At 39.8% G+C, this 144,179-nt stretch overlaps 5 protein-coding genes across 8 annotated transcripts; 4 read left to right on the forward strand and 1 right to left on the reverse strand.

Annotated features, from left to right (window-relative positions):
* Positions 1-5,915: 5,915 nt before the first annotated feature.
* Positions 5,916-36,181, reverse strand: IFT74 (intraflagellar transport 74). The gene is made up of 20 exons (XM_072359224.1): positions 36,051-36,181; positions 35,709-35,849; positions 34,147-34,282; positions 33,600-33,648; positions 32,715-32,813; positions 32,489-32,549; positions 31,941-32,000; positions 30,934-30,995; positions 23,208-23,346; positions 22,235-22,297; positions 21,496-21,639; positions 20,966-21,006; positions 19,843-19,922; positions 18,698-18,751; positions 17,812-17,909; positions 16,756-16,882; positions 13,219-13,382; positions 12,491-12,616; positions 10,109-10,169; positions 5,916-7,929 (listed from the first exon to the last, which is right to left on the reverse strand). The coding sequence occupies exons 2-20, from the start codon at positions 35,823-35,825 to the stop codon at positions 7,814-7,816; spliced, it is 1,797 nt and encodes a 598-aa protein (XP_072215325.1). The 5' UTR covers positions 35,826-35,849; positions 36,051-36,181; the 3' UTR covers positions 5,916-7,813.
* On the forward strand, positions 23,762-29,782 carry LRRC19 (leucine rich repeat containing 19). Its single transcript, XM_072359149.1, has 6 exons — positions 23,762-23,785; positions 24,526-24,615; positions 27,011-27,103; positions 28,284-28,794; positions 28,980-29,186; positions 29,457-29,782. Exons 1-6 carry the CDS (start codon positions 23,762-23,764, stop codon positions 29,780-29,782), a joined length of 1,251 nt encoding a protein of 416 aa, XP_072215250.1.
* Positions 36,182-36,308: 127 nt separating the features above from the next.
* Positions 36,309-53,628, forward strand: PLAA (phospholipase A2 activating protein). 2 transcript variants are annotated; one of them, XM_072359153.1, is made up of 14 exons: positions 36,309-36,572; positions 37,569-37,762; positions 39,471-39,571; positions 39,663-39,783; positions 40,078-40,245; positions 42,546-42,681; positions 43,165-43,331; positions 44,417-44,574; positions 45,467-45,686; positions 47,654-47,722; positions 49,141-49,212; positions 50,449-50,544; positions 51,520-51,684; positions 52,911-53,628. In XM_072359153.1, the coding sequence occupies exons 1-14, from the start codon at positions 36,421-36,423 to the stop codon at positions 53,474-53,476; spliced, it is 2,385 nt and encodes a 794-aa protein (XP_072215254.1). In that variant the 5' UTR covers positions 36,309-36,420; the 3' UTR covers positions 53,477-53,628. The 2 variants fall into 2 exon arrangements, with proteins under 2 accessions (XP_072215254.1, XP_072215255.1); XM_072359154.1 differs by lacking the exon at positions 49,141-49,212.
* A 621-nt stretch (positions 53,629-54,249) lies between these two features.
* Positions 54,250-70,652, forward strand: CAAP1 (caspase activity and apoptosis inhibitor 1). Of its 2 annotated transcripts, none has more exons than XM_072359811.1 (6): positions 54,250-54,460; positions 54,835-55,035; positions 56,530-56,614; positions 57,494-57,569; positions 63,263-63,333; positions 69,889-70,649. In XM_072359811.1, the coding sequence occupies exons 1-6, from the start codon at positions 54,338-54,340 to the stop codon at positions 70,230-70,232; spliced, it is 900 nt and encodes a 299-aa protein (XP_072215912.1). In that variant the 5' UTR covers positions 54,250-54,337; the 3' UTR covers positions 70,233-70,649. The 2 variants fall into 2 exon arrangements, with proteins under 2 accessions (XP_072215912.1, XP_072215913.1); XM_072359812.1 differs by lacking the exon at positions 54,250-54,460 and adding an exon at positions 54,522-54,595 and having other exon boundaries at positions 69,889-70,652.
* Positions 70,653-109,579: 38,927 nt separating this feature from the next.
* On the forward strand, positions 109,580-126,883 carry LOC140264348 (uncharacterized). 2 transcript variants are annotated; one of them, XM_072360060.1, is made up of 3 exons: positions 109,672-109,716; positions 110,312-110,383; positions 124,082-126,883. In XM_072360060.1, the coding sequence occupies exon 3, from the start codon at positions 124,140-124,142 to the stop codon at positions 125,484-125,486; it is 1,347 nt and encodes a 448-aa protein (XP_072216161.1). In that variant the 5' UTR covers positions 109,672-109,716; positions 110,312-110,383; positions 124,082-124,139; the 3' UTR covers positions 125,487-126,883. The 2 variants fall into 2 exon arrangements, with proteins under 2 accessions (XP_072216160.1, XP_072216161.1); XM_072360059.1 differs by lacking the exon at positions 110,312-110,383 and having other exon boundaries at positions 109,580-109,716.
* The last annotated feature ends 17,296 nt before the right edge of the window (positions 126,884-144,179 follow it).

Below are 144,179 nucleotides of genomic sequence, written 5' to 3' on the forward strand. Positions count from 1 at the left end.
GAAATAAAAGCATGAAGAAAAACCTAACGAAGCAACCAGTTGAAGCCAGCACAGACCAATGCCAGCCACAGTTCAGTCAGCTGCTCCTTTACTTGGTGTGGTTTGCTGGAAACTATTTTGTCTCTGCATCTGACTATTGGAAACAGACTGAAAACTCGTCACAGTAATAAATCATAACCAGAGTTATTATGACTTCAGCAAATGCCACTTCACTCTGGGGGGCCTCAAAACTCAGAATTAAATGTGAGGAAAAAATACAAAATAAAACCACGAAATCTGAGTAGAATTAATGAAACACACGGAAAGGCAGCAACTCAGATAAATTAACTTAATTTCAAATAAAGGGCAATCGTACTCACCAGCTGACTAAATATAACCCATAACAATGTAGCATTTGAAAACCCTGTAGCTCTGCCAAGATGCTAACACACCCAGAATGGCTTTTACACAAGCATGGAAAAAAAAAGCTCAGCATCATTTTGGAAATGGAGTGTGTGTTCATCCTACCTTGATTTCTTTAAGATCTTACGCTCTGCAGTTGCTGCAGGTTTTACAGAGGAAGTACTTGCCACTGAAGATCTAATGCTGCCTGGATGGCAGGTTAGCACCCATAGAAGATTCAAGGCATTAAACCAAAGTTGTTCCTCACACCTAACCAAAAATAAAACACAAACCAGTCCATGTAGGAGCTCAGACTGGGTGCAAAACACAATGAAGTCTGCACACTACTAAAAGTCCATTTAAAAGTTTTAAGATGGAACACAAGATGTTTCCTAGCTCTGGTTCCTCTGCACACGTGCGTATTTTCTCCACACTTGATTTTGATTTTCTTCCTCTATTAGACACAAAGAGGAGGTGATTATTCAAACTCCAGTTGCAGGTTAGCCGATATAAACCTTCTGGTGTAGGTCCCTCCTGTGGCAGAACGCTTTGTGTACTGCCAGGCACTGAATATTATCACAGGTCCCATCTGGTGGGTATCTCTGCTCTGTTGCTCATTTAACCTTTTTTTTTTTTAAGATATATATTGCTGAGAGATGAGGGTTCAACCAGCCTTTATCAATACTGTACATCTGTACATCTCCAGGCTGTCATTTTGAATTTAGTAGATTCCTTTCCTTTCCTTTCCTTTCCTTTCCTTTCCTTTCCTTTCCTTTCCTTTCCTTTCCTTTCCTTTCCTTTCCTTTCCTTTCCTTTCCTTTCCTTTCCTTTCCTTTCCTTTCCTTTCCTTTCCTTTCCTTCCCTTCCCTTCCCTTCCCTTCCCTTCCCTTCCCTTCCCTTCCCTTCCCTTCCCTTCCCTTCCCTTCCCTTCCCTTCCCTTCCCTTCCCTTCCCTTCCCTTCCCTTCCCTTCCCTTCCCTTCCCTTCCCTTCCCTTCCCTTCCCTTCCCTTCCCAGCCCAGCTTGCGGGCTGTTGCTGACATTGATTCTTAAATAGCTGGAAATCCATATATTTTATAAAACAATTATCTTGAGATTTCTGGTCATTTAATATCCTGTAGCAATGTGGCTAGCTCTAAGATAAGAGCAATCAGCCCAGATATGCAATGCTTCACTCACACAAGAAGACTGCTGAAGCTGGAAGAGAGAAAAGATCTAGTTATCCAAGTCAGAATTTGACAGGGATACCAACTTCAGCTGGTTCATGTGCTCATTTTGGCTCATTCTACCATTCCATTTTTGAAGAAACATGGAATAGCATCTATTCATATGTATACATATGTATACGTTATAGAAAAGATTCAGCAAACAACTACATAATGTATAATAAGAGTTTAATCGTTAATTTGTTTCTGTTTGGAAGACGTTTAAATGTCAGTTTGATTATTGCTCCCACTGAAGTTAAAATCAGATGACAAGCTATTGCCAGGCTGCAGAGTTTAAAGGATTTCACTGCTCTATCTTGATTTACTCATATGTGTCTGCCAGCGCCCCGTCCGTATTTCATATAATTACACACTGAGGATTCTTGAAAGTAGCCATACGTGTTTTCAGTTGTGTGCTCTATGAACTCTACAGTCTGTTCATCCCTCTGAAAGACTACTGAAAGACACATTAGTGGTAGGATTGTCTGTCTTCTCATCAGGCAGCAATAAATGCACAGCAGGATCCCTGGTGCTTGTCCATCTTGTACTATCCAGTCCTCAGAGGAAGCGAATGGATCTACAAACAGGAGGATCATAAATCTCAGCCTACAGTCACAGAGTAGAACTAGAAACAGCCTCACGTCAACACCAGATCATCAGCAAAAGAAACTGGGCTCAAAGTGGGGGCATCAGTAATTCTAAAATACAGTACTGACTACAGTACTGGTTTTATTTGCACTTGGAGCCAATTGAGGCTGTTAGCTTCTGGATAGGTCACTATAGTGAGGCCTTAGGCATGTCCTCAGTGGGTCTTGTAGCAGTGTTAGCACCCCATAAGGTACACCCTTCTCATTTTGTAAAGGTGTCTGGAGAGACTCAGGATGGCTTCCTGCTTCATGTGGTTTCTGAAGTGTCTCCCTGGGGATGTTGGTTTTGTTGTTGGTTAGCTGTTGGTTTGCACACAACAAACCCATCAGCATGGCGTGCAATGCTTTAAGTTATTAAAATAAACTGTCTTTGAGCACGTAAATATAACCCTAACATTAAACATTGGTTTTCATAACTCTGCTTGCCGAAGGCTAATTTTATGATATGTCAAGTGCTGTGAACTCCTGACACCAGGCTTTCCGCTTTAGATAAGCAGCACGCTTGTCTCAAGGACAACCCATTCATACATGCTGCAGAACATGGAGATATGCAAAGAGGAAAAAGAAACAATGCCACTCTGCACTTCTTTAATCAGGTAGATGTGTTAGCACAAAACACATATCCTCTTGGAGTGTCTGGCTGCATTATGCTTTTTTGGAAGCAAGCCATTGCTTTGTCCTTGACTTGATGTTAATGTGTGACAGTAAGAGGCGGTAAAGCACCTTCAGGAATTCTGACTCAGGGTAATCTGCTAATGTGAAACAGAAGGATCATAAATTATGCCACCGGGGCTAACTGCAGCCACTGCTGCCTTGTCCTGGCCTTGTCTTGGCTCGCCTGGCTGTGGGATGAGGCACCCAGCAGGACAGGCCAGCCAGGCATGGGCACTGTGCTGTGCTTCAAACAGTGTGGAAAGTGGAGGGAGGTGCAGGTTTCTGCAGTGTGTAGTTAAAAGATGAGTAATACCGCTACGGAAAGGGCTGACCAACTGGTCACAACGGATCCGTGGAAACCTCGGGCTTCTCTCAAGGGGAAGGTCCAAGCGATGAAAGAACTCAGCAGTCCTTTAAAGCCACAGTATTACTGCATTGTGAAAGGCATCAGGCAGCTTGACTAAGGCCAGATGCCTGTTTTCTGGATGCTTTGTGAGCCTCCTGTATTTTGCTGAAATGGCTTTACTGTGACCAGTCGTGGGTCCTGTTTCTTGATTCTTTGCTGATAAAAGGGACCGGAACTACTTTTAAGAACTTCTTGGAGAACAAAACTATGAGAAGTGAAGAACCAGCGTAAATAAGAAGTAACTAAGCTAGTTATACACCACTGCATGTGTGGAAAGGAGAAAACTACACCCTTGATGTCAGTGCATTTCAACACCATGGTTTTCCTCTTTGTTCTTTATTGCTGTTTCTCCTCTTAATTCTTCTACAGTACAGTTTGAAGGATGAAAGGGATCTGCTGTTTCCCAATGGAATCATCTCACAATCTTAATGTGATTCTCAAGAAAACTCTGAGGGGCTGCTTTCCTGAATGTTACACTGATTGCACCCAAAACATCAATCTGTGCTCAGCTCATTCATTATGCTGCTTAACGTTCTTCCCAAAATGTGAACTCTCCCTTTTTCATTCAAAAAATACAGCACAGGTCACCAGCCTTCAGCAAGTGTGACTAACTTAGTGAGGAACTGGCTGGCTGTCTCTCTCTGCTTCCAAACTTGCATGCCTGTAGAACTGGCTAACATCTTGTATTGATAAGGATCAGAGCCGTGTCGGTGAGCGGCAGTTCCAGCTACTTCTCTGGAAAACTCCAGCTTTAAATTCAGTCTTTCCTCCTGTGAAATGATTTCTAGGTGGTACCATTTTTTGAGCGTGTGAATGATATTCTTGAAATGAAATCAGGTATTGTGGGAGAAATACACATCTCTTCTTAAGAGCTTAAAATCTAGACTTATGTACAGAAAAAGGATTTCAGTATTTCATGCTAATGTCAATAATTCTGAAAATGATTAAGTACAGCAAATCTGAGCACGAGTCCAAGCCATCAAACATCCTCTCATTTAATTTAGCAGAAAAATAATGAACAGGAAGGGAACTGAAAATGTGAAGGCTTTAATCTGGAATTTTATCTATTACGTATGGCTATTGGGGTGAATGCTGTACTGTTTAGTCTATCCTACTCCAGCCACATCTTCTTTTCTCCCTCTTTCTGGTCTGCCCCACTACAAGTAGTTTCTATGGCAAACTCATGCTTTGTGTCCAAGACAGACCTGTTGCACCTTCCTCACTCTTTGCTGCTGAGCAGAAAACTTGAGCCTGATCCAAAGATGCTAGTGGCCAGCAAATCAAGATCAGTCACTTTTAATGAGCGTAGCTTTCAAGGAATTCATTTCACAAGAGGAAACTGAGCAGGTCATTTTACATTTGTAACTCAGTTTTTAAAAATGTGGGAGGCTTCCTCCATTTCACACATTTGGCTTATTGTCTGGTTACTCCTTCCTGAAATGAAAACCAGCAGAGCAGGCTGCAAGTAAGGGCAAGGACTTTCTCTGCTCCAAACGTCCGCCAGTCCCAACAAATGGTTGATCAAAGCTGGGGTTTGAATTCTGATCATCTGTGCAGTTATGAAATGCTGAACGGCTTCCTTCCTCATTAATGGAGAGGAAAACATGAAAGCTATTCGTTTTGGAAATCATTCAGATCTCCCTCAAATCGATTAACCTGCACTTCGTAACATTGCTTTGGCTGGAGTTGCCATCTACTACTGCCCGTAGCATTCAGCTGGAATACATTTTGGATGTATTCATCATGTGAACTTCGGTCTTACCATTTCTTTCAGGATCCCTTGTGTTCATTCCAGACGATTGCCACATTCATTCCACCCAGATGCCTTGTCAGTATGAGGTGAATACTTTTCTAAGGAGCTCACTCATAGCACGTACTTAGCAGAGCCGTGTAAGAAGGACATAAAAAGAAAGCATCCAAAGGAGAGCTACAAAGGGCCTTGAGGACAAGATGTTGCAAGTTGCTAAGTTTGAAATGGCTGTTTCCACGCAGTGTGTCACCAAAGCAGGATCTGGCATGAAAGCCTACCATTCTTAATATCCTAACATCCAAGTGGCATTTCCGCAGAGGAGGACCAGGTTAGGAAATGTTTTAAGGAAACTGTTAGTACATGAATCACTGGTGCCTGCTGGGGGCACCTGCAAGGCATAGAGGAGCTGGTGGATGACATTTATGTCATGGTGATTGAGGGAGGCTCCCGGGGTGCACAACGGTGCCAACCCAATCCTAACTTGTTTTTTTTCCATCAAGTAGTTCTATAAGAGTAAATGCTCAATTTGTACCGGAGGAAGAGCAGCTGAGGTACAGTGCCAGCTGTGAGCTGACTGTCCAGAAAGTGGCTTTGCTGGTCCTTCGAGGACAAGAAGATGACAAGGAGACAGTAGCGTGGCATCACAGCACAAAAACAGCCAACACAATCCTTGGTTGGTTGCCATTAGGAATACCATTGTCTTCAGTGGGCTGAGGAAGGCAATTCTTCCTTTATTCAGACCTTGTAAGACATTTCCTTCACTGCTACCCAATCCACATCATCTCACTGTGACGGCATTGCATAAAATAGATAACACATAGTCGTATAGCAGGAGCCATGCTATTGAATTACAAGACTCGATACACAAGTAGCTCTGGAGCAAAAATGCTGCGTGTTTGGTATTTAATCTTGACTGCAAAAAACAATAAGGTAAAGTGAGACATTAGAAACAAACTAGCTATGGATACAGTGATCTCTGGTCACAACTGGGAATGATTTCTTAATGAGTCCATTTAATCTCCCACCAGGAGATAAAATGCTCCCTTTGTGGCTCATTCATTCCAAATCTGCACAGTTTTTTCAGCCAAGGATATTATAAGGAGCATGACTAAAAACTTAACAGTGATTTGTTACAAGCAGGAATGATCAAGAAGACTCCCAGACAGAAACAGGCAGTCTGGAGACTTCCAGCAGAACAAGAAACAAATCGGTGTGCGAGAGAAAACATTTCTGTGGCAGGCATCTCCTGGGGAACACAACAAAAACCTATCAACTTTACCCCACTATCCTACAGAACTGCTGCCAAGGACTAAAACCGTTCCCTGCCCCGAGTGAAAAGGAATTTAAAGTGGCCTGTTTATTCAGCGCGCTGCTTCTTTCCATTGTTCATTAAAACATGTTATTGTGGCACGAGTGGAAATCAGGAGACAGTCTCACCGGTTGATGGTTTGATTGGTGAGAATATTAGACTTCAACTTTATCTGAACAAATAACGGGCTCTCTCTGGAATAGCTGAAACTCTGACAGGAAGGAAGAGACATTAGTGGGAATTTCCCCTAGATAACATCCCTTAGTTTATAGAAATCCTGTTCCATTATACCTAAATATTATACAGACGTACATTTAGAGAGCAGCAGCATTTACTGAGCTGAATTTGGAAACAGCGTTCTCCGCAAGAATCATCAGCATGTTTGCTGTGCTTGCTTCCCCCATACACTGAAAACTACAATCACAGATTTGAAGAGATTGAAAGACAGGAACGCACAACTTCCATTGAACAGAACACTGTCTGCTCTGGTTTTAAGTCTGGTTTTAACTGTCTGCAGTGAGGCACACAGGGCACTTCTTCAGAACCGTTCTAGGGCAGCAGTAATACAGGCCCCCCTCTTTTGGTTTGAAGTGTTTTTTAAATCACTGTCTGTCTGGGATTCACACCTAATATTCAGCTCTACCATTTTTGCTTTGCTCAGCACTATTTTACAGCGTGCTAAGTAGATGAAATTATCAGCAGTTTATAATAATGCTACAGGCACGTTAAGCCTCTATTAAATGTGTTTTTCTAGAAACTGAATTTACATATGACACTACAGCTTGAAACCTGCAGAAGAAAAAAGTACGTAGAAGATACTTCCTTTATTGGTGAATACCATAAAATCAAAGAGTTGTGCACAAAGTTAATGCTAGCTGTGTTTTGCTATATTTTACCACAGTTATGTTCTTATGTGAAAGATATAATAAGGACATGCCCTAGGAATTAACCAGGTCTTGACTGGGAAATCAAAAATTGCAGAGAGATCCTTAAAGGACATTTGCTTTTACTCAAAGTCTTTAAAACATGAAACAGTTTTGACTTAAGATGCCTGCTGTTCTTAGATGGTTCCTTTACTTGGTATAAACTAGCATATAATTGGGGAAGGTACACTGATATAAAAGACAGCTGCACATCCATTGTGCACAGCAGACTGAGGCTTCACATCTGAGATTGAATCCAGCAACAGACCATGTAAAATATCACAGTGACTTCACAGTTACTATGCAGCGTTTCCTTTTTAGTTCCATACGTTTCTAATACCTTAGTACTGAACATTTGTAAATGTTGCAAAAAGAGGAGAACAAGTAAAAGCGAAGGATTTCTATAAACATGGAAAAATAGTTTTTAAGAAAACGTATCACAGTCGTGGTGAACTAATGAGCCCAGAAGTCCATCTTTTCGTGCTGCCTATGCACATCACTCTTTGTTGGTCCACTGGGTCAGGAAGGAAGTGCTGGGGTTCAGCTCTTGGTGTTCTGTAAAGCTTCTATGAGTGCTTTGTTGTATTCTGCGACCAGCTTTCTCACGTTTTTCCTTACTGGCTGGTAGTCACTCTCTTGACTTTTTGTTGCTATGACTGATTAAAAGAATTAAGGAAACTAGCTGCCAGTATAAATATTAGCATAATTAGAGATCATAAGGGAAACATAATACAGTAAGTTTCCTTCTGCAAAAACTATCAAGAGTTGCAAATAATGGAAAACAAAACAAAACAAAACAAAACCCTCTAACTGGATGTAAAAGATTTGCACCAATTTACTTGCTGCCATCTCATGTCAAACTTGATAAAAAAAGAAAAGAGATTACATACCTAAGTAAATTTTGCTTTCATATATAGAGGCAACAGGTTCCATGTGGAAGACTCTGCCCATTGTTTTGCTGCAAACAAAACCATTCCAAGGCACTTGGCTATTTAAAGCCATATGCTTTGGCACTTCAGATCAAACCCCTGTGTAACTCTGTGTAAGCATCGGTGCTTGCAAAGGCAGGTAATACGTTACAACATGTTAGGAAGAGCTTCTAATATCCTGCACAGTTTTTTCCTTTTTAGTTTCTTTTAAAGCTTTTCTTCTTTATAGAATATAATACGATCACCATTTTTTTAACCTTAAAATATTCCTCCACAGGGGGAAAGGGCTGAAATTCTGTTTTGATTATTTATTATTTTTTCATTTAATTCCACTCAGCAGACTCTTCTGCTGAGTTGTATGACCTGTCAAGGAGCGACCACAGCCATGCAGAGGTGAGCTGCAGCTCATCAGAAAGCTTCGCATCACTAAAAAACAGATTCTTATTCTATGAGCCTAGGAAAGGTCTGCATACATTCACCTACTCCTATCTCAAAGAGCAGCAGGATGCACAGAGGTTAAAGATACCTGTAATCATAAGGCAGCTAATCTTCTGGCAGGAACCTAAAAAGCCAAAGCCATTAGCATTTGGTCTTCATTGCTGAGTACAAACAACAGTCTAAGTTAATCTAAACCACCTATTATCAGCTGTTTTTCAAGTAAAAAGGAATTTATTTTTTCACTCAAATGAAGTCACTCTGCTAGACTTCAAGAGCTGTAAATAAACAAATGCATATTTTCCATATGCAATTCTTAAGGAATTTAAAATGCAAAATATGAAGAAATATAAAATTCACTATAGATACAGAATAAATACTTTTTTTTTTTTTTTTTACCAAGAACTACTAAGTCTTTCTCTAAGAATTAGAGCACTCATCGGATATAAGAAATGGGATATCTGATACAGGAAAATACAAAACTACATACAGATCCTAAATGACATTTTGGTGGTGTTGTTGGTGGTGTCTTGATGGCTAGACTACTATATAATTGTCTGAAATACATTTTTTTACTGTTCTCTGTGTGTAGCACTATCCATTTCCAGCACAGTTTCTGCGGTTATATTTTAACTATTAACATACAACAATGATTACATTACATCTTTGAGATTTTGGATTTTTTCATTTTCTAATTAATTTTTTAAAATGGCATTTACTATAGTGAATGTAAAATGCAACCATGCCCTACACTATAGACCTCTACAATAGCCATGGAAAATAGCGCAAGACAAGAACCATCACTCTAAATTGCTAATTGCTGCTTTTGCTAGTTTAAAAAGCTACCTTGTGAAAGTCACTTACAGCAAATAAGATCTTAATGGTTATTTGGAAGCTCTTGGAGAGAAAAGGATTAGTCAGGGACAGGGGAATGTACCTCTAATTAGCACCGTGTAATGATGGAGAAGCATTACAGTTCTCCCACCAAAGCCTATTTTGCAGCTAAGGCATCTCCTTGTCATACTGTATAACTTTTATCTTATTTTTCCCCCTACTGCACATTTCCTCTTTTATATAATAAGAAATATTTAAAATGCATGAAATCTGTTCTTTACTTTTTATCATTTACCACGCCACATACGTTTTAAAACAATAATACCCTTGATGGACAAATTCAGACCGCAAAGACATAAAAATGATCCTTGTAAGAAACCTGATGGCAAAACTGACCCCAAGGAAAAAGGTGAGTCTGCAAGATGAATCTTGAAATTTAGGATGCATTAAAGTTTCAGGCAACGCACACAAGTTTTGCTATCTATAACAGCTGCCATATAACCAGATATTTAGCACAGCCTTTCCCACCCTTCTCTGCTCCCCATTCCGTCCTGTCTTATTTTGCTGGAGGAAACAGACTTCTTCCTCAATTACTGCAGTGTGAGAATTTCATCGTATTTCTTAAATAAAAGGATACATTCCTTCATCATAAAGTTATTTTGCTCTAGGTGCTGCCACTTCCTCTCCAAGTTCGTAAGCTGAAAAACAAAAAAAAAAAACCAAGAGCCAGAAATGAAAATAATTACACATCTACCTTGTACAAAGAATCAGTCAAAAATGCTCCATTACTTTGCAGCCTAACACCTGATAAGATCAAGGTTACTTCACAAGAAAAGAAAACCAAGCCAAACAAACAAACCTACGGCAAAATGATTTTTAAGCTGCCAGTGATTAATCTGTATATAATTTAGCACCTCATACATTTATTTTTTGCTGTTTATGTGGAATCATTGCATATAATGTCATTTGTACCTGGAAAAAAAACCAAACCAAAACAACAAACAGACCGAGAACTCGAGACTGTAATTATACAGGTAAATGTCAATCTGAGGTAAAAAGATACATGCTACAGGGAGATATTAATACTCATACTTTGTATCGTTAAAATGATCTCTTCTTAAAATCAGTAAGATCTGAAATCACCAAAGATAAAATATTTCCTGACACTGTCTTGGACTTTGAGCTACAGGGAAGAAACTTCCTTTCTTCCATAGTTAAGTTTCCTGTCTGATGCCAGAAGCTGTGATAAGAACAGAGCTGCAGAGAGAAGATTGTAGGAGTGTGGGTTAACTGCTGGCACTTCTTCAATACATTCAGCATCAACAGGAAACTAATGTGGACATTCTATCGATGGCTGCTTCCTTACAATCCGATTTTATAATATTTGCTTTTCTGATGCTACTGTTCAAGATTCTGCATTTCAAGAAATGCAGATGTTATTACTAAATGCAAAAAAACAAAAATCATTCTGAGACTAAACTTATACTTCAGTGGAAACTACAGCAAGAATTTAGGAAACTATTGCTACCTTTTCCTTACAAGCCCATTTTTAAGCTGGAAAATAGGAAACAATTGCTTACTCAAATTACTGGTTTTCTAGTGCACTGGTTCGAAGCACTCATGGCAGACATTTATTTGCATGGTATTTCTGGCCAACAGTCTTTACTGCACCTTTGTGGATGTACCTACCTACAACACAGCTAAAACAGTGACTAGTTTTAAAATCCTCTGTGACACATATCAAAGGAAATCCTCATTGCATCTTTGTACCAATTCCTTGAAGGTTAGAACTTAACACTGCTTGCAAAATTACCCAAACCCTCAAAATATGTAAATGCTAACTGTGCTTCTGAAGACTTGATGCATATCAACTAATCAACTGCTTCCAGTTTTGTCCTTGTGACATTCACATATATAACATAAAAAGCAAAGAAGCAAATCCTTTTTGCACAGAAATGGAACAGCTGCAGCTTAATGAACTGAAAAAATAATGTACAATTACTATTTTATATAATTTTTTTGGTATCACTCTGCAAAACGTATCTTAAAGCTGTCAAGTGTCTAAAATCTGATTTTGGTATTAAAAGCGCGGTATTCTGAAATTTTGCAGGATCTCACATGTGACTTTGGAGATCTGTATCATCATCACAGCAATCGCATACTAGATGTGTAATACATATATTCTTGACTGGAGCCACCTTCGTGTCTTCACTTGTTTGATCCATAAAGTTTTTACTTACTCACTTAGAACTTAGTAAGTTCTCAATAACCTGCAACAGTAAAACTGAGCGAAACAGAAAGAAAATAAAATAATCTGGGAAATGGGATTTGTTTATTTTGAGGTCACCCATTTCCCTTCTATGCATCCACACCTCTATGCCAGTGAAGTTCTTTTGCCAAAATGATAAGAATTAATGAGAGCTTATAATGGAATCAAAGAACCAAAGCTGCTCACAAGTTTGAAAACAGCTTCCTTCTTGATTCACTTCCAAAATGTATAAATACACTGAAGTTACTTAGGTCTAAGGAAGCCCAAATGAACCCCATAAGCTCAGCATATTGGCAGGAGCACAAGGAGTGAAATAACAGTACAGGCTGTAAAGAAAAAACTTATCAGCATAACTCTGTAAAGGAAAGTTATCTGATCTAACTAGTGGGATTGTTGTTTTTTTTTCTTTTCTCTTTAATTTCTTCCTAAATGAGTTCTCAAAGGTTCTCAAACAGTGGGATAGGGAGAGTTCTGCGCAAAACTATTGACAACACTTAAAGGATCCACAGTTTCTAAGCTTGTCAAGACTCATGCTTACTAATTTTGAAATCCAAAGCTTTTAATAAATTTATTGGCACAGTATCAATTTCTGTTTAAAATCAGAAAATTCAGCTGTGCATTTACAATGCATCCTTTTAATTCTTTCTGAGAAGGAACAAACTCATTCAGTTCATACAATGCTTCATGTGTATGAGGAAATGAAACTGTGATAGAAACAACAGGAGTGAAGATTTGTAGCTTGAGCTGTACCTGCGAATATGTCTCATTCTCCTGCAGCTCTCTCTTCAGGGTCTCATATTCTGCATTCAAGGTTTCCATTATTTTCTTGAAACCATGGCTAAATTTGGTTAATTTTTCCTTGTCCTCCTGTAGTCTCTAGTTGAAAAAGAAATACAAACAGCTGAATGGGTGAATTCATTTGCCTTGGGCTACAGACAAATTCTTTTCATTCAACTTTCAAGATGGCAACTTTTTCTCCTTTTAGAACAAGATCCTACACCTAACTAAGTTACATTACTTTTATGTAAACAATCTATACCCCATCACAATGATAACAGTTATGAACAGTTATGAACAAGTTGTAAGCCTAGACAGTGCTGTATCTGAATAAGTACAAACACCGACCTTAAGAATTCGTAGGAAATTTATCACCAGTGAAACAAGAACTGCTCTACATGGAGTTTGTTTTCATGCAAATTAAGGACAACATAATTATCTTCCTTTTTCTGTGCAAGTTTTGTTTAGTTTGCTAAATTCGAGCTTACAGGTAGTCACCAGTTACAGCAGAAAAGATCAGAAGAATCAGTAAAATAAAAGGGAAGTTCTGTGGGAAGGAAGTTATTGGAAGGTATTCAGCTCATAGCCTGCCACAGGTACCTAGAGTTAGTATGTCTGGATTACAGTTTTTTTGAGTATTTTTTGACAACAAAAAATCCCTACATATTCTGTATAATTCCAGCCTTCTCTCCTATTATTACCTTTTCCTTCTCTTCTCCTGATGCTTTCAGAGCTGGCAAATCCTTATAAACTTCCAGTTCAGCTGTGGTTTGTTCAATTCTCTCTTTAAGGGAAGCCAGTTCATCAGTCATCTTGCTCTCCAGAAGTTCCATCTTCTGCAGGTCCATTTGCAGCTTTTGACTCTCTGTAACACCAAATACACAATCACAAGTGACTTTTTATGTGAGCAATGTAAATAGTTCCTGCATCTCCCCGATTTTGAAAGTACAAAATTCAATCTCTACAGTCATCCTGTACTCCAGACTAATAAATTATTGTATCATATTCCCCAAGTGAAGAATAGTGGAAATACGGTGGTTTTCTGTATCACAGTGCAGTATTTCGCTTGTAGCATCTGTCAATTAGAAGTTTTAAAGCAGTAGGAATACCTAATGAAAAGCTGTCTGCAGTAATGCAATTTTAAGATCTGTTTTTATTATTTTTTAGTCTGATACCGCTTTTTTTTTATAATATGGTAAGCCTCCCTTTTATGAGATTAAATTGACAGTTTTATTTTGAACATTGACTCTACACATAAAAGTCTCCCCCATCTCCACAGAAATAACAATTCTCACAGCTTACAAAGAGAGCATGACATAACATACAGCATTTACTTCTGACAGCTGGACAGAAAGGAGCAATTGGGATACAGGTAACAAAAGGAGTTAGGAGCACAGAAGGAATAGACAGGGGTAGATTTTATTTTTGGACAGCTATCTGCCTCCTCATTCTCGTGTTGTCCTTACAGCCTTGAAAGTTTAAACACATGGATATGCAGTCTTACATGACTGAGATGCGTCTAACTCAGAATATGAATAATGCAGACCTTTCTGAATTCTAAAGCATCAGGCAAAGTGAGCTATTGGAAGGGGTGAGATAGCACAAAAAAGCCTGGCATAGGCTGAGCATCACACTCCACGTTCAGTTTTGTGCTGAATCACTAGGAAAAGAGTAGGAATATTTTTCTCCCGACTTAACCAGTGCAGTAGAAAACTCTACAGGAGAAGGAAGTGGAAATGCACGTGTGAAAGAGGAAGAGCTGACTTTTCCAGAAACTCTGGTTATGTTTTTCTTAGCAGAATTGTATGGGAAAAATCTCACCTCATCAAAACCTTAATAAAACAAGATTTTGGTATTCATTTTTCCTCCTCTGTAGTTATGCCATATATGCTTTTCTTTAGAGTGAAATACTGGATTCAACATTTTTTGCCCACAGTAATAAATTAAATGAATAAATTAAAAAACGAAACAAAACAACGCAAGCCAGGATTTTTATGGTGAACATGCAAATACCCAGAGGAACCTACTTCCACAAGGAAAAACTGAAACATTTATATATATATATATATATATAAATATATATGTAAAGGGCATTTATATAAATTCTAAAAAGTTCCATTCTGGCAAGAAGGAGGACTTAAAAATAAAGGGTTGGAACTGCTTTGGTTGTCTTTGATTCAATGTTTATGCATCCTTCTAACATAAAGGAATTAAGAAAACACTTTCTAGAACATTCCAGAACTGCTTATACTTGGTGGTGGCTGGTACTGGTCAGCATCAGACCCCAAAGCAAAACTGAACAGAACACCACACTATTTCTCTTGTTTCTATGGCACTGGTGGTTTAAAAACAAATGCTTATGAACCTCTATAAACCAGAGCTTTAGCGTGAAAACCACCAAAAAATAAACGTATATGAAGTATTTTAATTAGAGGGAAATAGCTGCAAAATATCTTTGAATACCTACTTAGACCTAATCACAACACTTTCACTTTTAATATAGTTGTGCTAATATAGTATTTTATTCCTTTAAATTTACATACAGTTGACTTAATTGAATTTATTTCACATGTAAGGAATAGTGACATCGCACATGCCAAAACGCCTGGAAGGACTTTTAGATTGTTCTGCCTGTGTACTGACAAATCTAGGGTGATGCAGTCATGGGCTACTCTGACCCACTCACAGTTTTTGGAGAAAAGGGAAGAAAGCAGAGTGGGTAAATTTTACCCTTATCTAGCATCAGCCTCAGGGAAAACAAAACAAAATACCAAACTTAAACTCACAGCTTCTCTTGGGGAAGAGACAGGAAGAGGATGCAGCCCAGTTCCTTCTGATACGCCATGCAGTTGCAGCATCTCGCAGGCAGTGTGTACACAGTAGCAAACTTTGCGACCAAACTATGGTGACCCAGGGCAATGTTTTTGGGAAACTCTGCCACCAGCACTTTTGTTTACTCTTCATGGTTTCCTTTCTTGCCTTTTTTTTTTTTTTTTTTTTAATTACTCTGCTGATGGACTTTTTATATCTTAGCTATGGCACGAAAATCCAGGTTTTAATAACAATAAAGTGATCCTGAAGATGACTGTGCTGAAACTCAGGGGCTGGGAAGAACTGAAGCTATGCAAACTGAACATTCACTGTATTTTTTACAGAACCTGAAGTTGCTTGTTACAGTATCTGTGACTGACTGCTTGCGTTCAGAACTTTACTACTACGTTGTTTAAATTATCTGCTGAAAATCATATACTGCAGCTTTATTCACTCCCCTCACACAGCACAAACTATGTTCCTCAATAATTTCTTCTACACTGCCCATGCTTCCTGATATTGTTAAATATAAGCAAGTAAATACCAAATGTACGATTGAACAACAGGATTATCAAGTTCTGTAATATTTTCTGTGTAACAGCTTCACAAATATCTGCTTTGCTGTTGCAACTTAGGCTCCTATTTTGAAAATTACTACCAAGCACAGAATGTAATAGCCTTCTAACAAAAAGATTTATGGCTCTTCATTCCTACCCCTTCATTTCAGCCAAACAAACAAGGAAAAGCTTGCTGGACCAATGATCCTATTGGCAAAGGTTTAGAATTATAAGAACGATTCCACTCTAAGCACTATTAATAAGAAGCTAAATAGATACCTGATGCAGATATTAAAGGAAAGTACTGTCTGCTTTTGAAACTACAAGCAAGGTCCTGCAAATTCCTAATATTTAAGCGTTTGAGTATTTTCAAAATGAAGTAAAAAGTTAATATTCACCTAGAAAAATCAAAGCCTGAGAATGTAAATTTGAGGTATTTGAGGTATTCACCATTGCTGGCAGTTAATTCTCCCCTGGGACAGACCCCATTAGAAAACCAGTCTGTGTCTAAGTGCTACTAAGAACGACATTTACAAATAACACATGGTTAGGTAACTTAAAAAATGTTTGAAGACTGTGTAAGAAAATTATTTCAAGGTAAATATTAATAACATCAGACTTTTAGCTTATGGAACTTTATGCATATATATTAAAATATATTTGTTTAACATACACTTGAGCAAACAAGCTGATGATTTATAGATAAGAATAAGCAAAATACATTTGAGAAATATAAATAACCTGTTACTCACCTGAGTTTAAATTTATCAACCAAGTGTTCCACAAGATTTACAGATCTTATTAATGTAAGAACTTAGGTCATTTTTAGCTTTTAAAGGAATGGATTTGAAAACCCATTACTGATCTCACCTGTAATCAGATACTTAGCAGTGTTCTGTGACTTCTGCATTTCAGTTGACTTGAAAGTGAGGTCTTCCTGCATAATCTTCAGCTCTTGATTGGTAACAGATGAAATTTGTTTCATACGGTTCACATTCTGTGCATTACCAACAACAAGAATACACTTTGTCTTTGAATCTACAAATGTTGACTGGACAGCTGAGAAGCTCCTGTCTATTACCTGGCTTCTGCACTACAAAGACTGAAACAGTGGAACGATTTAAATATAAAGAATTTTCATCCTGTCAGTTTTCAGTAAAAGATGTACTGCTAGATCAATGAAGATTATGCAAAAGTACATCTTTTTAGTTTTAAGGATAAACTGTGTTGCCGTATCAAACTCTTCTAAAGCAAATGTTACTGCCTAACATATTCCTTACAGTGTACTAAATTGAAACAAGAGACAATTAAGTGATATTATTTGATATTATCAAAACTTTACTCAGCTGAAAGATTTCTGTAACAAATGAAAAATCTACAGGAACCAAAAATGCTGTCAGGAAAAATGATTTGAAAGTGCAAAGAAAGGCAGATTGCAAGGGGGAGCATTTTTCAAAGTATTTACATTAAATATTACACAGCAGGGTATACCAGACATAATTAAATACATCAGAGAGAACTGGAATATTACCAGTTTTACTGGTTAGTGATGACAGTGCATCTTTGAATTGAGATGTACAGACTTTAGGTAAACAAAGTACTGCTGTACTTCTATTCTGAAATGTTTATTATGAATAGAATAATGTTAATTACAGCACATACAGTACTTACATAGGCACTTTTTTTTCTGGTCACAAATATTACCAAACGTTCTGAACTCTTTCCCCAGAAATAAAGAGAAATTAAATACATATTTTTACTACAGCTGTATCTGGTATTTTGTGTGGTTTGGTCATCGTAAGAGATTATTACGCAGATACTTACTGGGAAAAAATATTAAAAACATCATCTTGCTATATCCATTAATTCTACTGCTTCATGTTTCTGAATGCCTAGATTGCAAAAGGACAAGGGAAATGCTCTTACCCTACTTGAGTGCTCCAGGAGTGCAATAATACTGGCTTCTTTTTGGGCCTTTCGCTCCAGTTCCTGAGCCTTCACCTCTTCAAAAGTTTCAAGAAAATCTACATATCAACAAACATGATAAAGTAGGTTACTGTTTACAGGGATATAGCGTAAGCCCTTGGAGTTACCTCTTAAAGCTTTATCTTAAATTGATATGATAGACATTTTCAGACAGACTACTTTGAGATCAGCAGTCTACTGAAAAAGCAGGTGGTACAGTCTTTGAAACCTGTCAAGTGGCTGGAATGAAAAACAGCCATTTTTTCTCCCTATACACACATTTGCCTAATGACACAAGGTCACAGTGAGGTTTAAGGTGAGGGTTTCCATTGCAGGGGACAGGACTTTCATCACCATCACATCTGATACTTCTTTGGATGTCCAGCCCAACACTTACTGGTCTTCATTTTTCTGAAAGCTACCTAAATAAGCAACCAGCTAATGGAAGCGGGTAACTTTGCTGTCTCCAATGGCTTGTACTAAATAACAAAATCTGATAAGGACATGAAACTCTTATCCACCTGGCATCACTTCTTTCTTTTTAATCTTTTTTTTGCTACTTTTCTGAGTCATTCTTGTAAGCGTGCAAGTGAATCTGACAAGACAACTGCAGTGTGTCCCTATGAGATCTCTGATGTTTGATGAAAGGCTTTGAAACTTGCTTTGAGTATCTGTGAATGTGTTGCAAGCCTTAAGATATCAATTACCTTGTCCCGAGGTAGATTACAAACTTCTATGCAAAGATCAGGAGGTAACTTCTCTTTAGCTCTAAATCTGTTGTTAACAATACAATAAACTATGCATTTTAATGGAATTAGGTCTAACTTAAGTATATCAGATAACTTACTGTCTATGTTTACTTCTCTCTTCTTCAGCTCCTCATATTTCCAGTTTTCCTCACCTACAAGAAATGTATCATTCAATTAACATTTTATCATCTCAGTCCTGGATCCCCTGAGGTAGGAAAAAACATTGATTAAAAAACAATCATAATGTGTAAAAAGTAGAGAATTCACTCAGTGTCACTTAATATTGTCACATCAGTTGGTTAAAAATATATACGCTGATATTTAAAAAGATAAACCTTCACCAGAAAGGTGAAGGAAGTACAAACTAGTAATGAATGACTACATGTGACTCTAACTATACATTGTGAAAAATAATTCAGTTCTAACCTTCTGCATTTCTCCAAGGAAATAAAAACAAAACCAAAAAGAGTTGCACAGGAGAAGGGAAAAAAAAAAGAAAAATAGGAGCAGGATTGAAAAATAGAAAATGGAAACAGAAATGTTAATGATACACTTTTTATAAATTACATACAAAAATAATGAACTATCTAGAAAGCTATGAAATACTTCGTAATGCAGAAGATGGTAAATATATCTAACATTTGCTTACGGTCAATTTTAGAAATGCTTAACAGTGAAATTTCTTCAAAGTAAATACAATTCACAAGTCTAAGCTATTTCTTTCACAACTATAACTTTCAATGCTATTACAAATCCAGATGTAACAGCCTGATATACTACAACAGTTGCTTTCTGGAGTTAAACTTTGAAGGTAACACCATTTTTAGTCAACTCCCAAGCTCTCCCTGCTGACATCAGCACAATAAGTTTGTAAGACAGATAAAAGAATAGTTGAGTTCTTGCTGCTTTGCATATTAGCATTAGTTTAAACATTCTCAGTTCCACATTCACTGATAAAAAAATGGGTCAGAAAACCAGATGGTCATACTACTGTTAATTCGGTAGTTTTACCAATCAAACAAACTTGGTGAATGCCAACATGACAACACTATATTATCATTTCTTGCTTTCTCAGTTTCTTGTTTTTCAGCTTCTCTGAAAAGCGAAGTCTGCAGCTCTAGATACCAGCCCATTGCTGAACAATGAATATCTGCATGAGCACAGAAACTTCACATATGTATGTCATGGTATATTTTCCACATGCAGCTCTGCATCATCTACCATCACTGTGAAGTGATCCTACCTTGATGCTTCTCCAAATCCATATCGAGTTGTTGAATAACCTTTTTAAAATGGTTTGTTTTCTTTCTTACTTCTGCCAGCCTAATAAACAGATAATGAAATCCAAAGTTAAAACTGCTTTGTAAATTACATTTCTTTTTAAAAGATAGAGAGAAGTATTAGAATCAAGCCAGCAAGACCTAGTTTCTCAAATGCAAAATAACATTAAAATTACTGTTATTATAAGGGGTGTGTGTAATGTGGCTAATCTACGACAGGTATCAGTACTGTTGCTCATTTTAATTAAAAACTTTTTTTTGTGAGCCCTCAGTAACTTTTCTATTACTCAACTGGCCCCTCTGCTGGCTGCTATGCAGTTTTGCATGTAAAAGTCATGTATGCAATCACTAAAATCTTCTAAGCAATTGCCAAATTAAACACTGTATGAGATAATCAGTCAAAAAGGGAAAGAAAGCTACCTCAGAAACATTTTTCTGTAACTTCTCACACACAATTCTCTGTTAGCATTTATTGTGAAGAATTCTGTTAAATAACTTATCAACCAATCAAAAGTTGTCAAAGTATTAAAAATTAACCAATGATTAAAATCAGTAATGTTGCTTGGAATAATTTTAAACTGTTTCTAGGACAGTTAAGGTATCACCTCAGATCTTCTGTGAAGAAAATCATAAGGCTCAAAATCACAAAAATTAACCAGAGTTTACGGCAAACCACCAAAAAGATGTAGTATCCAAGAACCAAGAAGTAATGCCCAGTTACTCTTCAGTACTAAAATCTGTCTAATCAACTTTGTAACTCTAAAGTCTTGAGAAAGCTTAACAGAAACTTAAACATGACTACAATGTATAGCTCCTTAGGGATGAACGTGTTTTTCAACCTTAAAGAAATTTATGTCACTGCTATTAAGAATTTGTTGTTCTTGAGGCATGTTTGAAACAATAAAAAATGTTTTATGCAGACGTAAGCTGTTGATCACTATAAAAATTATTTAGCTGAAGCAGGATATATACTGCTCCCTGGGGAAGGTTAACACCTGTGGAGGTTGCAGCACATGATGAATTCAATTATTTCTCATTAGTGGCTAAACGAAATGTGTAAAATTACACGAAATTGGGATTACTCACTGTCTTTCCATGCTTGCTATTTCTTGATTATCTTCTTTAACCTGTAAAGAAGCAAAACTTTGGAAGATGAAGTAAAATCTACAAATAAAGAAAGGAAAAATCTATAAAATTAATTCTTAATTAATTACAGCAGAGAATAGATTTGGCATATGAAAACTTGCTGCCATGTTATTCAACCACAGTTCTTCACTGAAGAAAATTGGTATAATCTATGTTTGATTTCTTTCAAGTGCTTCTGTGCTTTCTGAACACTCTCTTAACTATATCACATACTCATTAGTAATGTTCAGTATGATAATCCATGTATGACTGGAAAAAGTCAACCAGCTGAAAAGTTGGCTGTGCCAATTTTGTTTTAGATGAATCTAAAACATCTCTTCCTTCCTTCATGTATGTAATTGCATGGTTTGCGCTAGTTAAAGAGCTAATAATGACTATACCCAAAGAGAAGGGTGTTCAAATATTCTCATTCCATAATATACCAATGGACTCAAGAGATTCCACTGAATGATATGATTTTATGTTCTTGCCTGCTTTAGTAATCTCTCCCTTTCCTCCTGTGGAGATTCCATGTTCTCTTCCTCAGCAATCATTTGATTCCGACGTTCTTCAAGCTCACTAAGCTTTTCATACAGCTGCACTGCCTCCAGTTTCACTGGGGAGCGTGCTATTTCCTGTTATGAAAAACAAAGCACCTACTATAAGCTTCCAGACTGCAAAAGAACATTGCAGAAATTATGCTCTAATTAAACAACACTGCTCACGGTCTGCAAGTGAAGCTTGATCGTTACAAATAGTACAGAGGTAGTATAAACAAAGTACTCTACAATCTAGGGACATCATTGCATTTTTTGAGTAAAATATACCAGTCAGTATTAAAAAAGAAAAGAAAATCATCCTCCCACATCCTGAAATCATGTTGAAAAATTAAATCTCACAAATCCTTAAGAATACAAATGGTAATTTCACATTTATCTTTGGAGGGTAATGGCAAATCAGCCAAAAGTCACACAAAACATTTAACAACTAAACGATTAAAGCTTGAAAACCTCATTATTGCCCCCCTAATTCTGTATTTGAGATGTAGTAGAAACACGTTAACACACAAATGATTATAAATTATTGGTGGAAAATAGGAGGCAGTTTTGCCATCCACTTCCAAGGCATAATCCACACAGTGCATAGAAATTTCAGGAGGAGGAGGGTATTATGTTTTTACACTGGAGTTCCGTGAACACTGGTACTCAAGCTTGTTTTTATCATACATACAGCTCTCAGAGACGCCTCCTTTATGCTTAGTGCATCCAAATCCTGCTGTTGAGCAAACAATTCCTAAACAGGAAAAAAATCCAAGATTTAGATTAAAATTACTACTTGATTAAATTACTTTTCATTCTGTAGTCTAGCATTCAGAAGATGCCATGAAACATCATCTTGCTTCTCCAACTAGCTTACACATCATATTCACTTAAGAACTCTTATTTGTTGTTGGGTAATAACCAAAAAATGTTTGCCCTTTTTTCTGCCTTTTTCTTAAAATCAACACTGAGAGTAGAGTTTATCATTCCTGTTTTAGAATTTAATGTTAGATTTTAAGACCTGAACTAGCCACCACAGCTTATTCATGGTGAAGAGACAGGTAGGTCCAGAGTAATGATTCAGTTCGAGAGATAGCTGGGAAGCACTAGCCTTAAAAGATGTCATTCCCCATACAGACTACATAACAAAGCCTTCTATGACTGCATGCTGAAGCTCATTGAAGTTATTCCAACCCTAGAGATCTTACTGCTTTCATTAACATTAGAATTAGTGAAACAGTGAAAATGTTAGAAGGCACAGTATGCTGTTATCATACATCCAGACACAGAACAAGATGCACAAAAAACGTGTCAGATTTATTTTTGTGCACAGGATGAAAAAATTTTGCTTTAGCAAATGAAAATACACTGTGCTTACTTTTTACCCTTTGCTCACTTCTCACACGTGGTTGAGCACCTAAACACTTCAGAAAACTTAAATTCTATATGTCAGTCTCCAAATTTGAAAAGAAAATGATGGACAGAATTTGTTCCTAAGAAACACTAAAATGTAACGTATTTCTTTTCTATTTTTCAGGCATTCAGTATACTGCCAAGTTTGTTATTGTATCACTCAGTTTTTACTTTAATATTTAAATTGTACGTAAAATGTATGGAGCCAGACTAAGAAACTTTTCAGGTTAAACACTAATAAATAAACCAACCTGGGACAGCTTTTCATTCGCAGCCTTCATCTCCATATATTTAATTTGATTTTCCTCAGTCATGCCTTTTATTATGTCATCAGCTGCAACTTTTTCACGTTCAATATCTTCTTCCACAGCTTGAATTAACTTTTCTATGCTGTAAGAATAGTACGTTTTTGTGACTTTTAGTAGACTACTACTACAACTATTTTTCCAACCCCACTGATGTAAAAAGTAGAAGACACATTACAGAGTAATACCTTTACCTGCAAAAGTCTCTAGTTTTCAAACACGATATGGACTCTGGGCTAGATTCCTCAGTACCTCTATGAGACTAGAAATGATTGACTTAGCTGTTATGCTTTCTCTGGTAGTGGTGTTTTAAAGAAAGTTAAAGCTCAGTGCTTTTTAGAGAGGCAATAGTATCAGCAGTGGCTTTCCTAAAGGTTTCATTATTCAATGTAGCACAACGCCAGATTATTAGGGAAACTAACAGGGTTGAGGCTTGGAAGTCACGATACATTCTGACACATTAAGTAAATAAATAAATAAGTAAAAAAAAGGAAGCATCGATGACGCAAAAGAGAGCTACTAAAGTAAAAAGGTTACTACTCAGCTACATTCTTGAGAATGGATAATGAGAGTAGGCAAATCCTTTTCTAGTTTCATATTATGCACTGGGCAGAATGAAGCTTGCAGAAGGAGCACCATTAGAAGAAAACATTAGCGGACTCGGTGTTTGCGTATGTCTTCGTATTATTTTTTTTGCATATTAACATGCTTTCAGATCAGAGCAAGTATCTTACTTTTCTTCTTAGGGATTTCTTCCCAACTTACAGCTCATGTCCTTAAATGCTTGTGATCTTTATAAATAATGAACTAGATATATAACACACTCCACAGGTTGGGTTTGTTTGTTTTTTTTTTTGGTGCTGATGTTTCTATGCCACAGGAATTAAAGAGAGACATCAGCAGCTATTTAAGCACAGATATTTACCTCAATAAGTAAACCCCTCAAAAATTTCTTCATTTCCTGACAACAACATTAAAAAAGTTCAAGTTTTTAATCCATCTCCAACATTTCTTTAAACAACAATAATCCATCTTGCTTGTAAATATCCAGTGGCATTTTAACTCAGTGCTTCCTATATGATCTGGAACTTGACACTTGAGCATGCTACCATCAGGCTTCCCTATTGGCTGCAGAACCAATTAAACTGAAGATGATTATACAAGGTTACTCAACCTAGTCAATGTTTTGCTAAGGATATTCCAGTTTCCTTATTTTTTTTTTTTTTACATGGCCTGCTTATTCATTAGGTACAAAGGTTGAAAGAAAACCAAAGTGCTGTTACACGATAATATTTCTTGTCACTGCACTGAGAAGTCCGTGTGGGTATATGGTGCTCCCAGAAGCAACAGAAAGGTAAGGCACTTGGCACATCTTTTTTCAAAATGTAGGCAAAGATTTGCTTTTAAAGCTTTTCTGTTAGACTGAAAATATATGTATATATATGTATCTTGACATACATTAAAAGTTCAGGAATTGCTATGAGCCTTGTACATACAAAATTAAGTAAACTGTGCTTCAGTAAAAAAACAGAGTACAGTCTGATTCTCTTCCAAAAAGCAGAGTACCTGATTAAGCAGACCTCACTGCCCCACAGATCGGCTATTTTCTTTAACAAAAGCAACAGGAGTTGCATTGCTTTTGAATGGTGCAAGTCTGACACAATCCTCCATGGAAATCTCAACAAAATATTTTGGAGCTGAAGTAATAAGGACACATCAAGGTTCTGCCTATGTATTACTAGGCTGAGTTTCTATCCAAAGTAATTACCTTAGGCAGCAATTCTTAAAGTTTGATTTTACTGAAGAGCTACACTGCAATTAAAATTAAAATCAAATCCTTCCTTGTTCTTCTATTGCTTACAACTTTTCCCACATATAAATGCAGGAAATCAGCTTCCTAAGAAAAACCTAATTTTTCAACAGATGTCAAAGAATGGCGGCTGTGTTTTGACTCGGACGTATTTGCAGTGAATTTTTAGACAGAAAAATGATTTTTCCTATTAATGGCATTCCAGTTACTCCAATATGTTAACTCTTTCTTTGAATTTATGAAAAGCATTTAAATTAAATTACATTGTTAAACTGAATGTTAGTAACTTACAGACTGAGTACCTTTTAAAATAATACCCAATATCTTTTCCCCTCTCTATTAATGACAGTATGTATTATTATTTTTTTAAATCTGAAAACTATGATAATGCTATTAATTGTATTTCTAAATTGCATGATTAATGTCTGCTCTGTTTCTGAACAGTTTTGAAGAGGTATCTCTGAAGTCCAAATGTACCATTAAGTTCCAACTGAAACACAGTTAATATTGGGAACTTCCAACAACCACAGCATGTTTTCCACCAGCAGTACACAAATTGCCTCCAAAAAGTATGCAAGACACCAATACGGTTTCTGACTACAACAGTTCCTAATACAGCAGCATACTACCACTGCTGTTACTAGTACTCCTCATCCCTGGCACTTACTGTGTCTCTCCGTGTTTGATGCAAACTTCCAATAAGAGCAAAAATACACAATGGATCAGAGTAGCACACATTCCTCTTTCAAGGAAGTTACAAAAGTTTACACAGTGATTCAGACAGGTGAATGAGGTCAGTCCTCAGAGACACAAACACACAGAAGCAATCAGATGTGACCAACTGGCCTGTGATTTTCATCTACTCCAAACTTGTCAAAAGCCTTGTGGCACTCTTTTAAAGGATTGATGGGTTTCTTTGTTTTGTTTTTAAATCTGACTGGCTGCCTATATTTAGTATTCTTCCTTATTTGTGTAACTGAGCTGCCTTAAGTAAATCGGACCATGTAAAATTCAGAGAATACTCTGCAAGAAGCACTTCAAACAAGGATTTCAATCCTTGTTTTTTGACCTTCTTTAATCTAGAAGATTGAAATACAGGAAGGAGATACTGAAGTTCGCCCAGTCTATTTCCTTTTCTCCATGAGACTTCATATACTCAGAAGACTAAAAGCCTCACAAAAGAGATAATCTATTCTTAGCATAAAATTCTACTTCAAACCTTGCATAAACATGGATCAATTTAAGCTGTAAAAGACAAGATTTGACACTCCTGCTTAGATCTTGCAAATGATGACCAGTTCAAATGGAAGATGGATACGTTATACATTTTTCTGAGAGAAATTAACACTGCAGAGAATATTTAATAAGAAAAATCTTCCTTCCTACTTTCTTCAGTTGATTCCTACCATAGTCTTCTAGTATCCATAACTGCTTTAAGAGGAATATTAACAAGTATACAGCCCATTACTTCAATCCATTTGTGAATCTGTTGTCTATTAACTGTCAGATCAGTCCATTCTCTGTCTGCTGATACTGGCCACTGGATTTAAGACTTGTCCAAGTCCAGGGAAAGCTCAATGTATTACAGATTATGACATTTTTTTCCTCTTAATTTTACATTTTACAGTATCTGTGTAAAACAAAATGTACCCAGTTACTGTTTATTCTTATGCTAAACTACTTCTACACTGATATCTTCACTGAGTGAGGTGCTTGCACAGGCTGCCCAGAGAGGTTGTGGATTCCCCATCACTGGAAGTATTCAAGGCCAGGTTAGATGAAGCCCTGGGCAACCTGATCCAGGACTTGGTTTAGCACTTGGCAACCCTGCCTGTGCAGGGGGATGGAACTTGATGACACCTGAGGTCCCTTCCAGCACAAGCCACTCTGTGATTCCATGATATTGATCTCAATATTGAAAAGTGTTGTTTTTTGCTAGACTCTGAACATGAAACTGTCTTGGCTCATAATCTGGGCTGGAATGCTGCTTTTGAATCAAGTCACTGCTGACTGCAACATTACTTCTCAAACTGTAAGTTGTATGTAAATTATGCAAGTTTGCTGTGAAATATGAATTAGCTCTTGGAAATATTAAGTGGTGGAGAAACATTAAAACATGTTTGATATAATTTTATACATTGGTCAAATCTCTCTGCCATCTTGGGACAGGCCTAAATCACAACAGGACAAGACCAATGACTGCTCAAATTTGAGCACCATTGTGTCTGCACTTTCCTCAGTCAGGATCAAATGTGTCTGTGATATTTTAAAGTACTTAGAATATTCTCTAAGATATTATTTCAAATACTATTTTTTTCAAAATATTTGACAAAAACAACCCAAAACTCCCGAAGGATATATACTGCATAAAGCAGTTAATCTGATCTATTTCAATAAAGCAAACTAGATACAGTCTGGTCACAGCAGTAACAATTCAAGCATAGCCTGCTTCACTAGAAAGAGAAACAACACAACCAATCTCTTCCTAGTAATCAGGATCTCATTTTAATCTAGCACAAGTACCCTGCCAACAAACTGTAAACTGCACTGATGCATAAAGAAATCTATTTTTTTTTCAGAAGAGAAAAATGTTCCAAGGTATAACTACTCCCAAACCTGAAGAGTACAGCTATGCTAAACTTCAACACAGAAAAATCAAAATTGTTTTTATTATATGTATAGCATTCAAATTATGTGCTCAAGATGGTTGAAAGCCTGTTCCAAAGATGTTTTAAATAGTAAGCATAGCTATTTTAAAATAAAAGAATACATTGGAAAAAGGTCATTTAAACTAATTCTTAGACTTGAGTCCACTTTCACTGTGACACCTTTGCTTGGTGGTCTCTTGACTATGTGGCAAAGGAATCCTTCTCTACATCAGAATTTCAAAACAGACAACTCTACTAACTTCAAACTGGCATGCCAGATCAGCTTTATTTAGGATGATAACCACATAAGCTTTGCAGTTCTATCAAGATTTAAGCACTAAGTGTCCTGACCATCAGATCCATACACGCAAGGACAGTTCATTCCCCTGTATCATTAATCTACAAGAACGTTATGGAAAACATTAACACAACAGCATGTAGACCAGTAGAACTTTTCTTGTAAATGGCTGCCATTCTTTTCTTCCCATTAACAGTTATCAATGGAACACCTTCAATGGACATCTTTATTGTATTTTAATTGTTGATACTATCTTTTTTCAACAGGTCATTTGTGATGAGTCTGGAAAGAACCTCACCAGCATCCCCACTGATTTGTTGCAAAATGTTACTGAATTAAATCTCAAAAATAATAAAATTACTTTAAACCACAATGACACCAAGATTCTTACAAGGCTTTCTAACCTCACTGAGCTTTATCTGAATGAAAACATGATTATCCTACTACGTAATAGCAGCTTTTACAATTTGACAAAACTTGTAATCCTGGATATCAGCAACAATTGTATTAACACAGTTCATCAAGCAGCATTTGCAGGATTATATCAATTGACAGAGCTGAATCTATCCTATAACAGGATTACTCAATTAGACTCAGATGTATTTTCTTCTCTAAAAAATCTAAGAGTTTTGAATCTACACAATAACCTTTTGGAATCTTTTCATATAAAACCATCTTTAAAACTGACTACAATTACCTTAGATGGAAACCCATGGAACTGCTCCTGTAGCCTCCTTGATTTACAAACATGGCTAACTGCTTCTAATGTGATAATGGGTAAGTTCTCATAAGAACAGCATTTCACACCTGTTTGCCTCAAACAGTCTTACCTTAGTTTTTTCCTGATCTGAATAAAATTCACCATCACCTTCTCTGTGTTTTAGTTATCGTTGATTTTTTTAAGATCTTAATGCCAATTAGTTAATAGTATCGCAAATGATCTTTATTGCTCCTATTCACAGAAAATGAAAACAACACTATGTGTACATTCCCAAACATAAAGCAGAAATTCTCTATCAAGAATGCAACTATTCAACTAGCTGACTGTGAAACTGAAAAACTTACTTCAGAAACCACTATACCTTCCACCTATGCCATTAAGCATCAAAGCACAGTCTTTCTAACAGCTCTGACTTCAAACATCACTGGAAACAATGGAACACATGCAGGTAATGCACTGATGTTTCTCATCACTGCTTGCAATGTTTTATTTGCTGTTCCATAATTCATATCATTTTACAGTCCTGCTACACCGTTATTCTTTCATCAAAGCCATAAAACAAGTGAATTTTCAGGCTTAATTATAAACCAGTTATCCTCCTATGATCTTTAAGGTGTTCTCAATCTAACTATTAAGAAATTTATACTAGAGTTCTTTCAGATATTACACATGAAGATAACTAACTTTTTTTTTTTTTTTTTCCTGTCTGTTTTAATAGAATTTCCAGTTCTCGGCAAAAGCTGGACCTTCCTCGTGGGAGTGCTAGGGTTTGTTTTAAGCACTACACTCCTAATTTTTACTGCCATAAAATGCCCAACATGGTACCAGTATTTGATGAGCTACAGACACCGTCGTCTGGAAGAAAATGACCCTGAGATGTTTGAACAAGAGTTCTCAGCTGACATGAACTCTTTTCCTGCAATATCAGATACAAACAATGAAGATCCCATAGTAATATTTGACAAAACTAATGCTTCTGAACCTGAGGAGGATGGCTTTATTGAGGACAAATACATAGATACTTATGTAACTGAGCAGAGCTAATATCTTACACAATGGACAATGAACTGACTCTTCAATCTATTCAGCCTTCTGTATTATGCTATTTAAATACAGTACAGAACAAACCTAAGCAGCCTTGCAACTCAAAAAGTTTGTAAGAGTACTGCTGCACAAATCACAAAGGTTAAAAATTTGGTCATGTCCACATTAGCATCACAACAAATATTTTGAAGCATGATAGAATACTTCATAGAATGATTCATGTTTTAGAAAAGGCACTATAACTTATGGGAGGAAAAGAGCTTACTCTACACTGCCTAAGATGACCAAGTCCTTAAAAAGCAGGTTGTCTGTTATAATTACTGACACCATATAGATGAAGAAGCCATAAACAAATTCTGAATTGTTTAAAACTGTGAAACAGGGATTGTTTAAATCACTGAAATAGAACACAGTCTGGGGGATGGAATCCAACAGCTCAGTGCTTTAACAGGCAAAAGAAATACCTATAAATATCTACCCTGAATCAGTAGACCAACCTAAATGTGCCCACATACAGTGAAATGATAACCAGCGCTACTTATCTGATACCTTTATGCCTTAGTTCTTGATCAAACCAAGTCTCTGCACACCTTGTTAACACTCAGAAATATATTTACAGACAAAACAGACATATTTACAAGCTGTTGAAAACCACATTGGTGAAAAATGACTTCTTAATAAATGGCAAAATGTTATTTTAAAAATATCACCCTTTCAGCCTATCACCACACAAACTGTTCTCATGACTTACAAACTCCTATTGCAAACAGCTCACTTTCTTTATATATATCCTTACTTTACCAGACAGGAATTGCAGTTCTAGTCCCCGCTTATGATTACTTTTCCCTGTCTGCTACAACACAACACCCATAATCTGCAATCAGTAGGTCTCAGCAGACCAGGAGACTTCAATGCCACCTATTTCTTTCTGGATAACAAGCTAAGTTATCACCACAGTAGTTACTCAGAAGAATTTAAAGACAGAAATTCCAGCTTCAACTTGATACTGATATATGATCTAAAAAGTTTGGATATCATCTGTTTCATGGATTACACTGCTGACAAATTTCTGAACTCAGTAACTTCTCAATTTTACTGTTTCCAGGTAAAGAGTTGGCATTATTTGACAGGCATGTATGTTGTGTACTTACGCTTGTCTTTCTGTGAAAATTTTATCCACACTCTGAGCTTCTCGGTCATTCTGAACTTTTAACTAGAGAAAAAAGAAAAAATATATATTTGAATATAATATAGAAGAAGAAAACATACTGTATGCACAAGTTCAAAGCTCTGTACTGGAGAAAGAAGCTGCTCAGAATGCAGAAGAGAAAGGAGGAGCAGAGGCCTCCTGCTCCAGAGGTGTTCTCAGGCAGTCCTGAAGAAATAGTTTCTGAAATTGTAGCCTTCCACTGCACTTCTGAGCTTGAAAAAGAAGTGCAAGCAAGTCTGTAGCAAATCAATTTCCATACTATTACTATGGGATCCATTAGTACAATACTGCTTAAGCCCAGAGACAGAATGCAAGTGTAATAGAGCACTGTTCCCTCTGTGACACAATGAGAGTTCATTTTTCAGTCAACATGGAAAAAAAAAAAATTGGCCAAGAAACACACAGGCGGTTTTTCAAGCTACCAAAATAACAGGAAAAGTAATCTCAAGAAACAGAACATGCTTTTAAAGCTTTAATACTTGGATAATTCATCTCACTATCTTGAAAAACATTGTCCACATCACAGACTTGATTGGAGTTATTTAGAAGATAGAAAACAGTAGAGAACTAAAATTTTTAGAGCATTAGGAAGCTTTAAGTTGCAGTGCAGACAACTGAATTTGCTTTTGTAACACATAGCATTCTATGCTTTTTAGTCAGAGAAATCATGTAATGTAACACTTGCAGTTTAACTTGGAAACACAGCCTTCTCAAATCTAAGTCACAGGTGCACTATCTTCACAAAAGCACTATTATCTGCCCAGACTTCGGATAGCTAACTTACTACAAACACATAATGTTGCCAAGTATTATGTCCAATTTAAACTAGAAAAGACAATATACATTCTAAACTAGTATCATGCTTTTCTATATAAGACGTGTTCAAAGCACTGACATCTAATATATGCCATTCCATTGATTAAATATAGCAAATATTTTAATTCTTACCAAATTGTAATCACGAATCACTTCTGCTATGTCAGTATTGGTATTAAGTAGATCTACAACCTGAAAATAGACAGAATTTCAACCTGTCAGAATTCTTACTTATTAAAGACAAAAATAACTACATACACACACACACACAAAAAAACCAAACAGAAAAATAAGTAGCAACTCACAAAGCATTCATGAAAATACATTATTTATCTAGAAGCAGAAAAAGACCTGAATTTTAAACCTGAACAGATTACACACAGTTCTTAGAAGTAATCTCATTTAATGTAGCTGTACAAACTAGATTATCATACATCGCTGATTTCTTAATTGCATCTGCAACAGCTTGTCCTTACACATATTAAAATTTCTTGTTTTGTTCTCCTTAGCTTCTGTTTTTTTCTCTTCTGGTAACTGAATAAACTCAGAATTATTAACCACTACACTTCTAAGGAGAAACAGCAATGAAAAAAATAAGTTGAACTAAAGCAAAATCAGTAATAAACAAAGGAAAGAAGGGTAAAGTGTGTTTTTAGTATAGAAAGCTGATACAAGCATACCATGTTGTAGTCTTCTAGCTGACCTTGCCATTCTTTGATTTCACCAGCTAAAGCCTCTGCCCTGAATACAAAGTAAGAAGCCAAACTTAAATCAGGAAGTGTTATTTATCCAAATGAAATAATAAAAAAAGATTAACTTAATGGTTCCTTGAAGCCTGCCTAGTAGCCTAGAACAAAGTCTGGTGATTGAGAAAGCTAACTTTGTGTTAGTTGCCACAGAGCTCACCTTCTCTCATATGACAAATAAGCAGATTTCTCTTGCTTGTACATTTTTATTTCTTCCTGCAGCTTGTTAATTTCTGATGTGAGTTCACTGGTTTTGCTTCTGCAAAAAATAAAATTTAAAAAAATTAAATGTACAACTAAAACACAGTGAAAAACAAAATTCTACTCCAGGCAATAAGGAAACACTATCCTGCTCACACAGTACTGTGCTGTGTTTCCAATAAACCATTTCTAAGAAAAGCTAGATAAATAAGGAAAAATTTAAGTAGTTCTGCCAGATAAAGTCATAAGCAAACATTAGAAGACCTAGCTATGAAATTGTTTTCATTATTTTTTTTTGGTCTGGTTGAAACAAGCATTAACACTTTTGAAATAGACCAAAAAAATCACAGCATCCTTCCACAGAATACAGATGCTGTGCATATAAAAAAAAAACAAACAACTGACACCATCTTTCAGGACTGCTCATGCAACACTGTAATACGATCTGCTGAGAAAGCAGCACGTGTTTTTATCAGTGCCACTTAAAAGTGGGAGCTCAAAGCATACACTAAAATGTGCTTAGTTTGAGATTCTAACTCTCACAACTGAAGCTACATGCCACAGGTGGAAGCTCAAAATCACTGATGTTTCTGTAACGAATGCTGTGGGAGAGAGAGCACTGAACTTAGCTAGCCTGTGAACAAAATGTGAAAGAAATCTGCCTGGAGATAAGGATAACATTCCTCTCCTCCTACAAACTACCTCCAAAATGGCCTTCACATCTCAAACAGCACAGATTTTATTATTAGTCAACATCAGTTATCCCACACTATTGTTAAGCACGATGGATGGGAAAAGAGGGAATGGAACTTTACACTTTCTACACTTTGAGTTTAAGACATACCTCAGCAGTCCAAGATAATAAGTTTTATCCATTATCTGTCTCTGAGGACCTGGCAAAGGAGAATAAAATGACAATTCATTAGACTGTAATTCATTCCAATTTCATAATTTGCAGATTTTACACACAGAGAACTGTCATCTTCTCAGTGTTCTTGAAAAGATTTTACTTCACTGAAACAAATGAAAGCAGAAGTTCCTTTTAGAACGCTGTGTAGATAGAAAATACTTTTTCAGCTCTATTAAATACTTTGTTTACTAAGGTACATTGCAGATTCTTAATTACTCTGCAGCCCTGGAAGAAGATACAGTTTATTCTACTGTTCCTTTTAAATTGTATTTAAGTAGATTTAAAAGTCCTAAGCAAGCTCAGGCATAGAAAAGCTGTTGTCTACTTTGACAGCCATAATCAAAGGACAGGGTGTGCTTTAACTTTCCTCTCACTCCACATAGTCATATCAATTCACAATTTTTCACAGGTGTGTATACCTATGTTTTCTTTTGAATGCTCCTTTAAAACTTATTCAGACAATTTGATACAAAAGAAATACCTTTAATTCCAGTTTTCATTCCACTTAATCCCTGCTGTGTGACTGGGCGGTCTGCCACTTTAATGTGAGGTGACAAGATTCCACTTGCAGTTGAAGAACCAGCACGAGAACCAGGTCTTGATGTACTGGGAGGCATCTGGAAAAACATAACAAAATCCCACCAAAAAAAACCCCAACTCTGAGTTATGATTTTTTCTATCTTCATGCAATCACCAAAGCAATTACAAACTTAAGAAGCAGTCTCTAAAATCTTCATATAAGAATCATTCAGTGTGTATACCTCTTCAGGCAAACAGAGCTTCAGTCAAACTTTCGCTGTAGAAAGGTACGAGATTGCTTTTGAGGAGTTATTCACTGAGGTTTGTGCATGACACTGATACTATCCTGATTTCCCAGATGAACTCATGATGCAAGACCTCACTGACCTCTTTCCATCAGAATTACAAAGTAAAACTCTCTACAGAATGAAAATCTTTCAGTTCTTCCTGAGAATATATCACACAAAATATCACACAATAGTAAAATACCCTGATGATCACCAAGTCCCAACGCCTGACTCCACAGAGGACCACCCAAAAATTAGACTATTTTCTGTGAGCACTGTCCAGAATCTTCTTGAACTCTGTCAGCTTGGTGCCTTGACCACTGTGCTGGGGAAGCTGTTCCAGTACACGACACCCTCCTGATATCCAAACAGACCCTCCACAACACAGATCTGTGCCATTCCCTCAAGTCCTGGTGCTGGCACCGGAGAACAGCTTTCTGTGAAGAGCTACAGTCTGCCATGAGGCCTTCCCTCAGCTTCCTCTGCTCTGAGCTTAACAAATCAAGGAGCTGCAGCCTCTCCTCACACCTCTAGCCCCCCAGACCCTACAACACGTCCACAGTCTCTCTTTGGACACTCTCTAATACTTTCATGTCCTTTTGTACAGTGGCACCAAATACTGCACACAGTATTCAAAGTGAGCCTGTACTGGTGTGGGATAGAATGAGACAGTTACTTCCCTCACCCAGCTGGCAGTCTCTGGATATGGTTGGCTTTCCTGGCTTCCTGGGCACACTGCTGTACACTCACGTATAAGCTGCTATGAGCAGAAAGTTTTTCAGCAGGGCTGCTTTCCAGTGTCTTATTCCTTCACCTGGATGTATAGCCAGGGTTGCCCCTTCCCAGGTACAGAAATCAACACTTGTTCTCATTAAACATCATGCAGTTGGTGATGTTTGTCTAGATTTTGCTGCAAGCCCTCACCATCCTTGATGGAATCAACACAGCTCCTCCCAATTCAGTATCATCAGCAAACTTGCTCCAAACACCTTGTAGTCCTATATCCAAGCCATTTATGAAGACATTAAAGTGAACTCACCCTAAGATGGAAACCTGGGGACCCCCCCCCCCCCCAAGTGACTGGCCACCAGTTTGATGTAACACAATTTATTATAACCCTGCTACAGCATTATGCTTTTTGTTTATCACTCCTGAAAAATTACAAAAGCCTGTGTAACAATTTAAAGATACCCAAGTTTACTTTTTTTTTTTTTTTTTTCTTTTTTTTTTCACATACCCCTGTTCCTATCCTGGCTGCTGATGGAGCCCTTGCTGCAGAGGATGGCCTTGCTGGCAGCCCTACTCCTGCTCTCGAAGGAGGACAGCCTATGGGAGTTCTGTGGCCGCTCGCCATGTCTGTTTCCTTTCGAACTTCTCCCTGGAAAGAAGGATAATGAACAGTCCTTTCATTTGTGAAGTTTCTTCAGAACGACCACAGAACAACTCGCTTAAAGCTGACTCTATCCCTTTCAACAGGGATTCCTCCAAGTCCCCCAGTGCAGCTCCCCTTTTAGAAGCGGGGCACAGAGCACAGGCCGTGCTCACAGCAGACCACACAGAGCCACGAGCGGGCAGAGACCTCTTCGCAGGGGCCGCAGCCCCCTCCCCTCAGCCCCGTGCAGCCATGACGCCTCCTCAGGCCACGGCGGCGGTATCGCAGCAACGGCTCAGCCTACCGCTGCAGCGCCCCACTATCGCGATGGTCAGAAACCTCGTTCCCACCCCCTACAACCAGCGGGGACTACATCTCCCAGAGTGCACCGCGGCGACGACGCGGCCTCTGTATTGTCTCCGGTTGGCGCGGGGCTTGCTGGGACTTGTAGTCTCGGCTCCTCCCGCCGGCGCGTCCGGCGGCATTTCTTCCGTCGCGGTGCGAAGCGGCTTCCGGCAGTAGCTGTGGTGGCGGGGATCGGGGCGGTTGCTGTGTCAGATCGGTCCCACTTTTCGTTATGGCGGGTGGTAGCGGCGGCGCCTACCGGCTTCGCTGCACCCTGCTGGGACATGAGCAGGACGTGCGGGGCCTAACGCGAGGCCTCTTTCCCGAGGGCGGCTTCGTGTCCGTATCTCGGGACCGGACCGCTCGGCTCTGGACGCCGGACGGGTGAGTGCTGGGGCGTTCCGCGGCCTGCTCCCTGCATGGCCCGGCGGGTACGGCGGGCTCGCGTGTGTTTACAGGGCTGGCTGAAGGATGGCTGTAAGGCGAGGCGGCTGCTGTGGGCAGCACGGCTGGAGGGCTGGTGGTATCGTCATTCTTAGGGTTATAGTGGTGGCTTTTGTGAACGTGGGAGGCTGTGTCCGGCTGATGTTCAGGCTGCTTTCTCCTTTCTTTGTCAGCGTTGAAATAATCCTATAAACGTGGTAGTTTTCACAGTGAAGCAGTTTTGTGTTTTTTTTTTTTTTTTGTTTGTTTGTTTTTTTTTTTTGAATGTTTTGGAAGGATCTTTGTTTATCTACCCCGGGCAGGCAGCACTGTGAGGCTGTCTTGAGTGCTGTTAAAGTTCTGGGCTCCATAGTTCAGGGAAGATGGAATCTTCTAGAGGGAGTCCAGTGGAGAGCTATCGGGACGATTTGAGGCCTGGAGGAAAGCCCTTCCCTATGTGGGAAAAGTCTAAGAGACCTGGGACTGTATGCCCTGGAGATTAGGGGGGGTCTCATCCCTGTTTGTAAGTATCAGAAGTGCAGGAGTTGAGCAGGTGGGGCCAGGTTCTTTTGGAGATGCCTAGTAACAGAACAAGGGATTTTCCTTAGGGAGCAGGTCCTGCAAAGCAGTGTGAGATGATGGAAGTTATGGAGGCAGCAATGGGACCTCCTCAGCTGCTTCTGCTCTCAATTCTGAACTACATTTGAAGTTGTTTTCCAGCGACTTTCTGTGAAGCAGAGATAGTTGGCGGATTTGCGTGAGTGCTCACACGTGTTTCAGTTGGTGTCTGTAGCCCTGCTGTTGAGATGGAGGACAACTAATTGCTCTAACTGTGGTTTGTTGGGTCTCTCATCATTTCAAGAACTTTCTAAGTTGCATGGAAATTTATTGCAGGAAAGAAAGTTAGTTAAGTGTTATTTCTGTTTTGACACTGGACTGATTATCATTTGTGTTTAGTCTTAACAGGGGATTTACTGAAATGCACTGTATGCGTGGCCACTCCAATTTTGTATCTTGTGTGTGCATCATACCTCCAAGTGACCTCTATCCTCGTGGGCTGATTGCAACCGGTGGCAATGATCAGAATATTTGCATTTTCACAGTTGACAGCACAACTCCTCTTTATGTCCTTAAGGGTCATAAGAATACAGGTATGTACAATTTTTAAAAAACTTTGAGTTTGTTACATAGAAGTTAATGTGATTTATTAGGAAATTGAGTTGAAGTTGTAAAACTCAGTTTTGATTTCTTTAATATTTACTATGTAAACTCTTTTAATTATGGCCTCTATAAGCAGCATTCTATAATCTCAATTCACACAAAGGCAGTTTGACTTAAGGACTTCGACTTCTACGGTGAGTATTTGAGCTCATGATCATGGAGCAATTTCAGAATGTATCCTTTCTATTAAGTTATATTTTTTAAGAAGCAGTTAACTTAATCCTCTGTATTGTGTAAAGCTTAGTTTTGGTGTTTGAGTTCATAAAGTTGCAAAGAGGAGCTTCCTGGGATAAACAAACTTGCAGTGCTCATTTTATTACCTAAGGGAGCTGCAGTGCTAACTGGTGCTTTAAAAATGCACCAAGTTCTAAAATGTCACTGCAGAAATTTGGTCTCTTTAAGTAAATCAATGCAACATATACCATTAAAACAATGTTACATATCCTTAAAAAGATTCAGCAATTCTTATATTAGAATGCAGAGAATTTTTTTTGCTTGTTTTTTGTTTGTTTGCTTTCATGATCTGATGTAGTATTTAATTATGGAATTCCACATTGCAAATTATGGATGTTCAGGATCTCTTAATATGTCGAAGGATTCTGGAGATCAGCTTGAAAGCAACCTTAGCTGCTACACACCACCCAAAGTTTACATATTTGCATTATCAATGTTTTGGCTTGCTATGATAGAGAAATTAAATAATGTCATTGTGTAGGAAGGTGTGGAATGCCTTTCATACTTACTGTGAAATCGGGGCTAGGTGCGTAGATAGAAGAATATTTGATATATTCCCTTCAGATATGTAAAAAGACATGGTGTTATATGAAGCACATTGGATTCTCTTAACGAAAAAGTATTTGTGGCAGTTCTTATAGTAATGCAAAACATATACATACACATTATATTTATAGTGTAATATATCTGTGCCTTATATATACATAATATAAAACCATTAATTATAAAATCTGCTTCAGAAGTGGGGAAAAAACTGAGATATTACTAACAGTAGACATGAGCAGAATACTGTCCAGTTCTCACTGCTGTGTGAAACATAAAGCTCTACCTTCTTTAATTAATTCTTATATGGACAGTGTATTCTAATTTAGCTCTTTTTGTATACTTTGAATAACTCTTATTGCTACTGTGCCTCTTGAGTTTTATAGCTCTGCATTACTGGAGCATTTGCAGTTTATATCTGTGTTAAATAAGTAATCATCATCTTCCAAGAAGATGAGCTAAGTATTTTTAGTGTGAAAACTTGTTTTGTGAAGGATGTAAGCTAATGTGTTAATGAAATCTTGTTTTTCTCTGTAATCTTATGACTAAATCTTTGCATTAATTCTGTTTCTTATTATCTGTGCTGTTGGTCAATTCTAACTTGAGATCAGATACTAAACTTAAAATGTAAATATATAAATTACAAAAAGGAGTGAACATCTGTCATCTAAAATAAGAAGATTTGTAGGCTGTTCCTTTCTAAGTGGCTATCAACTGCATTTCTGTTTAATTTTTCTCCAAACTCCTCAAGGATAGCTTTGTTGCAAATGCCAAATTAATTTTCGTAAATAATTTAAAATTACTTGCACAAGATTGGTGACAATGCAGGAAACATATTGTTAATCTGAAAATACATTCCAGTTTGCAGCCTTTCTTCTGGGAAATTTGGCACACTATTAAGTGGATCATGGGATGCAACTGCCAAAGTCTGGTTGAATGACAGATGTATGATGACATTACAGGTATGAAGTTCTTCTGCATGACTATAAAATAGGTACTGAATTTTACTTTAACAAGTTTAACAATGTGGGGTTGTTGTTTTTTTTTTTTCAGGGTCACACAGCTGCAATATGGGCAGTAAAAATACTGCCTGAACAGGGATTAATGTTGACAGGTTCGGCTGACAAAACTATTAAGCTGTGGAAGGCGGGCAGATGTGAAAGAACTTACACTGGTAAATACTGCTGCAGGTGCTAATTTAATTAAGGTCATATGCTTTATTAAAAACAGGGAAAATATAATCAGAAACAACTAAGACTTCTGTAAATCGAACAGTTTTTAGGAATAATTTTAACAATCTCTCGTTGTTTACCCAGAAATCCCATTACTAGTAAAAGACTTAAATTTCTTTCAGTGCTTCCATAATAAAAAATAGTTTCCAGGATATAGATGTGAGCTAAATAGAAATGATATACTGCTGGTAATTGAAAGACAAACTACATCAAAAAGTTTTCTTTCTTCTACAAAGGACATGAAGATTGTGTAAGAGGTTTAGCTATTCTCAGTGAAATGGAATTCCTTTCGTGCTCTAACGATGCTAGCGTTCGAAGATGGCGTATCTCTGGCGAGTGTCTGCATGTGTATTATGGACATACAAACTACATATACAGCGTATCTGTCTTCCCTCACTGTAAAGGTAAGTTTATCTTTTGTGACTATTAGCCAACACTGTTCCAAAATAGAATGTTAAAGTAGGCAGTCAGTAGTTTTGTGGAACTGCCATAAACAATGAACACAGTATTGAATTTGTTTGTGCATTTTTTAATTTGCATGAGAAATATATATATATATATTATTTATTAACTCCAAACCATGTCTTTTGCAGGATTGATCTTGTAGCAAGTAAGATGAAAGTTCATAGGCAGGGAGCTTTGATAACGTGATACACAAAATTACCATCCAGATGACAGAACTGAAGTACAAATAGCTGTGGAGCACTTAAATAGTATGTATGGCTTAGCAGTTTGAAAATACCTACATTTCAGTGAGTAAGGAATTGATAGAAAAGTCAAGGCAAGAGGGTTGTGGTCCATGGCTCAGTGTCAAAGAGAAGGCTGGTGGTGAGCGGTTGTCCCCCAAGGGTCCATCTTGGAAACAATACTCTTCAATTATAGTATATAAACAGAGCCAGTATATAAACAGAGCTTACAAACAGGAGAAAAATGAACTTACTACATGGGTAGTTAGTGGTAGGACAAGGGGGAATGGTTTTAAAGAAGGGGAGATCTAGATTTTCAGAGAGGGTGTTGAGGTGCTTGCACAGGCTGCCTGGAGAGGTTGTGGATGCCCCATCCCTGGAGGTGTTCAAGGTCAGGGTGGATGAGGCCCTGGGCAACCTGATCTGGTATTTGATCTAATGGTTGGCAACCCTGCCTGCAGCAAGGTGTTTGGAACTTGATCCTCGATGTCCCTTCTAACCCAAGCTATTCTATGATTTCAAAGCACCCTAGAAATAGTTCAGATCAATGATTTTATGCATGTGATGTATGTATTTGTTTTGAGAGTTAGAGGTTAGGAAATTGTTCAACTGTCTGCAACAGTTAGTTCTGAATCAACAAAGTCCTGCAGAAGTTGGCAGCCTGTGGCTTGGATGGGTACACTCTTGGCTGGGTAAGGAGCTGGCTGGAGGGCTGGGCTCAGAGAGTGGTGGTGAATGGATTTAAATCCAGCTGGCGACCGGTCATGAGTGGTGTTCCCCAGGGGTCAGTGCTGGGGCCTGTCCTCTTTAGTGATGACCTGGATGGGGGCATTGAGTGCACCCTCAGTAAGTTCGCAGATGACACTAAATTGGCTGGGAGTGTGGATCTGCCTGGGGGTAGCGAGGCCCTACAGAGGGATCTGGACAGGCTGGAGGGCTGGGCTGAAGCCAATGGGATGAGGTTCAGCAAGACAAAATGCCACGTCCTGCACTTCGGCTACAACAACCCTGGTTGTCGCTACAGGCTTGGGGTGGAGTGGCTGGAGGACTGCATAGAGGAAATGGACCTGGGGTTATTGATTGATGCTCGGCTGAACATGAGCCGAGAGTGTCCCCAGGTGGCCAAGAAGGCCAATTGGCATCCTGGCTTGCATCAGAAACAGTGTTGCCAGCAGGAGCAGAGAGGTGATTGTTCCCTTGTACTCAGCACTGGTGAGGCCACACCTCGAGTACTGTGTCCCGTTTTGGGCCCCTCACTGCAAGAAAGACATCGATTCCCTGGAACGTGTTCAGAGGAGGGCAATAAAGCTGGTGAGGGGTCTGGCGCACAGGCCTTATGAGGAGCGGCTGAAGGAGCTGGAGAAGAGGAGGCTCAGAGAAAACCTCATTGCTCTCTATAACTTCCTGAAGGGAGGTTGTAGTGAGCTGGGGGTCAGCCTCTTCTCTTGTGTCATTAGTGATAGGACCAGAGGGAATGGTTTCAAGCTGCGGCAGGGGAGATTCAGGCTGGACATTAGGAAGTATTACTTTTCAGAAAGGGTGGTCAGGCACTAGAATGGACTGCCCAGGGAGGTGGTGAAGTCACCGACCCTGGGGGTGTTCAAGGAAAGACTGGATGTTGTGCTGAGGGACATGGTTTAGTGGGAGCTATTAGTAATAGGTGAACGGTTGGACTGGATGATCTTTTAGGTCTTTTCCAACCTTGGTGATTCTATGATTCTAATAAATTCAGTCAGTACCATGGTAATACTCTGGAAACAGTGCTAATTTCTAGGTCTTTGATAAAGCTCTTGGAAGGAGAAGGCAGTCTTGAGTTGCAAACAGTTTTTTTTCCCTGTCTGACTGCTCAGTCTCTGCAGTTCATTGTTGTTTTGTTTGTTTGTTTTTTTACCAGACAAGCATGAAGTGACTTTTGCTGTTTTAATTTTTAGGTAACAAGTTATAGACACCTACTAACACAGTATGCTAAAAACCAGCTTCAAAAGCTTTTATATATATATATTTTTTTTTCCTTTCAGATTTTGTAACTACTGGAGAAGATAGATCTCTTAGAATCTGGAGGCAAGGGGAATGTGCTCAAACAATCAGACTCCCAGCTCAGTCTGTATGGTGCTGCTGCGTGTTAGACAATGATGACATTGTAGTTGGTACAAGGTATCCATGTCTTATTTTCAGTGTGTTTTCAGATTTAGATCTGAAAAAATCCAGGTGAAAAGATGTGCATCTCTTTGATTGTCTTTTCCCACTATATTTAAAAATACAGCTGTGAAGATGCATGTGGAAATTAAATGTATGTGCTGTGTTTCAGTCAAAAGTCCATTCTGTTGATATGCAAACTGCAGAGGTAAAAATAATTATTTGGAAACATGGTAATACTGAGAATATACTGTGTGTATAACACATTAGATAGGCATATCCTACCTTGACTTGTATTATGGAGTTTCGAGTTTACCTTTGTAAATCCTGTAGGCTCTCTTTAGCATGAGAGCAAATTAATTTAAAAAAAAAAAAAAAAAAAAGGGGAGGATTGCTGGAAATAACTGTGATTTATAATGACATAGAAGTTGCTATTAGAATGTATGTAATTTTGATATTTAAAATACTATTTTTGTCTTTGAACGTCTTCTCTCCATTCAGTGATGGAATCATAAGGGTGTTTACAAACTCTTTGGAAAGAACGGCAAGTGCTGAGGAGATACAGGCCTTCGAGGATGAACTTTCCCGCACAACTATTGACCCTAAAACTGGTGATTTAGGAATTAATGCTGATGATCTTCCTGGAAGAGAACACATTAAGGATCCTGGTGAGTTGTTTACATTTCTGTTATGCTAGAGGCGCCTCCAGATCTTGGATCTAACATAGTGAAACTATTTGGAACTACATTCCAAAATTGAATCACTTTCAGTAGAATTGCTAAAGAAAACAGCTTTTGTTCTGTTTTCATTGCGCTTTTTTCTATACTTAAAAGGTAAAAAATAATTATCCTGCAAAATAATTCGGGAAAAGCTGGCTTTCAGTATGCTGCAGTATGTTGAAGGAGCTCATGCTCCCTGATGGTCCTTAGTCCCTGCACCTCTTCCTTAAGCTCCACCACCAGGCTGAGCAGCTCATCCACCTGCTCACACCTCGCACAGGTGGAATCCCTGCCACCCTCCCCTGGCAGTAACGGGCTCAGACACTCCCTGCAGCTGGGGACCTGGAAAACTATGTTTCTGGGCAGGCCCTCCGTCTGAGTTGTCACAGTCTTCTTTGAATAAGCCCACTGTGGGGCGAAGACTGTGTTTAGGCCTGGAGTCTCAGAGACTGCCAACAAGAAAGCAGGTCCCCTAAGCAAGGAGGAACAATACTTACAGTTCTTACCACTTGAGCTGCAGCACAGTATGGGCAGCATGGGCTGTGCTTACTCACTGGACTTCCCTATTCTCCATAGGCAGCAACAATGATTATTCACCTGGTGTGCCCTCCCGGAGGCTCTTTAAAGCTTATTATCAGGTGCAAATGTCAAAGGCAGGTGTTTAAACTGTGCCAGTAACGTACCAGCTCAGTCGCTGCTGACTCAGGAGCCCACCCACAAGCTGCTAGCTCCCCAGCACAAGTGCAGCGCTGTTACTAGCTTCAAAATAAGCCTTAAAGAGCTTTTTTATTGGCCTTTTTTAGTCCAGATCCCTTGCCCAGTGCAGTCTTACCTTCTTTGAAGCTAGTCTCTGCAACAGATATTGTTGCAACACTTACCATCTAATATTCTGTGCTGTGACTTCAAATCTTTGTGAACTATTTCTTCATTGTTATATTTGAGTTCTGTGTAAGACTTGCTTTCTCTTTCTTAAGAAGTTTAAAAGTAAAATTTATTTTAAATTTATGTAATCTGTTAAATGTTTACGTCTGCAGGAACAAGAGATGGACAGACACGGCTGATTAAAGATAATGGGAAAGTTGAAGCGTATCAGTGGAGTGCTAGTGAAGGAAGATGGATAAAGATTGGTGACGTTGTTGGTTCTTCAGGAGGCACGCAACAAACATCTGGAAAGGTTTTGTTTGAAGGAAAGGTATGTACAACATTTTTTTAAAATAGGTTTTATTCCTTTTAAAGTTAAATGCCTGATTTGCATTAGACAAAAAAAAAAAGATTCTGATCATGACTTAACTATAATATAGATGTTAAAATAGGGATTGGTTATATTTTTTTCTGCACTTTTTTTTGATTTAATAAAACTTACAGGTAGGACTGTTAGTTTCTATTTTACTTTTGAAATGCATTTTGTAAAATCAGTGAACAAATAGAATTTACTCTGTAGATTCTTTCTTACTAAAGAAATAAACAAAATCTCTTATATTTATTACTACTACACTGAAAAGTTAGGTGTAACTGCCTTTCCAAAGAGAGAGAAGCCTGCAGTTGGTAACATCAGGCCATATGAAATTCTAGGTATCAGGTTTTCTCTGTCCTTTTTCTAATTTTGGAATGTAAAGATGAATAATCTGAAAACTAATCATTTAATTTACTGAAGCATACACAGAAAAAGAAAATCTGCATTACAAAAAACTTGTATGCTTTAAAAAACTATAGGGCTTTATTCTTGTGTAGTAGTAGTGTGATTTTCATCCTAATGTTTTTTTCAGATGCATGACTGACTTATATCTTTAAAGTTGGAGCTGTCCATGAGTTATTTTGTAATATATATAATGACAGTGTACATACAGATATATTGTTCTAGCCTGTTTTTCTCAAAGTACAGAATTATGGAAAATGTAGGGTATAGTTATACATAAGCTCCAACAAGTAAAAGACTGTGAGATTACTGTTGATAGAATCTGCAAGTTGCGGTATTAAAGTTTTAGGCTTAGGCCTGGACCATTATCAGTCTACGTTTGATATTTCTTTATGCAAAAATGTACTGACAAGTGCCACATTTGTTTTTGTTTTTATTCTGATTACAGGAGTATGACTATGTATTTACTATTGATGTAAATGAAAATGGACCTTCCTACAAACTGCCATATAACATTTCTGATGATCCTTGGCTGACTGCCTATAACTTCCTGCAAAAGAATAATCTAAATCCAATGTTTCTGGATCAGGTGGCCAAATTTATTATAGACAACACTAAGGGGCAAGCTCCGTTGACTACAAATGCTGAATTTTCAGACCCATTTACAGGTAAAAAAAACAAACAAAAAACCAAAATTTGTGCATAACCAAGAAGTTAAGTATCTGAGATACTGATGTGTGCTTTTAAATATTCTTACTATGCTCTGATGTTTTTTCTAAGTATATTCCTTATATTCCATCTTAAGGCTAGAACATGAACTTAGTAGAATGGCTTAGAGCATTTTGTGGTCTACAGTGATGCTGTAAGCTTGTTATGCTTATCTGGCAGCATAGGTCACTCTGCATGCAGACTTGAGAGCTGCAGAATAGTTGAAGCTGGAAGGGATCTCTAGAGATCACCAGGTCTAACCTCTGACCTCAGACAGGGGGGGTGCCAATTTGTCCAGGACCACATCCAGATGGCTCCTGAATACTTCCAGCATGGAAGACTCCACAGCTTCTTGGGGCAACTGCTTAGTCATGCGCACAATTAAAAAGTGTTTCCTGGTGTCCAGACAGAACTTCCTGTGTTTTAGTTTGTTTTGTCACTGGGCATCCCTTGAAAGATACTGTCTTTGTCTTCTTTGCATCCTGTGGCCCTTCACTGTATTCTCTGATATGCCCATCTCTCTTGTAGTGGGGATCTCAGAACTGGATACAGTACTCCAGGGGCAACTTCCCGAGTGCTAAGTAGAGAGAAGGGCTCACCTCTCCACCTGCTGTCATTTCATCCCAGGATACTGTTAGTCATCTTTGCAGTATAGTCATTGCTGACTCATGATCAGCTTGGTGTCCATTAGGACTGTGAAGTCCTTTTCTGCCAAGCTTCTTTTCAGTAGTCCCTAGCACATACTGGTGCCTGGAATTGTTTCTCTCCAGGTGCAGTGCTTTGAACTTCTCCATGTTGAATTCCAAGAGGTTTCTGCCTAGCCAAATCCCCTTAGGTGGTAAGACAACTAGCCCTCTGGAGTATCAGCTGGTCTTCCCATTTTGTTTCTCTTGCAGATTTGCTGAGGGTACACTGTACTACATCATCCAGATCATTAATGAAGGTGTGAAGCAAGATTAGTTCCAGTAACTGACATGCAGGGTCTGTTGCCACGTAGTAGCTTCTAACTAGATGTGCTGCTGATGTCACCCTCTGGGCCCCATGTCTTCAGTCAGTTTCAGTCCATCTAACTGATCATCAAGACTTCATTGTCCTAGTTCTTGCACTTGCTTTGTGTCCTTAAATGATGGAAAGCATGGCACAGATAAACCTGACAAGAAAAACTGAAAAGCTTGTCAAATCTGAGAGGCTTTTGTCAGAGCAAATCTTTGAACAAAATGTTAATCAAGCCAGTTGTATTGTTTTTCAGTCTAGTCTTTCTTTTCTAACATAAGAAAATACTTTATACTAGGCTAAGAGTGGCTGGATGCTGTTAAGGCAATGGATAAAATGAAAATATTTAACTAGAGAAAGAATGAAACTTGATAAGATACGTAAGTAACTCCTTTTCAGGCAGAAAATGAAAACTGTAATTTTTAATTTATTTAAAAGCATATTTAAAACTTAACACGGTTCAGCTGTTGAGTAATTAATTGATTACATTCTCTCTTTTGCATTACAAACTAATCCTCTATTCAAACAGTTCCATGGAGTTGTATGTAGGAACAAAATTACATGAAAATAGTTAAACTAAACATATATATATATTTTTTTTTTTCTTGCACTGAACTAGAAATGCCTTTAGAGGCCATCAGTCAGGTTCAGATGTGTCTCATGGAGCTGCAGCTGTGTAAACCTATGCTCATGCCTTTTAACTTCACTCTGTTCAAATGTACAATGCTTATGTTCCAGAAAAAAAGTTCTGACTCTGAAATAATTAGAATTTTCTTGAGCACTGGGGGATCTGTGTAAAGATATCTAATTTGTCATAATGCCACAATAAGCCATAAGACATATTTGATGTTTGCCTTCATTTTTCAGTTGCATCTGTCTGAAAACACTGATATATACTAATACTAACACTAAGGTGGTATGTATGTTTCACTAGGTTCTGGGCGTTATGTTCCAGGCTCTTCATCTCTGTTGAATACAGCCCCTGCAGCAGATCCGTTTACAGGTAATATAATGTTAGTAATCTTAACTGTAATTTGTCTTGCTAGTAATTAAGATGTGTATTTTACAGTGGTCAGTTAGTGCCCTGTTTCCTCTTGTCCTCAACTGGGGGTAGCACTGTGGGACAGATTGGGTGTTGCCTGTCCAGATCTCTTTAGCAGAGGAGAAAGCCCTCTGCTTGTCTGATCTGCCTCATGTCACTCTGTCCTCTACAACACAGCAGTAAAATGTTAAATACTATGTTTTGCCAATCTTGTATGTGTGGCCAGCTCAGGATCGGGCATTTTCATAGAATGACTGTTCTTTTTTTCCTCATTATTCTCTTTATCTTATGTGACTGTTATTGGTACCTATATATACTAAATTTTAGATTCTAATCCTTTGTCTCATAGCTAGCTTAAAATCCTTCTCATCTGTAATAAGCCTGTTTGTAAAGGCATCTCATCCTGCCTAGTAGCTTTTGATCCTCAGAGAAGGGTCGTGCGGATATGGACCTTCCCTCAGAGCTCTCTAACCACTCTTAATGCTATGCAGGTCTTTCTTGGCAGTATCGTTGATGTGTAGGTGGAAGAGTAGCAGGGGTTAAAGTATGAGGGCCAGGCAAGCTGTGGCAGTCCCTCTGACATCCTGTATCCTGACTCCCAGCAAACAACAAACATCCCAAGATAACAGGTCACATCAATAGATAGGTGTCTGTGCCCCGCAGGAAGAAACCTCTCACCACTGCTGCTTTCCTTTCCTCTTTTTTGCATGTTAGCTGCAGTCTCAGCTAGCTGTGATGCATCCTCTTTTGTGTGTTTGTCCTGCCAGGTATAATATTCATTCTGCACTTGCACATGTCCATGTGGAGCAGAAGCCTTCCTGCTGTTGCTTGAAGTTAAATCATTCCCCATCTTGACAGTCCTCCTCCATATCCCCTATACTATGGTCTCCAGCTGTCCCTCATCTCTTGTTTTTTGTGGCTTAGATTCTTATCTCTTAAAAACCTTGACAATCTCCTCTGAACTGTGCTGGTTGTTTCTTGGCTTTGGCACCTGAGTACTTGGTACCACATCTGGAACCTGCCTTCCTTCAGGAGAGGCCATCATTGACCCAGGCAGAGGGGGAAGGCAGGCCTGTGTAACAGCCTGGAGCTCTTAATAGTCACAGAAATTTCTACCAGGGGTGTTGGCATCAGTGGTGCCAGAAAAACTGCGTGAATGTCAACAAACCTAGCTTGTGAGTGCCATTACTGCCACCAGTACAACCCTCACACATATACACAGGAAAAAATCCATAAGTTTCAATAAGAGTTTGAGGACTTTTTCTTTTTTTTTTTTTAAATACCCTTAGTAGTGATATTTCAAAACTACTAATTAAAAGCACATATACACTACCTCTTTGCCAGTGGTGGTGATCAAAAAGTCTAACCTCTCCATTCAGGTGCTGGTCGCTATGTTCCTGGTTCAGCATCAAATGTAGTAGCTCCAATGGGTGGGCATGATCCATACACAGGTAAGAATGAGGCCTGCCACGTAAAGAGAACTGCTGATCTTTTTCTTTGGCTGTTGCTTAGACATGGATTCTGTGCTGCTTTAAGTTTATACTTAAGCACTATAGGCAGATTGAAATTGCTTATATTTTAGAAATTATTAAAAAAAAAAGCAAGGGGAACAAAGCCTTATTTTTCATGTAGGAATTGTAGAATATCCTGAGTCAGAAGGGACCACAGGGATCATCAGATCAAACTCCTGGTTCCACACAGGACCGCCCAAAATTCAAACCTGTGTCTGAGAGTATTGTCCAAACACTCACTGAACTCTGACAGCTTGGGACCTTGCGCAGTGCTCTGGGAAGCCTGGTGAAGGCCTTCACTCTGGTGAAGAACATTTTTCTAACACCCAGCCTGACCCTCATCTGATACAGCTCCATGCAGACTTTTATGAGTGCAATCTGCAGACTCTTGTTCATCAGTGGCAAAATTGCATAGCTAATGGTGGTGGCATGTTGAAAAAGAGTGTTTTGTTGCTGAGAATTTGCTCTATCAAACAGTGTTCTTGTGCTCTTTGCATCTGTTATAGTTTCCATGGAAATGCATACAAACCATTCCTTTTGGAGTGACCTCCTTGCTGTAGTGCCACACGCACGAAAGCTTTATAATATGCATTAGGAATCTGCTTATTGAGCAGATTTTTGGTATGCTAGTAGCTGTTGCACAAAGAAATTAATATCTGCAGTTTTAGTGGAAATTATACAATATAATCTAATTCATCTGTGATTCTAGAAGATCATAAATTAGAGCTTTTTATTAATATCATGATGTTGGTTTACTCTTGCATGTGAGGTAACTTTGTCATATCTGCAGATCTTGATCACTGCCTATTACTATAAAAGTAATGAGGAGCAGGAGAAGTTTTTATTCAAAAGCCAGAGAGTTTTCATGCCTTAATTGCAGTATTAATTCCTGCGACTCTACTTTTCACTGTAATTCAGATATCACATAAAAATCCCTACTTAACAAAAATGTAGTGGAGGGAAGAATAGCTTGTAAAGGATTGCTTTAGCTTTTAACCTTTGCATATAAAATGTACATAAAAACAATGTAAAGAAAGACATCTATTGCTTAAGCATCAAGGCTTTTATTAAAAGAAAATCTGAGTGATGAACAGTGGGAAAGTCTTACTGGTTGGGTAATACTCGGTATCAGATGCTTTGGTATGTTGTTAAACTTCTTGTATTTTGTTTATGTAGGAACAGGTGCTTACCAATCAGCTAAAGCTGAAAACATTTATTTTCCTAAGAAGGATGCTGTCACCTTTGACCAGGCCAATCCTACACAGATTTTGGGTCAGTATTTTAATTTCAAGGGTGGGGTTTATTTTTTTCTGTTTAAAATAAATAGATTTTTGAAGGGAAAAAATAAGTTATTTCCAGTTGTTTTCCTGCTCTTTCGCAGTTTCAACCTTTTAAAATTATAGTAATTGTTTTAATGGTGAATGTATTAGAAGGCTTAGGAATTCTTCTGAAGTTTACTCCTCTTCCCATCTAATGTAGGTCATCTAGTTTTTTTTTTCTCCTGCTATCTGCAGTGTTCAGTGTTTTGTTTACAAAACTGGTATATCTGAGCACTGAGGTATTTTTCTCCCAGCTGCTGAATATGTGGTTCACAAGCAATTCCTTTCTGGTTTTGCTTATGGAAGTTTCAAAGCACAAGTTACTCATACAGTGTAGTCTGCACTGTATTGAAGGTGTTCTCTAGTTCCATAGAGTCAAGTGCGTTTAATCAGAACATTTTGCATTACAGGAAATGATACACAGTATTTAGTAGTAAGACACACACTTTTGATGAATGTTGCTGTTTTTTTCTTCCTGTTTATCCATCCATACTCTTGTTCTGCACTATTTCACAGAATCTCTACCTTGTCTCCAGTTGTTTGTTTTTTTTTTTACAGTATGTTCTTGTGGAGCGCCTTAATGTGGTTATGAGTTTTGTAAAACCAGTTTGTATTCATGCTGTCGGAAAATACAGTACCTGGTTCAAATATCTCCAGGTTAAAGTTATTTTATTCAAATCTTTTTCATTTCTTTTGCATCTTTGTTTGTACATAGACTAAAATGTGAATTATGAATCAGCACTGTGGCATTGGGAAGGCTTGATAATAATATTTGTTGTGACGATTGGAATTAGAAACCTGAAATTGTGAGAAGTAATATTTTTAAATGATCACAACAGTTGTAACTTCTTCAGTAAAATACTGCAAATCCAGTTCTTTGTAGTGTTTTGTTAAGTTGAAAATTATCCGTCTTCAATTGGTCTTGCAGGGAAACTAAAGGAACTTAATGGCAATGCTGCTGAAGAACAAAAACTTACAGAAGATGACTTGATAATCCTAGAAAAGTTACTGTCTGCAACATGCAATACCTCAGCAGAAACGCCTACAGCACAACAAATCCAAACCTTATGGAAAGCAATCAACTGGCCAGAAGGTAGACATTTGCAGTTATTTTTTTATGTTTTTATCAGTACTTCACTATGAACCAGAACTCTTGTCAATGCTGGCAGTTACTAAGTCTGTCCCAGAGAGTTTATAACCCAGACAGAGCCCAGTAAAGAACATAACAGGGGCAGTAGCACAAATTGCAGAACTGTTAATTAGTTGTCAAGTTGTTGTTGGCACAACAACAAAGAGAAACTTGATACAGACATCAGTCATGGTTATTTCATTAGCAGGTGCTTCTTCAAGAAGCTCTGAGGCTTTTTTAGGAAATAAAGCAAAGCTGTAGTTCTATCAAATGAGAAACTATGGAAATGAATTATATTAATATATATCACAAAATGTCTTCTATTTAATATGGTGAGATTTATTACTGAAGTTAGGTTATGCAGTGTGGATTAGTTAAATGACATTCTGAATGAATGAATGAATGCAAGTAGAATGATACAATGTCATTAGACAACATTGTCAGTACTGATGGACTGTCTGAAAAGACTATCTTGTTTATGAATACATCTTGGAAGAACTGGATACATTACATATACAAATACTTAAATAGGCAGTGTTTAAGATGAACTACTTTTTAAGGTTAATCTTTAAAGCTTATTAACAGGAAAAAATACTTTTTTTTTTAAATTTAAAATTGCTTACAGTATACTAGTGGGAGCTGGTACTGACTAATGTCTCTGTACAACACAAGGAGTCTGATATAAAGTGTTAATTTTACAGATACTGTGTATTTGCTCAGTGAATTGCTAAGCAGGTTCAGTTTCCTTAATATGGGTGTGAGCTTATGATACGGGTAGTAAACCTTAGGAGCCAAATATATTTGAAATTTGGGGAAGTTGAGCGGGAAGTACTGCAAAACTAAATATGGGTTCTTTATAGTGATACCCAGCTTATCAGCTGAATGTATTTTATTTTTCTTCTGGGAGTTGAAGTTGGCCTAAAAACCTTGCTTTTCCTGCAATTGCTTCTGTATCTATATTAAACTTTAAGATACAGCATGGAGACAAATGGTGATGGTACCTGTGTATTCAGTCACTGGGAATCTTTGAGAAACTTTGTGGAGTCTATCCGGCTTTGCTTCTATATTATGTCGTTACTGCCTGTTTCCAATGTTAGGGATTTAAAAGCATCTGCTACTGAAGGAAACACACCAGCATGTTCACACCTAATGCAAATTTGCTACTAAAATTTATTTTTCTTGTTTCATAGATATTGTCTTCCCAGCCCTTGACATTCTTAGGTTGTCTATCAGGCACCCCATTGTGAATGAGAACTTCTGTGGTGAAAAGGCTCACGTGCAATTTATCCATCTCCTCTTCAAATTTCTCAACCCTCAAGGAAAGCCAGCAAACCAACTGTTGGCACTTAGAGCTCTTTGCAATTGCTTTGTCAGCCAAGTAGGCCAGAAGCTCCTGATGGAACAGAGGGATGAAATAATGACGCAAGCAATAGAAGTGAAATCATGCAATAATAAGAATGTCCACATTGCACTTGCAACACTGACATTGAACTATGCTGTATGTTTACATAAAGTGAACGACATTGAGGGCAAAGCTCAGTGTTTATCGGTTATCAGTACAGTTATGGAGGTTGTTAAAGATCTTGAAGCTGTTTTTAGACTCCTTGTAGCTCTGGGAACGCTAATCAGTGATGATAAAAATGCTGTGCAACTAGCTAAGTCTCTTGGAGTTGACTCTCAAATAAAGAAGTATGTCTCTGTGTCAGATCCAGCTAAAGTAAATGAATGCTGTAGGTTTGTCCTTAATCTGCTGTAATTGTTTCAGTTGGCACTTGAGCACACCGTATACAGAAAAACACACACTTTTATTCATATTTTATGACAGAATATATTGGAGAAAATACTGTGGATGACTTAAACTTGATTTGTTGTGAATTACAGAGCAAATAAAACTTTTCACTCTCTTCACTTTTGATTGCTTTTCTGAAGTCTACTGTGCGCAGTGTTGTTGCAGAAAGCCCTTCTGATGTAGCTCAGATCAGAGTACATCAGCAAGTCCAAAAGTCTCATTCCCAAAACACCATCTAGACAGGAATGTAGGCAGTGGCTGTGGGCCCATAATGACAGCTCTCGTGCCCTCCCAACCATTTCAGTGCATTTCAATGCAATGACTGTTTCTTGACCAGCAGAGAAAGGGTCCTGGTACAGGGTCTGGTTGATGGTGCTTTTCACCAACTTGTTAATCAGCATTGGCTATATTAACTGGTCAAATTGACATTCACATAACTTCCAGCATCTTTTTTTTTCCCCACTTCTTTTAGAACTTGGATGTCTTTTGTCTTTTCCTATTCTTCAGTTTAGAATTAAGAGACTTCGAGGAATGGAATTCTCGAACTGCTCCATAGACAGCGTTTTAGTGATAAGTATTTTACATTTTGCAAAATTACTTCAGCTTCTTACATTACTACAGCTTTTCTTACACCGGCTCATAGCAAAACTCGTACTTCATCTCCGTGTCTCCTATCTGACGTACAGCGGGTGCAGGCGCAAGGCACATCAACGCTCTCCCGCAGCGGGGCGGGCGGCGGCAGCCCGGAAGGGGCGGGCTGTGCGGCGGAAGCGGCAGGGCCGGGACGCGGCGCTCCGACCGCCGCCGCCCGAGGCGCGGTAACGGGCCATGCCGGGTCGGAAGTCGTCGAAGGAGAAGAAGCGGCGGCGTTCCCGCTCGTGTTGCCCGGAGGGAGCGGCGGGCGGCGATAGGAAGCGGCGGAGCGCCGAGTCCGGCCGTGCCGCCCCGGAGGTAAGCGGAAGAGCGGCGGGGGCTGTGGGAGGGCGGGCAGGAAGCCGCGCAGAGCCTTTCTTCCTGTGGTGTCATGGCATGTCCAGGGTGAACTGCCTTGTTTTCTTTTGGCCGCGTGAATTAGCCCAGAGGGAGGTTTGTTTCTTTGTGTTTTCATCTGGTTTCATCTGCTCTCTGTCACTTGGCAGAGAAATGTTAACGTCTTTTGGTTACCGAACCCTTTTTGCATGTAGTTACTTCCGAAGTTACCACGGTGCTCGAAAACTCGGGATTCCACTTGAAGGTGTTCTTACCGTTGTGAAGTAAAAACCTGTCAGTGTCGTGGACGAAATGTTAAGTTTCTTTTTATAGAAAACGTGTGTCTTTGGTTTTAGGAAGAAAAATGCAGCGTACCATCTGGAGAAAAAACGGAAGAGCCCGAGCAACTCAGTGATGTAGAGGAAGGAGGGTTAGATCTCAGCGTGTCTCTCAAACCAGTTAGTTTCTACATTGCAGACAAGAAGGAGATGCTTCAGCAGTGTTTCTGCGTCATAGGGGAGAAGAAACTACAGAAGATGCTGCCTGACATTTTAAAGGTACTGAAATGCACTTTGTGTGCGCTCATGTAGCAAAACATCTTTCTCTCTCAAGTGTAGTGAACTTACAGCTTAAAATTTGCCTGTGTATTTCTTGAATAATGAAAGGGCGACTTTTAAGATTTCATCTGGTCGTTGCACAGCTTACTCCTTTTTTCACACTCTGCTGTAACTGAACTGGGCAGCTGTTTTTACAGCACCTGTCTGTATTCGTTATTCATATGCAAAATGAGTTCTGATGGCATGGAATGAGTTCAGTCGTGTTCAGTAGTAAGTATTGTGATGTGTTAATAAAAGATTGATTTGTATTTGTGCTATCCAGATTGCTTTGTATGTTTTTATATTGTTGTCTGAGGTAAGACCATAAAATCCCTTCTAGTTAAACAGCTCCTGGAAGCTGTTACTTTTCTGGGGTTTAATAACAGTACCTGTAGAGTTTTATTGACTTAGAATGTCTGCTTTTTGACTGTTGTGAAGAGCAGGACATGGTGTAAATACATAAGGCTACCAGTCCGTACAGAGAAAGAGGCTGCAAGTGAAGTGCTATTTTTGTGGTGTTTGTTAACTAATAGATTGTCAGTTTTTGTCTTACTGTTCACTAATAACATGACCTATAGATTAAAATATAGCAAAGGCAGGACACGCATTTTAAGCTCTTAGTGAGCTGCATGCAGTGTAATTCATTTCTTATATCTGAGAGATATGAAGGGGGTAGAGTAGCTGGAGGCAAAGGCATGACTGATGTAGAAAGGAAATTGCACAGCAGTGTTAGGACCAAAGTGACAGGAAGATCATGTGTGTTAGATAAGATGCTCAGCACTGATTAATTTTGGTACGTGTAAATGGCATCACAGTTCATTTAGAAATGCAAAATTATCATTTTACCTTGAGGACACCAGGAAGCACAGAAGATGTGAAAGTAGATGGAATATCCATAGGCTAAATATCAAGTACAAGAAGTGAATTACGACTTTAGTATTTTTACAAATTCTTTTTTATGGCATACAGTGATACATAGTTCCTCTTGGTGTTTTGTTAGTATTGTCGTTGACTTCCATTTGTGAACTTGGATTCAACAAGTGGCTTTGGTTTTTGCAGACTTAATTATGTAGTTCTCTTCCTCCTGAGTGGTGGAGAAATACCAATAATCTAGGCTGCATTAAGTTTGGTCTTCTGTGCTTTAAACCTCTGTCCCATTATTTCTACTGATCAGCGTTACAGCTGCAGTGATAACTCTCAATGATCTAGTAATTAATATTGTGTATTGCTAATTTTTTAAAGTAAAACAAACTGAAAAACCACAACTGTTTTGGTGATTGTTACACCAGAATCAGCCACCTGATGTTCTTCAGTAGTTGCATCAGTGCAGGTTAGAACAGTGAAGAGATTTAGATTCTGAATTACTTTGTACTGCTGGAGATCTACTTAGCATTTGTAATTATTCTTTCCTCAGAAACGTTTACTAGCCTGTGGCCTGTCTGTCTGTCTTCTTAGAGCTGTTCCATGGATGAAATCAAAAGGCTTTGCTTGGAGCAGTTGGAGATGTTGTCGGAAAAAAAACTGTTGAAGATTCTTGAAGGTACGAATGAAACTTTTAGGCACCACTGTACACAGAGAATAAGGAAAACAAAAGTAGTCTGCCTTTAACTGCGCCTGTGTTTCCAGGTACTGCTATGTATATATAAATATGTGTATGTATATGCTAGTCTTGACCTTTTAATCTTGGGTGAAATAATCCAGTAATTCTGAAGGTGTTAGGGACCGTGTTCAAAACACGACTGTGTAATCTTCCCTTCCTTAGTACCCGAACTAAGAATAAAGGTTTTGATTTCAGTGTGATAAAGCAAAACCAGGAATATGGAAGGACTATTTGGAATCCATTACTTTGTGTAAATTAATGTGAAGTTACCTCCTGGTTCTTTGTAGGGAAAATCTCGTGTGCCACAACAGCAGATCAGTAATTGCATTAAATTATTCAGTGTAGTTAAAGGTCTCTACTCTGCTGAGACACACAGTTCATACAGTTTTATGAAGGATATGACATTCCAGTGTTTCAGTGTCTTACTGAACTTCCACTTAGTTTTTAAGGGCTTCAGAATTTATTTGTAGGCATGTTACTGTCTTCTCAATTGAAGTGGAGCAGATGAATCCTGAACAGTGCAGAGCACCTTCTACTACTTATGTCTCCTGTGCCTTATTTTTATTGCCTATCATTTTGTAGTAGCAATAGGCATTTTCTTCATAATACAGGGTATTTTTATTCAGTGTAACTGAAAAAATGTTAATCACATGTTAGCAGGTGTGTCATGAATTAGCTTTTTGTTTCTGTCTATGTCTGATTTTAGAACACCTGTTTCAACTGCTTTCAGATTTCAGTAAAGCTAATCATTCAGGTAACTGTATAGCATTAATTGTGTTAAGTGCCTAAGCTTACGTGTTTGAAATTGTGTGTATCTAGGCAAGAGCGGAGCTGATTCTGATACTGACGAGGATGGAGATGGAGAAGACAAGACTGGAGGTGAATCTGTCAGTCAGTGAGTAAAAGAGAACAGTTCAAAACTTAATTTAGAAATACTGAAAACAAAACTAGGATTTTTCATGAAGAACGGTCAAATGTAGTGTTGAGATTCAATTGATATAACCTTAATTATATAATTACTTTGGCAAAATGGCAGTTAGCTCTTTATGCTAGCAAGCATTATGTTTCCAAACCTGTTTTGTCACTTGATATTGTTAGATAAATGAGTTTCACACTGGCATTTTTTTCCTATCAGTTGAGCTGTGGTAACTGAATATATGCTGCAGAAGTGAGGTTGTGTGATTCATGTTAACATTTTTCAGTTGAACTGCAGTGGATTGAATAACCCCTTCCCACTGACATCCGTGAACTTTGTAAAGAGCTTTTGGGTTGAGATGTATTGCTTTCCTTCCATCCTTATTTCTGGTCCTTCATTCCTCTCCCAGTTGGAGCGGCACTGGCATTAACTGTTCCTGTGTTCCTGTTGAGGATGTAGCATAATGTCTGGGATTTCAAGCACCGAGGTTTGTAGTTGCTCATTCTTAGGCTGGCATCTGCAGTTTTGCAAAGGCCTTTTTTTGTTTGTTTGTTTTTTAAAGGATGCTTTGGTTTTTAAGGACACAAGCCTTGCATAGTATTTTAATAAGTGACTTCTTTATTGAAAGGGTAATCTCTTTCTGACAATTTCTAAAGAAAAGTAGTGTGGGGGGAGGAGGGGGAAGGAGTGTTAGTAGTTGTCACCCACAGTGTATCAAGTTTTAGGAGTCTAAGTCTGTAGATATCAAAACGATAAGCATGGAGGAAAGCTAGAAGTTTTTGTTTTGATTACTGAGTTGTTTACAGCTGATCCACACATTCAGTGCAGAAACTTAATGAGCCCCTTGAGCCACTGTGGACTTAATACCAGTGTCAGCTTGTTAAGGTACTTGTTAGTTGTTGGTTTGGTAAGTTCATCCAGATTCACTGAACAGAAACAGATTTTGGAAAGCTAATGATAGTACTTAAAATTTCATGTCTATGAACAGAAACAGATTTTGGAAAGCTAATGATAGTACTTAAAATTTCATGTCTATGAACAGAAACAGATTTTGGAAAGCTAATGATAGTACTTTAAATTCCATGTCTAATCAGTAGTCTTAATTCAATCAAAACCTCACATCTTTTTCTCAGAACAGGTTATAAAGTCATTGAAGTTGTTTCCTTTGATCATATTTCATCACACATCAGGTTTTTAGAAGATGGAGTGATACTAAGAGAAGTGAAATTTCAGTATTTCTCCTTAATACTTCATAAAACTGTTTTGTATGAAGTTCCATTTGAACTGATTTGACACTGTATTTCCTGCTTTGCTGTTTTTACATGTTCTGTGGATGCTGTCAGTTCACTCCTTATTATTTGGTCTTTAACCTTCCACTGGCTATTGAAAATATTAACTATAAAAACAAAATACTATTTATGTAATTAATTTAAGTGTATTTATCTCTTTACTGATGGTTCATGTTTTGCCAGTGGACTTTGGATGTAAATGAAAAGACAACCTTGTTGGCTAAAGGAACTGGTGAAAATATTCAGGAGTTTGATGTCGGAAGAAAAGTTAAGATTTTGTTGTTAGAAATCTAATGCAAAAGGTATTTGCTACTGCAAAATAGATGTAATATTCAGATTATTGACAGTAGTAATAAAACATAATAAACAAAGAAACTTATTACTATAATTGCAGTGATCATCTGTATAATGTGAGCAAAAGATATTTTGCTTTGAAAAATCTAATGTGCATGAAGGAAGGGGATTTAAAATGTATTTGCTATGCCTTACTTTTAGATTTGCATATCCTCTTGTAATGTCAGTGGAGGCACAGCATCACACTGCCCTTAAACATGTGCCCCAGAATAGATTAATAGGAATAATATTGCAAACAAGCCATGTAAGGAGGATTAACAAACTGAGAATGAAATTGAACTCTGAACTGAACTGAACTGCTTCTGACTGGCCTCAAAATGTGTGGAATGCTTACCTATTAAAGAACGGCAGTAACAGCTCACTATCAGTCCAGTCCAGCCAATTCTGGGAAATAAAAAATAAATAAATACAAATTCCCAACAAATGTACTCTGAAAGCACTGTAGGGATCTGGAGTTTTTTGACAGTAGGCAGTCTGTTTAAGATTTCCATTTTATAACTCCTTTTTATGTAGCTGTTCAAATGGATGTAAGTAAGTTCACATCAGCTGTTCGCACCCATAGAGGTCACTCTTTCCTGGCAAATGAAGCAATCTTAGTTCCTCTATGAAATTTGGCTTCAGAGCTCTGGGTGGTATCAGTTGTGAAATCTCTTGCTTTTGTTCCTCATGAAAACTTTTTGTGCAAGCTCAGACTTTTCTGCGTAACAGATTGATATCCAGCAGAGAAGGGACTAGACAGTTCAAAAGAATGAAGAGTGGGCAAGGGAGAGTGGAGTGTGAACAGTCTATGTGACTTTTGCTCTTTGTGGTGAGCAGGTGTTATGGGGACATCACAACCTTATTTTGGTCGGTAATTGAGTGACTAGGTATAAAAAAAAAACAAAACCATTTTGGAATTGCTTTAAAAAAAGACATGGATCCCTCCAGAGGCAGGCTTGTAACAGTCCCCATGTCTCTCTGGCTGTTGGCTATGCAAGTTTCAAGGTTTGCAGCCCCACCTCTGTTGCTGCTTAGCATTATTTGCGTACATGGAGAACTTTGCATTAGTTCATCCAGACCTGTGCTGTCCCCAGTAGCTGACTGTTAGGCTTGTTAATTTCTTGGGTTTCCAGCACGGCCATAAGTTTGAGTGCCTGCACACTCTGATTTCTTTCTCAGGAATTTGGCCTTTAATTTTATAGTCTCTTTGGTACATGACTGTCAAGTATCGTATCCTATTTGATAGCTAGACTAGCCTGAGGTACTGTATGCGCATTTTTCATTATATTTTATGACAGTAGAATTCTGCAGGTCCTTGTCAGGTGTAGTCATTTGCTGGCCTTTAGACATACAAAAAGACAGTAGACTCTGCCATTTGGGAAAATGGTTACACTGGAATTCAGAAAGGAGTCAGAGTAGAATTGGTCATGTAAGGTGTATGTACTGCCCAGAAATCAGCTGATGTTCACCTGGCTCGTTTCACCTCCATTTCTCTCAATTTTCTGTCTGCTTGTACTTGTCCAATCTTCCCCCATCTCCCCCTTTCCCTACCTTTGATCTTTTCTTCAAACATTCTAGAATGGCCTGCACAGTCCCCCCCTAAATATGTGCTGCTGTAAGTTGTACATAATGCTGAAATGTTCTTCCCCAGCAACCTGTTTGAACCTCTTTCTGCTGCACACAGCCTCAGGCTGTAAGGTGCTCTTACTACTCTTTAGCCGGTTTCCCTCCTGGTAGATTGTCTGGTTGCTTTCCTCTGACAACTCTAGAAGCGATTCAGACAAGGTGATCCCTCTATGCAGATCATGTTGCACATCTGCTAGCCATTGTTCTTTTCACTGGATCTTTGTATTTATGGTGATTCACTCTTAAAAGTGTAATCTAATGGACAGAGAGCACAATCAGGAGTTGAGTGTGATGAGCTCAGAAAGTGATAGGAGAACAAAAACCTGAGATTTATGGGAAACTGTACAGTGATAGTGTCTTGGACAGGTTTAACTGGTGGTCTGAGCTAATGTCTGGCCTTAAAAAACAGGACCACTAAGGCTTAGGTTCTGAGCTGCTGGCTGAAGTTGATGCTGGGAGGGTTGTGTTTTCCCCTTAGTAAGCTGCATGGACTTGCTAGACCATTGCATACAGCAAACCTGTTCTATCTGTAGAATTCCTGGACTTAACTTACTAGCTTAACTTACTTAACTTAGTAGCTAGGGAGCACTTTAAACCATATTGCAGAACCTGTGGCTTTTGTGGTACCAGACAGTGACCTGGATAGAAAATAAATGAGCAAACTTTCCTTGTAAGGAGGCAAAGTTTAAATTATTTTGTAAAGGAATTGCCATGCGCGTACAACTTCTTGTTTGTCATTTGAACATCTAGTTTGCATTGAGTCTTTCTTTTTCAGCCTTGCCTAGGCCTGAAGAAGTGAAAGGACTGGGAGAGTACTTTTTACATTGACTAAGTAGGAAAGTAGACTTAAGGGACATATACTACTGAGATGTATCACATTAAATCTTTTTTTCCTATTTTATTATAATGACATTGAGCAGTGATTTTCTTTTGAGGGGTTCTTATTTCAGTGCAGAACTTTTAGGGATCTTTCATCAGGTGCTTTGTAGCTGTTGTTTTACAGGCATGTTCCCCTTAATAAATGCAGTATTCCAAACATGTTTTAGTTGCACTGGGTGAAAACAAGGGAGAAGCGGTGAATCTATTGACTTTTGTCCTATACTAATGTAGCAAAGGAAATGGCTATCAAAATAATAGACTCTCAGATCATGTTGGCAAGAGCTTTTATGGCACACTCTTTTTTGTTTGACATGCTCACTGGACACATGAAATAATGTTTGAAAGCGTGTGGAAAACAGGCTTTTTTTTCCACTTATGGGACAAGCCTTGTTGTTATTAGGCTTGCACAGACACTCGAGATGTACGGAGACAGGCCCTCTCCTGCTCAGTCATGCATATGTAGATGGAGTCATGTATATGTAGAAGAGGTCATGCATATGTATAAGGTGTAAATGAAATAGGAAACCTATATAAGGGACTCACACAATCTAATAAACACCATTTTACCTCTCACCATATTGGTGTAAGGACCAGTGTGTAATTTGGCCAGGGGCTGTCAAAAGCACATCACCGAAGGACGTGACTCTTAAGGTTACCTAATTAAGGTAACAAAGCCTACAGGGTATTACCAAAAAGTTTTTGAAGTCATTATATTTAAATTAATAATACCAGAATCTTCCTGTCTTTCCTATAGTGCTGTTTAGATCCAGCAGGAGGAATGGTTGCTTCTGTATGAAACCAATGCCACGCTGACATTCAGGGTAGAAAATTGGCAGTTCTACTGTCAGAGCGCTCAGTGAACATGGCAGCTGAACTACTGTGATTCTGAATGCTTCGTTCTTCATTCTCTCTGTATATTTCACTGTTTTCACAGTTTGTCTGAATGTGTACAGAACTTGTAAAGAATGTGGACATTTCACCCAAGTGTCTCTTCCTTATTCCATGCATAAAGGACGTGTAATGTTGCAGGTCAAGAGTAACAAAAAATGAGTAAATTGAAGAATCAAACATGGATATTGAATACTACCTAGCAATTGAGTTTCATTTCCTTTTTAGAAGCAGCCCTTAGTGAAAAAGCGATAATGTGTTACAGAAATGGTGATGGGGTGACAGTAACTTCATGAAAACAGTTTCTTAATTCATATTAAGAGAGTAAATATGATGTGAATGCAACTGAAACTACAGTTTTTCAAATTATTTAACTCTGTGACATTTTATGCCGAGTTTTACAGACAAACTTCTATGGTTAGGGAGACACTATCAGTGAGAACTGGTATCCTGAAAGACAAGAGTGTACTGAGAATAGTTACTTCATCCTAGCAGCTCAGTAAGCACAACAAATGATAGCTCATTTTCAAGTGCTTAGAAGAGCTGGGTAAAGTTATTGCTTTACCTCCATGTAATTTCTTTAGTTAGTGTTTCTTTGAAAAGTATGCTTTACATTGTGAAAGACATAGGTTGAAATGTCTTCTCTTTTGTTTCCAGGCAGGACAACAGCATAGACTCCACTTCTTCTTTGAGAGAAGACAAGCTCGAAGGTCAGGAATCAAAACAAGGTGAGTAGGGTGGGAAATTTGTCTTCATAGTTCCTTAAGACAGAAGATTTTTAAATCTTTCTGGCTAGAAACAAACTGCAGCTTTTCAGAGTTCGGTAGTTTGGCTTCCAGAAAATGGCTGAATCCTTTTTGCAAGGCTCATTTGACTCTTCATATCTAGCGTTTCAGCTGAAGAGGAACTTGGTTTATTTCAATTTTTTTATATGCAGGTGGTGACTAGTGCTGCTCTTGCCATCTATTCAATTTGATAGTTGGTTTCACTTTGTATGGTGAGATTGCATTACTCTGTTTTGACAGAAAATTCACAGAAAAACATAACTGCTGAAGAACTGCTTACAACTTAATCATATTCAGTCTTTTTGATACTTCGCTTTGTATGATTATGCAAAGCTGAGTTCTATGGAAATGCTACTTAGCAGTCACGAGGAGTGGTGGGTGCTATGTTTTATTTGAAGCCATTGCCTTCAGAAGTGTTCAGATCCTCAGATCTCTGAGAGGGAAAGCTTTGTTTTACGTATCCTTCTCCATATCTGTTTTAGCCTGTTTTCTCATTTATCAGAGGGGTTATGCTTTCCTTGGTCTGTCTGTTCTGAACAGTGTACTTGTAGAACCCCTTGTTGTTTTTCACATCCCTCGTCAAGTCAGTTCAATTTGCACTTTGGCTTTCTTGATCCCACCTCTACATGTCCAGACAGCATCTGTATTCTTCCCGGGCCACATGTCCCTGCTTCCACTGCCTATATATCTTCTTTTCCCTCAGTTTGACCAGTGGGTCCTTGTTCAGCTATGCCAGTTTTCTGCTTCCTCTGCTTGTTTTCCTGTAACGTGGGACAAAGAGCTCTTGTGTTCTCAGAAAGGCATCCTTAAAGAGCTGCCAGTTCTCCCCCTCTCCTTTTCTTGCAACAAAGTTTTCCAGGGCATCTCACCCAGTGATTCCTTAAATTGTTCTGCCAGAGCATGATCACTACAGACCCAGTCTTAATCTGTTTAATGACCTCCTCTGCATTGGTGAGAGCACCAGGTCCAGTAGCTCTTCTCTTCTGGTTGGTTTGTCTAGTATGTGGACCAGGAACTTGTCCTCATTGCACTTCATGTATGTCCTAGATTGTTTGCAGCCCAGCATGAAGCAAGAAGTTTCAGCCACAGGTTCCCGTTGCTTAGCTGGTATATGGTAGACCCTGACTGACAGATGTTCTTTATTGGTCTCATCCCTAATTTTCACCCACAAACTCTCAACTTGATCGTGGCAGTTTCTCAGAGGCAGCTTTTTGCACTCTATCCACTGCATAACATAGAGGTCAACTCCCTTGACCTTCTTTCTCTGTCTCTTCTGAAAATCATGGAATCATCTGTATATTTCTGTAATCACAGTTAAATTATAGTATTTCAATTGCATCGTGGCTTCCAGTTCTTCCTGGTTCCATGTGGATGTTACCTCAGTGGAGCTTTCATCAGATCCTGAGACAATTCTGAGGTTTTTTCCCCAATGTTTTGTAAAGTGATAATATTCCCTTCTTGGTCACACAGAATTCCATCCCCTTCTCTCATCAAATCTACTTCAAAGCTCTTTTAATCAGTCCAGCCGGCTTTCATCCCAGAATGTTCTTGTTCTTCCTGCTCAGTTTTTGTCCTGTCTGATGCTCAGAGACCCGTCCAAGATTGTAGAAACTGAATTTCTGATTGTGACACCACATGTGCAGCTAGTCATTCACCTAACACATTTTCTTCCTTGGTCCTCCTGCCCTCCAAATGACAGGGCAGAGGCGTTGCTTGCATTCCTGTTTCCTTCAGTGTCCTTCCAAGGGATATAAAGGCTCTTTTAGTATGTTGTGGCTTCATTGTTACAGCTACCTGAGACCCAATTTGAATGAGAAGGAGTGGAAAGTAGTCAACCTGCTTTATCAGACCTGATTAATCTGTTATTGATGTCTCTGATGTTTGTCCCTGGCAGGAAGAGAACTTATCTGTCAAGCTTAAACAGGCGGCAATTCTAAATGTAGAATCTCTATAAACTATAATTTCTTCTTCCCATAGTCCACAAATGTAAAACTTGCAGAGGTTTTGGGACAATTCTTTTCTGCCTTCAGTGGTCTCTGCCATGATAAAACACTCTGTTGCCTCATTACAAATAGCAGTGGTGTTCTACCATGACACCATCCTGCTGAAAGAATCTTTGGTGCATAAAAGCATCCTTAATTTTCATCTTTTTGAGGTATAATTCTATATTTTTTTCCTTTTTTAAATGCAAAAATGCAGTGAGAGAGACAGTCAGGCGCTGAGGTGAACGGCAGAATAATAGAAAGTGGAAAAGTGGGTAAATTAGTGATACACCTTTGGGTACCTGTTGTGTAAGGAAACAGTTTCCTTAGTCAGCAGTAGTACTGCTCCAGTAATTTCTTGAACACCATGTAACAACTACCCGTATTAGTTTGTAGTTGACATGCTGGGTATTTCTCCACTAGATGATGTGGAGAAGGTGCCAACAAGGATGTTTTCCTTGCACGTGGAACTGGAATGCACCTGTGCAAGGGAGCAGCTGCTGGGGATGTGCTCTGCTTTCTCCAGTGTGCTCAGGATGAGCTGAAGGGGAAACAGGAGGGGAAAAAAGAAGCAGGTGAGAGCAGCTGGAGATGTCTGCCTCAGTCACGCGACTGTCGCCTGACAGTGCTGACCTCACACAACTCCTGCAAGCTCAAGCTGACCACTCCCTCCACAAACACCTTCTTCATTGAGATGGGACCTGGGGGACTCGGGGTGCAGTTGAATGACTTGGACAACTTCCTATGTGTTGAGTAAGCTGAAAATATCAGGTTGCCGAGGGCCTGATCCAGGCTGGCCTTGAAAGTCTCCAGGGAAGGGGTGTCAACCACATCTCTGAGCAACCTCTTCCAGAACCTCACCACCCTCACTGTAAGAGACTTATTCCTTATATCTAACCTAAATTTACCCTCCTTAAGCTTGAAACCATTTCCCTCTTAGATATTGAAAGACCACTATCAGATCACCTTGGAGCAATCTCTTTTCCAGGCTGAAGAGCCCATGCTCATCAGGCGTTCCATCCCTGGGATCATTTTTGTGGCCTTCATCTGCACACAGTCCAACAGGTCCATGTCTCTCCTGTACTGAGGACTCCATATCTGGACAAAGTGATCCAGGTGAGGCCTCACCAGCACATAGCAGAGGGGCAGAATCTGCTCCCTTGCCCTGCTGGCCACACTTCTTTTGATGCAGTTGAGGTGGCTGTCTGAGCTGTGAGGGCACAGTGCTGACTCATGTCCAGGCTCCCAACCACCAGAACCCTCAGGTCTTTTTTTGCAGAGCTGCACTCAGTCCTTAGGTTGCCTCAACCCTGGTGCAGAACTTTGCATTTGGATTTGTTGAACCTTGTGAGTTTTGCCTGGTCCCACTGCTTTAGCCTGTCTAGGTCCCTCTGAATGGCATCCCTTCCCTCTGCTGTGTCAGCTACACCTGACAGCTTGATGTCATCAACAGCCTTGCTGAAGGTGAATTCATTCCCTCTGTCAATGTAATTAATGAACATATTAAAGAATATGGGCCCTAGTGTTGACTCCTATGGGACAGCACTGCTCTGCATCCAGACATGGAGACACTGACCCTTTGAACTCAGTTTTGCAGCTTGTTCTTCAGTCATCAAGCAGTCTACCCACCAAAGCCATACCTTTCCAATCTGGAGAGAAGGATGTTGTGAGGTGCCATGTCAGAGGCCTTACTGAAGTTGAGATAGATGACATTGGTAGCTCTTCCCTTTTCTACTGATGTAGTTACACCATCATAAAAGGTGACTGGGTTGGTCAAACAGGATTTGCTCTTGGTGTAGTCTTGCAGGTTCTTCTGTATGATCTCCGTGTTGTCCATGTGCTTTGCTATAACTTCCAGGAAATCTGCTCCACAGTCCTTCTTGGCGCAGAAGTAGAACAGAATATTCTTTCAGTCATTTTTAGTCAGCTGTTAAGGTTGAATTTATCTCCCAACCTTTTGCCTGCGTCTGGCTTAGCTGTTTACCAATAGCCAAGATATTGATGTGTTATCAACACACTTTTGCCATAGGGCCTTTTTTGAAGAAAATGAGCAGCATCCCAGCCAGACACACTACAGCGTCTTTTTCTCATTGCCTCTGAATGAGGTAGGAAGAGTATGTTAATGTTAGCTTTCAGGTTTGAAATTTAGGATCCATTGATGCATGTTTTTTTTTTGTCTGTTCTGTAAGCAGTTAGGAGTTGCTGTAGGATCATGATTGCTGGTTCTGTAAAGTCCTGAAGTGAACTCCTAGGCATGCTAACATGTAATACTCCAGAAAAGAGATTTAAATGTTTCCTAAATCATAGCTGATGAGTAGGAGTGAGTATCTGTTTATTTTTTTCTAAACTATAACACAAGCACAGTAAATAAATCTCTAATACTGAATAAATAAAACCTTCGCTTTCTCTGCTTTTTTAAAGTAGGGAGAACGTGTTCATTACGTCCTTAGTATTCAAGACTGATTTTCTTTCACATCCTTAGGGTAGCAGGAATGTCATAAAATCCAAGAAAAATAGGTCAGTCTTAAGATTTTCTTCTCTACTTTTGCATTAAAATCAACTGCATGTATGTACCAAGAGGCAGCTCTTTTGGGGAGTTTAGAAACACTTAAGATTTTTCAAAAGGCTTATTTGTTTTTCCTTTGAAATTGGTTGCTTTTGATGTTTGGTGGAAAAAAGAATTGAGCAAGGAGCAGCTTCATTTTGCTAATCCATACTTCATTGCCCATCTTTGCACAGAATTTCCACCAAATCCGAAGTGTTTGCACAAAAAGTCAGGAAGAAAACACTACCCACAACGTGGCTGGAAGGTGGTTGTTGTTTTTTTACACTTCACACTTGTGTTCTCGAGAAAGGCTCATATTCTTTTTGCTGCGTTTTAAAACACATCCTGTATAATAAGAGACACTGAAACATCAGCAGCACCAACATCTTTTCAAGGATCCTTTTTCGCAAAGGGATGTAATAAGTGATAGGAAGGGAGTTACTGACAGATACTAAAGTCGTAGGTCTGTGCTGTGTTTTATCAGTGTTACCCAGATTATTAAAAAATTATCGTTGCCTTATATTTGAAGGCAGCAATCATAGAGGGATGCACTTGCTCGAGCTTTGCGTATGTTGGTAGTTTTGTTGTTTATATATGATGCATACAAATCAATGATTTTTCTAGCCCTACAAATGGAAGATTCAGGTACCAAACTTAACAGATGGATTAAACTAGCAATCCCAACCACCAGCTCTCCTCCAAACTAAAAGTTAGGTGAAAGAGAACCATTTAAAGCTAGATGTGGAGACATTAGTTTTAATGATCACAGAATCATTGGGTAGTCTAGGTAAGAAGTGACCTTTTGAAATCATCTGCACTCAGTCCTGCTGCTGCCAGAGCAGATTGCCCAGGACTGTATGGAGGTGGGCTTTGAATATCTCCATGGCAGGAAACTCCATGGGTTTTTTCAGGCAACCTGTGCCATCTACCCTCACATTAAAAAAATAATGTTTTCTTGTGTTCACATGGAATTTCATGTGTTTTACTATTTGCCCATTGCTGTTAATGCTGTTATCTGTGTGCACTACAGAAATGAAGAAGTTTTTACAACCAGGTTTGCAGTACTGTCTAAATGCTTAATAAGTGATTCTTTTTTTTGCTATGTAGAAGTCATTATGTATTACAGTAGTTTATCCAGGAGTGTGAACTTACAATATGTATTTCAAAAATACTGAGACTAAATCCCCATTATTCATTAGGAGGGAACACAGCTGTGACTTTGTGCAATTAAAAAACCTTTGGAGTCAGTAATCATCATCATCTGGCCAAGTGACTCTTATTTTATGCAGTGAATGGTAGGTTTACAAAGACACAAAGGTTGACATCAGACCGATAATTTGTGAGGCCAAAGTATCAGAAGCAATAATTTCTCTATAGCCAAATTCTGAGATCTGTGTTTGGCTTTTCTGTTATTGCACTGCCTCTTCTAATTCATTTTCTTAATAAGCTACATCATCTAACCAAATGCTGTAGCTTTTCCTATGTTCTTACTGATCTGAGTTAAGTATGTTTGAAATACTCCTGAGGTGGATTTTCAATCGATAAGTAATAGGAGTTTCTATGAACTTTCAGTACTTTTCTTGATGCAGTGCCTAATTCCTTTTAGGCTGAGTAAAAATAGTTCTTAAATGTTATTTTTAAAACTGCATTTTGAAAACTAAACTTTCTTTAAAGAGAGCAAGCAATAATCAGTTCTGCACTTCAGGGGCTTCCTTGTGATAATAAAACCTTATGGCATTTTAATTAGGAAAATTCATCCATATGATGGAATGTGTTTTCCTGGTACTGCAGCTTTGCTATACTGTACGTTCTTTTAAATTGGCATAAAAATGCATCAGTACGTGTCTACATTGGATCAGCTTTTAAAGATGGGTGAGAAAAACAAAGGGGATTAGTTGTCTCTTTTTTTTTAAGGGGGAAAGAAAAATTGCTGTTGGCTGCCTGAATACAATTGTTGCGTTTTTGTTGCAGGCAAAGGAGAAGATAGTGATGTCCTCAGCATAAATGCAGATGCATATGATAGTGACATAGAGGGTCCATGTGATGAAGAAGGCAGCCCAGATGTGCAAGAAGACTCTGTCAGAAGTGGAGCTGGTCAGATTGATGACCTTCAGAAGGACATTGAGAAAAGTGTGAATGAGATACTGGGGTTGGCAGAATCTAGCCCAAAGGAGTCCAAAGCAGCGAGCTTAGCTGTTCCTCCATTAGAAGATGTTCAGCCGTCAGCACAGCAGCTGGAGCTCCTTGAGCTTGAAATGAGAGCCAGAGCTATTAAGGCTCTAATGAAGGCTGGTGATGTAAAGAAACAACCCTAAGATTGTTTACAATAAATTCTCAGTATCTTTTGAAAGATGTCGTGTTTATTAGTATATTTGTAGGAGTTGGAATGAGCCTAAGGAAATCATCTTGTAAAGCAGTCTTTCTGAATGGCAGCACAGCCTTCTGTGTGTCAGCCCTTCCCTGCTTTGTATCATCAACAAACTTGCAGAGGGTGCACTCTATCCCTTCATCCAGGTCTTTGATGGAGAAAGTGAACAAGACCGGATCCAGTACTGACCATGGAGAACACTGCTAGACACTGTCCTCCAGGTAGACTCCACACTGCTCGCCACAACCCACTGAGCTCTGTCAGTCAGCTAGTTCTCAATTCTCTTTTTTGCTCATCTATCTCATGTTTCCTAAGCTTATCTTTGAAGATGTTCTGAGAGACAGCCACACTAAAGGATAGCCAACATCCTTTGCTCTCCTCCCATCTATCCTGCTGTCATGTCACCATAGAAGGCTGCCAGGTTGGTCAAGCATGATTTCCCCTCAGTGGAATTGAGTGGTTCATCAACCAGCTGTCAGCTCCCTCTCTCATGAGTGCATCCTTTGGGAGCTTATGGATGTGTGTGTTGATACTGCCTAGAATCATATATCCATAGAATGGCTGAGGTTGAAGGGAACCGTAAGTATCATCTAGATCTAGCCCCCTGCTATGGGCAGGGTGGTCAGCCAGCAGGTCAGGCTGTCTGGGATCCCATATTCACCTCAAATTTCTCCAGGGATGGGGCATTGACAGCCTCTCTGGGCAGCCTGTGCCAGTGCCTTGCCACTTTCTTCCTGACACCGAAGCTAAATCTCATCTTTTCAGTTTAAATTCATTCCCCTTGCCCTGTCACTACCAGACAGTGTAAAAACTTGGTCCTCTTTCAGCTTGTAAGCTCCCTTCAGGTACTGGAAGGTTGCAGTGCAGTCTTCCCAGAGACCTAGATGTTCACTGACTAGATCCTCCTTGACAAATGAGGTATCTTCCTTCCACCAGACTCCCTTCAGAGTCTGGGATTCCTGAGGGGCAGTCAGTAATAAAGGCAGAAGAGAAGAATGCATTCAGTAACTGCCTTCTCTGTGTCCGCCATTACGAGGGCACCCACCTCATTCAGCAGCAGGCCCGCATTCTCTGTAGACCTCCTTTTGCTATTGATAAACTCAGTGAAGCCTCTTGCCATTCACCTTCCTCAAAAGATTTAATTCCAAATACAACATAACCTTCCTCGTTGCATCCCTGCATGCCCTGACGATGTAACTATATTCCTCCCAAGCAGCCAGACCCCCTTTTTCATATTCTGTAAACTCTTTTTTTGTTTGTTTTTGTTTTGTTATGTTTTGTTTTCCCGTCTGAGTTTTTCCATGAGCTCCTTGCAAATCCACACAGGTCTTCTGCCAGCTTTATCTGATTTCTTGCTCTTGCAGATGCACTGATATTGAGGTTGGAGGAAGTGGTGCTTGAGTGTCAACCAATTTTACTTTCCAGTGGGCCCCCTTACCTTCCAACTCTCTGTTCTCTTCAGTGCTGAAGAATATTTGTGCTTGGTATATGACATTCCTTATTCAGACTTTTACGATGTTGCTCACTGTTTCCATTGCCTTTGGTGTGCTGCTTCATGCTCAGCACAAAGGAACTGCAGCACAAGTGAGTTGGTTTGGTGCTGCCCTGAGCACGCAGCACGGTTACGTCTCCAAGGGGACACACTGCATATGGAGCTATGCCATGAACCTGGTGCCTTCAGGACAAGACAGAAGAAGCGAGTTCTTTGTGTCCTCATGGCTGAAAAATAACCGTTTTATTTATTTACATTATTTTTTTTAGCTGAGAAACTGGGTTGGTATATGCTTTATTAGAAGTATTGTTTTTGGAGTGGTGTGACATCCTTCAGCATTCTTCCATGTGATCTGAGATGCTGGTTTCTCCATGGGCTCAGGTCATAATGATACCGATGTTCCAGGCATCTATTTGTAGCTGTTATATACGAAATCATAGTTCTTTCTTTTTGACTTCAAAGGAATTCATTTGTAGATCACTTGTATTACAGAATAAAGTTTCCTGCTATGGTTTCATGAAACAATTTCAAGAATTCTGGTCCTTGAGAAGTGGTGCCATTTTTCTGTTTGGCCGCTAAAGCAAAATCGTATTAACTTGATTGTATTTGCATACGCAAACAAGTTCATTTTTATTAAGGCATGAATCTTGTGGCTGTGATCCTTTGACACCTCTGGTTTCTTCATCAGCTTGTCCCACAGAGGTGACTCCTTGATTCCTGTGCATCTCCAATGTGTTTCCACCAACCACTAAGCAGTGAAATCTTACTTCATGCTCAATCTATTCCTCAGCAAGGCATAACTTGGAGCATCTTGGAAAGGCTGAATGTGAATCAAGTTTAATTAGGATTAGGTTTCATACACCAGAAGTACATAAAATGATGCCACAGAATGACGGATTCCCAATTGGAACTTAGTACTGGTTCGTCAGAATTTTGCTACCACTTTAAGCAATGATAAATCAGGCCATAGTTCTGCTGGGTACTTGCTGGAGGTACATGCTTCTGAGCTGTCAGCAGAGGGGCAGGCTGACAGCACAGCATCTGGTGTGGAAGTGCTATGTGGAGCAAAACTGTGTCATTGAATTCCTCTGAGTGGGAAAAATGACACCCACTGACATGCACTGATGTTTGTGAACGTTTATGGAGACCAACCAGTGGCTGTGAGCGTTGTGAAGTGGTGGGTGGTGCTTTACAGTTGTGGCCGCAGGGTTACCTCTGCTGGTGCAGGCTTATGCAAGCATGGCGAGCAGGCTCTGTCCATTGCTGGTGCAAATGCAGAACTAATGGTGTGACTGTGTTGAAAAGCAGTGATCTGTAGCTGAGAGTTTATCAAATAGTCTTATTGTGCTCCTCATATCAGTTGTTGCTCAGATTACTGTTCAGATCAGCTGACTCGTGCTGATTCCTGCACTGTTTGTGTGCACAGCAAACCAGTCAGTATGCAGTAAATAATAACAATTAAAAAGCTGCTACATTTAAAATACTACACCATAGTTTTGTTGCTCACAGCTAAGTATCTCTTTTATTTCTTTCTTTTTCCTTTAGATTAATGCATCGCTTGGAGGAAAAGGCAATTTGTATGTAAAGTGCAGCCATGAATTGTGTATGAATTTCTGATTTTACAGGATTTTGATCAACCAATTTCTTGGCAAAAAGCTTTATACACTGAATGCCGGTCAGCATAAGGAGAAAGACTGTATTCCGCTCTGGAACAGAAGTATTTTCTAGCTGGTTTTGTCTGCCCTGTAAAAGGAAGCACTGCGTGTTTCTGGGGAGAAGGGCTGATTGTATTTTTATTTGGTGTGACTCCCCAGAAAGCCATACTTTCTATTACTGCTTCTATATTAGACTTCCAGGTGCCAGCTTTGAGTGACAAATCACTGGCATCTCTTGGGGAAAATTCAGCAGAGTTTGTAACACTTTTCATTACAGTATTTGCTCTCTCAGGAAAATGTTTTTCCTGAACCACTGAGAGCCTTGCACATTTATTTATTTATTTATTTTAAAGACTCTGCCATAAAATACTAATTCTTTTGCAGTTTGAAGTGGTTATAATTATTAATCGCACTGAATGAAGGCTTTGATCTCTGAGTTTGAGTTCCTTCTAAGCAGATAAAAGGGTATCTCATAGGATATCAGATCATCTGTGTAGATGATTTAAGATGTTCTTATTCCAACAGTTCAAAGACCGTATTAAACACGAGCAGCACAGGACTGTGCTGTGAATCTCACCATGCTGCTGTGATCACCAGCCTTGTCTGTATTTGCAGGAGCGTGGTTTGAGAAGGAGCAGCCACCATCTGAGAACTCTCCAATGGGACCAAATATCTGTCCTTAGACAGTCAGGGCTACAAAGATCAAACAGCCATAGGATGGCTTGGGTAGAAAGAGACCCTAGAGCCCACCCAGCTCCAACCCCTGCCATGGGCTGGCTGCCACCCACTGGGTGCCCCCCACCCCATCCAGCCTGGCCTTGGGCACCTCCAGGGATGGGGCACCCACAAATCATACATGGCTGCTTCGTTATCATTAGTCTTTAACGTTAGTCCACAAAAGATGTTTTCTTAACTAAAAGCACTTCATTTTAATCTGTGGATAAAGCTTACAGAGGGTTTTCTGTAAAATAGCAAATGAAGAAAGGTTTTCTGCACATGAATACGTGCTAAGTTGTTATATAGGATTTATATGCCTGTCTTAAATTTATAAGCACTGATACAGCTTCATAGGATTGCTGAAGTAGGTAAACGTGCCCCTTGCACAGGAGGTAGTTAAAGATGAACTGAGAAACCCATTCCTTACTAAGGAAGGGAGGCAGTTAATTCATGCAGCAGTGTAACAAACACAACTTCAGTAGCACAAACACCAAATTAAACTGACTATGAAGTCCTGCAGTTGAGACCCAGTAATACGACAATGCTTGTCATGAAGTCAACCTGCAGCATATGGTGATAAAAATGTTTATCTTCCTTATGACAAAATCTAAATGCTAAAATGCTACAGGTTTGTTTTCTTAGGTTTCTTTTTGTTTGTTTTCTGTTTTATGGTCCTCTTTTTTTGCCATTAATGTAAAAAGCATGTTAATCGGATATAGAAAAAGCTTAGGAAAATCTGAGGTTAGTAAAGGCTGAGATGTCTACCACCAGTTAATCAAACTGACTGCAGGAAAAGACTTTGGAAGCATAACTGTAAATATTGCTATGTTATTAAATCGTAGAGCACAAGTAATCATCTCTGTTAAAAAATGCACGTTACCACAGTGCACCATTGCTTTCTTAACTGTTGAAAAATGTCATCCTTTCCCATGGGATCTGTCTTGATTGCTGCTAGACTCAAATGTGAGTGTTTTTTTGTTTTGTTTTGTTTTTTAATTAATTTTCTATCTCATGGCTCTGCAAAACTCTTCTTGAATCCATGATCTTCCTTCCTATCTTCTTGAGATTTGGGGTTTCAACAGCCTCCTACCTGTGTGAAAACCTAATTGCTGAGAATGGCACTAGATTGTCTCACAATAGGGCGATAACTAACCCAGTTTATCCTTGAAATCTGAGGCATCAGGCTTAAGGTACACAGTTTAATACTGTCTTGTTGGAGTGATATATTCACTTAAGCGCGAGAGTGAAACCACTTCACATTTAGATTAGTTTGGCTGTTAAATTTTCCAGTCTATGTACTACTTACTGATTACTGATGTGTTTATAAACAGAGTAATTGTAATTGTTACCATATGCAGCCTGGATAAAGTTAAGTGTTTCATGGTTGGGTGGAAATAAAGCTCTTAAATTGTGTCCACACTAGGGGGCTGTGTTGCTTTAACAACGTCAGTTTCAAAACGCTGTATACCAAGAGAACCAGAGCTGTATAAACAAATTACAGGCACATTTATTTCCTGCTTAAAAAGCGCTTGGAAAGGAATAATAAAAGGGAATGACTTGCAATTTAGAGAAACATAAAGTAGGAGCAAGGACATTTTATTACATGTATACTTAGATGAGACATTGAAGTTTAACGATGAAGAGCTGAACTTCTTGTCCTGACTTGAGATGAATCCTGCTTGCTTCAGTCCCAAAGTAGCCCCTGAGATGAAGGACACGGAGCTCAGTTTGGTGCTGACCTGCACCAGTTCCTTTCAATTCCTGCAGTGTTGTGAGATTGCTCTGTTACAAATACAGGCAATCCTTAACCCATTTTTTTAGGAAGCTCTCCTCCCAAGCAAGATTAAGACTAGTTGTTTAGTGTTAGATATCTTTTTCATCTTACTTGCCAGACCTCATCAGAACATTCATAACGACAGACACTGAAAGCAGAATGGATGCAGCATTAAAAAATGAACAGAAGGAACCTCTGTGTAAAAAAAGGCATTTTAAAGAAATAGGTTTACTGAGGAGCTGGAGTCTTTACTAATTACCACTGAAATGTTAATATTGTTCAAAGGAAGCTAAAATGTCTACCAAACCATCTACCACAGTAGGGCCCTATTTAGACAACAGTTCCTTTTAAATTCCTGAGCCTATTGTTTTATGTTGTATATGTGCCTTAAGACCCAGAGCTCACTAGTAGGAAGAGTATTAGAATTCAGGGGATATTTAGTGCTTTCAGACTTGTCTCTTCTTATTGAATACTGGTGCCAGGTCACACAGAATCACAGAATCGTAGAATCACAAGGTTGGAAAGGACCTACAGGGTCATCTAATCCAACCGTCTTCCCATTACTGTAGCTACAGCAAACCACTAAACCAGATCTCACAGCTCCTCATCCAGGTGCCTCTTGAACACTGCCAGGGACAGCGACTCCACCACCTCCCTGGGCAGCCATTCCAGTGCCCGACCACTCTTTTGTCTGTGCTCAGTCGAGTTAGCGAGCTCTCTTAGTTTCTTGTAGCATCAGAAAAGTTCTCTTTATTTTGTTCAACATGCATATTATACACCATTCACTTACAAGCAGTTCCTGTTCCTCTGACAGTTCCTCTGATCAGTTAATTGGTCCCAGCTTCTCCCAAACAACAGTGATAAAGGATGAAAGGTTTCTTAAAAGTAACAGGACTAACAATGAATATCAAAAGAACGTCCTGTCTGCTCTTGGACACAAACAGACACTGCTTGCTCTTTGTCTTACACTCTGGTCTTCCAAGGTCTTCACAGTGGTAAGGTCTATCAAAGAGTCTGATAAGCTCTTTGGTGTCTCGCTCCCAGTTATATCTTCCCCTACACTCTGAGAAAAAAAGTTCCTTCCTATGTCTAGTCTAAACCTCTTCTGATACAACTTGTGGCCATTCCCATGATAACAGAGCATCCGTTGTTTCACTGATCAACCTACATACACCTTCCAAAAGTGGGATGGTTTTATCTGCTTTGCAGATACAGGTTTAACAAACACTGCAGCAATTCTGTGCTCTCATTGTCTCTCTATATGGAACCTAGGCAGGCTTGAGCAGCAGATGCAGAAGAGCTTCATGAGATTCAACAGATCCAAGTGCAAGGTCTTATACCTGGGTCATGGCAGCCCCTGCTATCAGTACAAGTGGGCAGAAGTAAAGACAGAGCACAGCCTGGCCAAAACAGACCTGGGGATACTGCTGGTTGGGAAGCATGACATGAGCCAGCAGTGTGTCCTCACAGCCCAGGAAGCCAACTGTGTCCTGGGCTGCATCAAAAGAAGCATGGCTAGCAGGATGAGGGAGCTGGTTGAAATACCTGTAAGAGCCTTTTTTATCCTTCTTTCTGTCCCTTGCCAAATCCAGTTCCAATTGGGCCTTGGCTTTCCTGACGCCGTCCCTACACAGCCTAGAACCTTCCTTATATTTCTCCTAGGATAATTGCCTCTGCTTCCTCTGTCTGTGCATTTTCTTCATGTACTTCAGTTTGACCAGGAGGTCCTGGTTCAGCCATGCTGGTTTCTTGCCTTCCTTTCCTGACTTCTTATATTTGGGGATGGAGAGCTCTTGTGCCCTGAGGAAAGCTTCCTTAAAGACCTGCCAGCTCTGCCCTGCACCATTGCTCATGGGGACAAGATCCCAGGGTGTTTTCTTGACTCCCTGAAGATCTGGAATTTAGCTTTCAGAAAATTTAGCATCCTAATTTTACTTTTTGCTTGTCTCAAATCCCTCCAGAGCATGAACCCAACCATAGAATGGTCACTACAGCCTTGGCAGCCTCCAATTCTGATGTCAGCATTCAGTTCATTTGCATTGGCAAGCAAGAGGTACAGTACTGCATCGCCCCTGAGGGGGCTGCCTGTTGCCTGGTTGAGGAATTTATCCTTGATACATTCCAGGAGCCTCCTGGATCACCTACAGCTCACTGTGCTACGTTTCTGCAGACTTCGGGGTTGTTGAAGTCCCCCAGCATGACAAGAACCTGTGACTGGGAGCCTCCTGTAGATGGAAAAGGAAGGCTTTATCAATAGGCCCTGCTTGATCAGGCAGCTCTGCACAAAGACAAGTTTTTGTGCCCCTTGGCACATAGACAGCAAACACAAGGCTCCCTTTTTGGCCTCAGTCTCTAACACTCACCTTTTGAAGGGACAAGCTCTTCACACACTATTCCTTTCTATATGTAGAGGACTATCACTCTTCCCTTGCTTTCTTGCCTGTCCCTTCTGAACATCTTGTAGCCATTGATAGCCACACTCCAGTCATGGGAAACATCCCACCAGGTTTCAGTGACGGTGGCTACATCATGATTTATCAATAGTGCAGTGGATTCCAATTCTTCCTGTTTATTGTGTGTACTGGTGTAGAGGCACTTCAGCTGGTCAGCTGCTCTTGAAAACTTCTTGGAGGTTACCTCCTTTATTCCTTTGAATTATTTACCTTTAGTTTCCCTTTTGCCTTCATCATCACAAGATGCAGAAGTTTGAGGTGCTAGCATCTTGTTCCTCTAACTTAGCTAGGCTGCCCTGTATCTTGCTGTGAGCATACTGGCTGTCATCCCCTTCCCCTTTCACATCTAATTAAAAGCCCTGTCACTGAAACCTGCCAGCTCCTGCCAGGAGCTCATTTTCCCATTTGAGACAGCTGAGACCCATCTGCAACCATCAGGCCAGGTGCCGAGTAAACTGCCCATGGTCAAACCCCCGTCAGATTTGCACCAGCCTTTCAGCTATGTATGTATGAGATGGTTTTTCCTGCTCCTCTTAGTGTCCTTCCCTGTCTCTATCCTGAAGGGATAGAGGAAAATATGACCTGTGTACCTGCTTCATCAACAAACCACTGCAGTCCCATGAAATCCTTTTGTATAGTCCTCAAGCTTCTCAACATTTTCATCGCTGCCAGCCTGGACTATCAGTAAAGAATAATAACCAGAGCGGTGAAGCAGACAAGGGAGTCCCTGACCCAGGCCTCGAGAGGCAGCACACATCCCCATGGGTAGGGTCTGGCCAACATTTAGGGCTCTCCGTTGCTACTCAGAAGGGAGCTGCCCATGACAGTCGCCCTTCTCTGTTATTTGGCAGTCTTGAGGCATGGAGTAGATCCTGCTGCCCTGGACAACCTGGGTGGACCTTCCACAGCATCCTGATTTACCTGTCCCTCAAACGTACTGTAAATTGGCACCAGGGGAGGCAAGCTATAGATCAGGGGGGTTTCTTGCAATGTACTCTTCCCACTAATTTGATAAATGACATACATGCCAGGATCCATAAATTAGTTTTACTTTCTTATTCCATTGTATGCCAAAGAGAGAAAATGATTACTGTTTGCTGCTTCCTTTATTTTTGTTGACAAAATGTTGTAGTCAACACTTTCTCACTGCTTAATTTTGTGGAGTTTTTTATATCTATCTTAAGAGGAAACTGCATTTTTGCAATGCCCTCTTTCCCTGCTAACTTTTATCTTTAGCTACTGAAGAAGATTAATAATCCCCATATGTTAGCTGCAGAAGTTTAATAAACAAAGCTTAATTAAAACAAGAGAAACACAATAAACCCAAAGAGTTTCTGATTTAGCCCTACAGATTTATGCCATTTTTCTTGTTTGCTGTGTGTTTTAGAAAATGGGGGTGGGGAAAGACCTGGAAGAGAATTTCAGGTTTTTATATTTAATTGAACTAACAGCTTGTGCTGACAAGTAATAAATAACAGTGACACAGAGTGACTAAATAAATTGGTTTCCTCAAACAGTGATTCATTTGCTGTCTCTCATTGCCATCAGGTTAAGAGACAGCTTCTTTTTGTCAGCCTACAGGAGGAGTATTTGATAGTGTAACAGCTCTCTTCCCATTCCAGTCACCACAGCCTTTTTACATGCAAGGAATTAGTACAAATAAAAATGCAGCAACTGAATGAAACTTGTGCTGCTCACCGAGTTACAAAACTATAACCAAACCAACCAACCAACAAAATAACAACAACAGAAACAAACAAAACCCCAACAATAAAAAACACCCAAACCAACTAACTAAATCTCTGCAAAATCAGTTATCAAGAAAGCATCTATCTGTGATTCAGTGCACTTTATAGGAAGAGAACCCAGCTGGTAGGCAGCGTTCTGCTAGTTTTGCAGAAGAAAGATGGCTGGTACTGAATCATGCATAGTGCCCATGATCTCAGCAGGCTTCTGCTTGGCACTCATCATTCAAGGACAGGATGAATACAGGCCACATTCTCACTAAAATTCTTTGCTGTCAGACCTGTACCCACTTACAAAAAGGATAGATCAGTTTTTCAAGGGCGCACCCAGCTTTTCTGACCTTCCCATTGCGTAGCCCAGTTGCAGGAAGAGAAAGGAGCCTTGAATGAATAAAGCTGCAGCAAAATATATGGGGTGACTGTACCTTGCACACCTAATTCAGACTGAAGGATTTATTGCATTTGCTGTGCTGATATTCTGTTTGTTTCTTACGCTGGATTCATTTCAGGACTGTGGTTGTGAATAGACTATCTGGTCAAAAGAATGTTTTCCATCAAAGATAATTGGAGCAGCTGGGATAGTAACCCTGCAAAGGAGAGGCTAGAAGTTCACAAGTTATTCTTATGGCTGGTGGCCTGTTGCAAAAGTCTTTGCTTACTCTGACATCTTGCAACACTAGAGACTGATCTCTCCCAGGCCTCCAGAGCAGCTCAGTGGGAATGCTAGTGCCCCTAATAGAACCAAAGAAACATCCAACATAGGCTACAATATGAAGACAGATGTATGATACTTATTTTCAATGAATTTTAAGACTGAATCTTACTCTTAATGCCACTGTGTTGCTAGAACAGGTGCTGACTGCAGCTCCTGCCTGTAGCTCAGCACTAGAACTTCATGCAGTATTAACACACCTCTCTAACCATGCTGTTACTCTCTAATGGCTGTGCTTTGTACCTGCAGGTATTGGTATCATATTTTGAGATAACTACTGCTCTCTTCTCTTGTGTCAGTAATTCTTAGAGCTGTTATCTGCCTCTCACACTTACCTAACCTTCCAATCCATCTTTCCACCTGGTTGTCATGAAGCTGTGAAGGGCAGTTTTGCTCTGCAAAGAATTGGTTTAAGACAGGGAAACAATAAAGGACTGTTATGCACGCAGTCAGTTGGATATGCTGCCTCAGTGCCTTGACAACAAACACAGATTTAGCTCCTTTAGTGACACTGACAAGCTGCAGTGCTAACAACATAACACCATTCTAACACAGAAAGATGGTTCTGACCCAGGTACTTTTCTTTCTCTTTATACATTGCAAAACTGGAGTCATGAGGCCTGATTTGCTGATGATCTGTGTTTTGTTATTTCTGTAGACCTATATCACAGGAAATCACAGAATCTCTTACTGCTTGGTAGAATTGAACATACCTCTTTTGCATCTATGGGGGAAAATGATACTCTATTGAGTGAACTCTAAAATCTATAAAGCTTCTCAGTGCGGTGCAATAATTTAGGTCTTGCAGGCTTGTCTCTGATGCTGCAGAAGGTACAGAAAACACTGATGATGTCTTTTCAGGGACAGAACTCATGCACCAGTGCCGTGCGGTTATCTCCAGCCTCAAGCTCAAATCAGTGTTTGTTCTTTTCTTTACCATTCCTTTGCCTGTTTATCTGACCTCCTTGTTCCCACCTCTCTGGTTTCAGGCTTCTGTGAGAGCATCTTTAACACTCTTCTGTTCTTCTGGTCTGCCTGAGGTGACTTCCTAAATAACTAGAAATCTTTCCTTTGTCTTTGGCATTTCTGACAGTTTTGGGGGTATTGCCAAGGCTCATGTGAAGGAATACAATAACTACAAATAACCTCCTTACCTTCCAAACACTTTCCCTGCCCCTTTTTCTTTCTTGCCCTTTCTCCCCTCCCACTGTGAAACACAACCTATTTGTAATGAGCCCAATCTCTCCCTTGGTTAATGAGAACAGAAAGGATTGTGTTGTTCACAGACAAGTATTTTACTGGCAGCAACTAAAGGCTGTTAACATGCTTTTTGGTCTGCGGGGAAAAAGGAATTGAACAGGTGTCTTATATGTGTTGTAAAAGGAAAGAATGAGGATAAATATTGTACAGAGAATTTGTTGGTTTAGTGACTGAGGTTGTTACATGCGGTGAGGTTGGTAATCCCGTTTCGTGGTGTTTTGATATAATGTTGTCCTTACAGCAAAACTGAAAACATCTGATACACATCTACATTTGGAAAAATATACTTTTGTAACTCCTTAAGGCAACAGAGCTCTTCTTAGATTCCAGTATAGAGAAGTTGTCTTTCTGTTGCCTGCAGCTGATATTTGACTTGACAGACCTGAAAGCAAATGTCTCAGTACTTTGCCCAAAGGGTGCGAATTTCCAAGCTTGAAGAGAAGCTAATCATGAGACACAGAAGGAATAAATGACATTAAAAATCTCTTTAGTAATGAAAGGTCCACATTACTCTTACTAAAGATCAGAAAAGTGAAAGAATCTTTCCAGCAGCTCAGCACCTTCCTTTTTGAAGAACTGCAGTGCTCCACATCACGGTTTCTGTATTACATCACCTCCCCGCAGCATGCCCTGTTGCTCCACGAGATGATCTAATTTCTGAATGACAACCATATCATTCTCCATTCTGGACATTTAACAAGGAAATCTGCAAGTTATCTTGTGTGCATATATTATTAAATAAAGTAAAAATAATTGCCTGAACAGTGTTGTGCCTGTTTGTACCGTATGAAGCTCTGGCTCAATATTTCTGTTTCATTTGATGTATTTCAGTTATTGAAAATATTTATTTTGTTAACGCTTCTCATGAATGCGCTGCTGTCACGTCTGGATGCAATTTGCTGAGCCATCTGCAAAGAATGAAGAGCAGCTCTCTAAATAACTTATTAGTCTGCCTAAATTTGTATGCCATCCCCACTGCAAAATCTGACTGAGGGGTGGTTTCTTCTGCCTGGTTTCGGCCTACTGTTACTACAGAGCTGCATGTTCTTCTAACTCAGAACTGGAGCAAAAAATATTGGCTTGCTGTGAAGGTTTTTGCTGCATTTAAAAGAGTGTTTCCAGGTGAAGAAAGTGAATTGGAACAACCCACTACTATTTTGTGGATGTGTATAGGCACTAGCAGGTATGTATGGATGTACACCAGTAGGAAGATTCTGTTTCTTATTCTTACCAGTAGATGGAAGTAACAAAGGCTATCTTTGGGAAAGGAAAGCTGGAAACAACACAGGATACTGGAAATTTAGAGTGGGATCCTAAACACACAGAATTCCTGTGTCATCTACACACTGATTAACCTCCACAGCCATGGGCAGATTATCTGAGGCAGATTCTTAGGTCTTCACACTGGTGTGTTTGCGTCCCAGAGATGCCTGTGGCCCTACAGGTATAAGGCATACCTTAGGTAGGCTTTAAGGTTCCTTCCACCCCAGCCATTCTGTGGTTCTACTATATTGGCTTATAGGTTCGCTCAGTGATGTCTAAATTAGCTCATTTGGAATCTGGAAGTGAGATTGCCATTGAGGGAAACTGTGTTTCAAGGAAAAAAAGGCTGAACAGCCCTTGATCTCTCAGTCTTTTCTCATGAGGGAGATGCTCCAGGCCCCCAAACATCCCTGTGGCTCTCTGCTGGACTCTTTCAAGCAGTTCCTCTCTTTCATCAACTGAGAAGCCCAGAAATAGGCTGTGCTGAAGATGTGGACTCATTGGGGCAGATTAGTGGGAGAGGATCACCTTCCTCAATCTCCTGGCCATGCTTTTTAAATGTACCTCAGGATATCATTCGCATTTGCACTTTTGCCCACCAATCCATCTGTGAGTTTCATGTTGTGCCATAGCCCCGCTGCACTATTCCCTTAGTTCAGATTTCAAATCACCTTTATTCTTCTTAAATCTGACAGCTTATGCTAACATCCACATTTGTTTTGCTGCCCTTAAGCTTTTCCTCGCAAGCTTAAACAGTTTCAACATTTGAGGATCTTTCTCCCACAGTCAACTTTTTTATTGTCTTACTTTGCCTTCTGATTTTCCCAGCCTTTATGCAGACACATGGTGGTCATGCTGAGAGCCAATCCTCCCTGCATCTCTTTTTTGTTTCTTTTTACACTCTTCTCAGAGAAGCTGAAGTCTGTTGTGTTCTATTATAGAGCTCGTTAGGCTTTGCCCTGCTATCTTCTGCGGCACCTGTTGTTCTTCAGGAAATGAGTTTCTGGGTACTTTGCTGACATTGCTGTTTGTGTACAGATGCTCTCATGTTTGCTTGCAGCACCCTGCAGACAAAGCACTGGAGTAAGAACTCAGTTTGCCTTGAAATACCTTCTGCTGAAGGTGAACAAAAAGGGGACCACTTGCCCCATGAGTACAGAGGATATCCATCCAGCTAGGAGGCAACATACTCTTAGTGGTAACGGGGAATATCTTGAGTTTAGCAATTGCTTTGTATGGTTAGTGCTTGGGTGGGAGCATTGTTCTTCTTTAAGAGAATAGCAGATGTCTGCAGAGAGTTCCTATTTATTTATTTATTTATTTCAGGGCAAATCTTACAGGCTGAGGATTGCAGCTTTCATTCCTTCCTGAAATTCCAGGACAAGAGAGTCATGGACACATGAAAGAAACTCCAGAGCAAGGCTACCAAGACAGTGAAAAGACTAGAGCACTTTTTCCTATGAGACTGAGAGAAATGAGACTGTTCAGCCTGATGGAGAGGAAGCAGGGGGATCTCCCCAGTGTCCATCCATACCTGAATGGAGGATGCAAAGAGCACAGTGCCAGGCTCTTTTCAGTGGTACGTCTTGACAGGACAGGACACAGTGGCCACAAGCAGGAATATGGGAAGTACCATTTAAATACCTGTGGCTGGGGGTTGGAGAATGATGATCTTTGAGGCCCCTTCCAACCCACGCCATTCTATGATTCTGTGAAATGTAAGAAAACACATTTCTACTCTGTGGGATTTTGAACACAGCAACAGGTTCCCAGAAAGGCTGAGGGCCTTCTAGTCCTCGGAGATACTCAGCACCCCACTGCATGCTGTCCTGGGCAACCTGCTTTAGCTAATCAAGGGATTTAGACTGGGCAATCTCCAGAGCTGCATCCAACCTCTGCCAGTCTATGTTTTTGTAACATTTCCATGCATCCTTCCCATTGGACTACTCATGCTCTCCATTTTTCATAGTGAAATTACCAAGCAAGCAAAAAAAAAAGTGGTCCTAGATAATCTTTTATTATTGATCTTAGATGCAGTCCCTTTACCATGCTGCTCTGGTCTGCTCTAAGTGGAACCTGTGTATTTCTCCTGGGAATCCTGTAGATCCAGAGCAAGCACTGTGTTAGGGAGAGAAAGAGTCCACAGAGCTGCTGCAGAACTGCGTGGGTGCCTCCAGGATCCTTTAGAAATCTGCTAAAATGTGTGTTTGGCTGGCATGATCTTGTTTTTTTTTTCAGTCCCATTGTTGATAATGTTCCATGTGGCAATAACTTCACCAAAAGATAGTTAATGAACTTAAAAAAAAGTTTTGAATATAAAGGTTATATTATCAACAAATGGTGGTTTGGAAGAACTAAATAGGATTATGAAGATTATCCTTCTTTAACAATGCCTTAAATTTTTATCTCCTTATCCCTTCCTCATTGCTTTCTCTCTCAAGACATTATGGTTTATTGTGTCTCCACTAGGTACCTTGCATATGATTTACACGCTGAATGGCTCTGCTTTGAGAGCAGGGTAATGATATAATATCCCCATTTATATTCAGAGCAGTCAACACTTTCTAGCTCTCTGAATAATAAAACCACCTGCATTTAATATACATGGAAAAATGGGTAGGCAAATAGCAGATACGGCACAATCAGATAAGTGTAATCAGATAAAATATCACAATATTATAGCAGATCAGCATCTGGTAATGACTTGAATTTTAAAAGACTGACAAACAGCATGGCCTAAAGCAATCAGGCATACCTCATTTGGAACTACTTATCCCAGATTTGATTGCTCTCCTTGTATGTTTCTGGCAGATTAAACATTCAGTCTGTCTTATTTTAACTATTCTGTAGCTGTGCCTAAGTGAAAAAGCACAAGCTTTTCTCCTTTCTCCTGCAGTGAGGAAGCAACCATAGGTGGTGTCACCAAGGAACAAGCCTGCTCCCTGGCTGCTGCAGTGCTCTGTGCCAAGCACAGCTCTGCAGGGTGAGCACTTGCACAGCAGCCCACGTCCTTTGCCTCTGCAACTGCTGCCACAGGGCCTTAGTGTCTCCCCTGGCTTCTGGAAAACTGGAGAAATCTGATGGATCTTTTCTTGTGACTGGTGGCCCTTGGGGCAGTGGGACATGGAACACTTCGTTCCTACATGCTGCTGAATGCTGCTGAATGCTGTGGGACCTGTGTCACCCTTGGGGTGTCCTGGCCCTACAGTAGCTTGGGTAGAACAGATCAATGCCACTGTAGTGTTTCTGCGCTATGTAGGTGAGACATCGCCTGCTCCGTAGTTATTTCCATGCCCACATCAAAAGTCTATCATGTTTGTTCTTAATGCAGGCTCTGCAGTAGCACCTGGAAGTGACATCTGGAGAGGGTTTCTCTCTCTTTCCCCCTTCCTTGCCTTCTCCCTGAACTCTGTATTTTATTCCCCAGTCATCTGCAGAAACTTTTCTGGTTCTGTTAGAACTGCTGATTGCGTGCAGTGAAATATCAGTGCGAGCTCCCTCATGTACAGAGAGGCAAGTGCAAGGCCAGAGAGTGGGGAATTTGTTCGCTCCTAATTACTATGATTGAATTTAGATTTTGCACTCTGCAGATTGAAATGCTCTGTCTCCAGAATACACTGGGAGCTGCATGCTTGCCACTGAATGTCACCCTTTCTATACATGTATTTACTTCTACATCACAGAACCTTGAGCTTATACTGTAGCACCAGAAACCCTTTTACTATAGCTAAACTAGAAGGGAAAGAAATGTAGAAAATACCCACTTTTATAGACTGATAGTAAAGTCAGTGCTTCAGGGGCTACAACAGGCCTCACTGATTCCTCTGAGTTAAAATCAGTATGTGTTTGATCAGTGCACAATATCTCAGATATTTTGCATGCAGGTGGAAAGAAATTCTGCAGTCCAAGGCTATTTACATGCTTTGTAAGTGTAAAATCTGAAAGCTGAACACTCCTTTTAGACCCCAGTACATGGCACTGCCCAAAGATAGGCATGCACCTTGGAGAGGGACCTACAGAAGATATATTTTTGCTAAGGAAAAGGTGTATTTAATATCAGCACAGGGTAAGGGCTCATTCTTGCTCAGCAGTCTGCAATAAATGGTAGCAAGGGTTGCTCCTGCAGGTGAACCAGAAGGTAACTAAGGGCAAGACTCTGCCCTCTCCCCTTACTGCTTATGCCCTCAGATAGTATCACAGAGAGAGGAGGGGATAACAAAATGAAGCATCCAGGCAGGTCCAGACAGCTCAAATCTGGAGCTTGAAGCTTACTGCTCAAGTATATGGAATGCAGAAAATAAAGGAGAGATGATTTGTCATTTGTTCTTTCTTCATATTGTGTGGCATAGAGATGAGATACAGTTTTGTACAGTTCTGTGTTTTTGTCTTCCATCCCTCAATGCCTGAGATTCCTGTTTCACCGTCCTCATGTCTTCATTTGGGTCCTTCAGTCTGCAACATTCTTTTGCAATGTCTTTGTCTTTCGCACACATTTATTATGACATTACAACTGGCCTGAACAGTAGCTGAATCAGTTTTGGGGGATCCAGTGTAACACCACTGCGGTTCTTTGCCATGATTAGGTGTAATTACAGCTTATAAACAGAGTAAAGAACGTAGCAGCCAGAACACTAAATGTGCTTGGCAGAGGCCATCAAAATAATAAGATTATGAAGCCCTGGCACCAGTAAAATTGGGGACAGATCTTTCAGTTTTAAATGGAGACAGGGCTTTAGGCAGAATGTGCCTGCTGGTGTGACAGATTGAGGAAGGAGGTTCAAGGACTGTCCCAGCAACCTTCCCTGCAGGGTGACCTCATGCATGCATTCAGTTGCAGGCAGATTTTTTGATCTGCAACAAGTGAGACATTGTAGTTTATGTTCTTATTTTCCAAAGAATGGAGAGAGTACAGCAACTGGTAATCAATAGAATCATACCGCAGCTTTTCAGATATGCGGGATACTCCAAAAGTAGTGCCTCTTACTTTATGATGTTGCCCTGTGACATCAGAGGCGGAGGCTGGTGTTGTGGCACTAGAGATTGAACCTTCCTGCCAATATTCCCTTTCATTTTGCTGCTCTGTGCCAGATGGCAGCAGAGGGGCGATCTGACAGAACGGTGTCTGACATGGAAGTGCATATGGAGCAAAGGTGCGTCACTGAATTCTTCCACGTAGAAAAAATGGTAGCCATGGACATTCACTGCCATTTGTGAACAGTCATGGAGACCAACCAGTGGATGTGAGCATGGCGAAGTGCTGAGTGATGTGTTTCAGCAGTGGTGGCAGTGACGGGGTCACCTCTGCTGGTGCAGATTATTCTGAACAAAGCATACAGGCTCTTGTTTCATCACTGGTGAAAATGCATAGCTCACTATTGAAAAACAGAGCTTTGTAGCTGAAAATTTGCTCTATTTACAGTGTTATTGTGCTCCTGGTATGTTTTGTGGTTTCCACATAAATAAATAGGAGGTATTACTTTTGGAGTAACCTACATACAAACATCCAGCTCTGGTCTACCACTGAACATGCTTTTATCCTGCAGGCATCAGTTCATTAACACTGGCTCTCATGTCCTGCAGCTGAACTTCCATGGAGCATGGTAGGAGCTGAGTGCCAGGCTCCTGAGATTTTCCCAGCCTAAATGTCTAGGTCACAAATTCTAGGTGACAGATACTACTTCTCTGAGAACAGCTTGCAGGAGCAAGATTGCCTCCATTTTAAATCCCGAACCAGTACCTTCCTCTTCCATCTTTTCTTTGGAAGATGAGCTGGAGTATTATGTATATGAGGATGTGCAAAATTAGCGTGGTTTGGTATGCTAAGAAATTTGATTTTTCTACAAAGCTTGGATGATTCACTTCTTTCAGTGTCAGATATGGGAAAGGTACAGAAACTTGGAGAGGAAACAAAGGAGTAATGTGATGATTGTCTCTCATTTTAAAGAGATTTGCCTCCTCCAGTCCTCTGTGCTCCTCTTTTGCTTGCATTCACTATTATGTGATATTTCCTGATTTATTAGTCAAAGGGCTGCTTGTCGGCGCTCAGTCAAGTTCAAGAGCTCTCTTAGTTTCTTGTAGCTTCACAATAATATATCTTTATTGTGTTCAACATGCATCTTATACACCATTCACTTAGAAGCAAGACGTTCATGTTCCTCTAACAGTTCCTCTCATCAGTTAATTGGTCCCAGCTTTTCCCACACAACAGTGATAAAGGATGAAAGGTTTCTTAAAAGTAACAGGATTAACAATGCATATCAATGGAACCTCCTGTCTGCCCTTGGACACAAACAGACACTGCTTGCTCTTGTCTCACACTCTGGTCTTCCAGGGCTTCACAGTGATAAGGTCTACCAAAGAGTCTGATAAGCTCTTTGGTGTCTCATTCACAGTTACATCTTCCCCTGCAGCTGCTGTCTCTCTTCATCACTTGAAAGGGAACTTTTTAAGATATAATTTTTTTAGGCAAAATCTCATGTGGTCCTACGGATACTGCAGCCAATGAATCGCAATATCAGAACAGGGAATTCGAGATCAAAATGCCAAAAAACGTTATTCCACACACCTCTGCAGAAGTTCACTCAGTGTCCCTCTCAAGGCCAAAATAAAGTCGGACTTTTGCATTTCAAATTTCCATGAAGAAAATGATGCCTTAAATCGTGGTGCATATGCTGTAAGTCAGTCAGCTTGTGGTCTGAGGGGAAAGCACAGTCATTATTGTACAGGCATGCCCATGTTAACATTAGCAGCAATTACGCAGGTTTACCAGTTTCTGTTTCACATCTACCCCAGATGATATGCTTTACAAGTGTGACTGAGATGTTAGCAGTTCTGGGCCCAAGATGAGAATGGCTCCTTCTGGAAGCTCACTTCTGCTGAGCTTAAATAACTAATTTTCACTAGTAATTAGGGCTGACAAGCAGCTGATAATGTGTACCAAATGTACATTAATTTCTATCTCTGATGGGTGATTTCTCCATAAAAATCCCTACAAAACTTTTGTTTTCAATTAACAGCAAAACTTTGGCATTTGAAGGGGACTCAGAAAAGGTTTTTAAAATGTTAAATATCTCTCATGATATGTATGTAGAAAAATCATAGTGGAAAGTAGCTAAGTAGGATGATTAATGAGGAAGACAATTAACGTATTTTCAAATGCATCAATATTATGGCTTGACATGTCCTTGTTCCTACTTAAAATTAGTGATGATAAATACAGAGACCCTATTAATCTGTTAATAGTCTGATAGGCACAGCTGAGCATGCAGTGGAGAGTAATATAAATTAGTACTCGGGTTGATAAATCTGTACCTTATTTGGGATGGTGCAGGAGAGAACACAATGCAGAAAGAGAGTAGACATGGGTTGAAGTTAAATCCCGCTGTCTTAATTTTCTTTCCTTTATCCTGTAAGCCCTAGCAGATATTGGAATCAGCTTCCAAAACAGTTCTCTAGCTTTTCTCTAGAAGGAATACCAAACCCAATCCAAGCATTGTGTCCATAAACCCAAGTTTATTTAATTCTCTTCCGTGATTTGAACCTCAGGAGATGTTCAAAAGTTTGAAGTTCCTGAATACTTTTGTAAGATGTATACTGTGACGTCTCAATGGGAAAGTATGTGTTTAGGGGGAAAAATAACAGCACAACCTACTAAAAAAACCCAAACACACTAACATTCTATGAAGAAATCGTGAATGAGTTCATTTGGGCTTTCTTACTGCCTGTGTATATTTGCTTTCTGATCTCAAAACTTAGCAAGAATGTTCAGAGAGTTGAAGGTACTACAGTTGGAGACCTGCATAACAGGTGAAGGAAATGAGTTCTAAAGTTTTGCCTGTGGCTACAGCAAAGGTAATTGTACAGTCATAGAAAAACCCAAATTTATTTTACAAAAATGAAAACACAGTCACTAACTTCATTTTATCAGTCCTTACTTTATTTTTTAAATACAACAGCAAGGCAAGAAAACAGTTGTAACAGAGAGGTGGAGTGGAAGGATAGAATTAATGCATCCAGTATCCCTAGGTCCTAGCAGAATCATGGTGGACATCAAGTTGAACATGAGACAACATTGTGCCCCTGTGGCAAGAGAGGCCAGTGCCAGGGGCTGCACTAGCAGGAGTGTTTCCAGCTGATCAATACTTGCTGGTGGGACAAGAGGCAATGGGGAAACATTGAAATGATGGAAAATCCATTAAAACAGAAATCTTTCTCGCTGCAAGAATATTCGAATAATGGAACAAGTTTATCAGAGATCTAGTGGATTCTTCATCCCTGGAAATACTCAGAACCCAACTGCATGTGATTGTGGATGATCTGCTCACTTGCCCTACTCTGAGCTGGGGAACCTGGACTGGGTGATCTCCAGAGGTTCCTCCAACCTCAGCCCCACTGTGCTGTGATCCTGTGATTCTTGGTAACATCCATTTCTTGCCTATGAAAAGAAGAGCATGACCGGATTTTGGTTATTATGATTTTATTTTTTTTTAATTTTTCCTAGTTTAAAGAATTTGCAGCAAAATTCCCCAAATTCTAAAAGCCTATAGAAATCCTAATAGTAAAATTTATTTCAGAATTGAAGTATAGTCTCTTTACAGAAAAAAAAAAAAAAAAAAAAAAAAAGAGGGATATATTTTTATCCTGAAATTTCCAAGATAAATAGAGATCAAGCACGTATGCAAATGAATCACTTCAATGAACAGGTTCACAACAGCATCTATTTTTAACAAGAGCAAGAGGCCTGTATTTGTTTAAACAGGAGATGTCAGGGACAGCCTAAAGTTAACGCTGATTTTACCTTTCACTTTGGGTTGCTTAAGCAAATATAAGTGGCATGACATAGCTGTCATTTTGCTACTTAGGATGAAAATCTAAAAGTTCAAAATTTAACAATTATACCCTATTATTTGTTGTTGGATCGGTGGACCTACTTTACTCTTCTGAAAGCCAGTTCAAGCCAATTGAACACTGAGGTTTGTTTTCAATACACTTTGGTTACAAAGACGCAGCAGCCACCTTTACAATTTTTTCTTTTTTTTCTTTTTTTCTTTCTTTCTTTCTTTTTTTTTTTAAATTTTTTTAATTTTCGTAATTTTCTGTAGCACCAATGAAGTGAGCATGGATATAAAAAGTTCAGATTTTATTTTCTTACTCTGGAAGGTGAGAAGATGGCTCTAGCAGACACAATGCATGCCCTATGCACCCCATTTGAAAAGGTATTGAGCTTTTCTCTCTGCAGCAAAATTCCTTTTGCTTCTTGTTTTTATGGCACATAGCACAAAGGGAGCCAGCTCCATTATGCGGAATATGAAAAACAGCCACTGAACCCACAATACATTAACCTTTCTGTCACTGTGAATTAGCTTGAATACAAGGTAATCCTGTTCACTTCTGATCTGTGCTGCTCTCCAAAAACCTCCCTTCTGCTGATGCTTGCTTTCATGCCCTTAATTCTATTGTACAAGGAAAGCATCTGATCCTGGATGTGTCGTAGAATTTTGCTGTATGTTTATCATATTTACTTTATCTTTTCATTCACTCCACCTTAATTTTTTATTTTTATTTTTTCTTGGCAATGTGAAGGCTGAATAAACTGGAGGTCATGTTCTTAATCCATAAATGGACCAAATTTCAAGGAGAAGAACATGGCTGGCACAAAGTGCCCCAGAAGGAGGGGTGGCTTGGGAATACTTTCAGTGATAGACTGCCACACAAAATTACATAGTAAAAAGGTATTATTTGTGCTTCTGCTCTTTTTCTCACTCCCGTAACAGATTTGGGTTCATAGAACTTCACTGCTCTCTCCTTAGAGTTACACGTACTAATTGAGGTGCAGGCCCCTAGTTCGATGATGCTCTTCTGATTTAAAGGTGTTGCTAATTAAGATGAAGATGAGCTGTCACATGCAAGTCAGTGCTTTACTGCAGCTGTGGTGAGGCATGAGGGTATTTATAATGCCTGCCATAAAGCTTCTTGGAAGTCCAGTCATTAAATGCAGTCACTCTGATCCTGTTTCCTCCATTATTTGTATTCTCTCATTCCAGAAGACAGAATCATTTTTTAAATGCACGCTATGTGAGAGCTGGTGGAATGGGGAACTGCTAAAGACATTAATAAATTAGAGGTAGATTTATTAATTCTGCTCAGGGCCATAGTAGAGCTGAACTGAAGGGAAATTGAACTTGTCCTTTTAGATGAGACAGCACCTTGCATTTAAAAAAAACCAAAACACTGAGAAAATGAAAGCAAGGTCCGTTGTCCATCACAGCTGCATCCCACTATCAAGATTAGAAAGCTTCATATTCTCATCTAGTGAACAGTGGTAGTTACTCACCCCTTAGTGACACTGGCCTTCCAACAAACAATGCAGCAGAGACACAAAAGGTGTGCAGGGCCTGACTGGCAGCTAGTGGAAAATGATGCAGTTTCCAAGAGTATTTTCTTTTGGAACTGTCAATGGCTTTCGGGCTGGTTTGGCCCAGTTCTGTGACCGGTGAGGCAGAGGGATTTCACAAAATCTGCACCTCTGGAAAAGGGAAACAGGGAACCTCAAAATAATTAAAAACAGCGACAACGATATGAGGAGAAACAAACTAACTTACTAAATATGGTATTGGAATGCATGGTAACACACTACAATGCAATGTAAATAGAACTGAAGTTCATAAATCAAATATAATGAGAGAGTATCTGAAAGCTGTTGGCCTTATAGTAATACTGAAGTGATGCGTGCAGTCAGGACGGTCAGCAACAAGGAGAGGAGAAGGAGAAGAGCATGAAGAAGAACCCAAGAGCCCCATCAGTTGTCCTTGCCAGGAGTTCTGTCTCCTCTCTGACCGCAAAACCCCCCTGGGGAATGTAGTTCTTCTCTTCCGGGCAGCTACCCAGAACTGGAGCGTTAACACTTCAATTCCCAGTGCACTACATGATGTTATGATGTGGAATACCAGTAACCAAAAATCATAAAACCATGACACTCCACCCCTTATTCATCATCACTACGTCATGCTTAATATATACAAACAAACCATAGTTAACTGGGATTAAACACATGCATACACAAACCTATATATACATATGCAGTAACTGTCTGTAGTCCCCCAACGTCAAATTCCCTTGAGGTACTCAGTGTATATCCCCATCTTTCTGCATCATCCACCAAGTGCACCCAGGTCTCCGGGCAAAAACAGTGCCATGGAGAGGTTTGCCCTTTACAGAGACTGGAAGGACCCAAACTGCTTTTCTCAACATGCTCTTTACATGTACTACAGGGATGGATAGCACAGGCTATCTCCTGTTTAGTCTGTTCAAAAGCCTGCTGCTGCTCAAGGCCCCATGTAAAATCATTCTTTTACTGTGTCACTTGATAAAGGGGGCTTACAATAAGGCTGTAGTTTGGAACATGCATTCTCCAAAAACCCATTACACCTAGAAAAAATTGTGTCTTTCTTATTAGTGGGCGGAGAGACATAGCAGTGATATTGTTGATCACATCCATTGGGATGTTATGATGCCCATCTTGCCACTTCATATCTAGGAACTGAATTTCCTGGGCAGGTCCTTTCACTTTGCCTTGTTTAACATCAGAACCAGCTCACAGAAGGATCTGGATTATTTGCTCATCTTTCTCAAAAACTTCATTTGCTGTATTGCCCCACACAATAACATCACCAATGTACTGTAAGTGCTCAGGAGCACCATCCTGTTCCAGTGCAGCTTGGATCAACCCATGGCAAATGGTAGGGCTGTGTTTCCACCCCCGGGGCAAATGATTCCAGGTGTACTGAACACTCCTCCAGGTGAAGGCAAACTGTGGCCTACATTCAGTGGCCAAATGAATAGAAAAAAAGGCGTTAGCAATGTCAATGGTGGCATACCATTTGGCTGCTTTTGACTCCAGTTCATATTGAAGTTCTAACATGGAGCAATCACCTTTTTGGAGAAGCTCACCTTGATGGCTGTTCTGTCTTGCAATTCTTTTACCTGTGCTTGATGTGCAGGAGTGGGTTTTTTATACCACTTCTTTGTATCTCCTCCATGGTCACGTAGGTAACACCACAAGGCAAAATGAGACATAATCTTAACGTTGTGACTTGCACGAACAGAAGGATATCTTCTTCTGATAGCTGAGACATAGGATGATGCAGGTTGGGAGGAAACCAGTTGGGAATCCTGGTCCCCATCAGATGTATCTGGTACACCATGGATCCATCAGCAGAGATTTGTTTCTTTTTCCATCCTCTTACAGGGGCAACTGACATCGATTCTGGTGTCTCCTGTGGTTGATCAGCTTGGTCAGTTCCAATGCTCTCACTCTTCAACTTGGCTCGGAGTCCACTACATTCAATTATGAGGATATTTAGTTCAGATTCGAGCATGGCTTGATGAGACTGAATTATATTTAGTTCATTTTGGAGACTAATTTTGTCATGCTGGAAGGCATCTTGCTCAGTTCAGAGTACGGCCTGCTTGGACTTGAGGATGTCCCTCTTGGACCAGAGGGAGACTTGTTTGGGCTGGTGGGCATCTCACTTGAATCAGAAGGAGTTCTGCTCAGACTGGAGGGTGTCTCTCTCGACTAGGGGACTCTCTCACTCAGCCCAGAGGTTTTCCCTCTCAGCTTGGAGTCTCTCCTGGAAACTCTCCTTTCCGGCTTGGAGACTCTCTCACTCATTTTGTACTGTCACCTTGAGACTCTTCCTTTCAGCTCTGAGACACTCTCTTTCAGCACAGAGACTCTCTCAATTTCAGAAACTCTCTCCCTTTCTGGGATAGTACTGAATAAGGTCAATAAGCATTAGCCAGGCCCCAAATCATTTGTGCCTCCTCAGATCTGCCTGAGCTGCAACATTACTGTCTCAAATAATTGTTTAAGCTCTGAGGGTCTTTCAGGTGTTCAGGAATAAAGTTCCATGACACCAAGGATGTCCATCTCTCTAAAGTCCTTCCCAAGCCTCTCCACACTCCCTGCCGCTCAGTATTCTCTGGTTTGGGAGAAGACTTCTTCAAAATATGATAAATACAAATACTGAGTGAAATGATGAGTAGTGCATTCAGGGAAATCGACAACGTGGTCAGATGAGCATTCAAAAAACATGCATAAAGGATTCAAAGGAGAGACTGGGAGCCTGCTTAAAAATCCCAAGGTCTTTAAAATTAGCAGCTCCCTCTGCAAACAGCTGTAAAAGAGAAAATGGAATCTTTTTCTTTCTTTTATCTTTACAGAAGCAAGATAGCAGCTCTCGAAGTTTACAAATATCACCAGAATATTGGCAGTCCTCCTGGACTTTCAAGGTCAAGTTTTCATTGAGCACCTTTGAAATAGATAAACTTTCCCAGTGATGCTAACGAAGCTCTCTGAGAGCATAGAGAAAGATTCATTCTAAAAAGCTGAAAAGCAGCTCCACCAAGCATTCTCCATCAAGAATGACAAAGGTTTATGGGCTGGTTCGGCCCAATTCCGTGACCAGTTGGGCAGAGGGATTTCACAAAATCTGCACCTCTGGAAAAGGGAACCCCAAAATAATAAAAAACTGTGGCAATGATCTGAGGAGAAACAAACTAATTTACTAAATACGGTATTGGAATGCATGGTAACACACTACAATGCAATGTAAATAGAACTGAAGTTCATAAATCAAATATAATGAGAGAGTATCTGAAAGCTGTTGGCCTTACAGTAATACTGAAGTGATGCATGCAGTCAGGACGGTCAGCAACAAGGAGAGGCGAAGGAGAAGAGCACGAAGAAGAAGAACCCAAGAGCCCCATCAGGTGTCCTTGCCAGGAGTTCTGTCTCCTCTCTGACCGCAAAACCCCCCTGGGGAATGTAGTTCTTCTCTTCTGGGCAGCTACCCATAACTGGAGCATTAACACTTAATTCCCAGTGCACTACATGATGTTATGATGTGGAATACCAGTAACCAAAAATCATAAAACAATGACACGAACCTTCTAAAGTAATTTCCTACTCAAAAAATATCTGGAAACACCTGTTGTGAAGCACCAGAGGGGAAAGCTCATATATCCCACCGAAGTTTCTGTGAGATTTGGATGCTAATGTTTTGCTTTGCTTGGAGCAGCAAGTTACACCCAGGCATCTAGAATACTCTTTCTGTTGGGTATAATATGCAATTTACTTTCATTTACATGAATTTCTCTATATGAATGACAGTGAGCTGCATTAAACTGTTAAGTGCAGACAATTTGATGCAAATAAAAATGTCAAATGAATATATACATATATCTGTATACCTGCCTATCAACTTATCTGCGTATCTACCTACAGATTTAAACCAGTACACTTAATGTTACTGGCATGCCAAAAGATGGAACTGTGGTAATGCACCCAGCTACTGACTTTTCTGCAGTAGCTTACAAATGTTTGAAGGTCTTATTTGTTTGTTTGCTTGTTTTAAACAGAAGATGTGTTAGTGACACAATGACTGAAGCATTAGGAAATGAAAACACTCACTGGAGTAATCTCATTGCAGGAGTGGGAAGGCTGTCAAAAAAAAAATGCCCTCCATTTGCTTCTGAAATGGGTTTTATCTAAGCTAGCAGAGGGCGATACTTGGTTTAATTTATGCATCTCTCTGCAATATCAGTTATAGCTGTCTGTGCCTAAGCTACCTATTACTGGACGAGGCAGCTGGGGAGCAGTGTGCTGCAGTAAATAAAGTAAGTAGGAGGTGAGCAGATTTAGGAATGAGTCCAGTCTGTAGCAAAATGAGACAGTCTGTGATTAAAATGAGGTTAAGCTACTGTCTCTCTCCGCTTTGTAAGAGAGAGAGGAGGTTCTTTGGTATATGTATACCTGGAATGAGATTAAGAAATGATGGTTCAAATGTTGATCTGACCATTTTATTACAAATCTTAATCAGGGAGATGAGGAAGGGGAGAATGGACAATTTAGGGTGATGGGGAAGGGAAGGCAAGCAATAGAAAAGATAGAAAGAGGAGCCGCAGGGTAAGTCTGAGAGAGAAGATTCAGCAGGATTCAGGTAGCAGGCCCAGGAGTGTCCGTCAGCAGGCAGAACTTCCGTAGTGATGGATCTGATAGCAAGTAGCTTCTTCTTCAGCACACAGGCATCATGTTGTGAGGAATCTGATGTCAGAAACCCTCTCTTGTTCTTCAGCATGCAGGCACCTTCTTCAGCATGCAGGTCTCAGGTTGTGAGGAATCTGATGTCAGAAAACCTAACTTCATGGATCCTTCTTTTTTCCTGCAGACATGACATCCCTGGGTGCACCCCCTGTGAGATGGCCATCTTCCTCGAGATAAGCCCATACAAAAGACTGCTTCCAGCCATTCATCTGCAGCTTATCTCTCTCCCTTGTTTCCCCTGGCCTTGTCCATCTGCGTCCCTCAGACAAAGGATTTCACAACCCTTGACCAGGACTTGCTTGGAGTTGCTCATCTGTGTCCTTCAGCAAGCTTTGAGTCAAGGGTACAACAGAGATTTTTAAGTTACAGTCTCTGTAGGACAAATGTGTGATTGTACAGTTTAAAATGAGAGTGAAAATATGTTTTTATTTAAAAATGTTTATCAAAAGAAAGCAATGGCAGCACTTAAAAACCCTCTAGCTGCTAGAATTTTAAGTCTCAATTCTTGTGAAAATCTGCAAATTGATGATTCCTTTCAAAAACAAATTATTTAGAGGAAGTCTTGCACAGAATTATGAAATGGCTTGGGTTGGAAGGACCCCAAGGATCACCAAGTTCCAACCCCCTGCCATAGGCAGGGCTACCAACCTCCACGTCAGATACCAGACCTGGCTGCTCAGGGCCCCATCCAACCTGGCCTTGAACACCTCCAGGGGCAGAGGAGCATCCACAGCCTCTCTGGTCAGCTGTCTCAGCTCCTTAACACCCTCTCAGTAAAAATCTTCCTCCTGACATCCAAGACTTTATGATCAAATGAGGCTACCCCATGTTTTGAAGCAGATTATCCTCAAGGAGAAATAAATATCATACACATGATAGCAGTGAAGCCATACTGACTTTTGTTAACATAAGAATATAGTACATGCCTACTTATTTATTTATTTATTATTAGAAGAGGTGAAAATTAGCTTTTTAAAATCTTTCTTTCCTCTGAAATTTGGTTTTATTACAGAAATGCCATAGGTTGTTCATCTGACACCACAAGTGAATTAAAACAGACCTCATCTTTAATTAATGCACTCTGTGGCAATGTGATTATTACAGGTGGATTCCTTTCACCTAGAAGCTATCTCCTATCCTAATATCACCAGAAAGAATGAATTGACATGACATTTTTCTTCTGAGACTGGAAGTGTACCTACAGGGTAATCTCTTTCTTTTTTATTTTTCTAAATGTAACATTTTGAAATCAGAAAAGCACACACATCCTTTTGTAATAAAATCCTTACCTCAACTGAGTAGAAAGACTTTGTTTCTGAAGAAGCACACAATGATTTTAAATGTGATGCTGGTATTTTGTGTCACACCCGCTCAGCTAATACAAGCTATGTGTTTCCAGAAGGCAAACATTTCATAAGAATACTCTAGTTAGCCAGGAAATAAGCTGCACTATCTGGACTATGTTCTACTCTATAACATACATTTAATAACATCATCTTTTCCAGTAGTTACAGCCCTTTGATTTAAATTTGCTTCTGTAGGGCTCTTTCACTGAATTGCAAACATTTTATTTTATTTATTTATTTTATTTATTTTCTGTTGGTTACAGTTTGCAGTACAGGTGTGAAGGATCTGATTTCCAGTTCTTGTTTACCTCAGGGGGACTGTTTTTGGTTGGACTCTCACTGTTTTAATGACATAAACTCTCCTTGACTCCTGTGTCACAGGATGAAGCCTCTAGGTTCCAGTCTTTCTATCCAGCACTTTAAAGTAGTGTTAAGTGGCCTTAGCCTTCAATCAGAGTCAATCAGAGTTAAAGATTAGAGTTTGCTCAATTTAATAGTGACCTCATTATGACCTGTTCCAGCAATTGAAAAGACATGGATCTTTTCCATTCCCCTGCATTACCATTCACTGAATGTTTTCTCAGATGCATTGTAGCATGAGAGGTAGCACTGACAGACATCTATAAGGAAAGAAAAACTGTTTCAAGTGTTACCACAGCAATAGCATGGGGATTAAAAGCTTGAAAAACATATGATCAGATGAGCTGGAAAGCACCGGCAGAGGTATAAAGCACTGTCTTAGGCATCACAAGCCAGCAATGGGCCAGCAGTGTGTCCAGGTGGCTAGGGAGGCCAGTGGCATCCTGGCTTGTGCCTTCAGCAATGCTGTGGCCATTTGCACACAAGATGTAAAGATTGGTCCCAGCTAGCTGAGTTGAAAACAATAAGCTTTATATGTTCCCATCACTGGACTTACTGAATATGAGCACATATATTACTGAGAGACCAGCTGTAGCACGTGTGAGACCCTTTTTTTGGTTTGTTTGCTTGATCTGAGCACCTTGGATTTTCAGTGGTCATGCAGTTCTGTGCACGGAGCAGCACCAGGTGAGAGCAGAATATCACATGTGCAGAAGAGCCCTTCTCATGTGTGCAGTGACCATTTCTGTGTACCCTGACTGACATGTAAAACACTTGTAGAGTCAGTTTTCCACACCAAAGTAGAAACAAAACAATGACATAATAAGCACAAATGATATCTGCTGCCAGTGCTGGTAAAGTTGGTGAGCCTGGAGAAATGCCTCTCCAGGCTGGAGTGCTACATAGGAACTTGACAAAGAGGTGAATAAAGAACAAATCTCTCTCTTTTCATTTATTTATTTACTTATCTATTTAATTTTTATTTATTTTAAAGTCCATTCAATCTAGAGTAAGTATTTTTGGGGAGATCATCTTTTAATTAGGGAGCTTCTAATTCGGGTATTTTAATTATGGCTGGGCTGTTCAGCTGTTGGGTATTGCTGGATGCAGATTTTACTTTTAATTTCCTATGGAGCTTCTACTGCCTTATGAGCACTTGGCTCACCATGCTTTCATACAGCTACTTGAATGAAATGTTGCTCCCTTCTAGATAAGTTAAATTCACCCTATAAATGGGATGCATCCATGATGAGAGAGCTGGTGAAGGTGACTGTTGAACCACTCTCTATCATCTTTGAAGGGTCTTAGCAAATGGGAGAGGTGCGTGAAGACTGGATAGCCAGTGTCACTCCAGTCTTCAAAAATGGCAAGAAGGAAGATCCGGGAAACTATGGGTCAGTCAGCCTCACCTCCATCCCTGGAAAGGGGATGGAACTGGAACTGGAAGAGAAGAATGTTACTGGGAGTAGTCAACATAGATTCAGCAAAGGGGAAATCATGCTTTACCAACCTGGTAGCCTTCTATGATGTCACGATCATCTGGGTAGATGGGGAGAGAGCAGTGGATGCTCTCTACTTTGACTTCACCAAGGCATTTGACACCATCTCCCAAAGCATCCTTATGAAACTTAGGGAGTGTGGGATGGACAAGCATACAGAACCATGACATGGAGGCCTGTAACTAGAGTGTTTCCCAGGGTTCAGTGCTGGGTTTCCTTGTTCACCATCTTCATCAGTGACCTGGATGAAGAAATAGAGTCCACCAGTAAGTCTTCTGAAGATAGAAAGCTGGGAGGAGTGGATGACACATTTAAAGTCTTGGATAGTCTGGAGTGCTAGGCAAGGAGGAACCTGATGAGTTTTAACAAGAACATGTCTAGAGACTTGCACTTTAAGAGGAATAGCCACATACTTCAATACAGATTAGAGGATGACTACTTGGAATGTATTTTGGCTGCTCTATCTTGTAAAATAAGTGCATGTGTTCAAGAAACTGAACATGAGAATGACACCAAAAATTCCAAGGGTGAAACAGAAAGACCCTAAAGAAAAGATCTGTATCAAAGAAAAAATGGAACTGTAAATCATTGACTCTGCCCATTGTAGATACAGAAGCCAAAGGAGTATTTGCAACCTCATCCAGAGGCATGCTTATTCCAGTATTTCTTTGACACTATTGGTGTGCATCAAAGGTGAATTAAATCCTGACTTTTGTTGTTTTCTAGAGGGAAAAGACAGGTATATTCATTAGCTCTTACAGCAGACGAAAGGCACTCAACTGTAAAAAAAAAAAGCTCAAAAAATGATCAACAAAAATCTGTTTTATCTTTATAAGCATCTTTATAAGCATCTTTATATTTTGTATTCTTTCAGCATTAGTTAAAACACAGGGCTTTAAAAAGCTTTTAAAAACACAGAATTTTATTAAAGTATCTGTTTTTCAGCACTTGGACTTTTCATCTCAAAGCTAAGATGGTGCCTTGAAGACCTGATTCAAATATCTGGTCTGCCTGCCTTGGAGCTGAGTAAGGATTTTCTTTCTCTTCTACACCCATTCCACCTCCTCTAGATGTCTCCAAACAAAAGTAAAGCAGAAATACAGAAATACATCTACCTTTCATACTGCCAACATTTCTTCCCCTGAAAGTGGGGAAACTGATCCAAATAATAATGATGTCTCCATAAAGTACTTAGGCTTCTAGGAAATGTTTCAGTTGTCTTGAACAAATCAACCCAGCCCACATGGTTGGATTTAACTTCCTCTATGGAATAAACAGAACTGAGATCAGAGTTGCACAGATGGAAGATTTGCATGTTTTGCAACTATATTTTCAGTGGTGGACAGTTCAAGTATCTTTCTTATATTATGAATTCGGTATCACCTTTTTTACCTATGGTACTAATTTTGCTATCTGAATGACAATTATATTTGGTTTATTTCTTAATATGGTTTCCTCTGTAATGATGCATTTACTCTTTTAGTATGGGAAAAAGCCTGTTACCTTTTTAATAATTAAGTTCAAGTAGTGCTATCAAAGCTACACGATAAAGTCCTAATTAACTGTTAATAATTACAGTGTTCTACTGAAACTACTTTGTAATTAGGAGGCTACCAGCAGAGACCTGGTTACCTGCCAGAGTGCTGGCTTGATTTTCACATGCAGTGGAGCTTCTCTGAGTTCTTTGGATGGTGAAAATTCCATCTAAATTTGGCCTGAAAATTTGTTGTTCTGTGAGTATTTGTGGTCAATGGAGTGGAATCCAGTTGGCGGCCGGTCACAAGTGGCGTCCCCCAGGGCTCGGTGCTTGGGCCACTTCTGTTTAACATCTTCATTGATGATTTGGATGAGGGGATTGAGTGCACCCTCAGTAAGTTCGCAGATGACACTAAGCTGGGAGGGAGTGTTGATCTGCCTGAGGGGAGAAGGGCACTACAGAGGGACCTGGATAGACTTGATCGATGGGCCAAGGTTAATGGAATGAGTTTCAACAGGGCCAAGTGTCGGGTCCTGCATTTTGGTCACAACAACCCCAGGCAACCCTACAGGCTTGGGGAAGTGTGGCTGGAAAGCTCCCAGATGGAAAGTGACCTTGGTGTGCTGATGGACAGTTGGCTGAATATGAACCGGCAGTGTGCCCAGGTGGCCAAGAGGGCCAATGGCATCCTGGCTTGTATCAGGAATGGTGTGGTGAGCAGGACTAAGGAAGTCATCCTGCCCCTGTACTCGGCATTGGTGAGGCCTCACCTCGAGTACTGTGTTCAGTTTTGGACACCTCAGCACAAGAAGGACATGGAAGTACTGGAGAAGGTCCAGAGAAGGGCAACGAGGCTCGTTAAGGGCTTGGAGAATCAGCCCTATGAGGAGAGGCTGAGGGAGCTGGGGCTGTTTAGTCTGAGGAAGAGGAGGCTGAGGGGAGACCTTATTGCTCTCTTCCAGTACCTGAAAGGTTCTTACAGTGAGAGTGGGGCAGGTCTCTTCTCACTAGTGACAAGTGACAGGACGAGGGGAAATGGCCTCAAGTTGTGCCAGGGCAAGTTTAGGTTGGATATTAGGAAGAACTTCTTTACAGAAAGGGTGGTTAGGTACTGGAATGGGCTCCCCAGGGAGGTGGTTGAATCACCATCCCTGGATGTGTTTAAGAGCCGTTTGGATGTGGTACTCAGGGATATGGTTTAGCAGAGGTTTGTTGTTGGAGATAGGCTACTGGTTAGGCTGCAGTTGGACTTGATGATCTTCAAGGTCTTTTCCAACTTGAGTAATTCTATGATTCTATGATTTCTTTCCCTGTATGTTGCAATAATCTGTTACTGATTTTTCAGAAAGACTGTCCTGGGATCTTTCCACATAGCAACCCATGGTGTGGCAATTCAGGGAAGTTTTCTATCAAAAAAAGGATTATTTCAAACACCTCACTAACATTTTAAATTGTCCTTGTTTGTTTAAAATGTACATTAAAGCATATGGACTTCATAGAATACATGTAAAGGGTATGTATTTTTAAAAGTGTACACCATTGTCTGACCCAGGAATCTGCTATTCACCTGATGGGATGAAATCTGAAATTAGGAAGTTTATCTTGGATGTGAACCACAAGTTGGTTGTTATTTTCCTGTGCAGCAGAGTTTTGAGGAGGAAAATAGTCCATCCGTGCAACTGTGTGAGAGCACACTGACCGCCAGCACAGGGGCTGTAAGAAGAACATGGTTATTTGGAATGAGTTTGCTCCTTAATAGAAAGTAATCTCTTTTCAGAGAAACCATCACACATAATTTATTGCAATTGAACTTCATCTTTAACCTTTTGCTATGATTTATGTGATTAGGTCACCAGAGGAAGTGGTTTTGGAAAGCGTGATTAAACACTTTAAGGGAATAATTTCTATCTTCAAGCACCTCGTGTAACTGCACTTTTCAAGTGTTTGTCCTTCCTCATCAGCCTGGCTGTATCAAAATGTAGAAACACATCCTTTTAAATGCTGTTTTACTTTATTTTAAAATAAAAACGGGCAAGAGCAACTGAAGCTGCCCATAAATTATTATTACTATACTGAATTTCTCCATCTTTTACTCCATAGTTTGAGTTGTGCTGTCTGTCTGGCTACTCATTGCTAAACACTGTAAGCATGACATAATAATTTCTGTACAGTTTGTCTGCTGTAACTCGCCATTTCAGTTCAGAAGTCAGTTATTTTAAAATCACTTAAATTCTTCTTAATACCTTTACCGCTGTAATGATTCTGCAATTCTGAAAAGAATTCTATTCTCTCCACAATATAACTTCCACTATTTGGCTTCTGCCATCAATGCCAATAGGCAGTGAGAGCTACAGACTATTCCAATGGTGAGCAGGTTGTGACCCGTCAGAGTTCACCAGCTTGCTGAACAGTGATTAACATTTAAAATGTATGCAAACTTGTCTCCTAATTAAAGTTCAGTAATGTAAGGCTTTGAACCTGTTCATTGCCTTTGGAAATAATAGGAGAAGAGAAGGAGGGTTCTTATCACCTGAAGTCATTATCACAGAAGGTTGAATTTTGCACTTCTCAATTTCTCATCTTCTCCATGTTGGCTGTTCAACAGCACCAAAATATTTCTATGAACTGGGAATATAGAAATACCTCTGGATCTCTGAGGTTTCTTTATATCTAGTACTTTTAGTTTCTTCCCTAAACAACTAAGGGATCTTTTTGTACACCTGCTACATTTCCGTCTAAACTTGAAACCAAAATAAATTTTCCTCTATCAATTTACATAGCCAGTAACTGTTGAACTTCGGTGAGTTTAGATAATAATTTTAACGTTACATCTACAAAGACAGCTTAGCAACTTGAGGCCTCCAATACAATGCAGAAGACCTTTTCAGCTTGTTTGAAACTCTTCACATAACTCTCACCCACGCAGCTTTCAGTGTCCCTCTAAAAACAGTCAACATCAAATAAGCTGACACTGGGGAAGAAGCATTATTCTGGAGAAGGGTATTTACAGGAAATGGAGACAAATGGGGCTATCTGCAGAGTGCCTCATTTGTAGTGCAGAATTCATATAATCAACGTTTATGTATTTATATATATAAATATAATGTAAATATATTTATCTATTTATTTATTTATGTTGTTTATCTCTGCAAAGGTAAATGCTAGTTGCAAATATCACAGCCTGAAGTTGAAAACTGTACCTCACTAGACAGCATGCTAGAAACTGAGGCATAATGTTCCATAACGTGTCATTCTTTGTCTGATTCATCCATTCAGTTGAAAAAAAAAAATAATCTTCTATGTAGTATTGCCTGACCAGAAAACTAATGGAGAACTCATTCTGCAAAGCATTGATTCAATGTCATGTGAGGATATTTATAATCTAGAAAAACATAACATTTTTTTTCCTCTTGTGATGTATTAATTCCCTTATCTTACCACTCCTTTGCAAGATATCTACTATATGAGGTGTTTTTTTCTTGTCTTTTCTGGAAATAACTGAATACCTGAGAGGAGAAAGCTTAAAGACAGATGTTTAATCTTCTTGTTTCTTTCCTATTGATATGTTCATGGAGAGTATTTGGAAGGCCCCGTGAGACATCTCAGCACAGGAAAGGTGGGCTTAGTATGCTGACAAATACAGCTGCACTCAGTAAATCACCGACTTTAAATGCTGGTAGTACAAGAATTCATGAGAGTCCTTCCCAAAAGGACTAGCACATATACTTGCAAATCAGTGCACTTCAAGAACATAATGCATTACTCCATAAACTCCTTTGTGATAACATGTTTATGGGATATTAAATGTTATATATTAAGAACCATCTTAAAATGTTTTCTGTGTTTATGGTGGTTGTTGTGTTAAAGTGATGGAGAGGGTAAAGTGCAAAAATTTATTCTTCAATCCATACAGTATCATACAACTATAGGGATCATGAGTGTCTTCTTAGATGTTGTGTGAATTAGTGTATAAAAGCCAGTTTCTTTCACTATTAAAACAGGATTGAATTTACCTCCTATCTGTTTTTGGAGTGCACAGTTCAAGAAAGCTGTAAGAGATGGAGTTGGGAAACTTCCTTGTGGGAGTAAGGCTGCTTAAAAGAGCCACCAGTTCAGGAATCCCGAAATTCCAGAATTTATTTTTAATAAAGATCCTCTTAGTCACTTTCTCACACACAATAATTCTGTTCAGGTCCAGAGGAAGAGGCACCAGGGAGTGAAGGTTATCAGAGTGCTCTATTGCCCCAGGAGCCAGGAGGGATCTGTAGTCTCCTCAGCCCCTACCTGCCACCTTCCTGTTGGACTCGACTTCCAATAACTGATAGCTGACGTTCAGCTTATTGAAATCAAGTGTGATACAGCTCCCCCTGCCCAGCACATGTGTGTGTATGCTACTGGGGACAATGCTGAACTGACATGATTTGAACTTGGAGCCTGCTGTTCAACTACAACAGAAGGTCTGTATGGAACAAACATTCTTTTGAAAGGATCACTGCTGGGAGTGGTGGAGTTGCTCATCCTCCCTGCTCTTGTTATTGCCCAGTGAGACTGGCAGCAAGTTCCAAACACAGCTATATCTGAGCAGGACATCTTTCTAATATAAATGGACATGGACCACCAACTCATTTTTGCATAGTTTCATTTCTATATCACCCATCCCCACAGTAACTGACTGCTGTGCTGGAGATCACATTTACAAGGTGGAAGATATATTCTGACTGATGTGAAATGGAGGTGCTCTTCTCATGTCCAGTGCATGTTCTTATCAAATGGGGACAGTAATTCTTCTCTATTTGACATAAGACCTATGTCTATGCCAAACTGTGTCATACCATTGCTCTACTACACATTTTTCATGGACTTGTTGTCTAAATTACAACTTCGGCAAACAAACAAACAAGCATAAAAACAAACAAACAAACAAAAAACAACAGCAAAACAAAACAACCCCCCCAAAACTCCTTATGATGCTTTTTAATGATTGCTTTTATTTAATTTCCAACATATTTTAGTTGCATACTGAGAGGCTAAGCCAAATCAGACACTGCCTGTGACACTGTAATAATGTTTCCTTGGAGACAGAGATGGCTGATTCACAAAGTGCCCAAGGCTTTGTATTCCACACACTTTCTAAAAATTCCTTTTTGGTTGGTTGGTATCTGCGACCACAGCAACAGCTGCAGCTGGAACAGATCAGGATTAACATATGATCGGGGCCTTGTTGAGACACAGCCTGATGCCTCCTTCATTCTCCCTCTAACATTATCCAGCTGCCTGAGTCTGCCTCTCTATCCTGTTTGCTGTGGTGTCTGAGCATTCAGTAAGGGTAATTGGATGAGAACACAGTTTGATAATTTAGTGTTATAAAAACTGCAAGATCCTTCTTCTAGTTGGCAGGATCAGGTGGAAAAGGTTTCTGGCTAAGTTTCCTTGCACTTGTCTAAAAGAACCAGAGGCTTTTGAATGAGTCACAGTCCTCTACAATGACCCAGAAGCATCTGAGTGGTCTCATGGTATAAAGAGCTCTTCTACTACTGATGCTAGTGAGTTATAAACAGGTTCACTCATGAACTTTCACTCCTTTCATGAATGAAAACTTTGCACTCCTCTGATCTCATACTCTAGGTTTAGAATGTAAAGTGCCAGTGTACCAGATATAATGTTCAAATCATTAAGTATTAAATCTTGGACATAGGCCTTGACAGTATCTGCCTGACGATGAACTAATCAGTGTTAGAAAACAATTCAGTGACTGATGCTGCAATATATTTGTTTTTCTATTTAGAGCAAATATAAAGGAAGAAAGAAATTAAATTGCTTCAAATAATTTCAGTTTCTTGATGGCCTACGGAAAAGGAAACAAATCATTTAATAATTTTTTTCTGAACTTTTCAGCTGTATCACATTCCTTAGACACTTTAAGGAGACAAATATATGTAGGATGTGTAGTTGTCTCTATAATCATTTCTGAATTTGAACACTATTTTCAGCACAGCATAAGAAATAAATGCATAGACTGCTGCTGTTCAGAGTTACCAAGGTCATGTCACTTGTTTTTTTTCCCCTGCAAGACAGCATGTACATCACATCTTAGATTTCACAGTCATAAAATGTCTAAATTCTTTTGCGAATACTTCCCATTCCCTGCCATCTGTTATTTACATAAAAAAACCACAATACATTACCTTTCGCTTATGTGATTATTTCAACAATGTACCTTTGATCCAGCTCAAAAAACATCTTCCTTCTTCATCCTGAGTCCTCAAGTTTGCCCTGTCTGTCCAGTCTAAACATCAACTGGGACAAGATAGCTTTTCTTCACAGTGCCATGTTTTGGTTTTAGCAGGAAAGCAACATTGATAATACTATGATGTTGCTGTATAGAGCCAAGCACAACTTGGTTTTCACACATTCTTCTGCTGTTCTAACAATGAGGTGAGGCCCAAGGATCTGGGAGGGGACGGATTCAGAACAGATAATTTAAGCAGACCAGAGGGATATTCCATATCGTATGGCAACCTGTGGAAGGAAGGTTGAAAGCAACAGGAGTTCTCTCTTCTGCTGCTCTGAAGGTGAGCTGGGCATCACTTGGGGGGTGGTGAGCAATTGTTTGTGCATCACTTCTTATACACATTAATATATACACATATATCATAACTGCTATTCTTTTATTTTTGCCAGAACTATTTTCCTTTTATCTGTCTCTGTAAATAGATTTAGCTCAACCATGAGTTCTACTTTGTTGTTGTTGTTGTTTGTTGTTGTTTTTTCCCATTGATTCTCTCATCTCACTGGAAAGGACAGGAGTGAGCAAATGTCTGTGCAGTGCTCAGCCACCTGATGAGTTAAACCACATGTCCCAGAATAAAATGGCTGTGATGGGGTCCTGTGGTTCATTGCTAAACGGTGTCCCTGTAGCAGGGAACATAGAGAAAGAGTGTGCTGAGTTACTGGGCAAAACTTCAAACAGAGGAACATCAATTCCACTGAAGTTTTTTTTTGTTTTTTGCAAAGAGTAAAATGCAGAGCAGAAATTAAGGAGAAGAAATCTTCTGAAATGACAATTACTTGAACTATAAAAAATGGAGGAAAATAACTGAGACAGATGACAGAATTTAGTGAAAATAAAGCTAACCATTAAAAAGTAATTAAACATTTGCATTTCAGAGTGAAGTTTCTGCTCAGAAGTTTGGAGAACAGCAGGTTAACAGTGAAGATTATTGACTGCAATTTGCTGAGGTTTTCTAACAAAATTAGTTATGTGTAACTTATGGAGGGTTTACTCAGCTCCACATAGATGCTTTATTATTCCTGTAAAAAGAATCATTTATAACTGTTCTTGGAGATCTTTTATCGGCTACTTATCTCCTTCATCTGGACTTGTGATGTGGAAGGATAAAATGAATTGCTGTTTAATATTATAAGAATTAATCAGAGCAGAACAGCAGGAGAATAATGACAGGCTTAATGATTAAATGTTTTACACTTGGCAACAAAACTGCAGGACAAAATATTAGGAATTTAACCTTTATTCTTTATCTGAACACTGAAAAATGCTGGTGACAGTGAGCTACGTAATGTAATTTTGGTTTTTGCTAACTAAACAAAACTATTTATTTTATTGAAAACAAACAAACAAACAAACAAACAAACAAAAAGTGTTACCTAACCATTCTCCCTCTGAGATGTCCTATGGTATTTTTAAGCTTTCATCTATCAGACCGGGCTCTAATCCCTGGAGCTTGGTGCTCCATTAGAACCTTTATAGAGCAATTAAGGAACATTTTTGTGGACTTTACATGCTAATTTGAGACTTTGCTTTTGCCATCACTAAAAACATATATATATATATTTATATATTTTGTGTGCACAATGGAATTTTTGGTGATGTATATCTATTCATACTTCCCTGCACCATAGTCAGCCATTTTAATGTTTCCACAAGCCTCTAAAATTAAAAATAAATAAATAAATTGGTCTAGAGTATTTTAGAAGAAAAAAAGGAAAGAATTTATGGACATCAAAACTGAATTCACAAATGTATTGCACATTTCTTATTTAATTTCCATAAAAACAGTGCATTCTTCTGGCTGAGAAATTGTATATGAATGGTGTCACAGAGCAGCAAGTATTTTTCCTTCATGTAGTCTTGTAAGAAAACTTTCATAGAGACTGTACAGCTTTTTATTCTGTGGAGTATATTCTCAAATGATGGTGATGAGTAAGCATGTGTTGTGCATAAATAACACGAGCCATGTTTCACTTTCTCTATAGTTACTTTCCTTATACTACTGATAAGTAAGTGTTGCATCCAGATTTCATTCTTCTACCATAGTAGAAATAGATTGTAACTGTAATTCACAACACAGTTAGACTTTGATTAGTGAGACAGTGGGTTCCTCTTCACCTGCTCTCAGTCTCAGCCCTTATGTTGAAGCAGGGGAGCATCTAGATGTAAGGAAGTAGAAGCTGTCTTTGAATGCTCTGTAGTGGATACAGTGAACCTAAAACTGAAGCCTAGATCGCTAAAATGCAAGACACCAGTCTCTCACAAGGCACCAACTTTTGTTGCTGCCAGATATCTCTTACAGTGTTATGCACTGACCTTGGAGTGTCTCATCCTGTATTGTGTGTCTCCTGGGCAGGCAGTGGAGAATATTAATTTGTCTTTATTTTGCTCCTGATGAGTCTGCATGGAAAAAAAGATTTCTCATTTTTTTTTCCTTCTTCTCTGATCAAATTTGCTGTTTGAATTGCTATGTGTTACAAAGCTATCTTGCTTTCTTTTTTCCTTTTAAAATTATGTTGTTATTATTATTATTATTAATTGTACAATTTCCTTATAGCAAGGGAAGTTTCCATGGTGCTGTGAGTGCTAACAGATCTAGTCTATTTTTGAGCTCCTTTGAGATTCTGGTGAAATTCATCATCTGTTGTTTTAGTTACTTGCTGACAACATTCTGTTCTTCATAAGGCACACGTTATCCACTGCTGCTTTAGAATTTCAGTGCCTAGCATAGAGGCAACAATATACGCTTTCTGCTTTGCTGCTAAGATTGTGTAATCTGTAGACAGATAAATTCAGTCATTTAGTAACTCTGCTACTGAGTCCCAGTTTCTTTTTGCCAACGGATTCTCCTTTTCCTTTAAAATTCTGACCTCCTCATCAGATGTTATTTTGGACCCTCCAGGAGCCAGAACCTCTCAGTGGTTTCTTCCCAGGACACAATTTATTCAGGTTTAGATTCAGCTCTTTAGATTTTTGTTGTTGTTGTACTCTTTAAATCTTTAAATGTAGCTTTTGCCTGCTGGCACATGCAGCTTAGAGATTACTCCTAGAAAAGGAGCTGGAAGTTGACATCATTATTAATGTGATTTCTAATGAGTCTTGTGTGTGGCAGTTGTTAATAAAACAAAGTTCTTGTACCAGGACTCCACTGAGGATATTGAAAACCTGGATAGAGACAGAGGTCTTGTGCCTGAGTAACTGCAAAATGAGCACAGAATATCTGATTTTGGCTATTTTTCCTGCATCCATGACTGCTTCTCAGCTTTCTGGAACCACTTGAAGCTGTACCTCAACCCACTACATAGTTATGTAGTTCTTAAAAACTCAGTGATGAGACAGTTGGGAATTCCAAGTGTTATTTTGCCAGTTTACCTGCTGACAGATGGAAAGGATGCACACAGAGATTTAAGCAGATTTTTGGCCACTGAATCATAAGAAACTACCTCTACTAGTTGAAAAGTGAGTACTTTTTGTAGCCATAGATATCTCAGGTGCTTGAAAAGTACAAACTGTGACTCTTGCTTCTTCAGTCTTTATTCAGACAAGACCACAGTAAGATTTTGGGAAAGTTGTGTAGGGTGAGATTTATGAAGATATCCACCATTTCACTACCTCCATGAATCTGATGATATTTCACTTCTTTTCTGCTGAATGCCTGTATATTGTGAGTCCACAAGCATTTTTTATTATCTCAGATGAACATGTTTTCATTAGAAAAGGAAACTAGCAGATATCATGTCTTAACTATGATTTTGCTGGGCAAAGCAGCAAGGAGCTAGGGAACTGAATGTCTCAGCAAATGTATGAGGCCCAGGAGGTTGAAATGAGAGGTATTTTTGAAAGGTATTTTTATTTTCCTTTTCAAGCTAAATGGCCTATTCTGTGAACTTTCAGTTTTCCTATGGCACTTCTGGCTCCACTACAGGTTTGAACTGCTGTGAGTTTCATGTGGTCACATCACAAGAATGGCTCTTGTCCTAGGGAACTTTCAGAAAAGGTAGAAAGGCAAGAGCAAAAGAGATGCATTCCCTGACTGATAGATTCAGGGAAAAAAATGCTTCATCAGTTTGCATAGTAGAGAGCTGCCACATTCAGGGCCTTGGTAGCCTAATTGATGTCAACTGTTCTTGTACTGAAGACATTATTAGAGTGAGGTTTCATTGAGTTCTGGGAGAACATATAACAAATCTGTTGTTTCCCTTCTGAAAAGTTGGAAAAAATGGCTTCAGTATGGTATTAATAAAGTAATGCAGTGTTCTCTATAGTATATGAAGAGTATATGGATATAGTATATCAGGATTTTTGATTACCAAATCTATATTCATATATACACATATGAGACACCAATATGATCTATTTATCCTTATGCAGTATCTTCCACTGTGTTTGTACAGATTTAAAGGCAGCACCATTAATTCCACTATGGATCTGGCTTGAGGGATAAAGAAATGAGTAGGGGTCTTGCAATTCTGAAGAACTCAGATTTACAAATATATCTATTAAGAACAACCATGACTCCACTTTAAGAGTGTTTGAGCACATTAATAGTTTTTATTCTAAGTGGAGGTACAGCAGGGTTTATACAAAATTAGTTAATAAATGACTGATTAGCATTTTAGATCCAGTTGTAAGAGAGACTTTACGGAGTGCTAAACCAAAACTGCATCAACATATTCTCAGGTTGTGTGTCACCTAAAAAAGACAGTAGGTTTTTCAGCTTAAGTTGCTCTGCAAACAGCACAAAGTTAACTGTAGTAGCTTGCAGTGAAAAGATTAAGAAAAGCACCGCTTTTGGTCACATCATATTTTTAGTACTTCACTTTTTTAATGAGAGTTTTGAGTGCTTTTCTGAAGGCAGGGAGCAATATCCATAATAGTAGGTGGTTCTTCTGTCTTTCAGAATTTTGGCTTGTTTGGAAAGGAGGAACCACAAATTTCTTTGAGTGTCTTGTACTGATGTCAGCTGTGATGTGAGGACCAAGTAGTTAGGTCTGCTTTCCTACAGTCTGTAGAGTCATAAGAGATCATTGCTATTTGGTGATGCCAGACTGAAGACACTGCATTTTCTTCTATGATGTATATGTCACTTCTCATTAATTCTGAGAGAACTGCTACTTTAGAAACCAGAGTAAACAGAGTAGCGTATTGGATTAGATCTCTGCCATGAATAAATTTATTTCCCTGCAAGTATAAAAAATGAGCAAGGCCAAAACCCCTCAGAGCAGAAATTGTCACAGTGATTGCTAATACATTACCATGAAGAAATATGCCTAATAAAACCCCTATTAGGATGTCATACCTGCTTACTACTGAATTCTCCAGAAAGTTTATTTCATATGTCTATGCTAATTATCAAAGTCCTGGTGATAAGAAGCAGCTCACTGGGCCTGAATGTGTCAGAACAGAACGACTAAATTGTGAGAATTCATGGTCTTCTGCTTTGAATAATTAACTTGACTCTCTGTGGAAAGCACACACCTTGGAAACTAATTTTCCCCTCACACAAAGCATTTTGTCCTTGTGCTGCCTTTGAAAAGTAAACTGTTTAACAGTACGGCTGTTCTCATCTCCAGCCTATTCATCTCTGAGCTTTCTTCCTTATTTACTTCTCCTCTGTGCATTGTTGTTGCATAGACTAGGCTTTGCTCTTACTTAAAACTGAAACGAGAGCTCACATTGTTTTCCTTGTGTATATTTTCAGCACTGGTTTTGTGGCACAAAGGGCTGATTGAGGACACCAGTTTTGCCCTAGATCAGTAGAAGAAATTGGATGCTGATGGTGTGCAGAGGGCTGGCTTGGCAGGGGGGAATCACAGTGTAGACTAGGTAAAATTGTGACAGCACAGGAGTTACTGCGAGACCCGACTGCCTACCATGAGACTGGTACTTTAACTTCTTCATCACAGGAAAGCTCCTTTCTCTGGGTGGTCACAGTAGCTCAGGACAGTGCTTTCATTGCTATGAGATGACTGGGCAGAAGTGAATGGTTCCCATTCTGCTCCCTGTGTACTCTTGTGCCTACAGTTCTGGGACTGTTTAGTCCAGAGAATAGGAGGGTCAAGGGAGACTATTGCTTTTATAACTGCCTGAAAATAGGGTGAGGGGCCTCAAGATGTGTCAAGGAAGGGATTAGTAAGAACTTCTTGAAAAGAGTGATCCAGCTTTGGAACAGGCTGCCCAGGTTGTTGATGGAGTCACTGTCCCTTGAAGTGAAGACCAAAAAGGACTCCATAATAAATGAAAAGGAACACTTTGCTACTGAAAGAGAAAAGGGGGCCTCACAGAAACCACGACAAAGGGTGGTTACAGTTTATGTTAAGGGGGGCAGAGAGAGGGGGAATTGCAGACACTAAGTCTGGAAAAACAAGGGGAAGAAGGCCATAAAGATAGGAGTTTGGGAGCAGCCTGAAGACATCTGACAAAAAGGTGATTAGATATTCACAGGGCAAGATGACACCGATGTGTGGGGGCGCTACACCTGCAAGGCCAAAAGCTAAAGCCAGAAGAAAACAGGAACTCTCACAGCAGGAGAGGAATCTTCATCCCAAAACAATGACGGAGAAAAGTGGGGGAACCATCTTTGCCAATGGGGTTGCGGGGAATGTAATGAATGTGTAACTGAACTCGGGGGGGAGACTATCAATTATATATTAGTTCAGCCTATATCTGTAATGCGCTTTTTCCTTATGGCGTGCAAGTTTGGAGTGTTAACCCCTTGAGCCAGGGCTGTGTGCACATTTCTTTATAAAATCATAGCTGCTTTATATCCTAACAGGCTATAGAGTTTGTTTCTGCACTTCAAAAGCATTCAAGAAAGGCAAAGATGTGGAGCTGGGGAATGTGGTTAGTGGGCACGTGTGGGCTGGACTGGGGCTGGACTTGATTTGAGAGACCTGAGAGGTCTTTTCCAGCAGTAATGATTCTATGATTGTGTACATTTCAGAAATCACCACTGCATTTCACACCCTGAGCCAAGAACTGTGCTATGAAGGCCATGAATTTATTTATTTTTTAATCTTTGGCCTGCAAGTGACAGACTGGTACCCAGCTTCTGGTTTAACACACCATTCAGGTCATGCTTTGGGGAAAGAAGAATAGACTGCTCACCTGGGCCAGTTCTCCTCTCCTCTTCTGTGGCTGCATGACATGGCAGGGTACTGGGTGTGGAAGAGTCTTTGTGCTGTAAATAGGCTTACCTCTTTCTGGTAAAACAGAACTCTATCCATGTGGGGTGGGAGCAGACTTTTGTTCAGCTTGTTTTCTGAAATGCTGGATAATCTTTGTGTGTTTTGTGCTTTTTGTTTGTTTGTTTTGTTTTGTTTTGTTTTGAGTCAGACTAGCATGGTATCTTAGCTATAGTATACCCTCTGCTGCTCTTTCTTGAAAACCACACTTTCCCTTAAGTCTTAGTGGAACACATTGTGAATAGGAGCTGATCAGTCTCTGATGCAAACGCTGTGCCTCTAGGAAATGCTTCTGGATATGCTTGTAATTCCAAACATTTCCTCAGCCCCCTGGTTCCCTTGTAGTCTGAAATTTAACAGGCGTCCTTCTTTGTCACCCAAGAAATGTCATTTGCAAGACAAAAAGCATGGTTCTTCACAGCCTTTCTTAAAGCAGATTTCTTGCTGTAGCTGACCTTTGATTAAAAAGAGACAAGGGAGGTGTAAAGCTATCTTTAAGCAGTTTTCACAAGATCTGTGCTGGACCTCATCTGTAATTACAATGGTTTAACATTTACTCAGATTATATTAATCTGTATGAATATACAGGGTATACAATAACTAAGAATCTGGATAACCTAGACCAGAGCTGCTGCAATGGAAACTAAGACACTGTGTCCTGTGATGTATACTTGAATACTCAAGCAACAAGAGAAAATCACCAGGCATAATTTGGTTCAGACAAAAGAGCCGAAGTTGTGAGAAGAGGCACGCTTCTAACTAGGTGCAGCAGAAAGAAGCTACTGATGCATGACAAGCATTAGGCATCACTTTCAGTGTGAGCAGGGAATTTGGGTCCCACAGCTATTATTTCCATGTTGCTTCAGACTGATGTCCATCCACCTGCAATTCCTATGCTGTGTTTAGAGGTGCTATAGAAAACAGAACTAAAGAAATCATGCTCTTTTTCAGATCTTTAGGGTGATTCTCTAAAATCTGTATTGGAATGGGACAGATCTGATCGATTACCATCTTAATTTTGGGTTGCTACTTATCAGTATTTAAAAAAGCAGCAAATATTTGTTTCGATGGGAGAAAACAGTGGAACTTGCAAAGCATCTCGATAGTTTTGTAGGAGGGTGCAATAGGCTGTGAAAACTACTGTAGCCTTCAGAGATCACTACTGAGATAAGCAGGACGAGCATCCTTCGGCTGCTTTGTGTTGCTCTGGATGTGAAATGCATGGGGTCTACATGTGTATATGACCATTGTTATGGAAATCTCTTCTTGCATCAAGCTATTGAAAACGAGTGAGTTTAGGAAATCTTTATACTGAAACTGTGTTCCTCTTCCAGTCCTCTCCTTGTTCACACATCAGTGACACTGGGAAAGTACACCAAGGACTTTTACATATCCTATTTCACCTTCAGCTGCTGCTGACCAAAGTCATAACAAGAATACTAATCCAAAATCATCCGGTATGAGAAAATGTTATTCTATGTTTCTGCTGTGCAAAACCCAAACTTTCAAAAAGTCTTTTGGTTCAGAACAGTGTAATCACATGAAAATTTCACAGCACTGAAGTTGCTGAGCATTTTTTTAGTGCTATTGTTATTATTATTTATTTCAGTCAGTCGAAAGTTCCTTTTTTATACGGAACAAAAGCATTCTTTCTTTTTATATCTTATCTTGTTCTACTTAAAAACATGAAAAATAGCTTCAGAAAATGAACTGCCACTTTGCAGCTCAGCCATATCACACACTTTATCCCAGACTTTTTCCAAGCAACCTATTTCTTTCAATTGATTCATTGTTGTTGAAATATTTTCCCCACTTGAGAAAAATTTCTCCAGTAAATTTTAGTCTTGCTTTGATGACAACTGACCTTATTAGCAGAAACTGTCACAAAAAAAAAAAAAAAAAAAGAAAAAAGAAAAAAAAATATTTGAAAGTAGGTTGTAAAAGGTACAATTTACAATATTTTATCAAATGTTTGTTGTCCAGGTATGTACAGGTGAGTGGAAAAGGTTCTGTAAAATTCCTTTGTGACCAATGAAGAGGTGTTTAGAAAAATCAGAGTATCTTGTACACAGATAACAAGAATAGAGGAACTACCTGAGAGTTATAATGCATTTGTTCATCAGCTATGTATTATACCTTTGCTATATGTGAGAAAATACGGATTATTTGAGGAACTAGCTGTGCCTGTAAAGCTCTTATTTAGAGTTTTATTTTCACCTTCCTTACACTGCCAATAATAGCAATATGCATGAGTGCTATTGCAGGTTTCTCTGCTGCCATCTTGGTTTGAGAGGAGTGATTTCATGAGTGGTGTCCCCCAGGAGTCTGCCTTGGACCCAGTATTCTTTAAGATCTTTATCAGTGGCTTAGATTATGGGATCAACTGCCCCCTCAGCAAGTTTGCAGATGACACCAAGCGGAGCAGTGCATATTCTGTTTTGTTGATTTGTCTCCTTCCACCTTCCCTTCAACTACTATTGATGACACAGATAACACAGAGAATCTGACTTGACTTCTTGAAACAAAAACGTTTTTAAACTGCTTTTTTTTTTTTTTCTTTTCCTCGTTGATGGTAAAAGGAAAGCAAATCCTAAGAGGCTGTTCTTAAATCAAGCTTTTTAGAACAGTCGTCTGGTTCATAACAGAGTTGATTTCCATGCCAGTAAAAGAAAAACCCAGCCTCGAATTTATTTTGTCTTGCACCAGTGGCTGTGTGGCTCTGGGAGTTTTTCACTGTAGTGATGCAAGGTTGAGTGCTTTGCTTCTCAGTAGATAGTGTGAGCATTCTTAGCTCAGTCTACCCAAAAAATGCTTAAAATATCAGCTTTGTACTTCAGACATCAAAGTCATTAAACCTGCTGTTTCTACTGAGTAAATGAACTGCAGCTAGTTTCAAAATAAAACTTGCTGTTTTTCTGCTAAGATGAAGCTGGAGGTGGCTCAGTTGTTTTTACTCCAACAAGCTTTTTGAAAGATCAGAACTCTCTTTTGTGAGTATTCACTGCTTGTGATAAAAACCCCAAACCTCCTGTTTTATATCACTGCTGGTTTTGTTGCAGACACTTTTTAATGCCTCAGGACTGCATGCATTTTCAAGCTATTTAGTATTCTGTCCCCATGCCACCAGAATAACTGTGTTGTATGAAACTCAGGTTGTCTCATCAGTGGGATGTGTTCAGGTTTAAGAGTGTGTGAAGAAATCTTATAGACATGCATCTAGGTTGTAAGACACTTTGCTCTGAAGAGAGGTTGTAAAGAGGATTTCTTTTCCTCTGACTTAAAAGGGCAAAGCTCTCCAATGTCCTCAGCCATTGTGTATGAATATCGCTGGGGAATGAAAAAAAAAAAAAAAAAAAAGGACTCAAAACAGAAAGTGACATAATTTAAAAAGCTGAAAATTAGAAACAGATTCATTGCAAGATGGCACATATCTTGCAAGATCAGATGACAAGTTAGTCATCCAGACTGGGAGAAGATCTGGCAGTGCCACCTTGAGGTCTGCCAGCAGCACTGAGCTCTTCATGGAGCTGCATCTACACAGAAGCTGCAGCTTGTGCAGAATTTGTTGGCTGGCTAATTAACAAACAAGTTTTCTTTTCTGAACATCATAAAGCTGTGCTCTACAAAACACTTCACTTCAGAGTGAGCCTTTTTCCAGCAGTTTTTGTCAGCTCTTGCCACTTGTGTCGGGACCTGCCTTTTCACGGGGCCAAAGAAAACAGTGCGAGTGTTCACTTTGCCCAAGAGAGGGCTCCCAACAGTACTTCCCATCTTTATTTTTGGATGCCGAAAGAGACAAGGAAACAGCTCGGGAGTGCTTCAAGTGTTTTCTGATGAAGCAGAGGATAGATCAGAAATAAACAGAAAGAAGTGTGCCCTACCCTACCTGAAGACTTATTTCCCCTTCTAAGCATCTTACTTTCCTTTTACTTCTGTAATCTATACCATATTCAGTTATCTTCCCCAGCGAATAAGAGAAGATTATGAATTGATAACTGTGTTTTATTCAGTCAGTGTCTATTTTCAGAATGATCCATGCTGCTATTGAAGCCAAGTTGGAACACTGAAAATAAATAGGACTAAATCAGCTTGATTTCAGGATTTCCTGACCCATAAAATACTTTTACTCACTTTACTTGAGATTAAACCACTCACTCTCTTGTCAACTGGTTGGCTTGAGCTGAGCTGCAGGTGCACATAATATATGTCTAAAATGTTTAAGAGATGCAAAAACATTTATCCTTGTTTCTCACAGTACATGTGGACAGATCAGTGGCTCTCGCCTTTACAATGTATGGCGCATCCTATTAAGCTGTATCTGTAATCTTACTGTATGTGTACAGTTCTCTGTAGCATTTTGGTACCAAAATAACAAAATAAATTTTAATTTTCACTATAAGTGTCAATCATTCCTTTTACCAAAAAAGAGGATGACAAGTAAAATGATGAAAGCATGGCATGGCTGGGATGTTTTATAAGCCTTCATAGATTAAATAAATGAGGACCTAAGAGTTGTTATCAGACTGGATAACATAAGTTGCTTAATTAATATTTGGTTTCTGGTTATAAATGCTGCTAAAGAAACCTATGTTTGGTTGTGAAATATAGTTGGTCTGACTCACAAAACATATGTTAGAAGAGACAGAAATTCTGTGTAATGACATGATTCGCAGGAACGTGCTGTTTGCTAGGTATAGGATATATAAGGCCAATTTTCAAGAGGAGGTGAAAAGTGAGTTTTAGCATAGTTGAAGCTGTTGTGGAACTACTTAGTTCGCATTAGTACAGAGCACAGTGCTTATAGTTTAAAAGGAAAGTTTTCTTTTAACCTGTGATCTGCTATCTTTCTGGATATTGCATATATGCATATATATGGCACATATGCATTACTAAGGTTTCGCTTTTCAGAAGTAAACCTATCAAAGAACTGTAAGGTAAAACCTTTTTGTCAGGGCTGACATTTTTTCTTACTATGAATCCTCCTTCCAAAGAAATATGTAAGTTATCATGAATATGGAAAGGCTGCTATGTTTTGTATTTTCTTGCTTTAATATCGTATTGCAATCTTCTAAAGAATTTTTGGATATCTCTGAATATGAAGGGTACTTTATCAGCCTAGCTACTACTCTGTTGTGCGTGTGTGTGTATTTTTAATATACCCCCTTAACTGCTAAACTTTCACCTCTTTCTCCAACCGTTTCACCTTTTCTTGATGAAGTATACTGAACTAAATACAGTCCATTCAGTGGTAGAATTAAAGCTGGCTGGAAAATAGATCTTTCTGTCCTGCTCTATTTTTCTTTTCTTATATGGAGAATTTCATTTTCAGTGGCTTGAATGAATTATTCTTGAATTATTCTTTTAGGGGCAATGTTAATATTATATTCTGTAGATAACTTTTCTGCGTGCATGACAGTGTTTTTGCATTCACACACTTGCTGAATTCAAAAGTCACCTCTCCTCTGCTATGATTCTTTCCAATCATATCTGGGAAGAGAATAGGAAAGATTTCCAGATTAAAATACAGTTATTACCTTCAGATGTAATGACACAGATTAAAAACACTTGAATATAGCTGAGTTGCAGTAAACACAATTGAAAAATCTTAATCACTCCTGAGCTGTCCTTTAAAGATAGTGATTAATGTAGCATTGCAGGATGATATATATGCCCATAGATTACTGTCTAAATTACTGTGCCTGCTTTCTGTCCTATTGTTCACCAGACATCTCTGAACATTTTACTTAAAGATTAGAGAAGAATAAAAGAACTTTCATTTTCCCATCAGCAAAGCTTATAAAATATACAATAAGAGGAATAGGCTGGGAAAAGACAAATGTCTTATCCTCTCCTGAAATTAAGAATTACAGAATCACAGAATTGTAGAGGTTGCAAGGGACCCCTGGACATCATCCTTTTCTATCCTCTGCTAAAGCAGGTTCCGTAGAATAAGATGCGTTGGAGAGTTATGACTCTTTCCAGAGAAGGAGATGCCACATCCTCTCTGGGCAGCCTGTTCCAGTGCTCTGTTGCCCTCAAAGTGATGCTCTTCCTTATGTAGGGATGGAAAGTTTCATGCCCATTGCCCCTTGTTCTGCCACTGAAGACCATTATAAAGAGCTTTGTCCTATCCACTTGACTCTCACCCATTAGGTATTAGTTAGCATTGATGACATCCCCCGAGTCTTCCCTCCTCTGGGCTGTTCAGCCCCAGTTCTCACTCAGCTTTTGCTTAGAAGGGAGAATGCTGTAACTGGCTTGCAACACTGGCTTGCAAATGATGACTTGGTCTAGGTGGCAGGGTACTATTCAATAGCAAGGACTTTTTATTGTGAAAAAAACTTGTCAAATCTCATATTAAAGGACGAAAATTTGAAAAAAAAAAAAAAAAAAAAAAAAAAAAAAGTTTTATAGAGTGTTGATAGAAATTCTTCCAAAACCAGACACAAACTCAGTATATCAGGGCTCATACCTTGCTGAAGTCAGACTATGTGCAGTGTTGACTGTTGTAACATCCTGGAAATGGACACGCTTTCGCTTTTCTTCAGTAAAATACAGACTAGGAGTTAAAATATCTGTATTATCTAATTTGGAGATGAATAGATTTATTTACTTGTGATCTGTTTACTCGTAATAGTCCTTTCATTTTAAATGCTATGAGGGTAGAAGGAATGTGGCAAAATAATAACAATAATTTAAAAAGTGTCTGTATGCTAACTTACTATCACAATACTTGTTTGCCCTAACAGTTTGAGTTCCCTGCAGCAGTTAAAAGTTTAAGGGCTCTTAGCGTGTGTGCCACCATCCTGGTGCCATTTTGTTCTTAAAAAAAGACGAAAGCCATGGGAATTAAAAAAAAGTCCCACGATTCTTGCATTTTGTGGCATAATTTTAAGAATTGTTTTAGAGATCCTGACACAAATTGTCAGTCCTATTATTGTTGTATTAGGCGTGCACGAACACTCAGGATGTAATGCGATAGGCCCTCCTTTGCTCGGTTATGCATATGTAGAAGGGGTGTAGATGAAATAGAAAACATATATAAGGGACTTACACAGTCAAATAAACACCATTTTACCTCTCACCACATTGGTGTAATGAACAGTGTGTAATTTGGTCGAGGCCGTCAAAGCACCTTACTGAGAGACGTGACTTATAAAGTTACCAGATTAAGGTAACATATTATAACCAATTTGATCATACCTGCATCTTGCTAAAGTTAATACAAAGGTCTGAATGTACCAGCTGAACCGAATCTAAAGTGAGCTGCCTATCTAGCTCAGATTATTTGTTTTACAGTCTTTTGGATCCAAGCTGTCATCTTAGAGTTTACTTTTGGATTGACTTTCATATTGTTTTTGTATTGCTTTTGGGGGAAAACCAACAAGACTGAGCTTTTTTTGTAAGGTATAAATAGTTTTCTTCCCACATATGCACACAACTTTTTGTCTGTTTCTTTTGCAGAACACGGCTTCCACAGCCTGCTTGCTGAGGACAACAGCTGTTAGCTCAACCTGGCAAGATGCAGGCCATGCCAGCAGACACCGTTCCTGACTCTAAATGCCCCATTTGCTTGGACACATTTGACAATGCTGTATATCTAGATCCTTGCTGCCATGTGTACTGCTTCCTTTGTATCCAAAAATGGTCGAAATGCAAAAGAAATTGCCCAATCTGCCAAAAGCGCTACTTTTTTCTTTATAGGGTGAAAAATGCTGAAGATGATACATCTGAGGATTCAGAAAGCAGATGTGTTATCAACTTTGATCAGAGCAGGATCAGTCTTATTGAAAGCCCTGTTGACTTCAAGGCATGGAAACAGTATGAAAATTATAGCAGCTCTACCCCATTGCACAATGAAGGAAGCAACTTAGCCTCAGAAATTCCTGCAAGCTTTTCATATGAGGGGAATTCTCAAGGGCTACAGTGGACTTCATCTGACTATAGTGCTGATCTGTTACCCCAACATGATGAAACTCCAGGTCCTTTGTATTCCCATTCGGAAGAACACAGTGCTTCCATGGTTTCTGAGTTAGAGAGGTGTACTGAGAGCTCTGTTTGGGAGAGAGCCATAATGCAGTCCAGTGTTAATTCCAGTAACTCCTTATCAGAGCATCATGATATCTCTGGTCAGGTAAATCTCTACACTGAGAGGACACCAGAACTGATTGAGCTGTCCTCAGACTCTGAGGACTCCATCAGGGAGGAGAAAAGGGAAGATGTGAAGAAAGAGCAATCAATCCAGGATATCAGCTGGAGTGACAGAGAACTGAGCAGGGCTTCATTGCCACAGAGTCCACACACCAGTGGATACCAGTTTAAAAAGAGACTAGCAAAAAGTGGAGATGGTAGCAAACATCAGAGCAAAAGAAGGAGGAGGTTAGTGTCCCGTGACACATGTCTGTCCCCAACAGGTCAGACAGAGTCCAGTAATTGTGAGAGCACTAGCTCGAGTGACTCAGGCAGATCATGGTCATATAACAAAAGCTCTGACCAAAGCAGTTCAAGCAACCTAGACAGCAACCGGTGTTATAGAAGATCCTATCACCAAACCAGTTACCTGTCACAGAGACCAAAGACATCTGGAGATGGCACCTCCTGCAGTAAGAGCTCTCAGTCTGAAGCTCACTGTTCAAGTATGTCTCCTGGTCAAGAATTCAGGATCCAGACTTTGACTGAAAGGACAGATCTGCAAAGCCAGATGGAATTCCATGAGAGACATGACTCCCATTATGAACAAAGCAGTTCAAGGAGTCCATCACCAAGGCCTAGATCAAGGAGCCCTTCTGAAGAGACAGACAGAACAAGATGCGAAAAGCCTGTTGGGAAGAGGAAGTGCAAAACTCGTCACTTGGAGGACGCAGAATAGGGGAGCACAAGTTCAAAGGGAAAATATAGCCTTGAGAGAGTTATTCCAACATTGCCCCTTGTTCTGCCACTGAAGACCATTATAAAGAGCTTTGTCCTATCCACTTGACTCCCACCCATTACATACTGGTTAGCATTGATGACATTCCCCGAGTCTTCCCTCCTCTGGGCTGTTCATCCCCAGTTCTCACTCAGCTTTTGCTCAGAAGGGAGAATGAGCTTGCAACACTGGCTTGCAAATGATGAGTTCTTTTTTTTTTTCAGATGGTGTTTTGCTGGAAGTATTTCTAATGTGTGCTGACAGAACGGAACAACATTTGTCATGGAACTGCGTGCCCCAGACAAATGAGATTTTACAGATTCAGTAAACCCCTCTGTGTCTGCCCATGAATGCTCAAGGTTTAGAAAGAGCTACTGCCATTCTTACAATAGAGTGGCGTGTCTCAGCCTAGCTGGTGCAAATATGCAAGTTCTCATGGTTATCCTCCATTGAGGGCACAGTTCTATGATTTAGCGTGTTCCTGGAATCACACCAGGACAGTGAGAGTTCAAAGCATACACTTTGAGTTCTGTGTTGGAGTGTCTAGAGTCAGACGTCCTGGCCTATGTGCATATAACTGCATCAAACATGGCAGAGAGAAGATTGATATAAAGCCCTGCTGTTGTGCTAGTGGCTGGTAGGGTGAGTTGGTCGGTGGTGGGGATTCTGCTTTTTGTGGAGGTGTTCTGGATTTGTGAGTTGTTTTTTTCCCTCAAAGGTAATTTACAAATGATTCTGGTGTACAATAGCAGAAAAGGGAGAGGGCTTTCACACTTACAGTTTTGTGTTGTTGCCTCTCGTAGAACAGAATGCTTTTTAAATTTGACTTACAAGCTGAATATTCTTGCTAAGCTTTTTTTCAAGGTATTAATTTAAACAATAAATATCAGCATTTAAAACAGAAATGATGAAAGTTTCACAAGTCTTCACGAGAGTGTAATTTTGAACCTGTAGGTGTAATTTCAAGGTATATATTGTTTGTAATCAGGGATCAAGTAGTACACTACATTTTGTTTCTTGCCGGTGAATGCTCATCTTCATGTCTAAATTTTGGGAGCTGAGAAACCCTTCTGGGTAGTATTAATTGTTAGAATGTTGGATGAATACATTTTAAAAAGTCTTTCCTCATTAAAACTGCTGTGGAAATCAAGCTTCACCCCTGGTAGACTCAAGCATTTCAGAAATGTTTACCGTTATCCATTTAGTCTGAAAGCCAAATAAAGATAAGCAGACAGGACGGAAGTCACAATTGTAGTGGAATACGTATTATTTCTATTATATATTTCATACACTTTTCAGTTTCATTGTGTTAAGTCACTTGAATGTGAAACACTGGTGATGTTCTTTCATAAAATAGATAAAACTAGAACACATGTGAATTTCATGATAAATAAACTGTGTGCAGTATGTTGTGTTTTGAAATAATTTCTTTTCTTTTTTTTTTTCTTTTTTTTTTTTTTCTTTTTTTTTTTTATTGATGACATCAACATATAAAAAAGGCTAAGTAATGGTTAGAGAGAATACTTTTTTCTGTTGGGCAAACATGGCTTTGAAAGTTCTCCAGTAGATTTAACTTGTCATCTTTCCTTGATGAAGTAGGTAACCAGTTAACAGATGCAGTGTTTTCTCTGCTTGTTTGAACCAACTCAGCAGCTATTACGTATTGTTCATTTGTTAGCTTCTTTCTGGGGTCCAGCCATCAGCAGGACAGGCAGGTGTGATTTGAGTAGAGGTGTGATGTGGTGCTCTGTGATAGCATCCATCAAGATCAAGACATAACCAAAAAGACTGACTTCCTCTCCTATTCTTTAGGGTAAAAAACTTACTCTCAGCTTGGTACTTTTTTTTTTTTTTTTTTCTTGTTTTTTTCCTTTGTAAGGTAGCAGAAGAAGCCAGAATAGCCCTTTCCTGAGATCAGTCACTTAGAAACTTCCTTAAATAATTCCTCCCAAGTACAATGAATGACTGTGCCATCCATTCTTGGGACTCTCCTCTTCTTCCCTTGTTCTTGGAGAACAAAGAATAGGGGAGCACGAGTTCAAAGGGAAAATATAGCCTTGAGAGAGTTATTCCAACATCCAGTGAGTGCTACAAAAATAAAGGCAGCCTTTCAGACAACCAAGAAAGCAGTGAGACAAAACATGAAGAAGTATGGGAAGCCCAAAGTGTGGATTTTAGAACAAGATAAGAATATTTTATTTCAAGGTCTCATTATATAAGTGAAGCAATTTGTAGTTATTAGGTAGAAGTCATAGGTACAATGATTGCAGCTCCTGTCTGTCCAGCTGTCTGAAATAAACTATTGATTTTTGGTGCTGGACAAATAAGACCTGAGTATTAAAGGATCAATGTTTTGTCGTGACATACCTAAGGATGTGCCTGAAGAGATATTGGCAAGGACTGGAATCAACCCCCTCCCGGGCTATTTGTTTAACAAAGCCCTCTGGGACAGAATGGAAGAAGCTTTGAAGGGAATCAACATATCAGTACAGTAAGAGTACCGAGACATCTTGGAAACAAAAACAGCAGGATGGTGACTGACTGGCACAAGATAGCACGTGAATTAACACATTTCAGAATGTAATTAACAAATGCAAACCTTGGTTAAAATTGCAACCTGGAATACCCAACCAAAGGGCAAATGGGATGGGGAAACATATGCAAGTCAGGGTATAAAAACTGTGACATTGTGTCCTTAGGTGCGCTTCTGCTATCACGGCGTCTGCCACTGCAATCACGAATAAAAACTGCTTTTATCAGAGATACCATCCTGACCAAAAATTACGGAGGATATTTCCAACATGGAGAGGGTCTGTGAAGGGACAGACACAGTGAAGCATGCTTTAAAGAAATGTCACAGAATCACAGAATTGTAGGGGTTGGAAGGGACCTCTAGAGATCATCGAGTCCAACCCCCCTGCCAAAGCAGGCTCCCTACACCACGTCACACAGGTAGGCATCCAGCAGGTCTTGAGTATCTCCAGAGAAGGAGACTCCACCACCTCCCTGGGCAGCCTGTTCCAGTGCTCCGTCACCCTCACCGTAAAGAAGTTCTTGCACACATTCATGCGGAACTTCCTATGCTGAAGTTTCAGCCCATTACCCCTAGTCCTGTCCCCACGCACTACTGAAAAGAGACCAGCCTGGCCACTATGGCTCCCACACTTCAGGTATTTATAAACCTGGATCAAGTCCCCTCTCAGCCTTCTTTTCTCAAGGCTAAACAGACCCAGTTCCCTAAATTTCTCCTCATAGAGGAGATGCTCCAGGCCCTTCAGCATCTTTGTGGCCCTCTGCTGGACTCTTTCCAAGAGATCCCTGTCTTTTTTGTACTGGGGAGCCCAGAACTGGACACAGTATTCCAGATGAGGCCTCACCAGGGCAGAGTAGAGGGGGAGGATCGCCTCCCTCGACCTGCTGGCCATGCTCTTTTTAATGCACCCCAGTATGCCATTGGCCTTTTTGGCTACAAGGGCACACTGCTGGCTCATGGACAACCTGTCGTCCACCAGGACGCCCAGGTCCCTCTCAGCAGAGCTCCTCTCCAGCAGGTCTTCCCCCAGCCTGTACTGGTGCATGCAATTATTTCTACCTAGATGCAAGACTCTACACTTGCTTTTGTTAAACCTCATCCGGTTTCTTACTGCCCAGCTCTCCAGCCTGTCCAGATCTCTCTGAATGGCCGCACAGCCTTCAGGCATGTCAGACAATCCTCCCAACTTCGTGTCATCAGCAAACTTGATGAGGGTGATCACTATCCCCTCATCAAGGTCGTTGATGAAGATGTTGAACAAGACCGGACCCAGTACAGACCCCTGGGGGACGCCGCTAGTCACAGGCCTCCAGCCAGACACCGCACCGCCAACGACAACCCTCTGCACTCTGCCTGTCAGCCAATTCTCAATCCACTTCACCGTCCACTCATCTATCCCATACTTCCTCAGCTTTGTTATAAGGATGTCATGGCGGACAGTATCAAAATCCTTACTGAAATCAAGGTAGGCTACATCTACCGCTCTCCCCCTGTCCACCCAGCTAGTGGATCTTCATAAAAGGCCACTAGGTTGGTTGAGCACGACCTCCCCTTGGTGAACCCATGCTGAGTACTCCTGATAACCTCCTTTTCTCCCAGTTATCTGGAGATGGCATCCAGCACAAGCTGTTCCATCACCTTCCCTGGGACAGAGGTGAGGCTGACTGGCCTATAATTACCCGGGTCATCCTTCTTGCCCTTTTTGAAGACGGGGGTGACATTGGCCATCCTCCAGTCTTCAGGCACCTCCCCAGGTCTCCAAGAATCTGAAAGATTACAGAGAGCGGCTCAGCAATGACCTCCGCCAGCTCTCTTAGCACCTGCGGGTGCACCCCATCAGGTCCCATGGATTTATGGACCTTAATGTTTCCTAGGCACTCATGGACCACCTCTTCCCCGACTAAAGGGAAATCTCCCATTCCCCAGATTCTCTCATCAACCACCAGGGTCTGGGATTCCTGAGGGAGAGCCCTTTCACTAAAGACAGAAGCAAAGAAGGCGTTCAGTATTTCCGCCTTCTCAGCATCCCCCATTACCAGAACGCCCCCCTCACTTAGTATGGGGCCCACATTCTCCATAGCTTTCCTTTTGCTGTTAACGTACTTAAAAAAGCCTTTTTTATTATCCTTTGTCTCCTTAGCTAGATTCAGCTCCAGGTGGGCTTTAGCCTTCCTGGTCGCATCTCTGCAGTCCCTGACTACATTCTTATATTGTTCCCAAGTGGTCAGACCCTTTTTCCACATATCGTGTACTTTCTTCTTTCTGTGGAGCTTGCACATGAGCTCCTTGGTCATCCACGCAGGTCTCCTGGCACCTTTTCCCAATTTCTTAGTCACAGGGACACACTGATCCTGAGCTTGGAAGAAGAGCTGTTTAAATGCTAACCAGCTCTCACAGGCCCCCTTGCCTTCTAACAGCCTGGCCCACAGGATAGCCTCAAGTAGGTCTCGGAGGAGATCAAAGTTGGTTCTCCTAAAGTCCAGGGTAGCAATCCTACTTTTTGCTTTGCTTCCTCCACTCAGGATCTCAAACTCCACCATCTCATGTTCGCTACAACCCAAGCTGCCCCCGACTTTTACTTCCTTAACAAGTTCTTCCTTGTTGGTGAGAATAAGGTCCAGCAGCACCCCACCCCGCATCGGTTCCTCAACCACCTGCATCAGAAAGTTATCCTCAGTGCACTGCAAGAATTGTCTGGACCGCGCATGCCTGGCCATGTTGGTTGTCCAGCAAATATCCGGATAATTGAAGTCCCCCATAAGTACCAGTGCCTGGGAGTGTGACGCTACTTCCAGTTGGTTACGGAAGGCCTCATCAACCTCCTCCTCCTGATCAGGGGGCCTGTAGTACACACCCACAACAGTGTCACCCTTACTAGCCTGCCCCTTGATTCTCACCCACAAGCTCCCCACTGCTACATCACTCTCCCCCAGGTGGAGTTCAGTACATTCTAGCTGCTCTCTCACATAAAGAGCAACTCCACCACCCCGCCTTGCTAGCCGATCTTTCCTAAAAAGCACATAGCCCTCCATGACAACATTCCAGTTGTGACCTGTCCCACCACATCTCCGTGATCGCAATGAGATCATGGCCACAAAAAGTGTAAGAAGAAACATCAAGAACGTTGCTGGAAAGTTGCATAGTTCTTACAGTTTAGTCCTATTAATTTTCACTGCCTGATCTATGTATGTGGTGGAAGCTGATCTCTGCTGAAAGGCAGTTTCTACGTAGGTATTGCATAGCCTTTCTGTAAGCATGAATTATATTGTAATGTTAAGAAAGTAAGAAGATGATTTGGTTTAAATATGCAAATCCATGATCTGTATACTTTGTCAACACAATAAATCTCTTTCACTTTTAGATGTCATACAATGCTACTGTTGTGGTTCTGTGATTTCTGTAGCCTGTATTCCACATCAGAACATCACGCAGAGCAGCGGCAGTTACAAGAGTTCACCTTCAGGTTCCGCGTTGCCGCTATTTGGGGCACTTGGGCTTCCCGGAGGGGAGGGGACGGGCGGCATCCCCGGAGGACTCGGCGCGGAGAGGAAGCGGGGTGCGACTCCGCACCAGACCCCAGCCGCTCTCTGCCTCGGGCCGTCTCGGCTGGCCGCGGAGCAAAGTGCTTCCCTTGCACTGTCGTGGTTCGACTCCTACTTTGGGTACTCTCGTCCCTCTCGCTTTGCTTCATTTGGTTCCATTTAGTAAATCACCGTTCCCCCTCAGGTCGCTGCCCTTGTGTTTGCTCTCGGTTAGAACGGTTAGAACGATCTGCTTGCTCTCTGCCCTCCCCCCCCCCCCCCCCCCCCCCCCCTCGGAGTGTGTGGCCCGGGGCCGGCCCGGTTCCGTGGCAAACGCCTTCCTCTTTTTTTCCTTCACTCATTTGTCTCTCATTTTTTCTTTTCCTGGGCCCTGTGCCCCCTGTCACGGACTGACATCTACGGATAACCCCGTGGCAACTACATGTGTTGGTGCTGCCAAGGTTGCTCCAGGCTGGGTGGCTTTCAGGTCCTAGCTCTCATAGGAAGTGGGAATAACTATGATGTTGCTTGGGATCTGTGAACTTTTTTGATCTTGACTTGCGGAATCAAACTCCATAAGCACAAAGTACTTCAGCTTTGCAATCAGAGACAATTCCTTCTCACTCAGCTTGGTAGGATTCCTCTACCATTGTTCGTCATAAACACCTCACCTGTAGGCGTTAACGAGGCAAAACTTTGTTGAGCATGGGGAGGGTGAGATGTTGTAGGCGTTAAGGAGGATTCGGGATGTGACATGACAGTACCTCCCTGGTTCTGTCCCCTACCTTGTGATGTATCTTGGGTGTGAATTTCAAATGTACACTCAAGGGAGCATAGACGAAGTGATTAAAGTATATAAGGTGTTAATTACCCCCAATAAACGCCATTTTTGCCATCTATCATGCTGAGTCATAGTGGCTTTTTTGGCTCTAGCGGGGGGCAACACTAGAATCTGGGGCAGGGGAGTGGTTGAACCATGGAAGCACATGACAACATAGTTTTCTTCCCACATATGCACACAATTTTTGTCCGTTTCTTTTGCAGAACACAGCTTCCACAGCCTGTTTGCTGAGGATATCAAAATTCTTCAAATTTCTGACAGCCACTGAAATTATTTCCCCCTCCAGAGGCTAGCTCATAGCCTAATCCAGAGTATTTATGTCCCCCTCATGCTCTGCTGGGGCAACCCGCTGCTGTTCAATGACATGGATGCCTCTACAGTGAAGTTTCTCTTCTGTTCTCTTCTATTTGCTTATTCTCTGCAGTCTGCTAAAGCTTGGCTCAGGTTGGTTCCTTCAGTAGAAGGGAATCCCTTCCTGTGGAGGAAACTTAGAAGAGTTGTTGCCACCAGAGATGAGGCAGGTGGAGGAAGAAGGTGATGGGTGTTGCATTTTAGCACCCCTCTGGTGCAGATTGTTCTGAGTGAAGTTGTTTTTCTTTTCTTGGCTTACTGTAGCATTGCTCCAATACATTCCAAAGTGTGTACCTAGTGAAAAGTTTGTGAGTTTGGTGTGGGTATGTTTTTCTTTTTTGAACAGTCATGAATAGTGATGTTTAGAATCAGGTTTGGCAAACACCTGTATCTGATCTGGATATTCTTCTAACTGTGATGGCTGTGTATGAATTGGAAACAGCTCATCAAGGAAACAAGAAAATAAAGAATAACAACCTGCCTATCAAAAAGGAAAAAGTAAAAAAAGAAAAACAATTCTGTACAGTACCTCTTTCAAATAATAATGAAAATAAAAAAAAAACAACACAAAACAAAACAGTTACAGTCTTGTGACACAGAAACAAGCAAATAAGCTTTGTAGAAAAAGCATGTGGGCATTTTGGATAAAGCAGGGTCATTTTCCTCCTTTTCCTTCAGCTTGAAGAGAATGATGCTTATATTATCTTTTCAAATGACCTATCTTTCTTATGTAATAAAGCGTTTCTTTTTTTTTCATCAAAATAACATGGCAGGTTCCCAGTGAAGCAATCACACTGCAAAAAAGAAAAAGAAAGGTCACAGTGGAAATGATTCCAATCATTGCTAGCTGGGACTCTCTATTAAGGGAGGAAAATGAACTGGAAAGCATACTATATGCTAATGCTTGGTGGCAGAAACCCCTGTTGTGACCCAATATTGGTGCGTATATTGTGCATCTCTGATGGAAAAAATATATTAAGGAAATGCTATGGTTGCCTGGTTGCTGCATTCAGAAGTTCAGAAATGAAGAAGGCTGATTATGCCAACTTCATTCTTTCCTTCTGTTCTTGCACTGTGGAGCATCTTCTGCCTTGAAATTTCATAACAGTTCTTAGAAATATCAGCAGACCCTCTTTTCCTACTTTTCCAATAATACAAGGTTTTCTCATGGTTTTAATTATTAGTAATTCTTAAAATTATTTTATTTTTTAAAAATTTTTATTCTGGAGTATTCATCAGATTATGTTTTAGTCTCCATAACTCCCTTTATTCCTGCATCATCTTTTGTGTCTCTTTTGGCCTATCTTACAAGAATGGCCAAAATATTCTTTTTCCATCTTGTGCAGTAGAATTTGCTACAGACTCATATAAACGATGTTGCAGCTAGAACTTCATTTACTGCTAGACATTAGGAATATACATGCTCTGAAATACAAATCTATCTCTGGTCCTGGAAGGAAGGATCTGTATGCATTGACCTTTTACATCAAAGGAATGATTTCTGGGCTCATTGCAGCTTTTGTAGCACATGCGCATTGCTACACGCTATGTAAAGTTTGAACCTTATGCTTAGTTAAAGATCTCAGTTTTATTATTTGTGTTTTTATATTTTTATCAGATATGATTAGGTATCACAGAATCACAGGATTGTAGAGGTTGGAAGGGATCTCTAAGAGATCATCGAGTCCAACTCCCCTGCAAAGCAGGATGGAGTATACTAATAAGGCTTAATATTTATCATTATGAATAAGAGTGAAATTGAAGAAGAGATGAAAGGACAAGGAGAGATAACCAAAAAAATTAAATGACTTAATGAGTTTAAGACAAAGATTTAAAATTCTAGGTCCTTGGTCCTGGTCTGATGTTTATGTCCCTAGCTGGTACGTAGTGCTTTGTGTTCTCTTAATTTATTTGTTGTGCATTTGATTGAGAGGGGCTTATAAAAGTGGCTAATAACTGAATCTACCCCATGTTTATCTTACACAGGAAGCAATCCCCTTAACTGTAGCTTCATTATTACCTGTCATAACTTGCACTTGGTGACCTTCTTCCCTGAGCCATTCTGTCACTTGCATCTCCTTGTCAGTCATGGTAGACAGGAATAATGATGACACAGTTCACATCTACAAAATGGTTTGTTTCCTAAAACACCCAAAAGTGCTGCCTCTCCTTTTGGTGTCTCCTCTCAAGCCTTGCTGAGAGCTTGAGGCCTTTCCCTTCTTTTGGGCTTGTATGGATGAATTCTTTATGACTCATGGCCTAAGTTGTTGAATAAAAAGTAAGAGGCTGACTTCATGGGAGGCATTGTTACCATCAGCTGGATTCTTGGATGGACTGTTTTTTCTGAACATGCAACAGCAGTGGTGTTCTCACAGTATTTTGCATGGAGAGCATGAAGTGACCCTGAACTTCATTGGCATGTACTGGGGATAAGGAATCATATTTCCAGCTGACGCTCAATTGGGCAGAATCGTGTCTTGTGTTTATATAGGAATATTTTCTTCTATTGATTGAAATAGTGAAATGGTTATGGTAGTGCCTTTATTTGAGTAAAATATCACTCTTTTAAACAGTGAAAAGAATAAATTACAGAGATGTTTCCAGAATGGTAAAGACCAAATTAATGTTATGGGCTTACTTTGTACTTTCTCTTCAATAGTTCTGTACTACACATTTGTATATTACTTGCATAGGCTCATGAAACATCTTTACTGTCTGTGTTGTGCTTGTCCTCCTGGTATTTAGCACTGGAGCAGCAGAGGCTGTGATAGTATGTGACTGTAGCAATTGTGCAGATCATTATGATGGGATGATTGGCATGATGGAAAAGTGCTATAAAGGAAGGGAAAAGGATTGTCTACCCATATCAAAAGAGCCCAGGTTCACAGAGGAAAGCCACCAGCAAAGGATCTTCAGAAAGAGATCTTTCCCTTGTTGCAGTCAACACTTAAATGGGATCTAAGAGAGGTGAAGCCAGGCTGCACCCCTTCTATTCTCACCACTGAATTGCATTCACCTGTGCTCCCATGGCTGACTCAGACCTTTCCCCAGGTGATCAATCAATGGTTTAGGCCATGACTCAACAGTTCCCACACACTGACCCATTCCTGGTGTAAAGAAGATCTTTTCTGCATGGTAAAACTTGAAACAAGACTAGCTGCTATGGAAGTAATGACCACATTGTGCTCCCAGTCCCTACTCTGAGTGACTGTCACTAAAGACAGTGCTGCTTTCCTATATGACACTGAAACAGGTGATCAACAGATGTATAGTTGAAAGGTGTTTACATTTGCTTGCTATTCTCTTAGGCATCTCCTACTGTTATTGTGTAATTGTTGTATTTGCTCAATTTCTGAAAGATGGAAAGGTTATTTATATATTTATTTATTTATTTCACAGTGGATTTTCCAGGTCTTTCCATTGATCTTGAATGGTTGAGAGTAAAATCTAAGCAGCTCTGGAGTGATTATTAAATGATAACTGCATAAGGAACCCAGCAATTTCTAAACTACAGCCATTAAAGATACCCAGAAATTTCCAGACCTGGGGTGTTATCATGAACTCAGAATAAATTTTTTTAAATAAGATCAAGAATACATAAAACACCATGAAAGAACAGAGCATGTTGCTTATTGGTTAAATCTGCTTCGTGCTGCTTTTCACATATTGTGGTCAGTATAAAATTTGTCAGCGCTGACCTACATAACCTGCTCTTTTTAAACAAGCTGCCTCCTCATCCCACATCTCCTGAAATATAAAGGATAGGTTTCTGGGGACTTTTGTCTTTTACAGAAGTGATGTCAATTTTGTAAATTGGAACTGGGGAAAATTAGTACAAGTAAATATGAACTGCCCAAGTATGTTTTTTTTTAAAGTAGTCAGACTGTGCTGTAAACAAACGTTATTTATCCATAAGTAGATAACAGATTGCTGATTTATTTATTGATACACTTCCATTAACTCACTCTTCATGAGCCCAGAAAACTCTGATTATAAAAGAATTACTTTCCTACAGTATCTAGGTAACAAGCCACTGAAAAGCAAGTAGCCTAATGAGTAGATTTCGATAAAGTATAGAGATGCTTTCAGAAGAACTTCATTGTTACTGGTGCCTATTACAGTGCAGGTAGGTAATTTGTTTTCATTTAAATTCTATTTTTTGTCTATAAAAGTTTTTATGGATTCTTAGTTGACAAGAGACTTTAGCTCATAGTCTACTGGTGTACTGGTGGGGCTTCATGAACTTGCAATAACATGAAAATTCCTCCTCTGCAGTGTGTTTTTATCCTTTTCTAGAGCAAAAACTGTTCAGGAACTGCTTTGTAATGTTCTGGATGCCCTTGCCAAGTACTTTTCTATGCTGTCATAAAGATCTTTTCAAATTTATTTTTTATTTTTATTTTTAATTCTAGCATGCATTCCACATCTGTTTAAAGCAGATGAAGGCTTGAGGTTTAAATGTCCAATGTGAATGTTGGAAATTTTAAGTTTTGCAAACTGGATGCCCTCTATCATTGTCAGTTATTGCACTCACTTCCCTATGGTACAAAGGGGCTTTAAGCACATGTTCTTTATGCTATGAACTCCACTGAGGAGGCTGTAATAGAGGAGAGTACAGATAACAAGCCCATGTCCTTGAGTGATTTCTGAGCACAAGCATGTGTGTTTTCCAGACTCTTGGTCTACTTGCTGTGAAAAAATCCTTACCTAGTGGGTTTCTGGATTTATGGCCAATTTTGACAGTGTTGCAGATAGAATGAGATATTTAAATTTGTTGACTGAATAAAAGTTGTGTTCAGTCTACAAGTACTGCTTTAGAAAAAACGTAAAACATTGCTGTATGAAACCCCTTGTGGTATATCATTGGATTATTTATTCATGCACTTCTTCATCAGTCCTCATGGAGTGATGATTGTTCTTCCTTCTTCAAATTATCTTGAATGTTTTTCCTCATCTTGACTTTTAAAATGTTGGTAATGCGAGTTTGGCATGTGTTTGAATCTCTTATTTTCCTGTTGGGCCTTTTCTCAGAAGTACTAAAAAGTCTGCAGTGTCATTTGCAGAACATGAAGGTGATGTGTTACTAAAACTGTTTTTCTCTAAAGTGGACTTCTGACTTGACAGGGTCACCAACCACCAGACCAGGTTGCCCAGAGGCACATCCAACCTGGCCCTGAATGTCACATCCACAACCTCCTTGGGCAACCTGTTCCAGTGGGTCACCACCCTCTTAGTGAAAAACTTCCTCCTAATATCTAACCTACAGCTCTCCTCTCTCAGTTTAAAACCATTCCCCCTTGTCCTATCATTATCCACTCTCATAAACAGCCATTCCCCTCCTGTTTATATGCTCCCTTCAAGTAACTGGAAGGTCACAGTGAGGACTCCCCAGAGCCTTCTCTTCTCCAGGCTAAACAAGCCCAGTTCACTCAACCTTTCCTCATAGAAGAGGTGCTCCAGCTCTCTGACCACCCCAGTGGCCCTACTCTGGACCCACTCTTAGAGCTCCACATCCTTCCTCTACTGGGGGCCCCAGGCCTGGACTGCACTCGACCTAAATGGACCACACTTGGGTTTTCATGGGCTCACTTCTCCAGCCTGTCCAGGTCCCTCTGGATGGCTTCCCTTCCTTCCAGTGTATCGACTGCACCACCCAGCTTGGTATCATCTGCAAATCTGCTGAGGGTGCACTTAGTGCCATCATCTGCGTCACTGAAGATGATATAGAAAAGCACCAGTCCCAAGACCAACCCCTGAGGGTCACTGCTATTGACCAGCCTCCACCATGACACTGAACCATTGATCCCAACCCTTTGGCTGTGTACAGCAGACCAATTCCTTATCCACCAAACAGTCTATCCTTCACATCCGTACCTCCCCAGCTTAGAGAGAAGGATGTGGTGAAGGACTGTGTCAAAGGCTTTGCAGAAGTCCAGGTAGATGACATTCACTGCCCTTCCCCTGACTTCCATAGTTGTCACTCTATTATTGAAGGCCACCAGATTGTTCAGGCAAGATCTACCCTTGGAGAAGCCATGCTGACTGTCTCAAGTCACCTCTTTGTCTTGTATGTGCCTTAACATAGCTACTAGGAGGATCTTCTCCATGATCTTCCCAGGCACAGAGGTGAGGATCACCAGCCTGTAGTTCCCTGAATCTTCCTTTCTCTCTTTCCTAATAATGGGAGTAATGTAACGGGACTAAATCTCCAACCCTTCTGCTGCAGGCAGGGACACCAGCCTTCGTATCTAATACTAGAGCAGGTTGCCCAGTGTGCCATCCAACATGGCCTTGAACACCTCCAAGGATGGGGCATCCACAGCTTCTCTGGGCAGCCTGTTCCTGCTCCTCACCACTCTCATGGTAAAGAACTTTCCCCTGACATCCAACCTAAATCTTGCTCAATGAACTTAAAACCACTTGTTCTGCTATTATCTACTCTTGCAAAGTGTTAACTCCCCAGATGTTTGTAGCCTCCGTTTAGGTACTGCAAGGCTGCAATGAGATCACCCCACAGCCACATAACACACAAAACAAACTTGTTGGAAAAATGGTTGTCTTTTAATGCTCTTGGTAGATGAGACTGAAGGAAGAGAGTCCTGTAAAGCAACCAAGGCTAACTTCTGTATAATTTAGAATGAAATACTGTGGGTTGGAATGGTAGTTTTATTGCAGCGCAATGCTGTGAATCATAAGCATGCTGGTCTTTCTCAGTATTGTTATTATATGCGTCCTAAAAGGTATAAAAACAAAATCTCTGGACTGGTTCTCCTTTTTCTAACTGTGCTAGGTTTAATTACTTCAGATGCAAGGAAACACTACATTCATTACCTTCTTCCACAGAAACGTGATCTTGCAGATCTGAGAGTGAACTCATTAAGTCTATATCATGCTGAAAATAGCTTGCAGCTCTTCAGCCTCTGCTGCTAGTTTTAAAATAGGTTGCATGCATCTCCCATAGCTGCATGATAATATTGCTAAATAGATAATTGTATATCAGCAAAAATCCCTCAGAATAGAATTTTCCTTTCTCTAGACTTTCAGAGAAGGAAACAGCATCAGGCAGGGTTTCATCACACCATGGTTTTTCTTGTATTTATTTCACTGTACAACAATAATTGTTCCCTAATGCACATCACAGCTATAAGATCTACGATCCAGTCTCTGTAAAGTTGGACTGTGATACCCTTGTCAGATGGAGTCTGCCAAATTACTGTAAATGCTGTCTCATTTGTGAATTGTCTCAAGCTTTTGGAGACATGAAGCAGAGGCTTTGCTATGTTCTGAGTTCTGGATATTTACTGACAGAGGTTTCTCTGGTTTCTTTCCTTTTCCTTTTCCTTTTCCTTTTTCTTCTTTTTCTTCTTCTTCTTCTTCTTCTTCTTTTTTTTTTTTTTTTTTTTTTTTTTTTTTTTTCCCTAGTGAATGAATGCTTACTACATAATAATTATATTCAATAATGTGGTCAGAAAATATTTTATTCTTCTTTTATTTCTCTCTTGATTTTAATATAAGTAAGTCTGACATGGCTTGTGACAGCACTCACACTCCCTTGAAAGTTGTATTATTCAGAGCCCGGCTGGGGGGTAAAATATATTCATTGCCAGTCACCAAAATGACTAAAAATTATTTTCTGTGTTCTGCAATGTAAAAGTAGGCAGGTGTATGTGTAAGAGCAGACACTGCTGACATCAATGTTCTTGTCTTGGGCACTGTTGTGGATTTCTTATCCCATGTGCAGGTGAGGTGGAAGACATGGCATTTTGCACTGTGGGTACACCATGCAGCCTCAACTGGGAGCAGGGAAGTGATAAGTCTTCGCCAATCACTGAATTTGAATACCATATGTAATTTAAATACTAGATGTCCTAGAATTAAATGTTAAACCATGAGGAGATATAATGATTTGAAGTTCACTTGGAATGCCTGTCACAAAACTGGGCCTTGAATTCAATTTTCCTCATCCCTGCAGTGTACTCGTGGAGAGAGAGCATGCTCTTCACCTAAATCACCATGGTTAGAAATAAAGTGAACTAAGCCGAACAAACGTACATTCTTTGGAATTGTTGCTAAGTGAAGGTAATTTCTTCATAATTTCTGTTTGTTTGGGTGCAGACTGACATTTCCTTTTGTGCAAAGTTCTTCAAGTGCCTCAACTGACTTTACCTACTGTAAAAAAGGTTTTCAAATGTCCCACTTTTCTTCAGAGTGCTGGATGAAACTGTCACATCATTCATCTCCTGAATGCCTCTCTCTCTTCCCTCTGTCCCAAGTGCTTTCCTCACATTTACCTCCACTATGGCTTACAGGATCTCAAACACTTGTTACAGAATAAAATGATAACTGGCAGAAGTTAGCAAATAACCAATTCTTTTTTAGGGAGCTTATTGAGTGCTGAGAAATCTGTGTATTATTTTCGATTTTCTTAGCCTACTGGAATTGATTGACATTTGCATGCTTGAAGGATATACAGAGCCATAACCTTAGTGTAAGGGCAGAGCTGAGGGTTTGCTCCTGCAGTGTACTGCAGTCATACATCTTGCTGCCCTGGCTACAGAAGCACAGCTTCAAAGAGGATTATTCCCCTAATTTCATGGTGCTTCAGGAAATCACAGAGCAGAGTCACTTCTCAGGCAAATTAATGTATTGATAGCAAAGAAGACATGGGAAATGTGCTTCTAAATGTGCCAGATGTACCTAGTAGGTGGACAAAGCTGTACAGAAGAGGAACCTGAAAGTCTTTTTCAGAAACATGGGTAAGCATTATGAAAACCACAATCACACTGCAATATTTTCTGCATGTCAAAATGTAACTACAAGTACTTTATCTCCTTGATGAAATCTCCATTTATAAGTCATTTGTCATCAAATGAGTATGAATGGTAGTTGATCACTGCAAATGACTTTGCCATTAGGACCATAGCTTTGATATTATTCTTTCCTTTACAGTATTAAAATTGCTTTGGAAGGCAGAGTAGAGGACCTTGGATGAATCAATAAGTGATTAAACCCAGCTTTACATAGATACATCCATTTGCAAAATCTCCGTACATTGACTTCTTTGTTAACATGAATTATTTTCAACAATGAAGAAAACATTTGTCAGAGTAAAAAAGAAATACCACAAAACATTCTAAAGCTTGAGATAAAGTTCCTTTGGAAATAAATGCAAAATAACTTTGTTTCCCAGTCAGGAATCCAGTTGAGAAGCCTCAGAAGAGCTTGCATAGTTTTCTGTGAGCTAAAGGGTAACAAGCACAAATTATGCATATGGTTATTTTATCCAATTATTATTGGCATTTCAGAAGTGTCTGGAGGCCTGTAAAACAGATTGTGCCAGACAGAACAAAGTGACCTGACAGTTGTCCTTCTGTTTGGATCAAAACTTTGCAAGATCATTAGACTTGCTCTTCTCATTTTCCCATTTATAGTACATTACAGCACCATGTACCATACAAAGATCATTGTAAGATGCATAGAGTAGTAGTCCAATTCCAGCTATTGTAATTTGAACACAAAATACGCAGATTCTTTCTCTCTAGAAGACCAAAGACCAGAAAACAGAGCCTCTTACTGAATTTCTGCACACAGAATTGATATCAGGCTTTCTTAACCATAACGGAGACAGCACTCTTTGGTTCTGCAAGCATGGGATAAGGATGTCCAGTAAAATATTGCTTTTGTTATCAGAGTCTGGACATGAGAATTCTCTCATCTTCCTGATGTGTACCGTGTCCATGATGGCTCTTAAATTGTCTGCAAATGATTCAGAGTGCTCTCTCCAGGGAAACAAAGAAACAAACAACAACAAGAAACCTCCACCATACTGGTAGTTAGCACAGAATTTGTATGATTTGTCTTGGTGATACCTGTGCTTGCAGATGAACCCAGGAACCTCTGTTCTTGTTTTGGCTTACTATTCTGATATATAGGCAGCTTCAGTAGAAGACTGGAATTGATGCTCATCGTTTGCAGATTTTATCCATGAAAGGAAGTGCATTTAAGGAATTTTAAATTTTAAAAAGAAGGTTTTTTTTTTTTTTTTTTTTTTTTTTTTTTTTTTTTTTTTAAGGCATTTAAAACATTCAGTTTGGTTGATGCTGATCTCCCATTTCCCTCTCCCTTCTCACCACTTTCTACTAAGCCACCTCAGTGGGGTGGGATGTGAGACCTTCTGAGTCTCTCACACCAACTGCACAGCAGACTGTGAGGGGGAATCCCATGTAAGCAGGACACATTGAATTCAAGTGGGAGAATAGCTCCTTGTTCTGTCTGCCGAAGTTTTGGCAGAACACCAGTACTGAGAAGAGCTAAGAGGGATAACTTTTACCAATAACTGCTTAATGTTTCTTTTAAAAACATTACATTTAAAACCATGAAAGCAGGGCAGACCCTGCCTTGAGCCACTTTAGTTCTTTCTATTGTATTTGTTCTTTTCTTTGTTTCATAGTCCCCTACACTTAAATATAATATTTATATAATTAATACACCAAATAGAGCAGATTGGACTGTACTGATCTTAAGGTTATCGATGGAAACCTTTTTTCAATCAGTTCAGCAAAAGGCCTCTGCAGCTATCTGTCATGTACTAGTGTTTTTATTTCCAAAGATTGCTTTTTGCCATTGTTATTTTCTGCCTCCTCTTCCATCATGATGCTGGATCTGAAAGAGGCAATAATCATAAAAGTTATCCACTGAGTCCTGCAATATCAGCTGTTCTATTGACTGTGCAAAGCAATTTTTAGCGGTGGTAAGCATATCATGGAACACAGTCTCTGGAAATGGCTGTCTTCACAGACACAGAGGGGGTACAATTCCACAGTTCAGAAACAAATAGAAGATCTGACCCATTAGTTGGAGTTTATGTTATTAAAAGTACCGATGGAAGAAGTGTAAGTGAAACCACATAAAACTCAGTCAGTCACATCACTCTGACCTGCACTTAAAAGAAGTCAGTGCTGGAATTGACCCTATCCATCACTCAATTTGTCTCGTGACCCCCGAGCAAGAAGCAAGTATCCCCAGTGCTTTATTTGAAACTTTCAATCTATCTCATTTGATCTCAGTGCTCGTTGATGTAATCAATCACCCTCTGCTTTCTGAGCGACTGCAGATTGGAGCTGTGCTTGCCACCACTGCTCTCTCCTGGTTTTATGTTCTCTTGTTTACCACTTGTTTACTGTGATTAATAAAATTAATGTTGTTTTCCATCTCACTGTTCTCCAGCAGAATGCTGCAAGGCACCAGTCTTGACACCTTTCTCCCTTTCCTAACTGTCCCTCACATTGTGAAGAAGGCATGCAGAATTTCCTGGTCCCTTCTCCAGTGCCTCCTCTGTCCTTGGGGTGTGTTGCTCCATGTCTCAGCTCCATCTGCTGCTGCTGACTTGAGGCAGTCGAGTTTTGTTT

This window comes from Excalfactoria chinensis, chromosome Z (genome assembly GCF_039878825.1).
Source record: "Excalfactoria chinensis isolate bCotChi1 chromosome Z, bCotChi1.hap2, whole genome shotgun sequence".
Classification (NCBI taxonomy): domain Eukaryota; kingdom Metazoa; phylum Chordata; class Aves; order Galliformes; family Phasianidae; genus Excalfactoria; species Excalfactoria chinensis.

Bases quoted from the DNA above. Each gene is read 5' to 3' on its own strand.
- LRRC19 (XM_072359149.1), top strand. From the start codon at position 23,762: ATGACGCAAAAGAGAGCTACTAAA. The intron at 28,795-28,979 runs GTAAGTTCTCAT...TCCTATTCACAG, and splicing joins TGCTTCTAATGTGATAATGG to AAAATGAAAACAACACTATG. The intron at 29,187-29,456 runs GTAATGCACTGA...CTGTTTTAATAG, and splicing joins AAACAATGGAACACATGCAG to AATTTCCAGTTCTCGGCAAA.
- IFT74 (XM_072359224.1), bottom strand. From the start codon at position 35,825: ATGGCGAGCGGCCACAGAACTCCCATAGGCTGTCCTCCTTCGAGAGCA. The intron at 30,996-31,940 runs GTAAGAATTAAA...TTTTTTCTCTAG, and splicing joins TGATTCGTGATTACAATTTG to TTAAAAGTTCAGAATGACCG. The intron at 21,640-22,234 runs GTATGTATGATA...TTTTCATAACAG, and splicing joins AGGAGGCGTCTCTGAGAGCT to GAAATAGCACGCTCCCCAGT.
- PLAA (XM_072359153.1), top strand. From the start codon at position 36,421: ATGGCGGGTGGTAGCGGCGGCGCCTACCGGCTTCGCTGCACCCTGCTG. The intron at 40,246-42,545 runs GTAAGTTTATCT...TTTTCCTTTCAG, and splicing joins TGTCTTCCCTCACTGTAAAG to ATTTTGTAACTACTGGAGAA. The intron at 44,575-45,466 runs GTATGTACAACA...TTCTGATTACAG, and splicing joins AGGTTTTGTTTGAAGGAAAG to GAGTATGACTATGTATTTAC.
- CAAP1 (XM_072359811.1), top strand. From the start codon at position 54,338: ATGCCGGGTCGGAAGTCGTCGAAGGAGAAGAAGCGGCGGCGTTCCCGC. The intron at 54,461-54,834 runs GTAAGCGGAAGA...CTTTGGTTTTAG, and splicing joins CCGGCCGTGCCGCCCCGGAG to GAAGAAAAATGCAGCGTACC. The intron at 56,615-57,493 runs GTACGAATGAAA...GTGTGTATCTAG, and splicing joins ACTGTTGAAGATTCTTGAAG to GCAAGAGCGGAGCTGATTCT.
- LOC140264348 (XM_072360059.1), top strand. From the start codon at position 124,140: ATGCAGGCCATGCCAGCAGACACCGTTCCTGACTCTAAATGCCCCATT.